Below are 144179 nucleotides of genomic sequence, written 5' to 3'. Positions count from 1 at the left end.
ACAAAATCCAACACCCCTTCATGTTAAAGACACTCAGCAAAATAGGATTAGAAGGAACCTTCCTCAAGATAGTTACAGCTATCTATGAAAAGCCTACAGCCAACATTATACTTAATGGTGAGAAGCTAGAAGCATTCCCACTAAGATCAGGAACTAGGCAAGGCTGTACACTCTCTCCACTCTTATTCAATATAACCTTAGAAGTCCTAGCAATAGCAATCTGACAAGAGAAGGGAATCAAAGGAATCCAAATTGGGAAAGAGGAACTCAAACTATCTCAATTTGCAGACGATATGATGATATACATTGAAAACCCCAAAGAGTCCACAGTAAAACTCCTAGAAACAATTAACCAATACAGCAAAGTGGCTGGATACAAAGTCAATACACAAAAGACAGTAGTGTTTCTATACACAAACAACGAAGTCGAGGAGAGAGAGATTAAAAACACAATTCCATTTAAAATAGTATCAAAAAATATCACATACCTAGGAATCAGCCTTACAAGGGAAGTGAAAGACCTATACCAGGGAAACTTCAAAACACTTCAGAAAGAAATTGAAGAGGATCTAAAGAAATGGAAGAACATCCCATGCTCATGGATAGGTCAAATTAACATAGTCAAAATGACCATCCTACCCAAACTACTATATAGATTTAATGCAATCCCTATCCAAATTCAGACATCATTTTTTAAAGAATTAGAATAATCAATCACAAAATTCATCTGGAATCACAAAAGACCCAGGATAGCCAAACACATACTGAAAAACAAGAAGCTGGGTGGCATCTCCTTACGTAACTTGAAACTATACTATAAAGCCATAGTGATCAAAACAGCATGGTACTGGAATAGAGACAGGACCTCAGACCAGTGTGTCAGAACAGAATTCCCAGACATAAACCCCCAGATATACAGCCAACTAATATTTGATAAAAGAGGCAAGAACTTGAAATGGAACAAAGAAAGTCTCTTCAACAAATGGTGTTGGTACAACAGAAAAACCACATGTACAAAAGTGAAAACTGACCCATACTTCACTCCTTATACAAAAATCAACTCAAAATAGATCAAAGACCTTGAAATCAGACCCGAATCTATAAAGTTTATTGAGAATAAAATAGGCAGAACACTTGAAGACCTATATATCAAAAAGGTCTTCGAGAATGGAGCACCAATGGCAAGAACTTTAGCAGCAAACATAAACAAATGGGACTATATCAAACTAAAAAGCTTCTGAATGGCGAAAGAAACCTTACTTAAAGCAAGAAGACAGTTAACAGAATGGGAAAAAATCTTTTCTCTCGACATATCAGATAAAGGGCTGATATCTAGAACATACAAAGCACTCAGAAAGCTGAGCCCCCCAAAACCAAAAAAAGCCATAAAAAATGGGGGAGATGAAATGAATAGACACTTCTCAGAGGAAGACATAAGGATGGCCAACAAACACATGAAAACATGCTCACCTTCACTCATCATCAGGGCGATCCAAATCAAGACAACAATGAGATACTACCTTACACCAGTGAGGATGGCTCACATCAAAAATAATGGAAACAACCTCTGTTGGCGGGGATGTGGTATGAAAGACACTCTCAACCACTGCTGGTGGGAATGCCCCCTAGTCCAATACCTATGGAGAACAGTCTGGAGAGTGCTCAAAGAACTCAGAATTGAGCTGCCATTTGACCCCGCAATTGCTCTTCTAGGTATATACCCACAAGATGGAAGGACTTTCATTCCAAAATATGTGTGCACCCCCAATATTTGTCGCAGCACTCCGTATAATAGCCAAGTCTTGGAACCAACCTAGATGTCCAACAACAGATCAATGGATCATTAAGATGTGGTATTTAGGGCCGGGCGGTGGCACTAGAGGTAAGGTGCCTGCCTTGCCTGCGCTAGCCTTGGACGGACCACGGTTCGATCTCCCGGTGTCCCATATGGTCCCCCAAGCCAGGAGCAACTTCTGAGCACATAGCCAGGAGTAACCCCTGAGCGTTACCGGGCGTGGCCCAAAAACCAAAAACAAAAACCAAAAAAAAAAAGATGTGGTATTTATACACAATGGAATACTACATGGCAGTCAGAAATGATACAATCACAAACTTTGCAGCAACATGGATGGACCTAGAACATATTATGTTAAATGAAGTAAGTCAGAAGACAAAAGATAAACACAGAATGATAGCACTATTCTGAAGCACCTAGAACATACACCTTATATACAACTAATACTCAACTATCAAATAACAGGGTATAACAAGATAGAAACTCCAAACAAGGTAATACAAAACGTATACTCAGGAGCAGTGCCCAAAATACATGAAAAAGAAACAACACAAACTCTTTTTTTGTTTTGTTTTGTTTTTTTGTTTGTTTTTGGGCCAGGGGTTACTCCTGGCTGTCTGCTCAGAAATAGCTCCTGGCAGGCACGGAGGACCATATGGGACACCAGGATTTGAACCAACCACCTTTGGTCCTGGATCGGCTGCTTGCAAGGCAAACACCGCTGTGCTATCTCTCCGGGCCCACAACACAAACTCTTGACTACACATTATACCACAAAGAAACCAGCAACAGTAGAAACAGCAAAATAGAGAGAACAGGTAAGTAATCAGTCTTCTACTACAAAGGCCCATAATAATCCCTTAGGGATCTTATACAGGACCACAGGTAAAGTATACCACGGGAAATCACTGACTCCAATGGAAATATCCCATAACACTATGTTTTAATGCCTTAATCTTACTATATTTAAAATAACCTCTCAGCTCTTCTGCCCACAGGTATTCTTGGATACAAAGGTTGGACAAACTAAGATGGCATCTCGGGGCTCAGTCACACAAGATACCATACCCAGCTTGCACTACGAGAATGTCCCAAGAAAACTCTTTAACATACACTTTATCTCTAGGTTATACCTTCTTTTAGGATTTGAAGAATGTGACCAATCAGACCACCAAAGCAGCAACTGTGACGTACAGACTTATACTACAGGTCCTACTCATCAAACACATTCAAGCAAACTAGCATTCCCTTGCTATTTTCTCCTCTCTTCTCACTACTTTCTTTTTTTCTTTTTCTTTTCTTCTCTTTTCCTTTTTTTCTTTTCTCTTCTCCATTTCTTTCTAGTATATTTTCTCTTTTCTTCTCCCCTACCCCTTCCATATACTTTCCCCTTTCCCCACTTTGGAAATCCAACAATCCCTTCACCTCTCAATCCCATCCAGACCTCCCACTGTATTAAAACTCTTCACCCTTAGTTCTTAATCCATTAGGAATCAAGACTGACTTCCTACCCCAATGAACCAGTACCCAGCACCCAAGCGAAGGGACACCCAGTCATACCCACACCTCTCCCCCTGCAAGAAAAGGCAACCAACTCCCCGGCAGACTCATGCTGCACAGCCCTCCCTACCAAATCCCCCTACTGTGAACTGTTACTTGAAACCGGACTTAGCTCCAAAAGTATCCCCAATGCAAGAACTCTTACAAGACCTCCCTGCCGCAAATCCTTTGCCAATCTCAAGAAGGTCAGGGGGAGTGAAGGAAAGGTGCCTGGGAACCCACACACCACAAGAAAATCCCAAAAGACCATGGGGAAACCTACACTTCCAACATAAGTATAAGACCAGTTTTGCATCACCTCTTTACCTGCTTTTCCCCAAAAGTAAGGTAGTCTCAGACATCACCTGGTTCCTTTAATTATTGTGTTAATTCATTTTTTAAATGTTTGTTTTACATATACATTTGTGAGCACATATACTTTTATTCCTATTTTTATCTTGTTTGGATGTGTGACCTGCTTCTGTTTTCTTCTCTGTCCACCCCCAAATACACTGACAATACAAAGTAGCACCATTTCTCCCTGCAAAGGCACACTAGAAAAAGGAGAAATCTTACACATAAAAAAGAGCTCTTATCTACTAGCGATAAGAACTCATACATTTTTACAATACAGGGATATCTCCCACCTTGAAAATATGTCATGCAGACCCAACTTAGACCTCAGGTGATTAGACACCATCCGTCCAGCCTTGAACCCTGAATCCCAGACATAGAATCGACACAGTTCTTTACAACAGCTACAGGAAACAAACCCCATCCGGGACATCCTTAATACCGCTGGGCCACCAACAAGTGCCAGCTCTAATATGATATCCTGACAACAAAGAAAATGGGAACAACTTGACCTAAGAACAGGTTATCTTACCTCAACAGCTAACGATAAGACAAAATCAGAAGACTTGTCACCCTTTGGTCAGTCCAAAAGCCAAGACCATGATTTACAGATGACTGGCTGCTAGAACCATGACTGGACTGAATATATCTTGAGACCAATAAAAAATCCCTAGTCTAGGGTTTGAAATGCGACCCGCACAACAACCATGATCCCCAGTTCCAAAGGTCCGGCAGAGACAATCGCAACGGAATGGGGCTTCTGGAAACACAATGAAAGATGCTATCCTAGGTTCCATCCCAGGATCAGTGCAAAGACCAAGACCACCAACCACAGAAGATGAATTAAAATGACACTAAGGGAACAGAACTTCTAGAACCACAAAGAAAGATTTCATCATAAGTCCCACTCCTGGACCTGTGCAGACACTGAGATCTCTAGATACAGAGGTCTTATCTCATCACCCAGGACGGAGCAGAAGTTTTCCAAGCACCACGAAAGCACCACCAGTAGAGTAAATGAATCTGAACGGAGTCTATAGTTAATCCCGAGACAATATACCCCAAGGGTGGAGAAATCCCTAGCGCTTAGGCCAAGTGAATTCCTTTCGAATGACCCAATATTTACTGTGCCAGTGCAGGAGGGGAAAAAAATGGCAAAAAGCACAAAACATTTTTTATCTTTTATATATTATTTTTCTTCATTTATTATTATTATTGTTTTTTATTTACCTATCTACTTTTTGTCGATTTCTTTGTTTTGGTGTGGTTATTGAAGTTGTTGTCCCCATTTATATTTATATTGTTTGTTTTTTTCTTCTTTTCTTTCTTTAGGTGCTCCGCCATGTTTTTTAACTCAAGACCATGGCTTTTTTTGTGGTGCCTATCGTTATCACTGTAGTGCTCACTGGATATTTGACGATGATTCTTTTTGTACTGTTGGGGTGTTTCACCTTATTTTTCTCCTTCATCTCTCAAACCGACGATGAGAGCCTCTAGAAGGATTACCCCCATTTTCAGCATATTAGACTTTTACCCCAGTTTACTACTTTCCTCTTCTTCAAATAAAACCACATAACTTGAACTATGTAGTCCTTCCTCCCAGTTAGAGGGGGAAATAAGGGAGGCACCAAGACCAAGACTTCTAAGTAGTAAGCTAGGTACAGAGGGGACCACATATTCTCACAGCCCCAGGGGTGAGGGAGGAGGATATGGGAGGTAGGACGAACATGGAGGGGTAGGGAGGACAAATCAGTGATGGGAACCCCCCTGATTTTATATAAATATGTACCCATAATATTATTGTCAACAATATGTAAACCACTACGATCAAAATAAAAATTATATTAAAAAAAAACACGCAACTGTGAACCACCTATGGCAGGTGCCAGCACCAATGTGTTTCAATCCATACACACCAACGTTTCTCACGGATAACAGCAGTGAAATTATTTTAAAGTGTGAAAGCTTTAAAATGACTTATGAGGAGTTCCAACTAGATTTCCTTAGATCTCTAACCCAATGTACATCTCAAGTTTAATGTATCTAAAGGTAACGTTTGGCAGATTTCAACTATTTTGAGGACAGTTCCATCTATTAAAGGAATTTAAAGTTTTCACTAGCAGAAAAAAATGTAGTACTTCCTAAAATAAACCATAAATATAACACTGGCATTCCTTTGATCCTCACGAGTCTACTTTATTTGTCCTTGAAAAAAATATATATCCAATGTACCTTTCAGAATGATGTATTAGGTGTTATTGTTATGGTGTTCAATACTGTTCAATACTGAGCTACTATCCTGATTACCACTCTCCACTCTGCTTTAGTTCCATCATGTGTTTTTATTTACCTCCTGAGGCAAAAACATTTTAATTGGTTTAAAGAAGCTTGAACTCCCTTTGTCAATGACAGATTTCATCAGAATAGAAGGAATCCACAAGCCGAGCCATACTCCCAGAGCAGAAAAACCATATCCACTTAGGTTTCTAAGGTTTAAGATTTAGCCAGCAGTTTAAAAAAAAAAAAGAACAAAGCCTCTCTGTAACTTAAAAACATTTATAATAAATACGCATATGTAAATATTATCCACAAATATACAGAGTAGTGATATACATAAATGTCTACAACAGATGTATGTAGCACTCATAATTTGACATGAATATTTATATGTAGCGCATATATCAAAATCCATACAAAAGTTCTGAACATGGCAGGCCTGGAGAGATAAACCAGCAGATAAGGCACTTGCCTTGCAAACTGCCAATCCAGATTTCATCCCCTGTAACACATATGGTCCCCTGATCACTGACTCAGGAATAAGCCCTGAGCATGATCAGGTATGACCCCAAAATAAAACAATTTCTTAACATGGCAAAGCTAAATGCTTTATAATTTGAAAAATGTTGGTGAAACAACTTAGTACATATGTTTTTAATGGGCTTCTATCCAAATTTTCCACACATTAAATTTATAGAACACTGCAGTCAATTTTGAAACAATTCTGTTACACTAACCCTCACAAACTGCATAAATTTACCGAAGGGTGCATTGTTTTAATAGGTCTATATTTCTTTAAGTATTAATTTTCCTAATAATCTACTATTATAAACAACAGCACAATTGTTGCAAGAAATTGTATTTATTTGGAGACTTTCATTTCATATAGATTTTACAACTTGCAAAGCTAATTCTGAAATGTGATTCATGCCTAAGCAAGCATTAATTGCAATAAATAGGCAACTCAAATACCACAGCAATAGAAGTTACCAACTTCACTTCCTTTAAATTGCATTACAAATACTTAACCAAGGATCCTCTCTCTAAACAAATTTAAAGTGTGTAGTGCAATTACAAAAAAATGCTTTTATAATAATGTAGAAAAATTTTGTTGGTAGAAGTATAAAATGGTGTGGTCATGCGTCATTGTGAAAAACAGTATTGAATTTGCTCAACAAAAATTAAAATAGAACCATCATATGATTCTGAAGTCCCACTTCTGTGTATTTGGACTATGCACTCAATTTTTGAGGGGGGGCTCAAAAAGAGAGTAATACTTGCATGATCAGACAATCATGGAAGCAATATTCACAATAACCAGGATGTAGAAACAGCCTAAATGCCCATCAATGGATTATTTACATTTTGTTCAGCAAGATGCTAATTGTCATTGGTCCTGGGCCTGGAATTAGTTACTAGAACTAAACTCACATTCTCTCACCATTTCTATTTCCAAGATGAACAACTTTTCCTTACATCAAATTCTAGTTAGATGGGTGGTCTGTAAATCTGGCAGGCAATCTACCCATAGAGAGGAAAGTGGGTTATTTAAAACACAGATGGTGTCTACAATTCTTTGAGTAAATTTTCAGTCTTATTCAAGTGAGTTTCAAGTCTTCCTGCGAGCTAAATTGTGCGTTAATTTTTATTGCTGTTTCCAATATAGATGTGTCTTTTTTAATATCTCATTCTATGTCAAGTGAGTCAACTGAGATCCTCGGAGACTGACCTTAATGAATCCTAAGCAAAATTAGAAACTTTTCCAGCACAGAAAATTCATCCTCCCCAGTAAATTCATTTTCTATCATCAAGTTGTGTTACACATAACACTGAACTGTTCCAGTGCAGTGGTGAAAGAAATTGTTCTTTTATAAAAGCCAAACTTGAAACATCAGTAGAAATATAGGGTCATCTCTGTAATGTAGTACGAAGGATAGAGAAAATCTATCTCAATCACAAAACATATTTCCAGTGTGTTATTCCAGTGCACTGAATAAATACATACACCTCGACACTTCATTATTTGGATTAATAGTCATTGTTTAAAACTAACAAACAGATTCTCTTGTGAAGGTTACTTTTTGGTAGACAAATCAATGACTTATTTAGTACAAATTGCCTGCCTTATAGAAATAACATCAAACAGAAACCAAAAAATCCTATTACCTGAACTTTAAACTTTATCAGCCAACCAGAAATCCTAAAGCTTTTTAGCAAATGGGAAGATAGATACTATTTAGTAGAACATAGGGTCTATGTCAAGATTATTCTGGTTTTCTCTTCTAACAGAAAGGCAGTTATAAATAATCAGAAGAAAATGAATGCCTGTGTTCTAATAAATCTTTATTTATAAAATAAGTGATGACCTAGAACTGATTTGCCACAGTATTTTTTTTTTGCTGACCTTATAGGTTCATTTCTATTTTATTAATGAGATCTTAGAATGAGAGGATAACTAATAAAATAAAATTATTCTGTAGTGATTTGGGGTATACAAAAATTATTTAAGACATGTACATTTCCTGAGATCACAATAAGTTCAGTTAATCTTCCTAATAACACATAGTTAAAATAATATTTTCTTCTATTAAGTGCTTTTAATAGCTATTCTGTTAGCAACTTTTGAATATACAGTACAGATTATCACGTGCTAATATAATTTCTACATAATGTCTTTTTTTTTCTTTTTCTTGGTGACAGTCAGGGGTTACTCCTGTACACACTCAGAATGTATGTAATGCACTCAGAAATCGCTCCTGGCTTGGAACACGGGGATCAAACGCCCTGCCACTGTGCTATCGCTCTGGCCCCAGAATTTCTTTTATTGAAGCTGGAATGTGTACCTTTGGGTGCACTGTACCTATATAATCTTCACCATTCCTTATTTCTTTTTTAATTAATTTTTTTTTTTGGTTTTTGGGCCACACCCGTTTGATGCTCAGGGGTTACTCCTGGCTACTCGCTCAGAAAACGCCCCTGGCTTGGGGGGGAACCATACGGGATGCCGGGAATCGAACCATGGTCCGTCCTATACTAGCGCTTGCAAGGCAGACACCTTACCTCTAGCGCCACCTCTCCAGCACCTTAATTAATATTTTTCATTAAGACATCATGATTTACAAATTTATTCATAGTTGAGTTTTAGTTATGCTTTGTCCCCACACCAGTCCCACCTCTAGTCTCAACCTCCCTCCACCAGGGTCCCCAGTTTCCCTCCACCCTCCTCCTACCTGGATCCTTGACAGGGATATTTTTAAATCTGGTTGTTGTGCTTTGGGTGTCCTGCTTTCAAATATAAATTTGTTCTCTTTATCTATTATTCTGAACATGTGTCTACATATGTATATGCAGAAGTATATGCTTAAAATATGGATATTACATGTATAAGTGAGACCATGCAGTGTTTACCTAATGTACTTCACTCCACATAATGCCTTACAATCCATCCTGATTTTCAAAGTTGAAATTCTTTCTCCTTTTTTGTGAATGACTAACATTTTATTGTGTATACCTAGATAAGAATATGATATATAAGATGTGATATGCCTAGCACCATATTTTCTTTATCCATTGATGGGGGCTTCATTTGTTTCCATCCCTAGGCTGCTGGCAATCATGCTGTAGTGAACATAGGCCGCAAATATTATCTTATTTCATTTTCATTGGATAAATACCAAAAAAAGTAGATTTGCATGTTTTTATGGTAGTTCAATACTTTATTTTTAGGAAATTGCACACTTTTTTTAATAGATGCTGAAGTACTTTACATCTCCACCAACAGAGTATAAGACCCAAGGATCCTCTTTCCACCACATTTTCCTCACAGTTGCTGCTCCTTGCTTTTTAACCACAGCCATTCTAAAATGTAAGGACTTGTTTTTTTATTTGCATTTCCCTTATGTCTGGTGATATTGAGAATTTTTCATGTGCATGTTGACCAGCTGTATGTTTTCCTTGCAAAACTGTTTATTTAGAGCGACCTGTGTTGGAGCTATTGTGAATAAGGCTGCTATGAAAACAGGGGTGTGAATATCCTTGCAAATTAGTGTTTTCGTGTCCTCCAGAAAAAAAAAATGCCTGCTAGGCGAATCACTGGAGCATGTGGAATCATTCCATCTAAAACTGCTTAATTGGACTCTAATCACAGAAAATGCAGTAGTTCCAGTTGTTAAGTTGAATGACAGCCTAAGGAGTAAATGAGGCATTATCCCAAAGTAGACCATTTCACAAAACACAATTGGTTGAGTCCTATGTCATTCAATTATTTTTTTATCAAAAGACTTTTGGGGGGGGCACTCCTGGCATTACAGTCAGAAATTGCTCCTGGCTCAGGGAACCATATGGGATGCTGGGAATCGAACCAGAGTTTGTCCTGGGTCAGCAAGGCAAACACCCTACCAGTATGCTACCACCCCAGCCACTAAAAAAACATTTTTAAATGAAATTTAAAAAAATTAAATACTTTATTTAAACATCATAGTTGTAAGGTTCTTAATAATATAGCTTGGGGTTTTTTTCACAGTTGAAAAACTGTTCATAATTGAGTTTTAATCCTACAATGTCCAACACCTTTCGCCAATGCACATTTCCTGCCACCAGTGTCCCCAGTTTCCCTCCTGCTCTTCCCGTTTTCTTCCCTGTCTACCTCTATGGCAAACATTTTTCTTCTCTCTCTCTCTTTCTCTCTCTTTCTCTTCATTTTCCCTTTTAGACAGTGTGGTTTGCAACATTGTTAGTAAAGAGGTATAGGCAATATAACTATCAGATATAACATATAGCATTGGATGCAATACTATTAATACAAACCAATTATAAAATCCACCTGGGATACAATAGAGAACATTTAAATACAGATGGGCTGTTAAATGGTATTAAGAAATTATTAATTTTATGAAGTATAATTACATTAATTCTCTGTAGTAATATGTTCTTTACAGAATTCATGGAATGTGTATTTTACTCTTATATGTATCATATTGTATCATTAATAAATTACTTTCAATACCTAAACATGAGGCTTAAAAAATACTGTGACCTGGGGGGCAGAGAGATAGTATGGAGGCAAGGCATTTGCCTTGCATGCAGAAGGACTGTGGTTGGAATCCCATGTGGTCCCCCAAGCCTGCCAGGAGCAATTTCTGAGCATAGAGCCAGGAGTAACCCCTGAGCACTGCCAGGTGTGACCCCAAAACCAAAAAAACAAAAAAAAAAAACAAAAAAAAGTACTGTGACCTCAACCCAGTTACTCCTCCCTTCCATCCCCCTATTTGGGCCACTCCTATCACATGCTGAACTGTTTTCCCCATGACATTTAGGGAAGACCCTATATGATGAATACTTCGTGGTTGATTGGTTAGTTGAACAGGTGATTAGTTGCTGGTTGATTCATTGATGGGTTGATTGCTTATCCATTTCTCACTTTAGGAATTTAAATTCATGTAATTACACTTTTACAACATTGGAGAATACATGAAACACAGTAGAGGCACAAAAAACACTGTCAGAAGAAGGTACAATTTGTCTGTCACAATTAGCTTTTCTGTATTTTGTGTTTTGGGGCCACACTTGGCAGTGCTCAGGTATTACTCCTTGGCTCTGAACTCAGGGATCACTCCTGGCTGGCTTGGGAGATCATACGAGTTTCTGGGGATTAAACCTGGGTCAACCACATGAAAGGCAAATGCCCTACCAACAGTCATCTCTCTCTGGCCTGCAAATAATGTTTTATTGGTGCAAATTTTCTTTTGAATGTTTTATTTTGCTTAATTTGGCATGGGTGTCCTATGGCAGTGAATTGCTAGAATTGAAAGGGGGAGCATTTTTTATTTAACACATGGATGGAGCTTACATTGTGTACTGCCAGTTAAACAAAAACAAAGTGGGGAGGAGCTGGAAAGATGTGGAGTTTTAAATCAGTGTTATTTGAAATCACATGTTATTTGAAAAACAGTTTGCTGTGCGCTGTTGGAAGGCATCCCTATGAAGTTCAAAGAGCTAACTGTTCTAGCACCTGCTTCTGAGCTATATAACCTGTTTACACTGTTCATAATAAGATGAAACTCAATGTTTTCAGAAATCCAGTACATGAGAATTCTAAACATATCCTGTTGAAATTAAATCTTCAGTCCTAAAAATAAAGCTTGCAGTGCTCAGACGCAAGAAAATTAAAACATTTTATTTAAAAAATATGACACTGAAAATCATAATCCAAAGTAAGGATACCAGTGTGAATAGGAACATATTTTTCTATCTACAGGAGGCAAGATCAGATTTAAATTTATAGACGACAGAGATTCTTTGGCTCACAAAATACTAGGAACAGATTTTTGTCATATATAGAGACCAGCTTCTAGAAAAAGAGCTAATAATAAGACCATATGGCTATCACTTCAAGGCTTGACATTGAGAAATTTGCCTTCAATCATAAAGACCACCTGAAGAAGTCTAGTGGGTGAGAAAACGAGTCTATTCTTTAACTCCAATGCAAAACGTAGGAATAAACCTCTCTGTTGAAACAAAACTGCACAGCTCTGAGATCACATATTTGTCACACTGGGACAATATTTTTACTCCCATAATCCTCTCCTCCTCTGGCTTTAGTGTTTGAGAGGAAATTTCATTAGAATAGAAATGTAAATGCTTCTGATGAGATCTAGACAGTGGTGAGCAGTAAAAAAAAATATCTTTCCTCCAGAGCCATAATAGCTTCATGAATTTAAGGAGTACTGAGTCTTATTATTAGCTACACACAGGATGAGAGTTGAGGTTACAAATAACATTATAAATATGGACCTTGTCCTCAAAAGACATATATATTGTAGTGACAGCAACAGTAGTCTTGTCCTCAAGGTAAACATGACCAAGCAGAGGAAGGTGAGGCATGAATATTAAAACTATACAGAAGTAAGTCAGAAAGTCTAGATTTTAGTTTGGGTTTGTTGATGTGTTGTGATTGGAATGTTGGTGTCCTCCCAAAATTCATATGCTGAAATGGAAACCCTAATAGGGGATGTTATTAGGAGGCAGGAACTTTGGGAAGTGGATACTTTTGAAAACACAACAAATACTCAACATGTTCTTATAAAAAGTGCTCTGATAAAAAGTACTCTTTTAAAGTGCTCCCATAAAGGTGATCCCAGAGAGCTCTTGAGTCACATTCACCATAAGACCATGCAAAGAGAAGTCAACCACCCAGAAAAAGATTCTCACCAAAATGGTATTCTGTTGACATTGTGATCTTAGATGTCTTAGCCTCCCAAAGACCAGTCTGGAATAGTCTGTGGTATCTATCACACAGACTAAACCTGTTCATATGGTCAATGTGGGCATCATTTAGAAATTATGAGCTCATGTCAAAGAAAAAATTTATTAAGGTTTATTAAAAAGAGCCAGTATCTATCTTATTCATTGATATCAGTATAATTTTGATCAAAAGTGAACAACCTAAAAATGGCATACATTGAACTTTTTGCTTTTTATTTTTAAAAGAGTTAAGATTCAATTTTATTGAATGAGCTATACCAAATTGGGCCATAAATCAGGTGTACCCCATTGTTTACAATTTGCCAACATCCACTCTAGAACTCTATAATTACCAACAAATTTATCCATTAAAATTAAGGTCAATAAAAGACATTTTGAACAAGAAACTATTGATAATTAACGAAGAATTAAAACATACCCCCCAATTTTTGGTCCCAATGCCAAGTAAAATTAAAAATAAAATTAAAGCAGAAAGAAAACGAAATGGGACAATTAAAGTATAAAATAGGACAATATCCATCAAAAACACAGATCAGCAAATAAAATGAAATTCAGAAATATTTTAGGATTTGTAGGGCCAGAGATAATATCAAGCAACTATTCTCTGTGAAATATTTAAATGAGACAAACAGCAAATTAAGTGTAAGAAATCAAACTTAAATGTAGGAATCAGAATCAATAGAGCAAAAAATGTATGAATAATAGAGAATGTCAGCAAAGTGAAAAACAATGTTCTTGGAGAAGATTAAAAAAATTGATAAACTACTAGCAAAATTGACCAAGGAGGAAAATACAAAAAGCATAAAATGCCAACATCAAGAATGAAAAGGAAAATATATAATTTATTATACAAATATTTAAAAGAATTTACAGGTAAAATACGGAAAATAATTAGAAATGTGTTACAAAATAACCTCAAGACTTAAGAGCATGAAAAATAAATACCTTGGTGTTAATTTAATAAAAGATATGACAGGGGCCAGAGAGATAGCATGGAGATAAGGCGTTTGCCTTACATGCAGAAGGTCATCGGTTGGCGTCCCATATCGTCCCCAGGAGCAATTTCCAAATTGCCAGGAGCAATTTCTGAGCATGAAGCCAGGAGTAACCCCTGAGCACTGCTGGGTGTGACCCAAAAACCACAAAAAACAAAACAAAACAAAACAAAAAAAACACATAAAAAATAAAATAAAATAAAATAAAAGATATGACAGATTGTGACTCAGAAAACTAAAATGATTGTTGAAATAAATCTGTTCATAAACAGATCAATTTAATTATAAATCATATTAAGCTATCTATTCCTCCCAATTGATCATTAGAGCTAATGTACCTCTAGCCAAAATTAAATATTAAATGTACTTAGAACCAAAATCTCCTTCTTGAAGAAATTAGCAGACTGATGCTATAATTTAAATGAAATTACAAAGAACATAGACTAATAAAAAAAAGCAGAGCAATAGTACAGTGGAAGGGCACTTGTCTTGAAGTCAGTCTACCTGAATTTGATACCTGGCATCCTATATGGTCTCTCTAAATAGTGTCAGGTATAACCCAAAAAGCCAATAAATAAATAAACAGATTTTTCAATCAGAAGAAAGAACAAAGAATTATGTCATAAATATAGGGTCATCTGATTTCCTACAAAAGTCTCCAAGTCATTTCAATTAAAAAATAATTTTACCAGAAATGGTGCTAAGATAAATGTCCCTCCACTCACAAAAAATTAATTTAAAATGAATCATATTAAAAATATTAAAATGTGCCAGAATAAAATATTAGAAAATGTTTAAAAGCAAGTATAGTCATATTTTTAAAGATTAAAAGTATTAGTTAGAAAACTAAGACAATTTAGATATAATTCCAATATAAAATGCCTTTTTCTTAAATAGACTATTAAAAATTAAATAGAAAATCTGGAAATGTAAGGATGTAACTCAACTATAGAGCACGTGCCTTGTATGAAAAAAATACATTCACAGTATCTATATATATATTAATGGAAAATAACTCATAGATCTAAAGTAACCCATTCAGATTATGAACAAATCAACAATAAAAATAGGAACAAGCTCAAAACAATGTAAAGGGCAAAAAGAGATTCCAACAGACATTTCATATACAAAATAATAATGATGATGATGATGATAATAATAATAATATTCCAATGACCAAGGAGCTCATGAAAAGATCCTCCAATCTTTAGTAATCTGGAGAACTCGAATGAAAAGACAAAGAAATACCATTACACATTCAGAATGACTCAGATTTCAAATACTGACAATACCCTCTTTGCGCGGATAGAAACAATTGTGTCCTTGATGAGTTGCCAGTGGGAGTGGGAATGGAACACCAACTCAGTAATTTCCTATAAAGTTCAACATTTAGCTACCCTGTCTCCCAACAATTTCACTCCTACATATTTACGTAAAAAAAAAAAAAAAGGAATAATCTGGGCAGCCTTATTCATAGTAGCCAAAATCCTGAAACCATTTTTCAAAGGAGAATGGGGAGGAGGGGACCATTGTTTTATGAAATAGTACAAGATTACTAATAATTAGAATAAAGAGAGCTGATAACTGATCATCAGTACTAAGTGAGTAAATAAAAAGAAATTAACTACTGAAAATGGCAAAACTGGAGATGAGTCTCAAAAATGAACAACAAAAGGAAACAAATACAAAAACAGGTTCGTGTTGACTCTTTCATGGAAAGTTCTAGAACAGTTCAACTTAACCTTGAGTGGGAGGAATCAGAACAATGATTGTTGGGAGGCATATGAGTGTTTTTTAGTTGGTGGTAATATTCTAGGTCCTATTTATTGGCTTTCCATTGTGTGAGGTTATTGAAACTGTGGAAGGTCTGTCCCTTGACCAAGAAAGGCACACATAAAACCTTCTCTGGAGAAGAGATCCTCAACCAAGACGTCATTCACATTAGTTCTATAAACTATTACAGCATTACAATGAACAAAAGAGCCACGAACTCATGAAGGAAAATGAGCTAAATGTTGTGCAATCTAGTCAAACCCAAGGATCAGTTCTAAGTATTAATGGTGACACAAGATTTTTTTAAATATCCATGAATCCATGGATCCAACAGATGGTATTTCTGTTTATAATTAATCACTGGTGTTGAAAGGGAATCCTACGGCAAATGAGTAGTGAGGCTTACCCTGGAAATGTGGGCTCTGTTCCTAGATCTTCAGGCATATCTTCCCAAGGCCCTTGTGTGGGATGTCTTTGGGGTATGGGGAGTCAAAGGTCACTGGTAAAAATGGAGAAGGGAGATTGTGGTCTGCTCTCAGGAGAGTTCTCTCTTTGTGTTTTTCTCTCTATAGAATTCTGAATCAGGGCTGGAGAGATAGCATGGAGGTAAGGCGTTTGCCTTTCATGCAGAAGGTCATTGGTTCGAATCCCGGCGTCCCATATGGTCCCCTGAGCCTGCCAGGAGCAATTTCTGAGCGTGGAGGCAGGAGTAACCTCTGAGCACTGCCAGGTGTGACCCAAAAACCAAAAAAAGAAAAAAGAAGAATTTTGAATCAGTGACCTGCTGCAAGTCCTGTAGGCATCTCTAGAACTTGAGGAGTAAGATTGAACATCCTAGACAATTCAGAGCAATACAAGCTTGCAGAATAGCCTTATACATATAACCATTCAATGAGAACAATTAGAGCATGTCGTGACCATCAGCCACAACCCAGCCCCATAACTTTACTCATTAGAATTTCAGTCCAATCTCTTTAATATTACATTTATCAATATTGATCACAGGCCCCATATCCAAAAGGTCTCAATAAATATTTATTGTATGAAAGCATGATCACAAACACTTTGAGCTCACTAGCATATTCTACGTTAATTAAATTGAATATATTAATATAGAGTAACGTAATCCAAAGAAACTCTGGTTAAGAATAAAGTGACACTCAGTTCAATCTTTTATGTAATAACAAAAATAATATGTATTAACACATCTGTAGATCAAGTACTATTCCCCAATATCACATGATTTATCTTTTAACTCCCATCATGCATCTATTTAGTTAATATTTTAGGATCCTCAACTATTTTTTGTTTGTTTATTTTTGGGTCACACCCAGCAGCGCTCAGGGGTTACTCCTGGCTCCGTGCTCAGAAATCGTGCCTGGCAGGCTTGGGGGACCATATGGGATGCAGGGATTTGAACCACTGTCCTTCTGCATGCAAGGCAAATGCTCTATCGCCATGCTATCTCTCTGGCCCAGGATCCTCAACTCTATACAAAGCAAAAGAGAAAGAAAGGCAGAAGAGGAGGAAGAAGAAGAAACAGGAGGAGAAGGAGAAGAAAGAAGAGGAAAATTTCAAGCATAAATAATACTCCAGCTTCCAAGATTTAGTAAAGGGCAGAAGCTTAGGTTCAACTATAGATTATGTTTTAGTGCCCAAGCTATTCCTACCACTTCCTATTAATACAGTGGGAATAATATTAATGATTTGCTCTCTCTGACATGTATATTCTCCTTTTTTTGTGGGGGGGTGGTCACACCCGATAGTGCTCAGGGATTCCTCCTGGCTCTATGCTCAGAAATTGCTCCTGGCAGGCTTGGGAGACCATATGGGATGCCGGGATTTGAACCACCATCCTTCTGCATGCAAGGTAAACACCCCCTCCATGCTATCTCTCCGGCCCCACTCCTTTCTAAAGTACTTACTGTTTACAAGTGGTGAATCTCTCCTACTCTATACACATGGTGAGTTGTTTGTTTAGTTTTTTTAATGCACATTTGGAACTTACGTTATAAAACAATTTACTTCAAAATAAAGAAAGTACATAGGGTATGGTAATTCCACTTTCAAAATATATGGTTCATAGATATGCATTGGCCCCAAAGCCAACAAAAAGGAAATAAAATATCAAAGTATAATATGATCCTAATAAAGTTGATCTTTGGAAATTACAGTTAAAAAAAAAAACACACAATTCACTTGGACATATTATCTTGCAGTGAGTCTTACTTTTTTGACAAAATGCTCATAAAAACACTTATTCTCATCATAATGCTTTTGGAATATACAGAAAACTAATGTGCTATTACCTAAGTGAGTTGCTTCATAGAGAGCATTAATTGCTTTCCTCTTACTCGACAATACTTCATCTCTGCCTCAAGCCTTATTTAAAACTACTGTGAATAACTGGCTAGGTGGTTCATGATTTTTTGGTAATAGACAACTGACTGTCACATTTACAAATATCCTATTTTGCAGTTGTAGAACACAATGTTTGCAATGACATAAACCTCCCTCTCCTTTCTTTTCACAAATGACCAAGCAAATTCTAGCCACACATTTTGTTCAAGAGTTCAGTGCCTACATGGGGTGTATTTCTCCTGTCATGGCCATTGGCATGTTTATCAGAATACTAACCTCTACACATATTTTTATAGACATTTATTTTCTGTATCAGCATGTCAATTTCAGGTATCTGATAAATGCTTCATGTTTGTAGTTTGAGAAAATCAATATGTATAAACTCTTCTCACATTTATTTAAACATCAATATTCTTTGTAGCCAGATAGGAGAAAATTGTTACCTACTTGAACCCAACACAAAGCAGAAGAAATTTTACAGTATCAAAGTACCATTTACTCATATTTAAATTGACAGTGGGAGACTAAGATGACAGTTTGACAAGGAGCTGTACATTGTAGGCTCTACCATGGATGGCCTTATTGGAAACCTTTTTCTCTCCATTAGTAAGACTTACGCAAGGGTTAGGCTACAGCATAGTGGTAGAACACTTGCCTTGCTTGCCTGCCTGAAGTCCTAGGTTCAACCCCAGAATGCAAAAATGTACATCAGTTTTTATATGTATAAATTGACTTGTGGGAGGAGTTAAAAAAGAATTTAAAATAATTCAATGATTCGTGTGGTTTTCATTTGATTGTATCAAGCCTTGAGAATATATTTGAAATCATTTTCTTATGTCTATAGAAATCACAGGACACACATAAGCAGTTAGGATAAAAACAAATTACATGCTATTCTATTTGCAATGTTTTTCATTCTTCAAACCTCATTTCTAAAGATGAAAACATAAATTCTTGATCATTCTTTTTTCTTTGTTTTGGGGTCATATCCAGCGTGCTCAAGGGTTACTCTTGGCAGTGCATTCAGAAATCACTACTGGCAGGCTACCAGGATCCTATGAGATGCTGGGAATTAAACTGAGTCAACTACAGGCTAAGTGAACGCCCTCCCCACTGTGCTATCACTCTGGCCCCTGATCACAGTTGATTTAAAAAAGAAAAAAAAAAAAGACGCACATTGAGAAATCTTTTTCTTCATATTGAATGCGAGTCTGACCTCTACGTGAAGGTCAGGAGCTAGATTTTCCCACATTCGGACTGTAACTTTGCACAATTGAACAATCTCGGGAATACATTGACCAGATTAGTTTCTGAAGTTGAGGATTAGCTAACTTGTACCCAAGTTCAAGAGAAGCACTGCAAAATCAGGCATTTATTCATTTGATGCTTTTCTTTCTGCTGTCTGAAAGTTCCACAAAGAGGAAGTCTCATTCAACTAAAGAGTGCACCTCATGCATCTCATCTTCCGCCATCCACATCCTTTCCTATGGGTACTATGGAAGGTCAGCATAATAGGAGTCGTAGCAGTACGTTTGCTTGGTCCCGGTTTTGCTTGGGTGTTGGTCGATGGGTATGCCAAGCAGGGTGTAGGGGTGGGGGGAGAGAGAGAGAGAGAGAGAGAGAGAGAGAGAGAGAGAGAGAGAGAGAGAGAGAGAGAGAGAGAGAGAGAGAGAGAGAGAGAGAGAGAGAGAGAGAGAGAGAGGTACTTTAAGACTATTGCTAGTAATGTTCCTGGACAGAAAGTCAATCATGTCCTCAAAATAATTTTCTCCTCCCATTATATATCCCCTTCAGTGAAGCTATCCCCTGTGAATTATTCCAATTTATGGGCACCATGAGATTCTTCTTGGAGCCCTCATAAAATTCACAACACAAGCATAACTGTTTTTAGGCTTTGAAATTTGACCCAATAGTATGTGGAAGTTTCGGTGAATTCTTCTGAGAATCGGGGAGATAAAACTTCCAAAGAGTTGACTAAGGCCCTTTCTTTTTATCTTTGACTGGAAGATGAATATAAATACAAACCTCTCCCTTCAAAGGCTGCCCTTTCTCCTTTTGTGAGTTCCCTTGAACACACCAGATAGTCATCAGAACTGAGGAGAAGCAACAGATGATAAGAAACTGTCCCTACCTCTAAAGAAAGTCAGAGGAACAAGCTAATTATTAAAACTGTGCAATATATATTATGAAGATAGGGGGAAGGGCATTATAAAAACTCATCTTGGAATACAAATAAAATTCGCCTGTTTAAAAAAAATGGATTTTCCCCCACAACAGTTTGAAGTAATTAAAACCTTTCATGACCCAGTGAGAAAGAGCATATTTCTGGAAGAAATGTTCGAATATTGAATTAGGATTAAGAACATAGCTTAGCCATCACCTTGTATATTTCTTTAAGTATGTATATATCTACTTAAATAAGATGTGCCTTCATATAATGATGCAGAGTAGAATATTTTAAATTCTTAAAGTCAGTCTGAATGTTGCACTCCAGAAAAACTTCAACTCTACCTGTGGATCAATTATCATTCAGCCATCTGTGACCAATAGTCCCTACAGAATTGTTCCAAATTTATTCTCCGGTGTTAAATTTATGATAGGGAAAAAACTGGCACCTTTTGGGAGGTGAACATCTGGATTCATTTTGAACAGGGAAGAACTAGATACCTGATATTTAACATTTGTAATAGCCATAAGGAAGAATGTGGAAATATATTATTTCACTGTAATAAAGGAGAAAATTAATTCAATACATTGGAAAGACTCCTGAAAGTGGCTGGAATAGCAAAATGTCGACAAAGGTTACAGAACAGAAATTTTAGGATTTTTTTTAAAAGGAAACAGCATGTTGGAAAGGGGAATAACATTCAATTAAAGATTTAGAGTCTCCAGGGGCTGGGTAAAGACCAACCCTGGTTCAATCCCCAGCATCCTATATGGTTCCCTGAGTATAGCCAAGAGTGGTTTCGGAGTGCATAGAGCTAGGAGTAACCCCTAAGCAGCACCAGGTATGGCCCAAAAACAAAAAAATAAAACTTATAGTCTCTGGTTTTTCTCAAATGGATAAAAATAATCATTTTAATTCTGCTTTTTGAAAAAAAAAAAAAAAAACAACTGAAGTACCATTGGTTTGCATAATTACCAAGTTTTAGTGGTGTGACTCCACTCCTCTTCTAAATATCTTATCCACCACAAATTTGCCAATATCATTCAACCTGAGTCCACTAAGCCCCATCCTTACTTCTGTTCTCCTCCTCCTCCACCCCTTCTTCCTCTCAACTAACCTCAATTCCTTGCTCTGAGTCCAAGGATGTTTTCACTTGATTGTGCATTCCTTTTCCATGCTCTGCTTCTCCATATACCACACATGGACAAATGCATCCAGTATTTATCTTTCTTCTTACTTTGCTTCCTCCTCTGTGGAAAAAAAAACAGTCTGGGCATTTCTCAAAATATTAAAAATAGATCTTCCATATGATCCAGCAACTCCTCTCTTTGGTAACTATGCAGAGAAGACAAACAACACTCCTTCGAAGACAGCCACACACCTAGGCTCACTAGGGCACCAAAGATAACAGCGGAGATTGGAAACTACCCAAGTGCCCCACAAGATATGAAGAAAATATCTTGTGTGTATAAGATGCAATCATATATGTGTGAGTACATATTATATACTTACATAATATAATTAATAACACGCAAATCAGTTTGTAGATGAAATCTTGCCTTTGGCAACAACTGGGTTGGCACTGCAGGGGGTCATGCAAACTAAAGTCCTTTTTCAAATGTTCTTAAAATGCATTTCAAGCACCGCGAGTGTCTGCAAGTTAGATAATGTGCATATGATAAGGTTGGCAAAGGGGTGGAGGGGACCTCATTTTTAGAGAGCACAAAAATCCAATTATAGAAAAGTCTTTAAATACAGCCTCCCTCAGACCAGGGAATTTGGAAACTAAAAGTTGCCAGTGGCACCAAGTAAAATCTCCAGCCCGTGTTCAGGAACACACAAAAAATCTGTGCAAAATATTCACCTGTCAGGAGACAGTTGCCTACAGTGGGGTCAGTTCTGAGGGCATTTGGAGGAGAGGCTCCTAGGAGATGATGAGGGAAGGAGGGGTGGACCTGTGAATGGGATTAGTGCTACTGTACCTTCTTTTGGGTGCAGACCAGTGAATAATCATGTAGATACCTACAGTATTTGCAGAAGCTTCAGTCAAAACCGTAGCCTCCAGAAAACTGTTGCTCTTGACCATGGCCTCATGGCCCATGGTCATCTATGAGAGCTATCCTGATTCTAATGAGGAGCTGTCATATCCTGGGAGTCCTCACTGGAGATCTGGAAGTTGAGATAAAAAGGGAATATGGGTCCCCAGGAGCAAGAAGCAACAGCAGAGCTGCAGGAAAGAGCAAGACCCTTGAAACTAGGTCAATGCCTGGTGGCAGGAGCTGGCCGGCAGGGGGCGCTACGAGGCTGCCCTCCTTCCTACTCTAGCCTGTGAGCATCATCAGTGTTTTTTTTTTTTTTTTTTTTTTTTTTAGTTTCCTTAGCCGAGGACGCTTCAAAGGTTCTTTTCAGGCACCGGGTAGGACTTTGCAAAATCTAAAACGTGCACCACCATCATTCTATTTGAAAGCGAGCAAGCAATTTTCACTTCCACCAACCCTTCAGGAAGATTTGCCAACAACACCTAGATTGTTTTTTTTTTTTAATCATGTGTAGCTAACAGGTGAAGGAATCTTTTACTGAGATTGCAAATGATAGTTTTATTGCTAATGAAATGAAAAGTTTCAACTCAGTCCCTTGTGACAACCAATTGTTTTAGGCGGTTAATTTCAAAGGACTATATCTGGAGTTTTTGAAAAGTTCTAATTAAATCAAATCAAATCTGTGATTTGTGCAATATTTCAGAACCATATCCATCACCAGTGTCCTCACCACCCTCTCTCAAGAACCCCAACTCAGTTGTGTGGACTGATTCTCCCATTGTGTTGCCTTTGGTCCTGTCGTGCAACCTTGCTCTGTATCTTGAAGTCCCACACCTGAGAGAATGTGTCAGTTTAATTTTCTGTCTAAATACTAGTTAACATCACTTGGAATAGCATCAAATGTAGTTAGAGTTGTTCAATAGTTGACTTTCAGCTCTTTGAGGGAGGTTTGAGAAAGTGCATATTATTTACAGTTTGATAGAGAAAATTAAGAATGTTCTATCTTTTCTAAGTGAGCAAATCAAAAAAGCTTAAGACATTTGTAGAGAGATGCCTTGAGTTTGATTTAAAATAACTGGTCTTATAGATATTTTAGATAAGGTACTCAAAATGGATTTGTTCGCACCTATATTCAAATTTTCCTTTCCTTTTTTAAAAAACCTAGTATTCTACACAATGAGTAATATCGGAACTCTCTTTTCATTTTCAATTCATAATGCATCTTTTGAGATAGTTCTTGTGAAAGGATCTATAATCTTTTCTCAGAATTTCTTAACGATGTAATGTTTCTTAACAACTGAAAGAGATATTTTAAGGCACTAAAATATCTTTCAACGGTTCCCTCCCATTTTTATTTTTAAATTCTGAATTTTATCATTAGCATAAAGTTCTTCTTTATCAGCGTTTTTGTGTGTGTGTGTGTGTGTGTGTGTGTGTATAAAGTAAATAAAAATAACTGTCAACACCTTGTTGAACTCTAGATAATTCCAAGGCTATTGTTTCATTCATAAGCACTGTATGGTAATATAGCTACATATTACAGTTTGACCTTTTAAGTCATTGAACAGCCACCATGAAATGACAATTTAATTATGAATAACAACACAAAAACTCTGCAAAGTAGTTCTGATTAGGGTTATCATATTTATCCATTCTTAGAAACCCAATTAAATAGGCATTCCATCTAAAGTAATTTGACATAAGTATGGCCCACAATTTCATTAGACATTGTTACACTAAAAATAATCATTTACTGAAACCCACTGTTAAATGTAAATCCTATATATTATCTGGAAATGGGAATTCTATAGCTTATCTGGCAAGGCCAGTGTGATCCAATAGAAGAAGAAAAATAGGAACATTTTAAACATAAATAGTGGTAAATGCTTTCTGTGAAACAGAAATTTAACCATGTTTTTCAAATATGAGTTGGTAGAGTAAGATGAATTCATAAAAGAGATGTTTATGACCTGAGCATCAGTGAAACAATTAATATTTAGACTATGATAACTACCAGTGTCCGAAAAGAAGGCAAGCGTGGATAAAAGTGGGTGAGAAAGGAAAGAATAAAAATATCCTTGTAATACAGTTCAATTTGAAAGGCAAAGAAGGTTGTATAAAAGATAAAAAAAAATATATATATATATATATAGCCTAAAGAATATAGGAAGAACTGCCAGCTAATAAATTATGAATTAAATAGATATAAAATTATATTTCTAGATTATTATTAATTCTAAGGCATAATAGTTTAATAATATAAGTAGGTGTTGGTTATGCCTGCCTGGGAAAAAAATTAAAATGAGGCTACTCTTTATTTCAAGACTTATAGCTCCCTCTGCTGTACAAATCTAGAAAACCCTCTATTGGCACAAAAAACAAAGATGGAACATTACGTTATAAACAGGAAGAACTTGGAACTGGAGTGTCTTCTTTTCAGCTAAAACTGGAATTTTATGTTTTTCTTTGTTCCCATAATCCTAGTAATTTTTCGTGACAGAAAAAAAAAACCCACTCCAAAAGTTGGGGGTCTAATTTAAAGACTCCTCATGAAAATGTCAGATTGGTCAAATGAAGTTCAGCCGCGATGAGCCCCAATTCTTTCTCCCTTCCCGAGGTTGCATTTCTGGCCCCAAGTCAACAAAATAAACTCACACTAAATCTGTTAATGAAGACGTTTTCCCAAGTACTTGGCAAGAGATCTGGGCTGATGTAGACTCTGGGAGCTTTTAGAAACACTGGCAACTTTGAGAAGCTTTTTGGTTTTCTCTCCTGCTTTCAGTAAAACAGAAATACGCACCCGAATTGGGCTTCTCTTGGGCACCAAAGAAAACACCTCCACCCCCCACCCCCCACTCCCATTGTTTTAGCAGAGTGCTTTGGGGGAACCATTCATATGCAAACTTCCTCTCCCCAAATTTTCCAACGCCCAATTTGCTGCGCAGCTCACTCTGATTATGGATTCCTTAGCACCCCCAGTTTCACGAGGCCACGCGCTCCAGGCTGTGGATTCCAACAACCCTCAAACCTCTCAGGTTCGCAGGATTTCGGGTTCTTCACCCGCTCGCAGGTCTGGTCTTGGGGCTCCCTCCCATCCCCATAAACCAGGAACCGGTCCTTCTCCCTGCAGGAAAGAGTCTCCTGGGTTCATGTCCTCTGCTTCTCCGTGTTGCAGACTCACTGCCCATGCGGCATGTGGGTGTAGTGGGTTTCTTCTCGGTTTTAGGGGCGTCTAGGGAGGGGGATCCCAGGCCCTGATGTAGAGGAGATTGTGGAAAGCGGGTCCTCCAAGCCTGGGACAATTACATCAGCTTTGCACTGTAACCTCATCTTGCCTCCTCCTCTACTACTCTTCTTACTACTCCTCATTCTCCTTCTCCTCTTCTTTCTTCTTATCTTTTCCTTCCTCTTCTCTTCTTCCTCTTCTCTTTCTCTTCTACTACCTCCACTTCCTCCTCCTTTTTCTTCACCATTCCTCCTCTTCCTCTTTGAATTCTCCTATTTCCTTACTCCTTTCCTTCTGTTCTTTCTTTTCTTCTTCCTCTTTTTCTTCTTCCTCTTCTTCCTCCTCTTTTTCTTATCTTCCTTTTCTGTTTCCTCCTTCTCTCCCTCTTCTGTTTTCTTTCTCTTTGTCCTCCTCTTCTTCCTCTTCTTCTTCCTCTTACTCTTCTTCCTCTTCCTTCGCTTTCTCTTCTTCTTCATCTTCTTCCTCCTCCTCCTTATGGTGGGAAATGGATATTTATATTAATGGAGAGTAAGATGTGGACTCTGTCAGACAATCGGGTCGAATTCAAGAGGAGATTACAATAGGATGTGTGTTTCTGAGTTTAGGGAAGAAAGGGTAAAGAGATGAGGGAAAGCAGGGTATGTGTTCTGGATGTTAAAATAGGGTGTGTGCCTAAGGTAATTAACTTTCTTCCTCTTCTCTACATTTTCTCTTCTTCCTCCTCTTCTTTCTCTTCTTCCTCTTCCTTTTCTTCTTCCTCCTCTTTTTCCTCTTCTTGTCCTCCTCTTTCTCTTCCTCCACCTCCTTCTCCTCCTTCTTCCAGGGGTAGATGCCTTGCAAACACATGCAGTGCACCTCTTAGTAAAGGGTTGATAGTAGGATCATGCTGTGAACCCCCACAGGCCAAATATGGTGCAATTACAGGGCCCCCATCTAAGCCATGTTAAAGGTGGCTCTCTATGTTAGAGGCAGATCTTGCTTGGCTACCGAGCAAAAATGCCCAGATATTTGATTTTCACCTTCTTTTGATAGGAACCATTAAATCTCCTGTGATTCTGCATCCTTATGTCTCTTCCTAAACACCAGTTTCATCCTAGTTGTGAGCCATCAGCCCCAAACAGTGGGCAGGTATTTCCAGGTTATGCATTTAGCATATGGATGATATTAAATGAATGCTTGCCAGACGTCTCTGCGATTCTTTCCAAAATACCTACTGGTGACCTAGACAGAGCTAGTACCTAGAGAAAAAAACTTGACTTGCATGTGGCAGATTTGGGTTCAAATTTCCCCCAATACAACCCTTCCTGCCCTTAGGAGTCATTCCTGAGCACAGAGAATTACCCCTGAGCACCACTGGTTATGGCCCCAAGCCAAATCAAAAACAACAACAAAATCCACTGCTTCAATGAACATGAGTCTCATTGACCCTAAAGTCACTTTAGCAAGGCTCTTCCCAAAGAATCCTTCATACTGTATAAAAATATTTTTTAAATGTAAATGCCAGGCATGTCTGACACAGAACCCAAAAGGACTTCAATGTTTAGAAAATCCAGAGATGTGCCTCAGTGGAAACCACTGTAGCCTCTAAGCTTCCAACTATTCTGTTCCTGTCTTTGAACATAAAATTATTTTTTGTCTGCAGTGATGTCTCTGCTGTTGTGAATGAGTGTGTCAAGCAGTTTCCATTCAAAACTGAATTTTAGCCAGAGCTGCACATCGTGTGGAATTAAAGTTTTTCACTCATACTAACCTTAAAAATATCTACACATTTTATATCTGCTGTTGCTTGCTGAGAAAAGGTCACAGGAATATCATATTTTAATAAGTCAGATTCTTAAGTCTCAAAACTGATTTATGGGGAGAAGTGTTAGAGAATTTGCAGTTAGTACACGGCGGACATGAGTTATCACAGAGGTGTGCGCCACCCCACATAGATTGTCACCGTACCCTCAAGAGTAGCCAAGTTATGAAAACGGGAGAATTTTTAAATGTCATTGCTGGATCTTGAGTAATGATAAAGAACTGAGTTTGTGCAAAATAAAATTCCTCACCTAGAGATGGCTCATTATTAAGATGATCCTTCTGGGACTGGAATGGGGAGGGCATTTGCCTTGCACACAGCCAACTGGGTTCAAAACTTGGCATCCCATATGGCTTCCCAATCCCTATAAGAATGAACCCTAAGCACAGAGCTCCTGAGCATTGCCAGGTGTATAACCCCCCCTCCAAGATGACTTCTCAGTGAAATACACTTCTTATAAAATTAAAAATGAGCAAATAGGATAAAAAAAAATAAGAAGATTTCTTCCCATTGTCTTTCTCCTTGAATCTCCCTCCCTGACCTTTCCTGCAAACAGACCTGTCCAGGGCTCAGGAGATTCTTGCTAAAATTTCAGCTGGTTCCCACTTCCCTACCCCCAGAGTGGAGTTTTCTGTCAAAATTTCAGAAGTAGAGAATAGGAACATTGTTTTTAAATCAAAACAAGACCCAAAATTCTAACATTCATAATCATTTCAAGGGTCAATGCAATTGCCTCTTCAACAAATATGCCAGAAATCTCCTTCCCTCTGAGGTAATGGGAAAGGTAGGGTCTTCTAAGTAATAGCTTCTAAAATTCTAAGTTGCCCCAAAATACATTTGATTTACTTAACCACAGTATATTATTTAGGGACCTACTATGTGCTGAGATTTTAGAGTATGAGAAGTAGAATGTGAATGACTTGAATTTAGATCAATAAGGAAAATCCCTTCAAATCCAACCCACCTGATTTTTTTCTTTCTCAATTTCTTTTCAGTTGTATTGAGATATGATTGACACAGAATACTGTGTAAGTTTAAGGAACATGACATGTTGATGTAATACATGATGCAGAATAAGGTTGTTGTTATTCTTTAATAAGGGATTAGCTAATGTCGCTATCAGGTCATGTAACTGTGTCACTTATCACAAAGTTCCCTTGTATGGCTGAAACATTTAAGCTCTTTCTTTAAGGAATAGGATGGTGACTCACAGGGCTGACTCACAGATGGGTTTAATCTCCATCATCATAGCACCACTGGGAGGAATTCCTAACTACAGAATCAGAAGTAGCCCCAGAGCACTCCCAAATGTGGCTCCCATAAGAGAGTTTCTTGGGTAGAGAGATTGTACAGGGGCTAAGGCATGTCCTTGCACATGACCATCCTTCCTTCAATCGACAGATCCATACATGATGCATCAAGTTCTATTAGGAGTGTTCCTGAGCACAGAGCCAGGAGTAATTTTCGAATCCTGCAGGTGTGGCCCCAAACTGAGAGAAAGAGACAGAGAGAGAGAGAGAGAGAGAGAGAGAGAGAGAGAGAGAGAGAGAGAGAGAGAGTCTGTCTTACACACTTTCAAGCATATAATTCAGCATTGAAAATGTAATCTCCTTGCAGTACAATAAATTCCAGTTTCGAAACAGGACAGTTGTACCTGGGAGTAGTAATATCTTTCATTCCCCCCATTCTCCAGTCCCTGGCAGTCATTATTCTGCTCTTTCTTTAATTCCAACTTTTAAAAATATGCGTAGAAATGCTGTTTATATTAGTTCTCTTTCTCTATCTAACCTCACTTGCTCAACGAATACTGTTGTTACGAATAGCAGGCTCTCCTTTCTCATGGCTATGTAATATTCTGCAGCTGGTGTCCATTTAGGCCCTTTGGAATCTTAGATATTGTGAAACAAATTATCTTCCTGACCAAATTCTTTGTCCTTCTTCTTAGAGAACTTGGATTTATTGGGGGGGGGGGCATGAGGGTGTCTTTGTTGGAATCCTTAGTCCATTCTTATTTGCCTTTCAATGATTTGTTTACTTTGATTTGGGTGCTACACCTGGCAATTCTCCGAGGTTACTCCTGACTTTGCACTCAGGAATTACTCCTGGCAGGCTCATAGAACCATATGGGATGCTGAAGATCAAACGAGGGTCTGCCATATGCAAGGCAAGCATTCTACTGACTGTTGTATCTCTTTGGCTCATCCTTTCAGTCATTTGTGACAGGACCTTTGAGTCACCTTTATTCACTATGCCCAGTTATGATTCTACTTATTTTTTATGAAAGAAAAATATTCAAAGAATCAATCTTCTTTCTTTCGCCATTCATTCTCAGTGCTGGGGTAAGAAAATAGCTGTTTAACTAAAATGTTTCCATTCATTACACTTAATTGTCTAAATGTGACTTAGAGTGAAGATTCTACCTGTAGGATATGAGTGACCTTAGAAGGACTTTATAAGGAGCTTATGTCTCTTGGTACCTATTACTATCATCTTGCAAAATTGTGAAAGACACTATTGATCTATGTTTTTCAAAATTATCAAAGTTGTCCCTCACCAAAGTCTGATGAATAGTATAAGATGGTGTACAATATTTTTATGACTGATTGTTAGAACTTGGATTTTCTATGTATGTATTTTCTCTGTCACAGCATAGGTTGAAAACTCAATCTTTCTCCTTCCCTTAAACAATAGTTAGGATACTAGTTTATAAGCACATATAGATATATCTGGGCCCGGAGAAATAGCACAGCGGCGTTTGCCTTGCAAGCAGCCGATCCAGGACCAAAGGTGGTTGGTTCGAATCCCGGTGTCCCATATGGTCCCCCGTGCCTGCCAGGAGCTATTTCTGAGCACACAGCCAGGAGTAACCTCTGAGCACTGCCGGGTGTGACCCCCAAAAAAAATAAATATATTCAAAGGTTCATTTCATTATCAAAGTACTATATATTTTGGAGTATTTGGAAAATAAGCAAGTAAATACTAAGAGTTTGGAAATAACCAATAAAATAAGCATAAAGTAAATTTTTATTTTTAATATTATAAAATAATTATCTAGTTGGATGAAAACTACAGTACCTATAGTTTGGTTGGAGCTCTAACTGATAGCATCTACTTTCACTATCTGAGCCAGAAGAGAAGTTTTCTAAGTGATTTTTTTGTGTGGGTGGTGGGAGTGATGAAGTTGACATTTTGCATGAAGTACAGACATAGTAACATTAAGTAATAATTCCCTTTCTAAATCACTCTCTATTGTTCTCTGATCACGCCATGTTGTCAGACAGAATCTTGGTTCCATCCACTGGTTACTTAATATAGTCTGATTTTAACACTATTCCCCTGATACTAATCAGAATTCCTCTATTGAGAGAAATCTGACCAGGGCACTGTTAGCAAACATAAGTCTTGACATAACTGTGCTCAAAAGGAGAAGCTGCCAAGAACCATCTTTTCTGTGAACCCATCAGTGATCCAAATGAATAATTCATCCCATTCCATGGACTGGCAAGCCAGTCATTTTATTCAAGCCCTACCATATAATTTTAATTACTTGATTTATAGTAGTTTTGAAATCTGGATGTGAAATGTCTTTAGGTTTAATTTTCTTTTATCAAGATTGTTTTTTGGTTATCTGGGCCTTTGGGTGTTTTATAGGTGTATTTTAGGGTTTATTTGTTTTTCTGATTTTGAAAAAAAACACTCAAGATTTTAGTAGAGATTACACTAAATCTGAAGATACCTTCAGGTGGTCTGAACTTCAAAAAATGATTCTTGGGGCCATAAATATGGTAAAGTGGGCAGGGCACTTTCTTGCATGTGGCTCACCCTGGTTTGACCCCCACATATAATCCCACCTCCAAAGCCACAGTAGCAACAAAAGTAAATCCTGAGTAATCTAATTTTGGTATGAAACCAAAATAGGAAAATTTTTAAATGATTATTTTTTCTATTCCATGAACAAAAGCTTTCTCTCCATTTGCTACGCAGTCATAGAAGGTCAAATACTTCATGGTTTCACTGATATTATACATTTCATAAGCCAACTCAGAATTCACAATTAGAAAGATTGTTCAGAGGCTGGGAGAGGAGGAGGAGGGGGACCATTGCAGTTTATCAAATTCATAGATGAGTGATGTCTAAAGAGATAGTGCCAGAGTCTGAGAGATAGTACAGTGGTAGGGCATTCGCCTTGCACATGGCAGACCCAGGACGAAACTGGGTTGGATTCCTGGCATCCCATATGGTCACCAAGCCTGTCAGGAGTGATTTCTGAGAGCAGAGCCAGGAGTAACCCCTGAGCATTGCTGGGTGTGGCCCAAAAACCAAATAAATACATAAAGAATAAAGCGACTGTGTTTTGAAAGACTTCACTGACCATTGGGAATGTGTTAAGAGAGAATTCATATGCCAAGTGTTCAAAGCACCAACACAACAACAAAGAGGAAACAAAACTGGCTTACATCGTTTATATGACCAAGGCACTGAAATTGAATAAAAATAGATCTGAAATGTAGAAGAAAAGAGAAAAAATAGTGATGATAACATAGAGGTAATCTATAAGAGAAAGAATAAAGCAGTTAGTGTCAGGTAGGTATAAAAGAGAGAGGAGAGGAGAGAGAGAACAGAAGAAACTTTAAGTTATGAGAGCCAATGTGCCACTATAAAAATGTAAATTGCTTTTTGTGGGGCTTTTTATTTTTTTTGGTGACTGTCACAATACTTGAATGAGGACCCAGAAGTGATTCATCTTTGTATGAATATGTTTACATATTTTTGTATATCAGCAAATCTTCTGCTCTGCTATAATCATTTTCCTTTCCCTGGTGATCATTTCTCCAAATATGGTGGGTTTGTGGCAGCCACATTTGCCTGACCTAGTTCTATTCCTGCTCTTCTCACCTGGACCACACTAAGGATTGGCATCAGACATTCTGAAAATCTCTCTAGGAATTTGGAACTGGATTCCAGAATGCTAGACAATTTGTACTAGGCAGATAGCTGGGCTGTATAAGAAATGAAGTTGGGAGTTTTCAGATGAACATAATTCGCCACGTGAATTGTAGAGTAAAAATATATGAAGAGAGAAATAGATGAGAAATGAGAAATTTGACAGCTTTTGAGTACAAGATCACATGTTTCCTGCGAATTTTCTACTAAGAATGAGTTGTGGAATCTTTGAGACACGTCTTAGTTTTTTATAATTAATTCCTTTTCTTTTGCTTTGGTGATGTCAAGTTGGTTCCTTTCCTTTGTGGTCAAATATGCACACACATATCTTATAATCTGCTTTTTCCCACTCATTCTATAGCAGGAATATATATATTTTAATATTAACTAGTGTTGGGGCCGGCAAGGTGGTGCTAGAGGTAAGGTGTCTGCCTTGCAAGCACTAGCCAAGGAAGAACCGCAGTTCGATCCTCCAGCGTCCCCCAAGCCAGGGACAATTTCTGAATGCTTAGCCAGGAGTAACCCCTGAGCATCAAATGGGTGTGGCTCGAAAAAAAACAACAACAAAAAGAATATATTAACTAGTGTTTACACCACCTAAATTAGCTACTGCATAGTTTTTTTGTTAATATTACCCATAGTTCATTTAGCTTGTCCCTATTTTGCATTTTTTTTTGCTGTCTAAAAAACAATCCTTTTACATGTAATTTTTATATATTTATATTTATTGGATCATTTCCTTATGATAAATTTGTTTTGGTTTTGGTTTTAGTTTTTTTTTTTTTGTTTTTGAGCCACACCGTTTGATGCTCAGAGGTTACTCCTGGCTATGCGCTCTGAAATCACCCCTGGCTTGTGGGGACCATATGGGACGCCGGGGGATCGAACTGCAGTCCATCCTACGCTAGTGCTTGCAAGGCAGACACCTTACCTCTAGCGCCACCTTCCCGGCCCCTTTATGATAAATTTGTACTAGCACATATGAGAGGATACTTTTGACAAATGTTGATTGAAAAAAAAATAAAAATAAAAATAAATGTTGATTGATCATAGTCCTGACAGATTATGCTCTGTGTTCATGGAAAATAATATACTTAATATGTTTTTATTGGGCAAGGAGATAAGTACCTTTGTAATTCCTTTGATCATCCTAAAAGGAAATTATTTACTCACATATTGATCATTTTAATTCTTTCTTCATTACTTTTATATTTTGCTTTGCTTTACTTGCTTGTGTAAAGGCATATGGTTGTTCCACATTTGTTTGTAAGAATCATTAAACAGGGGCCCGGAGAGATAGCATAGCAGCGTTTGCCTTGCAAGCAGCCGATCCAGGACCAAAGGTGGTTGATTCGAATCCCGGTGTCCCATATGGTTCCCCGTGCCTGCCAGGAGCTATTTCTGAGCAGACAGCCAGAAGTAACCCCTGAGCACCGCCGGGTGTGACCCAAAAACAAAAAACAAAAAACAAAAAACAAAAAAAAAACAAAAAAAAAGAATCATTAAACAGGAGAATCTGACCCATTGCATTAGCATATTATTTTACATCTTTGTCCCTTTTCATAGTTGAGGTTTGATTTTCTGCTGTGGACCTGTGGGCATCTTATTTTAAATTTTGATTTTATTATAGGATGATCTTTATCATGAATGTTTTTACCTTGGAGAATATAGGGGATAAATCCTTCCTACACATTCTGAGCACAGTCACATTTGCCAAAAAAAAAAAAAATCCAAACAATGAAACAAAGAACAAAACAAAACAAAATTCTCTAAGGCCAGAAATCCAGGCCTTTTATGTATTCATTAATTTTCAAGATTCCCAAGTCTTTACATTATATAAATGTGTTATTATATATTATATGCTACATGTAATATGTAAAAAAATAATTCTCAGAAAGTGTGCAGAAAAGAATTCAAAGACTTACCTCAGGGGCCAGAGCAGTGGTGCAGGGTGTAAGGCATCTGCCTTGTGCATGCTAGCCTAGGCAGACAGTGGCGATCCCCCGACGATTCCCCCAACGATACCCTGGCCTCCCATATGGCCCCCCAAGCCAGGAGCGATTTTTGAGTACATAGCTAGGAGTAACCCCTGGGTTACGTCACTGGGTGTGGCCAAAAATCCAAAACAAAAGACTTATCTCAATATCAGAAATCATATTTTCTTTTTCTTTTTTCTTTCTTTTTTTTTTTTGGTGATAATAATTTCTTTATTTAAGCACCATGGTTACAAACATGTTTGTAATTAGGTTGCAGCCATAAAATGCACAACCCCCTTTACCAGTGCAACTTTCCCACCACCAATGTCCCCATTTCCCTCCTCCCCCATCCCCTGCCTGTCTTCCAGACAGGTGTTGTAATTTTCTCTCTCTATCATTGTCATGGTTGTTGTTAGTGTGGTTATTTCTCTAACTGCACTTAACACTCTTTGTGATAAGCTTCCTATCTTGACCTGGTCTTTCTGGCCCTCATATTTATTGTCTCTAGGTATTATTACTAAACTGTCTTTTATTTTTCTTAAATACCACAAGTGAGTGAGACAATTCTATGTTATCTCTCTTCCTCTGACTTATTTTACTCAGTACAATAGTCTTCCTATCCGTCCATGTATAGGCAAATTTTGTGACTTCATTTTTAACAACTGCATAGCATTGCATTGTGTAGATGTACCACAGTTTCTTTAGCCACACATCTGTTGTTGGGCATCTGGATTTTTTTCCATATTCTAGTTATTGTAAAAGGCACTGCTATGAAAGAAAGCATATTTTCTAAGAATAAGGAACACATATCTCAAGAAAAATCAAAGGATGCCTTCATTTAAAAACTATAAAGAATTAGCTCAAAGAGCTAATGTATGCTTTACTTGGGAGTTTCAGGTCCCATCTCTGGCACTACATAACCTCTCCAAACACTTCCAGCAATGGCCCTCAAGCAGTGCATTGTATCTCACCCTCAGAGTGGCGCTTTCGATGAAAAACAAGTCCTTTGCAATAAGTGTGAGCGCTCTTACTCGCTCTGGCCTGTCCATCTTCTTACTCTGTTCTTCATTTACTCATCACTCATCAATGATATAAACTATGGTTTTATAAAATATTTATTCCAAGCTAGTTCTCCTTGGGGTCTTTTTGCTCGTTGGTTCTTTCCCCACTGCCTGATATTTCTCATCCCAACTCTTCAGGTGAGCAATTTTTTGTTTGTTTTTTTATTACATTATCCTTTTCAATGTCAGCAAAGAAGTTTGATAAATGATTCTAAATATCTCCATTTATGGATAAAATATGTCCCGTGTATCATTAAACAGGGACTTTACTCCCAAGGGAATATGCTCTGGTCTACTTTGAACTTAGAATTGGACATCTGCTGACCTGTTTACCTAATGGATGCAAATGACTCTGAAGCTCTTGGTTTCCTGTCTCACTGTTTGTGTTGCCTGCATTTTCAGTATTGTTAAGGAACTGTATCGTTTGCAATTATTTTTTTTTTTCATCTAAACCAACAGTGCAGAACTAATTAGCTTTGAAGATCTAGCTGTTTCCAAAATCATGCAAAAGAATCACAAGAAGCTGCCAACAAATGTGTCAGTGACTTATTCCAACTTATTATCACCCCCTTCCCTGGTCCTGCTGTGACTTTGACAACCACCCTGGAGTAAGGAGTTGGGCCAGTTTACACAGTGAATTCAAGACAGAACTGGGAACAGGATAGAGCCCAGAGTGATCCTGAGTCCCCCTCTGTGTGCCAGAGCTTGCAAGATTACCCATTGCTGACCCTGCATGAGCACTAGCCCCATAAAAGGGAGCCCGCGGTGTTATTTCTGGGAACACTTAACTCCAAAGAGCTCTCCTGGCAGGGCTGTGACTGAGGCTATATTTAATAGCATGTGTAAAAGAAAATAAAGACCCACAGGCTTTGGGTATTGTCTTACTTTATTTGGTATTAAAGACGGGAGGGGCATTTGGGGGGTTTGGGAGGTGTGTGTTTGCTAATACAAAGCAGACATTTTTAAACTGTAGACATTCAGAGGAGAATATAAAATGATCTAAAATATGAAAATGGATGTGGGTTCTGTGGTTATCACTTTTTATCATAAGCATTATTTGTGGCTGGAGAATGCTTTGTAGAACTAGCAGACATGTAGATACAGCTTGCAGTTTCTTGAAGTATAATAGTTCCCAAAAAGAATCCAGGCCATTTTTTTTTGTGCAGAATATGAATTTAGTTCTACAATTCTTTCAAAAGAAATTCTAAAACCATTGTTACTTAGAGTCTGAAAGTAACAAAAGAAGCCTCCTAGAGAGGTAAGATGTTTATAGGAGCAACCACTCCACAATGAATTTCTCCTCACACAAAATTCCAGCTGTAATACCTTGGCACCCCCTGTTGATGAAATGATAGAATGAAAATCCCAGACCAGCCTTACATTACATATTCACTGGAACTTTCAACCCAGAACATGGGTCAATGACCACTGATTAGATGACATTTGTCAGTGTGATGGTTAAATGAGTGTTGATTTGATTACACTAATAAATTGCTTGACTTTGGAAAATCATTTGCAGTGGCATTGTATTTCTTGAAGGATTAAGCACTTCTTAAAAATGCTAAAATAGTCCCCCAACGGCCAGTTGTTTTACATATATTAAAATGTAAATTGTACAACAGAGGTATAATTTTTCTCGTGCACATATTCACATTGAATGAGCATGAGGGATCTGCTTAAGACATTGGGGAACATGTAGATTTCATTTTCTACAATTGTGTTTGATTCAGTGAGCATATTTCTTCGTTTGTTGGGGACACACCCAGTAGTGTTCAGGGGTTACTTTTGGCTCTAGACTCAAGAATCACTCCTGGCAGAAATCAGGAAATTATATGAAGATGCTGGGAATTGAACCCAGCATGATTGGCCACAATAACTGAGTGATATTACTCCAGTTCCTCAGTGAGCACATTTAAAAACAACTTCTGCACCACAGGGTCTGGATAGTACCACATCTTGGTCCTAGCACTGAACCAATAGGCTATATATCTCTGAGAATACCCTGCAAACCCTTGAAAACTGCTATGGAGAACCCTAAGTAAATAAAATAACTAAAAATTTTTATTACAAGAAAAAAACTCTCAAATGCATACTAATTCTTGCATTAAGTATAGTTAATTTTTGTAAGCCAAACTGAATTAAAGAACCCCAATGCATGGGCCTATCAATCTAGATGGTACAAGTTTTAGGCACTTGCTTGTTTGCTATAGGCCGATTCCTTCTCCAACACCTTACATGATCCCTTGAGCACCACCAGGGGTCACTCCTAAACATAGAGCCATGAGTATCCTCTGAACACTCCTAGGTTTGATGCAGAACCCACCTCCTGAAAGAGGAGATGTTAAAAACTAAAGATGGGCTTAATATTGTCAAGCAGTCCTGGAGGGAAGTGATTATATTGCTTTCATAGGGTATAAAGAGAGCAGTCAGAAACAATAATTCTAGTCTGTTATGCCACTCACTGAAACAGACTTTTACCTCTTTACATTTTACCTTTAATGGGAAAAACGTGAAATGGAGTGAAAATATTGCTACAGACTCAGAACAAGGAAAGGGAACCTTGTCTCTCTTCTTGTCATTTTAATATATAAATGTCAACTATGAAAATTATTAAAAAGGGAGTTTTCCTACTTAGGCTGAAATTCCAATTTCTCTAATCTGATCTAGAAATGTTTTGACTGAGGCCTTGCATACTTAGATGAAGCAAATTCAAAATTTCTTGGAAAGATTATTATTTGATCTAGATGGTACAGCTATTCAAGTTTCCTACCAATAAAGCTTCATTGAAATTAAACTCACGATCAGAAATCATAAAACTGTCCAGGGATGTGACTCAGCAATAAAGCCCATGATTTGTGTTGTGTAAGACCCAAGCTCAATCCCTAGCATTTATGAAAGCGAAATCATAAAACTGACAAGGAAACATTTTGTTGTAAATGAATAGAAAACAAACCTGCACGACAATAAAAATATTTTGATTTTATACATTTAAAAATACAATCAGTGGGGTCCAGGATGTGGCTTCATGGTCAAGTGTTTGTCTTCTGTAAGGTTCTGGGTTTAACCCCTGGCACAGCAAGAGGAGAAAAAATGAATAATAATTGATATTTTAAATGTAATGCTTGGCTTAAAAATAGAATAATAATTGAGATTTTAAATGTAATGCTTGGCTTAAAAAATAGAAAGTCAGAAATAAGCAGAGAAGCAATAGATTATATTAGTCCACATATGTAAGACTGCAAAAATTGGAACATAAGAAAAACAAGTTAAGGTAAGGAAGATGCAATAATTAGACTCGCAATTTGTCTATTCAAGACTCAGAACATGATTGAAATGATTTAAAAGATGGGTGCTTACCATGTTTCCTCCACTGAGAAAAGACTCAAATCTCTAGGCTGAGATGCATAATATCAAGTGGGATAAATAAAAATGAGCTGTACCATAGATAATCCAATGAAATGACATAAACCAAAAGATAGAGAAATGCTCAGAGATGCACTTCTGAGATGCACAAACAGACCAATCAGTTTTCTGAAAATGAAAGGGCAGTTAGGTAAGACTTCTCAAAAATAATATGCAGCAGTCAACAGTCGAGTGTTATCTTTAAGGGACGAGAGAAAACAACTCTCGCCTTATTCAAGAGTTTTGTTTTTATTTAACAAACATTTCCGTGGCACTTAGCATGAGCCAGCATGGTTTCAGGGTCTCTAAACTCACTAAACTGAATCGTTGAATCCTTAGGACATTAAAGAAATAGAAACCATCTTGGGACTCGGCAAACTGCTTAAGACAGTGCTAATATGAACCAGCCTTCTGCACACGGAGACTTTTATTTCAGGGAAGATTGTTCTTGGATGCTACAGAAAGCAGCTTTGAAAGCTGAGGGCAAAGGTCACTTATCCATCAGCACCTGTGGCATCCTGCCTACACAGAAGCCTGCTGGTACCCAGGATGCTAATTGGACCAAGGTGTTGAGGCTTAGTTCTTTCAGCTGCCTCTGGTCCTCCGTGCAGCATTTAAGGTTGACTCTGAGTCAAACACTTCTATATAGTTACTAGAGAAGGTCACTAAGAAAAAGCAGGTCAACCGATGGGGACAAAATTCAAAGCAGAAAATTGCAAGCCATGGAAACAATTTTCCTATCTGTTTTGTGCCTGCTGATGGCAGAACATTCTTTTTCTGGCTGTGCCATTCCATCTGGTTTCTGAGTTTTAGCCAATAGAGTGGAGGTAGTTTAGGGTATTCTAGGGGCAATCATTAAGCAGTTTTCTTTCATATTTCTTTATGAGAGCCTCGGCCTGTTAAAGGGGCTCCAGTTTGTGTCCAAAGATGGGCAAGTGTCAGAAGAAAGCCCAGAAAACGGTGGAAAGAAAAGTCTAGATCACTAAAGGCAGACAAACACAAAAGCCATCATCTAATAAAGTATCATTGGAGCAGCAAAACATGGGATTTCTATGAATAATGATTGCTTTTATTCTACCATATTCCTCCTCTCTTTTTTTTTCTCTTGCCTATTTAATAGGAGGTCATTTATTACACTGGATGAAAATGATGTTAGTGATAAAATGACGGGCATTTTATCTCATTGTCCATTTTGAAGGAAAAATCCTCTACTTCTTTGCTAAGTATCAATGCTATTAAAGGATTTAATAAAATGTCAGGGTGCCCATATAAAAGTTGTCTCATGGGACTGGAGAGATAGCCTGGAGATAGGGCATTTGCCTTGCATGCAGAAAAACGGTGGTTCGAATCCCAGCATCCCATATGGTCCCCCAAGCCTGCCAGGAGCGATTTCTGAGCATAGAGCCAGGAGTAACTCCTGAGCGTTGCTGGGTGTGATTTCCCCCCCCCCCCCAAAAAAAAGAATGTTGTCTCAGAATCTCTTCATCAAATTAGTCATTGTTCCCAGTCCCAAGCACCAGAAAAAAAAATGGCAGTTAAAACCGATCTTTTCTATTAAAAAAAAAAAAAGATTATCTGGACCAAATTGGAGCTCTGCAAACTAAAATGGGATTGCAAAGGTTGATCACTGTTGAATTAACCAGGTTCCATCCTATTCAGGACATGCTTGTTACTCATTGGTCTGAAGCATCTTTGGTAGAAGAAAGGCAATAAGCCTTTGCCTCTGAGATGCTGGTTAGTCTTCAGCTCTCTCCTCTTCACTGCCTGCTTCTGTCCCACCTGCTTCTGAGGGAGATCTCTGCCATGGAAATACCATCATAGAAAGGAAATAAAATAACGTTTATTAATCAATCCAATGCAAATTATGAGATTCAGAAATTTCCCCTTGATAATTCTAACTCAGTGCTCAGGGATCACTTGCTCCAGATGGTGCTTGGGGGAACCACATGGCATCAACGATAAAACCAAACTTATGTGCTCATCCCATTGGGTTATCTCTCCTGCCTCTGGCATCTTTTGATAAAAGCATTCCTTTCCTGCAGTGAAGAGAAAAAAACAAATAATAATGACAGCCAGAGAAGAATTTATTTGTGAGAGTGACATAATTTCAAAGAAAGTTGAATTCATGCTTGGGTCAGAATTTGATATTTATGAAGTGGATCCCATCTATCAATGGCAGGGGTACCTTGTCCTCATTTTTTTTCTATGTGCCTTATCTACAAGCAGCTTATGTATCCTCACAAAATGCGGCTGGACTCTCATAAATTGGATACCCAAGACACAAGGCAGAAGCTGTGATTTGTTAGTGACCTAGTGTTGATATTTGCTTTCTATTTCTTCTATAGTGCAACTAACTCACTCCAGTTCAGCATTATGAAAAAGGATCCCTCAAAGGGATGATACTATCCAGAGACAAGTATAATTTGGTGGGGCCGGAGAGATAGCATGGAGGTGGTGCCTTTGCCTTGCATGCAGAAAGATGGTGGTTTAAATCCCGGCATCCCATATGGTCCCCCATGCCTGCCAAGAGCGATTTCTGAAATCCAGGAATAATAAATAAATAATAAATAAATAAAATAAAAATAAATAATAAATAAATAAATAATAAAGCCAGGAATAACCCCTGAACACTGCCAGGTGTGACCCAAGAACCAAAAAAAAATATATATATATATATATATATATATATAATTTGGTTACTAATTTGGAGTCTGGATCCCACAGTTGACCTTGATGGTTTCTTGATTAGGACCTTAAGTCTTGGGACTAGCTCTCTTTTTCTTTGGCTTTGGGATCTAGAGTCTGCCTTCTTATGCATTCTTTCTGTACCATAACAGATTTTTCCTTCTTCCTATATAATTTTGAGGGTCCCACATCTCATTTTTTGAAGGGAGGGGTGCTACCAAGCATTTCTCAGGGGACCAGAGGAATGTTCCCATAATTCTTTTCCTGGCTGTGAAGGCCTGATGGTTTCATGCTTAGCCTAGTGATGCAAAGTTGTTCCACTCAACAGAGCAATAAGCCCCCATTGCTGTGGCCAGCAGTGCTAAGGGAGGGGCATACAGTGCCAGAGACTGAACACGGGGCACAGTTCATGTAAAGCCTATGTTCCAAGCCCTTTGAACTTTTTTCCTGACCCCATTTTTTCACTTTTATTATTTTTTTTACTTTCATTTTAATTGATGCTACTTTTAGAATAATTTTTAAAACTTCATGAGTGTTCTGAGAAGCATTTAATCCATTAGACAATAACCATATTGAATATATCTTCAAAATATGTCTATTCTTACCATACTTCTATTTGAGGCTGGGAAAGTACAGCATATGTTAGGAATATTCCTGCTTCAAGTAGGGGAATCCATGGTTCCCCACATATCTTTAGAAGTTTTTTCTTTGACATTTTAAAAAGATTTATCCTTTTTTGATGCTCTTCACTTCATCTTTAAACCATTTTCTCCTAATTTTCCCCTGTATTTAATTTTTCCGTGACTCCTTTCCTTGTTTATATATGTTTTATTTTAAGTTCAGGTAAAATTGTCACAATAATGTTAACATTTATGGTATTGAAGGGCAAAGTTACTGCATCTTCATCCACATCAAAGTACCCAGAACCCTCTCATACTATCTCTATGTCACCTCTAGTCCACTTCTGTCCCCCATCACTACCCTCATGGCTTGGTGATATGTATATTGAAATGCAAGCTCAAAGGTTGGTTATAATTTGATACTATCTAGTCCCTTGTTTCATCTCTCTATAATCATACAGATGAATGACATCATCTGGTATTTGTCCTTTGCCCTTTGACTTATTTTTCTTGATATAATATGCTTCATTTCCATCTACTTTATAACAGATTATGAGATTTGATATTTTCTTAGAATTTTACAGTATTCCAATATGTGCATCTAATTTATTTATCCATCCAGGGTATATAGAAAGCCAACTGACACATTCCACAGTGTATAGAAGCCTTCTAAGTAGTGTCACTCTATTTCACAGAGAAACATGCTACTTAGCTGCTACTGCATGTCACGGGGGGGGGGGGGGGGGGCATCTTCTGCTGTCTCCAATAGTCTTTTTCTCATTTGTCTATTAGCCATCACTACTTAGACCCTGGAAACTATTACGACTTCCACAGCCAAACTCTGCTGTCAGTGACACTTCTGCTAACATTTCTCACAAGGGCCTTCCACCTCCAAACATTGCACAAGCTCAAAGCAAGTCCCACATTGGCACGAAAGATCTATTGCTGCATAACCAATTATTCTTTTAATTTGTAGCCATTTGTAATAGCATAAAACAGGGGCCTGATCATTAACTACACTGCAGTCTACAGAGAGTGAGAGGTGGGTCACAATAGCTGTGGGGAGGTCTCACAAAATAGTGAAGAATTTGGGAGCCCAGTGTGTGAGGCAGTCCCAGCTTCTTTCCAAAAACAAAGAGCAAATGACTACACCATTTCCTCACAGCTAAGAGGAAGGAAGCAGATGCCTGAGCCCCTGACTTTATGGTTCTGACACAGTACATCTCATCCTCACATCTGCTGCCACCTCTGCCACATGACATGGAAATGTTGAGTGGAACCTAGCATGAGATGATAAAGCAACGCTATCCCTTTGCTCCACATAACATTGTAGATCCCATGGGGCTCAGAATGTTTTCATGAGAGAGAAGAATGTTACTGGATTCCCCCCTAACTGGAACATGTGGTAAAATTACAGCATGGAATGAAGACAAGTTCCATACTTATCTCCAACCTCGTTTCTTGCATCTGTACCACTAACCAACTTAGCGATCTCTGTTTGTCCTTGAGCTCTTTACCTCGGCCTGAATTTTTCTCTTATCATCTATCTTGGCTTCCCCCTTCTATGTCTTTGCTAACAAGCTGTCACGACTCGTGTAGGTGCCCTATTTAGAGTGGGCATCCTTGCCTAACCAAAAACAGTCTCCTTTTCTCCTGAATTGTCCCCCCACAGTATTCAATACAATAGGTTGTGAGTTTTGCTTGTCTCTTGATGTGATCAACATCAAAAAGATAATGGTCTATGTTTTTTAGTTCCTAGATGCCCATTCACACAAATAACAGTGTCTACACATTGTAGACACACCAAAGAAGTTATTATTTAATGACTAATGCACATAGGAGAGACTTTAAGTACTAAATGCTTGAGGAATATCTTCAGCTACTTGTGCCCAAGAGATAGTTCTTTCCAGGAGTAGGAGTAATAATAGTATAGTACATACCTTGCATGTAGCCAACCTAGGTTGCATCTCCACATCCTGTATGGCCCCCTGAGCATTATCAACAGTAATTTCTGAGTGCAGAGATATGAGTAAGCCTTGGGTATTACTGGGTGTGGTCCACAAATCAAAAAAAAGTGACAGATGTAGAGAGACACAGGTAGTTCTTTTCTTATCCCTTTTCCAGTTTTCCTATGAGAGAGAAAACACCCTCCTCCAAAGATGTTCTCCTAATCTCCAGAAACTTTGATTAGAATCTGGAGGGACTATGTGAAAGGGGAACCAAGATTTCAGGTTAAATAAAAATGTCTTGCAGCTGACCTGAAAGTAACTTTAGGGCATACTAGCTGGATAGGTTCAGTGTTATCATACAAATCCTTAATGAGAGAGAAGCAAGAGAACAGAGGATGTTCACTGTATAAGAATTTAACTAACTCTAACTTTAAGGACCAGAGAAGATGGTGATAAACAAAGGAATGTAGGCAGTTTAGCAGCTAAAAAGGCAGGGAAAACACTCAAAGCTCTAACAAGGCTTTGGTTTTAACCTTGTGAGACCCCTCATAATTCTGACCAAAGACATGATAATTATTCTGTGAGGTCAGAGCAATAGTACAGAGAATAGGGGACTTGCCTTGCACATGACCAACATAGGTTTGATCCCCAGCATCACTTATGGTTTCCAGAGTCCCACCCTGAGCATAGAGCCAGAAATAAGTCATGAGCACCCCCCCAAAAAATGAAAACAAATTATGTTGTTAAAGTCATTAAGATTTTGGTCATCTGTTCTGATTGAAATGAGAAGCAAAAAATGTTTCCTATCTGTTCTCTTTACATATGTTTGTTCCCCAAACCACCTTTATTCTTAGGGGAAAGACAGGAAAATAACTAGAATTTGTGTTGATCATGAGCAATTCTGTAGCTGTGTTATAGTAAAGTTTGTCAAAGAGCATCATCAATTATTTTTCTCCCCAAGTGTTTTGTTTTGTTGATGTTGTTACAAGTTTGACTCTTAAGATCACACACATTGTCTTAGCACAGTTCTCATCTTTCTCTAATTTATCTCTTCTAGCTAAATCTGATCAAGGTCAAGTTGTATATGGCAAGATATTCTTATTTCTCATAACTGAATAACATTCCATTGCAACTTTTGTTTTGGAAACTCAGCTAGACTCATTCCTGGCTCTGTGATCAGGGGTTACTCCTTGTAGGGCTGAGGTACTGTATGTGGCACACTGAGAATCAAACTATCTACTGTACTATTGTTCCAGATCATCCATTGCATTTTGTTAAAAATCTATTTATCTGTGAATGAGCATTTAGATTGCTTCCATATCTGAGATATTGAGAAAAATGCTGCCTTAACCATGGGAGTATATATAACTGATCTAAATCCTGCTGTTATTTCCTTTGGGTTTCTGTGGGATTTGTTGTTCATTTATTTTTCGTGGGGCACACACAAAAATGCTCTTCACTCAAGGATTACTCCTGATGGTGCTCAGGGGACCATTCAGTATGCCAGGGACCAAACCCAATCCAGCCACATGAAAGGCAAGCACCGTCTCCACTGTGCTATTGCTCTCTTCATTTGGGTTTATACTCAGAACTAGGATTGCTGGATCAGATTATAAATCTGTCTTACTTGTTCATTTATATGGGAACCCAGACTGGTGGTGCTTAGAGACTACTCCTGACTCTGTTTATGTGGGTTGTTCCAGGAAATGTCTGGGGAACATGCAGTACTGGAGATTAAACTTGGGCCTCCTGAATGCAAGCATGTGCTCAATCTGTTGAACTATTTCTCCAATCCCTTGATCAAGCTTTATCATTATTATTTTTGGGTAGCCACACCCGGTCATGCTCAGGGTTACTTCTGCCTCTGTGCTCAGAAATCACTCCTAGAAAACACGTCCATATGGGACACCAGGGGTTTGAACCACAGTCCGTCCTAGGTTAGTGCATGCAAGGCAAACACTCTACCACTTGCACCACCACTCTGGCCTCAGCTTTATTATTTTTTAAAAGAATCTCCATATAATGGGGCCGGAGAGATAGCATGGAGGTAAGGCATTTGCCTTTCATGCAGAAGGTCATCGGTTCGAATCCCGGCGTCCCATATGGTCCCCCGTGCTTGCCAGGAGCAATTTCTGAGCATGGAGCCAGGAGTAACCCCTGAGCACAGCCGGGTGAGACCTAAAAACCAAAAAAAAAAAAAAAAAAGAATCTCCATATTGTCTTTTCATACTAGTTGTATTAATTTATATTCCTGCCAACAGTGCAGCAAAGAGTTCTCCTTTAAAACACCTCATCCCCACCATATATTTCTTGTTTTCCTGGCCATAGTCATTCTAACATGTATGACTTTAGATAACGATATGTTCTGCTAATATTCAAGAAGAAAAATATCATTGCAATGGCAGGAAAAACTAGAGGTCGAATACAAAATGTATCAAATTAACACTCTGTACTTCTTAAATATTCACAATGCTACTTGTAAATCTATTCACTTAAAATTAGGTGTTCAAGGAATTAATAATAATAGGATCCTAGTCCAGTTTTATGAAATTACCTTTATTTTATCTTAAAAGAAGTATCACTAAGACAACGTATATAGGAGCATAAACTACCTGATGTTATAGAGCTCTCTTTTAGGACTGAAAATTAATCAATCTATGCAATCATAGCACACAGCTGTTTAATTAAAACAAAAGATGATCCTGAGGGGAAATATGTAAAACTTGGGCAATATAAATACTTCATAGAAATATTCATAATTTTCAACTCATTAAAATAAATTTGACTTTATTATTTTATGTTGTATATAGATGCAACAAACCTGGCTGCTTTCAATATTTATTATTTTTATAGATAATTACTGAGTAAGAACAATTTAAATGAACATTTAAAAATAACACTAATTCTCCTGTAGCTATTTAAGCAATAACAATCATTTTTACAGTAATAACATATTCCTTGTTAAAATATGTTCTGTTAATTAACAAAATTTAAACTGCAAAAAGGAAATTCAACTTCAGTAGGTAAAGGACATACATGTCAACATCTATCCAAGGTATTACCAGTTCACCGTATCTAGAAACATAGAGAAGCTTCTGTTTAAGAAATATCTCATTAAAAATTAAATTTGCAATCTAGGTAGATATTAAAGTAATAGATGATTGCTTTGCATGAAGCCAACCAGGTTCAATTCCCAGCACTACATATGGTCCTCCAAGCCCCACCAGGAGCAATCCATTAACACAGAGCCAGAATTAAGCCCTGATTTACCATCATGTGTGCCCTTAAATAATAATAATAAAAAAAAAAACCATTGGGAAACATAGTTTTTTCTTCATAATTATAGTGTATCCAATTTATAATTCATCCATATATGTTAAGAAAAAGAAAATAAATATGACCAACAGATATATCTTGGGGGTCCATCACTAGGCTCTCTGTGAACACATATTCTTTCAAGAAGTGCAGTAATTATGCAAATTACTATTACATTGCTTTATATTATTAGACCATGATCAGTGACCATACAATTCTATTTCCCCTGGTTCCCAGCATGTGGCAAGATAACAAATTCTTAAGTTTTAGTAGAGGCAGATTTTATTTCCTTTACTGTTATTTATTTAGTGCCAACAACATCCAGTGCCCAAACTTGGTGCTCTTAGTAAAACAGGTCCTTGGCTTCCAAGTCTATGTTACAAGAAGAAAGCAAAATTTTTATTAACACAGAATTATAGTAGTTATCATAAAGAAGTCCTAAATAATATACTCTGAAAATTGAGAAGTTCAAATTATTTAGATTGCAATAATTAGAAAGTTTTACTACAGAGTGATATTTACACTATCCCTTGACAAATGGATACCACTTGGTTTGTGAAAATAGGGTCAAGTATACTCCAAGGGAATAAAAATCAGGAGAAAGACTCTGAAAGTAGTTATCATTGTGAACAATTCTTTTGAACTACTACAAAGGCTTCTTAGGCCAGCAACAGGGTATAAATTACTTTGCAATTTATTGTCACCTGGAATGAACTGATCAGATTTTTGTCCCTTTGTTTTAAGGAACTCAAAGTTCAGCCAAAGGGTTTTATGGTTTTGGATTTTTGTTTGATTTTATTTAAGGATAAATAAAGTTTTCATGAAAATATACTAACTAATGATCGAAACCTGGACTTGAGTGCAGGTGTTGCCTTCAAACTATTGCAAGTTTGCTTTGATTTTTTTCCTATAATCAGATTTTAAATACTATGCTACACTTAGGAGACACATTTCTAAAGCATCTTACAACACTCTTTGCAACATTTTTAATAGTTTGACTTGACGTGATGCACCAAGGCACGGAGGTTGCAAGCTCTCAGCAGATCCCTACAGTCTTGGGCATTTCCCAGGTGAGCCTCAACCATCCCTTAAGGATTGTAATATAGCCTGGCCCACATAAAAATTTTGAAACAATGGGTGATTTAATGGGCTCAAAGGCTTTAGCCACGGAACCTATCATTTGGAATAGCCAGCAGAGAGAGGAGGAGGTAGGTGATCCTGAAGAGAAGAAATACTCTAACGCCTATTTGGAGGTTACACAGGGGGTTGGCACCTAATATGGGGCCTTGGATGCTATGTTGGAATGAACAATTAAGGAAATAAAACCTGCCTTGGCAAAAACTTAAGAATTCCTTATCCCTTATTCTTTATTTTATTATTTCTTTATTCTTTTATTCTTTATCCTGTTTATGACTGAAACCCAACTACAAATATGCTTGTAATCATGGTATTTAAATAAAGGTATATAATATATAATAATATATAATTTGTAATATATATTATATAAGAAAAAATTTTTTTCCTGCCTCAAGTACGAGAACAGGGGAAAGAGAAGAGTCACATCCCTAATCCTGGTCTGAGAAGATCAAGCCAGCAATGAATGACAAGGGAACAGAGACAGGTAAAACTAGGGCTAAAAAGAAAAAGAAAAAAAAAAAAAAAAAAGCCCGGGAACCCTCCAGCACCTTTTGGAGGCTTTTTCCGGTTCCCTCACTTCCGCTTCCGGCGAGAAGTCTCAACACGGATTGGACCGCGGGAGCATCCGGGGCGGGAGCGAGGAGCAGGTGGCGCCGGAAGTGGCCCTGCGTCACTTCCGGTACGGGAAACTCGGACCTGACTGTCAGACAGGCGCGGTGGCTGCAAGTAGCCGCGGTCTCCACCTCGCGTCTCCCCCGTCCCGCCCAAGGCCGTCGCCTGTCGTCGCCCCGTAACTCCCGTCTCCGAAGCCGCCCCCTTCTCCATGTTCCGGGGCAGCGCTGGTGGTCGTGGACGTCGCCGAGACCCGCTCGCCGGTCCCCCATCATGTCCGAACTGACCCAGGAGCTGATGGAGCTGGTGTGGGGCACCCAGAGCAGCCCGGGCCTGTCCGACACCATCTTCTGCCGCTGGACGCAAGGTAGCCGGGGCCCGGCCGTGCCTCGGGAGAGCTGGGCCGGACTGCGGCTGCTCCAGCCTCTCCCCCACACCCAGCCCCCCGGGGATTGGGGTGCTGCCCAGGAGGGAGGCCCAAGCTGGTCCCCCAGGACACACACACACACACACACACACATTGGGGTGCTGCCCAGGAAGGCGGCCCAAGCTGGTCCCCGAAAACACACACACACACCACCCCAGACACTTGGGTTTGAGGTGCTGCCCAAGAGGACGGCCAAGCTTGTCCCCCAAGACACACACACACACACACACACACACACACACACACACACACACACACCACCCCCAGGCGCCTCTCTGCCCCTCTGGGCTGTGTACCCGGCTTTTGGGGAAGAGGGTGGAGCTTGGGTGGCAAATTTCCAACCTGACTGGGCACTAACTACCCTGCTGGGCCCTCCACCATCCCCATCCCCCACTGGGGCACTTTTTCAGCAAAATATCTCCCCTCCTAACTCCCAGCCCCTGGACACCCCCACCCCCATTTTCCATCTCCTCCACTCTCATAAAGGAGCTTTTGCACTTTGAGTTTTTCATTTGGCCTGGAGTTGGAGAGATAGCGAGGTTTTCAAAAGCCCAGCTCCTCCCCCCCTCGCTGCACCCTAGTTTGCAAACGACGGAGAGGACTCGGCCAAGCAGTGGGCGTCTCGCTGGCATCGTCTGCCAGGACTGGGACTGGGACTGTGACTGGGACCCTCGCTCTTTGGCTTATTCAGATCCAGGCTAGTAAAGTCTTGGCGTTGGCCAGATTCCAGGCTGTTTAAGTTTTTGGGCTACCCAGAGTCAGGCTGGCTAAATTCGGGGTTTACTCAGATCCAGATTGGCTAATTGGGTTGCCCAGATCCGGGCTAAGTCTAGGCGTTAGCCAAACAGGCCGGTTCAATCTTTGGGCTACCCAGAGTCGGGCTGGCTGAATTTTGGGGTTACTCAGATCCATACTGGCTAAATCTTTGGGTTACCCAGATCCAGGCTAAGTCTTGGCATTAGCCACATCCAGGCCGGTTCAATCTTTGGGCTACCCAGAGCCAGGCTGGCTAAATCTTTGGGTTATCCAGAGCCAGGCTGGCTAAATCTTTGGGTTACCAAGATCCATTCTGGCCAAATCTTTGGGTTTTCCAGACCAGGCTGGCCAAGTCTTTGGGTTACACAAAGATTGAGCTGAACTTTGCTAACAGCATCCAAATCGAGCATGTATTTCACAGTGTGTGCCCTGAACTAGGAGCTGTCCCCGGGGTATCTTCCATCTCTAATGTGTGCCCCCCCCCCCCACCTGCACACATTCTTCGGTTTTGGTTTGACAAACAACTGACACATAACTGGGAGGTGAATGACAGATAAGGGTGAGGTTCAAGTGACATCAAAGGCAGCCTTCGAAGTTGAGAAGCCAGTTAGTGCCATAGAAAAGCCTGCAGACCAATGAAAAACAGCTAGTACTATCATTAAGAAAAGACCTATTCGAAGGATGGGCCGGTGGAAGGTTTAGCAGAGGAAATTGCGTTCTCCATTTCAGAATATATATATTTGTTTTGAAACAAAAAAGTTCAGGGTGAAAGTAAATGCCTTTCTGCCTGCCAGTTTTGTTTCTCTTTAGGAGCTGATAAAATTAGAACTGTGATGCATTTCAAACAGGGACTTAGTTTATTTAAGTTACCATTTGAGTTGGTGAAGGTTTAAGGGACCCCAGCAAAGTTACACACATGGAGAATTCTGGTTCTCCAAACTTTTGATTCAGCTGTTTTTGTTCTTTTGTATTTCTAAACTCAGCGTGTAGTTAGTTCAGCCTTTTACAGATTTGTCAGTTCACTCATATCCCCCAGAAATCTTGGACACCTGCATTTGTGGATTTGAAAGCTTACTTAGTACCTTGACTTATTTATTCTAATTGTAAAGAGCCCTGAATGATACAAGTTTGTGGTGATTTTTTTTTAATTTACTTCCTTGAAATTATTTGATGCTAATTAAGCATTTACAGTGTGAAATAAGGTAATGTTGAGGTTCACTTCATTATTAGTGTGATGAATATTTAAAGAATTTCAGAAAGGCCAAGAGTTGGCTTTGAAATAGGTAGTTACTTGGGTTCTAGGTTCAAGTTTTATGCCTTAATGAAACCTTTTCGAAATATTAGTTCGACATTTCTCTATAAACACCTGAATAGTGTCAACCCTATCTAGTTGCAGTGAGATTTAAAGACACCTAAAGACATTTAGCTATTTAATAGCACAATAGCTGAATTACAATCACTCAGCAAATAGTAGTTTGCTATCATTGAATGTCTCATTGTGAGCCAAGCCAAAGACGACTCTGACTGGGCCTGCCCATTGACAGAAATTATCCTTTATTTAACGGAGAAGTATTTCAAGTAGACCTGAATGATGATATATGGGAATGCCCTGCCACCTTTGAGCCATTCAGAAGGTCATCAGCAAAATCCATTTCATCAGTACTAAGTCAAAATAAAGGGTCTTTCTTCTGCTACTGCTTTTCAGCAAGTATAGTTAAAGAGTGTGGATATGTTGTTCTTCCAGGCCTCAGGTTGGTGATGATCTTAAGGCAGCCTGATCTGTGTTTTTAAGTGTTCAGCTCTGGGTCAGTGCGTGGAATGCCATTACTGGTTTTACTGTAGTACATGTTGTCTGTAGTAAGGTCACATTTTCAAAGGAGTTTGTCATGGCAGGCCCTGGGGCAGACAGGAGGAGGTGCAATCCAGCTTTACAGCACTTGTCTGTTGGCTTTAGGGAGGTAAGAACGACTCAACTCTGGCTTGAGTTCTGTATCTTTACTATGCTCTGAATTGACAGCTGTCATCTCTTTAATAGCATGCAAGCAAATTAGACAAATGAAATATTTGGGGATGAAAGTTTCTAAATGTTTGATGTTCTTTTTTTTTTTGGTTTTTGGTTTTTGGGCCACACCCGGCAGTGCTCAGGGGTTACTCCTGGCTGTATGCTCAGAAATAGCTCCTGGAAGGCACAGGGGACCATATGGGACACCGGGATTCGAACCAACCTCCTTAGGTCCTGGATCGGCTGCTTGCAAGGCAAACACCACTGTGCTATCTCTTTGGGCCCAAAATGTTTGATGTTCTTAAAATCATGCCCATAGATAAAGTTGTACGAGTGGTCATGTTGGATTATTTAATCTGTCAGAACTGCATGTCACAGAAATTGATGTAGCACATAGTTCAGCTTTTTCTAGTTTTTGCGTTCGGGTTACACCTGGCAATGCTAAGGGGCTACTCCTGGCTCTGTGCTCAATTATCACACCTGGCTGTGCTCCAAATCCATGTCAGTTGTGTGCAAGGCAGGTGCCCTACCTACTATACTATCTGTCCAGCCCCAAATTCTGTTTTGTTTTTTTTTTAATTTGGAAATTTTAGATAATATTTTAAGCAGTTATATGGTAGGAATTAAGCTTAGGCACTTTTTTGGCTATTTTTTGATGACTTTCTGCAAATTATTTTTTTAAATGTAGGATTGGAGGCGAGGGGTGTTTTGTGGGGAGGGACCCACACAGTGCTTAGGGTCCTTAGGCCCATCTCTGCCCCATGTCTGTCAGTGCACTGTGAGGGCTGGGGTGTGTCAGTAAGCTTGGTCGTGCTGGTTGGGAATTGCCTTTTCCACTTCAGTGGTGTTCAAGGCCTCATGGACTTTTTTACCGGGGGACACTGGGGATCGAATTGAGGTCAGCTGCATGCAGGTCCATGTCTTCACTCTTATTCTAGCTCTGGTCAATTTCTGTCAGTTTTTCACAATAAGTCAAGTAGTTCAAAGACTAAAAGTTCTTTTCATTACTTTTTGTTTTCTGGGCCACACCTGACTGTGTCAGGACTTGCACCCTGGCTGTGCACTCAGGAATCACTCTTTTTGGGGCTTGGGGGCCAAGAGACAGATGAGGTGCCAGGGGGTAAACTTGGATTCACTGCATGCAAAGCAAGTGCCTTATGCGCTGCACTATCATGCTGATCCCCCAATGCTGTTCTAGTCTTAAACTGGAAATTTATTTTCCACTCCTACCTCCTCATCCTCCCAAACAAAAAGTATGTGATAATTACATCCTTGGCTCATGTACAAGGATTTAATCTTCTTTCTCTGCCTCCCACAAACTTTTAAACAGTGGCCCAGATCCTTGCAGTTTATGCTTGGTAAAATGGGAGGAAAGACCAAAAATATACCCAACCAGTACCGGTGTATATGCTGGTTAGAAGGTGAAATAGGGAGCTAGACGAGGGGCTGATCTGGAGAGGCCTATGTTCAGGGTTGAGTAGACACTTGCAATTGCTGAATGACCTTTGCAGCCATACAAGAGTTGGGCCTGGCAGAGGGCATGGCCTTATAAACAATTAATACAGCCTGGAACGGAGCGCTTGATTCAGCTTCTGAGGGGGTGAGGATGTAGGGAGGGAGAGGACTAACTGAGGTAATAGGACTTTCACAGCTGATTTTGGTTCTGAATGAAATAAGTGATCAAAGGATGCTTTGGAACAACCTGATATCACAAGGTTTTTTTTTGTTTTAGCTCGTTAGTTGTGGGGGGCATTCCCAGTGCTTCTACTCAGGGGGCCAAAAAGTGCCTATGTCAAAACTCAGATCCTCACACATAGAAGAACTGTTTCTTGTGCCACATCATTGACCCCATATCACAGGTTTTTATGTTTGGGGTTTGGTTTGTGTGGCCCAAAAACAACAAAAGATAATCATGATTGAGTTTCAGACCTATAGTGTTACATTCTGTTCACAATTGTGTTAAATATGTTTTTTAAAGGTGATTTAACAAATAATAAGAGAGGAGTCCAAGTATGAAGTATATTAATACATTTGAATTAGAGTTTGAAAGTGTGCTTAGATGCTTATTGTAATGTGATTAACATTTTACTGAGATAAATGAATATTGCATCAGTACGATTAATTTTTTTTTTTGGGCCACACCCAGTGATGCTCAGGGGTTACTCCTAGCTATGCACTCAGAAATCACTCCTGGCTTGGGGGGACCATATGGGACACCGAGGTATATAACCTCGGTTCTTCCTAGGCTAGCGCTTGCAAGGCAGACCCCTAACCTCTAGCGCCCCCGCTCTGACCCCTGATTAAATTTTTCTTCCTAATTAACAAATTATTACTATGGGTGATAATCATTCCAGACAATTTGTTGTGGATGGAAGACTTTTATTTCTCTTACATGAATTTTCCATTCTCTAACCTCTCTAGATCGTAACTCACTGAATATACTCAGATTTTTGTGATTGGTTTGTTTTGGGGACACATGTGGCCACAGTCTTCAGGGCTTATTTGTGGATCAACTAAGCGAGGCTGATGAGACCATGTGGGGTGCCAGGGATCAAACCTGGTTCCACTATGTTCAAGGCAGTCACCCTCTCTGCTATACTGAATCTCTCCAGCTCCATTCATTCAGAGTTTTAAGTCTATGAGGTATTTTTTGTTTGTTTTTGTTTTGTTTGGGGGCTACATCTGACAATGCTCAGAGTTACTCCTGACTCTGCACTCAGTAATTACTTCTGCAGAGAACCTTATGGGATGCCAAGAACTGAACCAGTGTCAGCCCTGTGCAAGGCAAGCTCCTTACACTCTGCTTGCCTACTATATATGGTTAATTTGTACTTTGAATATTATTTATTTAAAGTGTCACAATATTTTAAAAGTCACAGACTTTTAAATTTCCTAATTTTTTTAACTTATTAATTTTTGGAGGTTTGTTGAATCCATCTAACAACCCTGAAGAGATTAGATATACAGTTATCCTCATTTTACAAATGGGGGTAGTAGGGCCCAGATACTCGACTCATCCAATTGTTTTTTCACTTCTCCCCCAGGAAATGTCAGAGTTTTTCTGTGATCTTATGTTAACCTAGAGGCTGGAATTATAGAGATTATGTAAATGGCATGATATAAGGCTAAGATTGTGAGAAGGTTCATGATTCAGGTTAAAGTAATTATAAACTATAAAACCAAGGACTTCTAGGGCTGTAGAATTATGTGGGGTCTAATACAAAAATGCTACCTTTAGGATCGAATGCATTAGCTAGTTCATTTTAGATTTAACCAAAAAAAGAACCACTTTTTAATGTTTACTCCTTTTAGAATTTTGAATATGAAAACTTTACCTGACAAGAAAAATAACTATCTTAGTTGTTAACATCAAGAAAAACCTTATGTAAAAGAAGTCTACTTCACAATGTCTTATTTTCAGATCAAATACCTTTATTTTGGCTAAGCAAAATAGTGTTATTGAAAAAATTTCGAGAGAGATGTGAGAGGGAAGAGTACAAGAGTGTTCAAGATGCTTAGGATAACATATTTAATTTTCATTTTGCTGACTATGTTCATTTTTTGCCTTTGGTAGCCTTTATTCATTATTAATTCATATATTCAATCATACCATAAGCAAATGTTGGTGAGTTTTAAAATTGTGTGGAGTTGCTTTGGATATGTGTACGGAAAAACAGGTGTAATTGGTTATTTCAGAGATATTTTTGTGGCTTCTGCCTCTCCCGTGGGATTTCTTTGCTGCCATACCAAAGGCTAAGGTGAAGAAAGCAAGCTGTGGTTTCAATGGGAGATTCTTTGCAGTTTGGAATCAGAAACCAAAGAACACAGTGAACTCTGTACTCTGAATCTAGAATAGTCTCCTTTCAGGGTATCTCTTTTACCGTGTCTCTTTTACCCATGCCTTCATGTGTCACCTCATACATTGTTCATTCAGGAGTTACTGGGCTTCTGGTGCATAGCAATTCTTCCATGATATTAGAAGTCACATTTCTACTCTGACGGCCCCTCTCATCTGAAACATCTCAAGTAGTCAGAAGCTGTCAAGTGCACAGTGGTTGGCAGAAGTTTTCTGACTTTTTAATTATGGTTCCAAAACTTTAATTTTATTTACTGGGTAAAAATACTATCACATATTTCCCTGGAAGTATCAGGCTAAGTACTTGCACCAAGTACACAAGTCTGCATAATTATAATTTGTTCGGCTTTGTTATCTTTCTCCCCCAATTCCACTCACATTAACTGCCTCCATCTTGCTCCCTCTGCTCTTCCTTCCTCCCCTGACGAGGTAATTGCCTACCTTTCCTGAATGTCATCAGTTGGTCAGCAAGCAAATTGAAGCTGAATTTGGCAGCTTAAGATAAACTTCATTCTCTTCCCTCCCAGGCATTCAGAGATCGTTTACTGAGTAGTAACTTTGGTCAGAAGAACTGGCAATTAGAATCTATATGAGCAGGATCTGAATGAGCAGTAATCGATTATAATTAGACTTTATGCTGAGGGAAGATCCAAGGTTCTACTTAGGTTTGTCAGGATATCTGTGAAGGGCTAGTATTGTAAGTAAATCAAGGAGGAAAAGGATCCTGGTCAGTGAGAGTGGGGAAAGAGCATTTCCTTCAGCATAAACAGCAAATACTGAAGTCCCGGGTAAGATCCCTTAGGATCGTCTCAGGGAGATCCTGGAGGAACACTAGGACAGACTGATCACACACATCCCATGTCTCTCACACCAGTGCTCTTCAGATGCTTTTACCGCACTTCAGCATCCGTTTGCCTTGCACGTGGCCAACCTGGGACAGACCCTAGTTCAATCCCCAGCATCCCATATAGTCCCCTGAGCCTGCCAGAATCAATTTCTGAGCTCAGCCAGGAGTAACCCCTGAGTGCCGCTGGGTATACCCTCTCCCCCCAAAATAAGTTAAGCATAGATTTGGGACATAGAAAGGTATTTGAGTTTTATTCTCATTGTGGCAAGAAGCCTTAGAATTGTATTAAGTAGGCTGATTTCTTGTTTAAATCTCTTTTCCACGGTGGTTTTTTTTTTTCGGCTTTTATTTTTTTTAAGGTAGTTTTTGTTGAACTAAACTTCTTAGATGTAAGAGGAGAGGAGGAAAAATGTGTGTTCCAGAGAGAGCACAGCTTTTCCAGAATGGAAATAAGTAAACAAAGAAACAGAAACAAGCAAGATACGTATTCAAGAGAGAACATGAGAGGGGATTGGCGGGAACGTGTAGAAATGGATAGATTCACCAGGAAATGCTGAACAGTAGTAGTCTAGGTGGGAGGTAGAGATGGGCTAACTGGAACCAGGTAGACAAAGGATGGAGAGATAGGGCTGGAGTGATAGGACAGTGGGGAGGGCACTTGCCTTGCACATAGCTAACCCGGGTTTGATCCCAGCACCCTGAATAAGCCCTGAGCACCACCAGGAGTGATCCCTGAATATAGAATCAGGCGTAAGCTTTGAACACTGTAGGATATGATCCCCAAAGCAGTGAAGAAAGAGGTATCAGATATCCTTCTTTTGAAACATCAGGCCAACAGGGATAAGGGGAAGTTTTTCAGAGAAAAAGTTAGTAGCTTGTCTCTGGCAGAATGGTATGAGACAGAATTACACAGACATTTAGGAGCCTATAAGAACTGCTTGGGTTCTAAAGAGGGCATGAGACCAGTAGCTTCAGCACGGACCCTGTCTGTCTGCAGTTCTCACCTTGCCCACAGTGGAGTGATACCCAAATGTAAATTCCAGAAGCAGATGAGTTACCCAGGAGAAGGGGTAGAATGAAGAGATCTTTCCTTCTAATGCTGTGAGACCTGAGGCACATGAGCATCCAAAAGAAATTTTAGGAGATAAGAAAAGGAAAAATCAGCCAGAATGTGGAAACAACCCAGATACTAAAGAAACTGTGATACATGTACACAGTGACATATTATGCGACTGTGAGGAAAAATGAAGTCATGAAATCTTCCTATACATGGATGAACATGGAAACTATTAGGCTGAGTGAAATGAGTCAGAAGGAGAAAGAGAAACACAGAATAGTCTCACTCATCTGTGGACTTAAGAAAAATAAAAGACACTAATGGTAATACCCAGCGACAATAGAGATGAGGTTTGAAAGGACCAGCCCATGATATGAAGCTTACCACAAAGATGGGTGAGCACAGTTAGAGAAATAACAACTATCACAACAGTGTTAGTGAGAGAAATAGAATGCCTGTCTCAAAGACAGGCAGGTGGTGAGAGAGGAGGGAGATGGGGGCATTGGTGGTGGGAAGGTTGCACTGGTGAAGGGGGGTGTACTTTATGGCCGAAACCCAACTACAAACATGTTTGTAATCATGGTGCTTAAATATATTAATAAAAAATTAAAATAAATTTAAAACAGGAAAAATCTGGTCAGAGCAATAATACAAGCAGGTAGAGCATTTGCCTTATACACGACCCACCTGAGTTCAAATCCCCAGTATCCCATATGCTCTGCCTACTCAACGACCCTTGCCCCCTGTGCCCACTGCCCTTATTTTCTCCCCATAGTTGTTACTGTTCCAGATTGTCACGCGTTAGATTCATGCAGTGTGTAGCTTTTTCCAAATGGCTGCAGTTAGGTTTTCTTTCTGTCATTTCCTTTTAATTCTTGCTATGTGACGGGTTGTTTAAACAAATTTTTTAGTTTGCTGCTCAGGTGCATGTCCAACTCCTTTGGGTACACAACAAGGAATTTTGGGGCACTTTCTTGTCTTAGTTTTTAAATATGTGGGATCTTTCTTATTGTGCTCTTAGAGAGATTGAAAGGTAGAGAGGGGTTAGAATGAGGCATTTGTATTGAGCTGGAAATTTGAGGATTCTCAATTCTTTTGTTCCCAGCTGTTGTCCCACTTGCACTTACTCAACAAATCTTAATTTTTACCTCGGAAATAGTGCTTCGATATGTAGTTTATCCTTGACATACTAATATTGATTTTGATGTTGGTGACATCTTTGTAAGTGCTATTAAAATACTGCCTTTTGAGACCAGAGCAATAGGCCCGTGGGGAGGACGATTGCCTTGCATGTAGCCTACTTGCGTTCGTCTCCGGCATCCCATATGGTCCACTGAGTACTGCCAGGAACAATTCCTGAGTACTTAGCCAGGAGTAACCCCCAAGCGCCACCAGGTATGGCCCCCAAACCAAACCAAAACCTGTCTTTCTCTCATTTTTGTTCCATAGAAACAGTGTGGGGGGACTCCCTGGGTTCTTCTCTCTTACCAGCCTTCTCCCATGCCCCATTGTTCACCTCACACCCCATGAGTTTCTTCCACTTCAGTGAACATTAAATTTTTACCCTCCATTCTGTTAACTTGCCCTGCTGCTACCAAATATTTGTACTTGATTCAAGGGGCTTTTTTTCTTTGTGGGAAATGGAGAGTCATTTCCCACACCTACCTCTCCAACCCTTTCTAATTCAAGGCCAATTTCCAAGTTGAGCCGGGCAGAAGATGGACCCTCCTTCCTAACATAAGCACATTAGCTTCTTTGTATTTTTGCTAGGACCTTCCTGAATTCCTCTTTCGGGGGCCGCTCTCCACTCTTCTGTGGGGTTAGGAGCTACAGTTGCTCCTGGCAGTGCTCTGAGGTCCCTGTGCACTCTAAGGGGAACCTGGGGCTCCTGCCTGTCCTGTTTTTTATGCCTTTTGCACCAGGGCCCATGACCTTCCGCAGGTAGCCTAGATGCTCAGACTGGAATGTAAAAGCTTTCTGGTGTGTTGAAACAACCAGCTTGAAGTAGATTCCACTGCAGCTGGGACAGAAGAGAAGACTGCCTGAAGGTTATACCGACAGGTTCTTAGATATTCTCAGCTAAGCCTGGTCTTTTGGGCAGAGCATTTCTAGCAGCTGTATGGGAAAAGCCCCAAAAGTCTGAGTTAGTGTGGATTTATCAGCAAGCACCTACCCCAAGGAGTCCCCTTACAACTGCAGCCCCACCTATGGGATTCTGCTCATGTGCATTCAGTAGATAAAGAATCTTTGCTGGAAGGATTCTTTCATTCCCCCCCCAAATTAACTGCCTGACTTGTGTGTCAAGGGCACTTTTTGTTTAAAAAGTACATTAAAAATAAAAGTTGGGGGCCATAGTCCAGTAGGGAAGGCATTTGCCTTTCAAGCGGCCGACCCAGGTTCAATCCCCGGCCTCCCATATGGCTTCCTGAGCCTGCCAGGAATGACCCCGAAGCTCAGAGCCAGGAATAACCCCTCAGCACCACCATGTATGACCCAAAAAGAAAAACAAAAAACAAACAACCTCACATGTGTTCAGCTGTGAACTCGAGTTACATTTTCAATTTTTGCTACTTGCTTTGGTTTTCAGGGTTTGTCTTCAGTGATTCAGAGGCATCTGCGCTGGAACAGTTCGAAGGTGGCCCCTGTGCAGTCATTGCACCAGTTCAGGTAACACAGACCACATCTCCGATTTCTTTGAGGACCATGTTCGGGCATGGCCTGGCTGACTTTTGTCTCTGATGTCTGCACTCCATCATCACCACACATGCTCAATTGAGACTTCACTGTCACTCGTGCAAGGGCAATACATATTCAGAAGAAAAATGAATTCAGAAAAGGGGTGGTTACACGGTAGTAGCAGGTTGACTTCATTTTCAAAATGCATAATAGATGCTTGCTGATTTTTTAGAAATTTGGGGGTTGTTATGATTTTGTCCAGTACATTTTACACAGGAAGTCTACCTCGTAGTGATTGTGCTCTTTTTATTTGTTCTGTTCTGTCTGTGAAAATGATATTCCCAACAAGGCAAAGATGAGCTCCTATTCTTAGGTCTAAAACTTAATAAATTTTATTGTAAATTAACAGCTTATCCTATTTTCATTGGTAGCTTTGGCTTTTTGAGGTAAAAAATGGTAGTAACTCAAATAATTTCCAAAGATTTTTTTCCTTTGCTCAGAAGGTAGGGTCAGTTTGAATACATATACATATTTGAATCTTGGTGTGTCTTAGTCACTGTCACTAGGAATCAATTTTAAAAACTACACCTAAAACTCGCTGGCGTTTTTCAGTTACTTTTAGTAATCTTTAAATATAAAATTATTGTCAGTGCATAAAAGGATAGGTTGATTCTATGTGGTATAAGTTTGTACTCTGATTTTGGGAAGAAAGATTTTTACATTATAATCAGAACCTCAAAAGATTATTCGATAGTTATATACATCTTAAAGAAATAATGCTGAGTATGTATATGGAAGAGGTATTTAAAAACCTTGTGTATTTTAGTAGTTAACATTTAACAACCTGATGTATAGCAATGTAAAATGAATGGGAAATTATGTTTTGATGGCTTGATAGGCAGTTACTAACAACTATGAACTCTGGAAAAAGAGAATATAATCCACATAATATATAAATATAATATATACATATATACACATATATATATATACACATAATGTATAATAAAATGTAAATCAAGTGTGAAAGACAAAAGTATATCAGAAAGAGGGTATGTAGTAATGGCAAAATAGTGGCTCTTTCCTCACTCTTCCAAAATTGTGTAATGTAGTTACTTTCAGTTTACGGTTGCTTTCATTTTCGGGAAGAATCAGAAAAAATTGATTGTTGTATATACAAACTTTTAAAATATTCATGAGACTGCTATTTTGTTAAAATGCTTTGAAATGATTGATTATTCAGAGCTAGGTCCTGTGCTAAATACATTACACAGATTATCTCATAGAATTCTCATTGCAACCTTATAATTTGAGCTGTGCTTATTTTAAATTACCAAAGCAGTGGAACCCAAATTCAAACCCAGTTCTACCCTATTAAAAGTAGACCTTACCCATAGACTATTGCTTTCAGACACTTGTAAGTGCCCTAGTATTCTCTTTTTCTTGACTCTGCTCAGAACAATTCACATAGAAAATGTGGAGAGTCTGCATTTTAAGTAATCAAGTCCAATGAAAAGGAGACAGATAATCCTTCCACCACACACAAACTGGCTTCTCTCTAGTGTAACCTAGTGTACTAACTTCAGAAAAAGCCAGATGTCAATCTTGGAGTGTTTGCATTAAATCAGGAAGTTAGGCATTTTCTGTAAGCCAGTGAAAAATTTAGATTTCTTTCCTCCCATAGAAAAGTTAAGGCTTTTCCTATTCTTGTCAGCTCTTCACACTGCTCCTTGGTTTCTTTAATTCCCCCTGTGCGATGCCTTATTTTGAGTCAGTTCTTCCCTTTGTCAGGCAATATGTTTTTTGAATGTAAAGCAAAGTCTGAAGGGTAGTATGTAAAGAGTAAACAACTTACAGTCACTGTTGAATATGAAGAAGAAACCATTTGAAGTTATAAAGCTATTCAAAAGATCAGAAAAGGGATACAAATTAGTTTTTAATTTTTGAGCTCAAATAATAATGCATTCTAATAATTATTGCTTTAATTGTATAAAGGCCTTTCTTTTGAAGAAGCTCCTGTTTTCATCAGAGAAGTCTTCATGGAGGGATTGCCCAGGTATGAGGACTGTCTTTCACCAACTCCCATGGCCTTGTCTTTCCTTTTATTGCTAATAGTCGAATTCAGATACTCAGAAAGTAAGCAACTCGTTAAGAGACCATTTTATTAATCATGACTCCAAATTTTAAAAGATGTGAATTTCAAAGTTGATTTTCCTAAATGGGAAGTGTAAGTCGGGATACTACAATTAAGGAGAGAAGAATCCTTTGATCTCATGCTAAAATGGAGCAGATTTCTAAGGAATAGTCATCTTTGTTTTGTCATGCATAGCTATGAGCAATGACTCCATTTCTTTGTATTGCTGACTCTTTGAATACAATGCTTCACACAGTGTAGATAATACCACAGTTCATTCGGAATTAAATTGTGCCACTTCTGCCTGATTACATCAGAGTGGGGTGGTTCAGCCCAGCTGGAATAAACCCTTGTGTTCCACTTGATACTCTGCACAGATCTTCCCTTCACTGGCCCAAATGCATGGAAACCTCAGAATAGCTTCTACAAGAAGCTGGAATAAAAACAACTTATCTTTCAAACCATACCCATGGAGTCTACTAGTGACTTTTTTTTTTTAATTTAAGACTTCCAGATGTTGGAGCCAGAGATAGTACAGCAGGTTGCCTTGCATGAGGCCGACCCACCCAGGCTTGATCCCGACATCTCAAAGTGTCGGTTCCCTGAGTCCACTCGAAGTGATTCCTGAGTGAAGAGCCAGGAATAATCCTGGAGTTTCGCCAGGTGTGGGCCCAAAACCAAAATAAATAGAGAAAATTTAAAGTGCTGCTGTCTTACATTTTTATTAATTCATAGCCAAAATTTGAAAGTATATTTTAGTGGAGAAGAAGCTGTTGAAGAGCTTACTGGCACAGATGTTTTAGTAATAACATGTGCACAAAATTGACACTGATAAAATGATTAAATGAGATGAAATGCTCATAGTCGTCCTTCACACAGCAAGCACAGTGGTGGTTATGAAGTGAAGGACCAGCCCTTGCCGTAAATGGATTTGTAATCTGTTTGCAGTATAAAATTGCTAATAGAATATATACATACACCCCTGTGAAAATTCAGAAAGGGATATTCATACATCTCGGAAAGGGAACATGGCTGAGACTCGGGAGGAAAATGAGCATCTTTGCTGTTGTCTGTACACTAAGCCTGCGGCTCTCCTCACACAGCCCAGGAACAAGTAACTTCAGATGGGTGCTTCTGTGTCAACAGCCTAACCTCAGTGGCCTCTGCTGAAGTCATGGATCATGTTGTTACAGTGTTCATGCCCCTCACCCCTGTGGGACATGAGATTAGCTTCATTAGATTGAGTCAGAAATGCAAGGAAAGAAATTTGGGTTCCCTGGAGCCTTATATCTTATAAAACGGTGACTTGGTTTCAGATACTCACTTTGCAGCTTGAAAAGGGAGAGGTGGATAACAGATCTAGACAGGAACGTCCTTTCTATAAGTCTTCCACGGTTCCATTTCTAGTTAATGGCCACCTTGAACTACAGTAACGTTACTTTTTGGAGGTAACATTGTACATTTGTTGCTGACTTTTTCACCTCTCAAGTGCTTAATGCTGTGATACATGACAGGACTATTTTCTTTTTTTTTTTTTTAATAATATTTATTATTTAAACAACTTGATTACAAACATGATTGTGGTTGGGTTTCAGTCATATAAGATGACACCCCCCATCACCAGTGTAACATTCCCATCACCAGTGACCCAAATATCCCTCATCCCCCCCTGCCCCACCTGTACTCTAGACAGGCTTTCTATTTCCCTCATATATTCTCATTGTTAGGGTAGTTCGCAATGTAGTTATTTCTCTAAACTCATCACACTTTGTGGTGAGGTTCATGAGGTCAGCTATAACGGACAGAACTATTTCCTTTGTCCACATAAAACTATGATAACTTCTCCCCTCTGATTGTCTTTAGAGAAGGAGCGGAAGGAACTCCTTTGTCATACGTTATATGACATTTTAGAAAGTGCTTGTTGTGACAACTCTGGATCCTACTGCTTGGTGTCATGGCTCCGAGGAAAGACAGCTGAGGGAAGTGCCAGCGTTTCTGCGAGCCCCGCAGAGCCCAGCTGCCCAGCGGAACATTCTCGTAAGACACATTACTATGTCCTGATCTCTCTTTGACTATTGGCAAATTAGAAGGAAAGCTTTTTTTTTTTTTTTTCAATTTTTGTAATGATTTCTCCTTTTAACCAGTGCTTAGTTCATGAATCTTACTATTCTTTATTTCCAGTGTCATTGTTATAATTATTAAAGGGTACTATATTTTAGTTTGTTTCCATTCTAAGGGGAAAAAATGGAAGTGCATTTCTAAAATTTCTAATTTTTCACTGTAGCTTTATAATCTCTTAAGTTTTCTAAGTCTAAACATTTTTAGTAAGTTTAAAGTTTTTGTTGTTGTTTTTTAGTGCCTGGTAGTTTCAGAAGCTTTAATGTCTTATTTGGTAACTTTGGAAAAGGTTGGGAGAGATACCAGAAAATTTGAGAAGTGTCTTTCTGAGAATTGAGAGGAACAGTTTTCCTTAATATTTGGGAATCATTAGTTGATGAATTATTTCACAATAGCTCTTCATTGTGAGCTTGAATAATCCTACACTGAAGATTTCTTTTAAATGGATCTTTCTCAGGGCTGGAACGATAGCACAGTGGTAAGGCTATTGCCTTGCACACTACTGGCCTGGGACGGACCCAGGTTCCATCTCTGGCATCTCATATGGTCCTGCCAGGAGCGATTTCTGAGTGCAGAGACAGGAGTAACCCCTGAACGCAGCTGGGTATGGCCCCAAAACAAAACCAAAAAACAAAATTGGATCCTTCTCATTTATAAAATTTACATTATCCTGTGGGTATTAACCTTTGAAATAGTGATGTAACTGCCCTGAAAACTGTCATGATGAACCAGAAAAAGAGAAACTTCTGGTTGTTAATGAAGTCAGATAAAGAGATGCTGTTGTTTTCAGGAATCACCTGAGAGCTAGCATTTGATAGCTGGTAGCTCTCAGTGGTTCTACTGAATAAGTGACTTAGTCTATTGCATTTCATTAGCCATCATCTCTAGGGAGAGTGGACATTGTACACCTCATTTTTAGAAAAGACCTTGCAGTAGCTTCTGCTGGACATATGACTTTGCATGGGCTCTATTTGTCTCTAAGGCATCATTGTCTTTGATTTTTTTTTTTTTTTTTTTGGTTTTTGGGCCACACCCGGTAATGCTCAGGGGTTACTCCTGGCTATGCGCTCAGAAGTTGCTCCTGGCTTGGGGGACCATATGGGACACCGGGGGATCGAACCTCGGTCCGTCCAAGGCTAGCGCAGGCAAGGCAGGCGCACCTTACCTTTAGCGCCACCGCCCGGCCCATTGTCTTTGATTTTTAAACTCCTAATTGCAACATCAAATGCTAATACTAAGTTGGCAAGCAAAATTAAAATACATATTAACAGTTCAGTGGTGCTTCCTCTCAACTTTCAAGTGCAACCCTTTGAAGAAGAATTGGACATATTTTACAAGTAGTAAAAACAAGTAGTAATAGTTACAAGGAGAATAATTGAAAGGCCATTAAGTTTGGCCTTTATATTATTTTCCAGATTTATATCCATGTAAGCATGTTAAACTAGTAGAGTGTGAGAGGACTAGATACAAATCCTTTTAAAGACCAGCACTTGAAAACCAGTCTGTTTACTAATAAAAAGAGCAAAAAATGGAGCCATAGAGATGGCACAGTGGTAGGATGTTTGCCTTGTATGCAGCCGACCCGGATGGACCCAGGTTCAATCCCCGGCATCCCATATGGTTCCCCAAGCATGCCTGAATGCAGAGCCAGGAGTAACCCCTGAGCGCTGCAGGGTGTCGCCCAAAAGCCAAAAAAAAAAAAAAAAAAAAGAGCAAAAAATATATTTTGTAACATTTAAAAACTATTTTGACAGTATATTGTATATTATAAATATGCACTTCTGAAGTGAGGTTTGCTCTAGATTAAATGACTTTATAGTGTATTAACTTTGAGACTTCCAGCAGTGAATTTTGGTGGATCATTATATCAGAATTTCTCTCAAAAAATACATTTTAGTAGTATTTATTTTGCCTCATTTTAAAATTTTGTATAGATGAAATTATGCCATGCTTCGGGTGTTTTCCATATTGTAAAATTAGAGGAATTTTAATAGAATTAATAATATATCTTGGCTATTGACAGATGAGTTCATCTACATTAAAACTTCGATTCCATTATAACAATCTGTTTTACCCGTTCTTTCCTGTTCCCAGTTGTGTTCTTGTGTTTTATATTTTTCCACCATCCTGCCTGCTAAGCTTTTTATTTTGCTTGCCTTTTCTTCTCAAAGTTATTATATGTCTACTTTCAAAATGTAGACCCAGTAACAGTTTGCAGATAAGCACTACTGAATAATCAATACAATTTAAAAAAGGTTAGGTAGCATTTTTTCACTGAATCCTGAAAGTTTAAGTGTTTTCCCCCACCCCATCCCCTTGTCAGTTTGACACTGTATAAGCATTAATGTCACTGCCTTTGTGGTGCGTGTGGTTCTGGCTTGTCGGGAATGCACAATTATTTGCAGTAGAGAATGCTCAGGTTCAGCTTCAGTTTGTTTCCTGTACAAATCAAAAGATTATTTAAGTGCATTTGAATGTCCAAACATTTTAGAAATTGAAAAAGAAAAAAACCTAGGCTTTGAAAAACAAGTATGATAAACATTTTACATTATAAGTTTTATTTTTTTAATTCATAAATTTTCTAATGAAAATACATTCAAAAGTCTATGAGAGCTGCTGATAATTCTTATGACAAATTAAAATTGAGATTTTAATTAGCTTTATATGCTTATTAGAGATCCTTATCTTGGAGTCAAGAATTATCTGGGTTTAGTCTCATGGGCCAGACAGTAAATAGCACAGTGGGGAGAGCTCTTGCCTTGTACACTGCCAACTCAGGTTCAACCCGTAGACTCCCATATTCCGAGCACTGCTAGGAATGATTCCTGAGTGCAGAGTCAAGAGTAAGCCCTGAGCATGCTGGTCTAAGCCCACCCCCCCCCCAAAAAAAAACTACAAAAATATCTCAATTTTACTGCTCACAAGTTTCGTCTCTGTTTGGGGCTCCTCTTCGGTAAAAGAAAATAGCATTAAGTGAAAGAAGCCCACAGACCATTTGGAAATGGACTTGGCACTTAGTAAAGTGCAGAACTAATACGTCCTTTGCAAAATGCTTGCTTTGATTTCCTTCAATTTAAAAAAATTTGTTTAATTATGCTGTGGTCATGCATATAAGGGTTCCTGAAAACTCAACATTGACATCCATGATTGAGGAAACAAACTTAAAGCTACTGTTGAACCTGTGTTTTCAAAGTGCTGTGCTTTTCTATTCACATTTGTTTAGTAGTTGAGCGTTAAAATGAAAGATTTTTATCAGAAGTTAAGCTCTGGCGGTTTTATTGGGAACTATGAACTAATTCTTTTTTTTTTATTTTTTTTATTTTTTATTTTTTTGGTTTTTGGGCCACACCCGGTGACGCTCAGGGGTTACTCCTGGCTATGCGCTCAGAAGTCGCTCCTGGCTTGGGGGACCATATGCGACACCGGGGGATCGAACCTCGGTCCTTCCTAGGCTAGCGCTGGCAAGACAGACACCTTACCTCTAGCGCCACCGCCCGGCCCCTATGAACTAATTCTTAAGACCCTAGAAGTGCAGCACACATTACGGATGTGTCCGGCACTGTGGCTTAATAAAAACATGTAGTTTGTAAACATCTCACCTGATTGAACGGAACAGAAATGTTTCAACTTAAAGCTCCCCTTTACATTCTCAGTATTATACCCATTTTAGTTATTTTCATGGTAACTAAGATGTTGAATGATATAGAAACTTCTGTTCTAGTCAAATGAAAATAAACTGATAATTTTAAGGGAATAAGGACAGAGGGGAAAAATTTTGCTTGAAAGTATTTACAGTCTGCTGTGTGTATCTTGTGTCATTTATTTGCCATGTGTAGTGCTGAAAAGTGTCTTTTATGTATAGCTGCCTTGGCTGTCGAAGAGCTTGGCTTTGAGCGGTTTCATGCATTAATTCAGTAAGTAACATCAGAACATTTAAAATACTTACATTGTGGACACGTTGCCATTTTTAAGTTTGTTGATTGTGTGAAAGGAACTTAGATTTACATGTTGAGTAGAGCTTTATTTGTTTTGCAGTTAAAAATCATTTGTAAATATATACTTAATCAAATTCCTAAATTAAAGACTGAAATACACTTTTTTAAAAAGAAAGACTTTTCTATCGTGGCAATGAAAAACAGTAATCTAACTCTTTGTTCCCTGAGTGAATAAAAAGATTTTTAGTAAAATAAATATCAAGTTATTAGGGCCAGAGCATTAGCACAGCAGGGAGGACAGTTTTCCTTGCATGTGGCCATTCCTGATTCAGTCTCCAGCATCTCAATTGGTCCCCCAAGCCTGCCAGGAGTAACCCCTGAACTCTTCTGGGTGTGGCCCAAAAAACAGGAACATTCCTGATTCAGTCTCCAGCATCTCAATTGGTCCCCCAAGCCTGCCAGGAGTAACCCCTGAACTCTTCTGGGTGTGGCCCAAAAAACAGGGCTGAATAATCAAATTATCTCTTACTTGCCAAAATAATGCTTTTTGTAATTTTAAGAGCCATATTTTATTTAGAACATAAAAACGATTAAAAAGCAAAAGATAAGGATAGCTGTTGTTGGAATTATAGATGGGATTTGAAATATGCATTATACTTTATTTTTAAAAGAAGCCACAAATCTACATTTTATTTTTAGTATCGGGGTTGTTGGTAAATAGCTTTCATATTTTAAAAAGCCAAATTTTCTTTGGTCTTCAACACCTCTTAGAAAGAAACTACTTCAAAAAAAAAAAAAACTACCTCTTTCAAATAAAAAATGTAATTATTGAAAGAATATGCTGGTGCAGAGTCAGAAGGAGCACAGAGGTAAAACGTTTGCCTCAAATGCAGCCCAGCCTGGTTTAATATTAGCACCACAGATGGTGGACCCCAGAAACCTATCAGGGATCAGGCCTAAGCCCCTCAGAACTCCTGAGTGTGGGTAGACCACCCACTCTTCTCAGAGAGTATTGACTGGAGCAGATGCTTGACCTAAACGAAGAAGAAGTTCCCTACAAATCGGCCGCTTCTGCCTTCAGGGGTCATGTGATAAGTTCAGTCACGGAAGGGCTTCATATGTTGCCTTTGTACATATGAATTTATGGGTTTCAGCCTTGGAGCCATCAAAAGATTTTTTTTAATGTACATAGTTACAGCTATCGGCAATAACTGTTGCTTTTAATGGATATGTTTCTATTTTAAAAAACGCACATACACACACTTGATATTCTCTGAGTTTGTATGTTTTTTAATAGATTAGGTAATTGAAGTGTTTTTTCTTATTTATGAATGCAGAGCCAATATCATCATGGTACTAATACTTAATTCTTTTCCCCCCCTCCAGAAAGAGAACATTCAGAAGTTTATCAGAATTAAAAGATGCCGTATTGGACCAATATTCAGTGTGGGGAAACAGATTTGGAGTACTGCTTTTTCTGTACTCTGTCTTACTGACAAAGGTGTGTTTTACGCAGACTCTGCCTCCACTTTGGGTTTAGTTTTTCTGCTTATCTCCTACCGCAAGTATAATTTTATCCATGCTGTTTCTAAATGTGAGAATAGTCATATAAGAAAATAAACTGCTCTTTGACCACTTTCTTTTTTTTTTTTAATTTATTTAAACACCTTAATTACATACATGATTGTGTTTGGGTTTCAGTCATGTAAAGAACACCACCCATCACCAGTGTAACATTCCCATCACCAATGTCCCAAGTCTCCCTTTGCCCCACCCGACCCCCGCCTGTACTCTAGACAGGCTCTCCATTTTCCTCATACATTCTCATTATTAGGACAGTTCAAAATGTAGTTATTTCCCTAACTAAACTCATCACTCTTTGTGGTGAGCTTCCTGAGGTGAGCTGGAACTTCCAGCTCTTTTCTCTTTTGTGTCTGAAAATTATTATTACAAGGGTGTCTTTCATTTTTCTTAAAACCCATAGATGAGTGAGACCATTCTGCGTTTTTCTCTCTCTCTCTGACTTATTTCACTCAGCATAATAGATTCCGTGTACATCCATGTATAGGAAAATTTCATGACTTCATCTCTCCTGACAGCTGCATAATATTCCATTGTGTATATGTACCACAGTTTCTTTAGCCATTCATCTGTTGAAGGGCATCTTGGGTGTTTCCAGAGTCTTGCTATGGTAAATAGTGCTGCAATGAATATAGGTGTAAGGAAGGGGTTTTTGTATTGTATTTTTGTGTTCCTAGGGTATATTCCTAGGAGTGGTATAGCTGGATCGTATGGGAGCTCGATTTCCAGTTTTTGGAGGAATCTCCATATCGCTTTCCATAAAGGTTGAACTAGACGGCATTCCCACCAGCAGTGGATAAGAGTTCCTTTCTCTCCACATCCCCGCCAACACTGTTTATTCTCATTCTTTGTGATGTGTGCCATTCTCTGGGGTGTGAGGTGGTATCTCATCGTTGTTTTGATTTGCATCTCCCTGATGATTAGTGATGTGGAACATTTTTTCATGTGTCTTTTGGCCATGTGTATTTCTTCTTTGTCAAAGTGTCTGTTCATTTCTTCTCCCCATTTTTTGATGGGGTTAGATGTTTTTTTCTTGTAAAGTTCTGTCAGTGCCTTGTATATTTTGGAGATTAGCCCCTTATCTGATGGGTATTGGGTGAATAGTTTCTCCCACTCAGTGGGTGGCTCTTGTATCCTGGGCACTATTTCCTTTGAGGTGCAGAAGCTTCTCAGCTTAATATATTCCCATCTGTTAATCTCTGCTTTCACTTGCTTGGAGATGCAGTTTCCTCCTTGAAGATGCCTGTAATGTCCTGGAGTGTTTTGCCTATGTGCTGTTCTATATATCTTATGGTTTTGGGGCTGATATCGAGGTCTTTAATCCATTTGGATTTTACCTTCGTACATGATGTTAGCTGGGGGTCTAAGTTTAATTTTTTGCAAGTGGCTATCCAATTGTGCCAACACCACTTCTTGAAAAGGCTTTCCCTGCTCCATTTAGGATTTCCTGCTCCTTTATCAAAAATTAGGTGATTGTATGTCTGGGGAACATTTTCTGAGTATTCAAGCCTATTCCACTGATCTGAGGGCCTGTCCTTATTCCAATACCATGCTGTTTTGATAACTATTGCTTTGTAGTACAGTTTAAAGTTGGGGAAAGTAATTCCTCCCATATTCTTTTTCCCAATGATTGCTTTAGCTATTCGACGGTGTTTATTGTTCCAAATGAATTTCAAAAGTGTCTGCTCCACTCCTTTGAAGAATGTCATGGGTATCTTTAGAGGGATGGCATTAAATCTGTATAATGCCTTGGGGAGTATTGCCATTTTGATGATGTTAATCCTGCCAATCCATGAGCAGGGTATGCGTTTCCATTTCCGTGTGTCCTCTCTTATTTCTTGGAGCAGAGTTTTATAGTTTTCTTTGTATAGGTCCTTCACATATTTAGTCAAGTTGATTCCAAGATATTTGAGTTTGTGTGGCACTATTGTGAATGGGGTTGTTTTCTTAATGTCCATTTCATCCTTATTACTATTGGTGTATAGAAAGGCCATTGATTTTTGTGTGTTAATTTTGTAGCCTGCCACCTTGCTATATGAGTCTATTGTTTCTAGAAGCTTTTTGAGAGAGTCTTTAGGGTTTTCTAAGTAGAGTATCATGTCATCTGCAAACAGTGAGAGCTTGACTTCTTCCTTTCCTATCTGGATTCCCTTGATATCCTTTTCTTGCCTAATCGCTATAGCAAGTACTTCCAGTGCTATGTTGAATAGGAGTGGTGAGAGAGGACAGCCTTGTCTTGTGCCAGAATTTAGAGGGAAGGCTTTCAGTTTTTCTCCATTGAGGATAATATTTGCCACTGGCTTGTGGTAGATGGCCTTCACTATATTGAGAAAGGTTCCCTCCATTCCCATCTTGCTGAGAGTTTTGATCAAGAATGGGTGTTGGACCTTATCAAATGCTTTCTCTGCATCTATTGATATGATCATGTGGTTTTTATTTTTCTTGTTATTGATGTTGCGTATTATGTTGATAGATTTATGGATGTTAAACCAGCCTTGCATTCCTGGGATGAAACCTACTTGATCGTAGTGGATGATCTTTTTAACGAGACATTGAATCCTATTTGCCAGGATTTTGTTGAGGATCTTTGCATCTGCATTCATCAGTGATATTGGTCTGTAATTTTCTTTTTTGGTACGTCTCTCTCTGGTTTAGGTATCAAGGTGATGTTGGCTTCATAAAAGCTATTTGGAAGTGTTTCTGTTTGTTCAATTTCATGAAAGAGTCTTGCCAAGATTGGCAGTAGTTCCTCTTGGAAAGTTTGATAGAATTCATTAGTGAATCCATCTGGACCTGGGCTTTTGTTTTTCGGCAGACATTTGATTACTGTTTTAATTTCATCAATGGTGATGGGGGTGTTTAGATATGCTACATCCTCTTCCTTCAACCGTGGAAGATTATAAGAGTCCAAGAATTTATCCATTTCTTCCAGGTTCTCATTTTTAGTGGCGTAGAGTTTTTCAAAGTAGTTTCTGATTACCCTTTGAATCTCTGTCATATCAGTAGTGATCTCTCCTTTTTCATTCCTGATACGAGTTATCAAGTTTCTCTCTCTCTCTTTCTTTGTTAGGTTTGCCAGTGGTCTATCAATCTTGTTTATTTTTTCAAAGAACCAACTTCTGCTTTCGTTGATCTTTCGGATTGTTTTTTGAGTTTCCACTTCGTTGATTTCTGCTCTCAGCTTTGTTATTTCCTTCTGTCTTCCTATTCTTGGGTCCTTTTGTTGAGCATTTTCTAGTTCTATTAGCTGTGTCATTAAGCTACTCAGGTAAGCTCCTTCTTCCTTCCTGATGTGTGCTTGCAAAGCTATAAATTTTCCTCTCAGTACTGCTTTTGCTGTGTCCCATAAGTTCTGATAGTTTGTGTCTTTATTGTCATTTGTTTCCAGGAACCTTTTGATTTCCTCCTTGATTTCATCTCGGACCCACTGGTTATTGAGCATGAGGCTGTTTAACTTCCAGGTGTTAAAGTGTTTCTTCTGAGTCCCTTTGGAGTTCACAAATAATTTCAGAGCCTTGTGGTCAGCGAAGGTAGTCTGCAAAATTTCTATCCTCTTGATCTTATGGAGGTATGTTTTATGTGCCAGCATGTAGTCTATCCTGGAGAATGTCCCATGTACATTGGAGAAGAATGTGTATCCAGGTTTCTGAGGATGGAGTGTCCTATATATATCCACTAGGCCTCTTTCTTCCATTTCTCTCCTCAGGTTTAGTATATTCTTGTTGGGTGTCAGTCTGGTTGACCTATCCAGTGTTGACAAAGCCGTGTTAAGGTCCCCCACAATTATTGTGTTGTTGTTGATATTATTTTTCAGATTTGTCAACAGTTGTATTAAATATTTTGCTGGCCCCTCATTCGGTGCATATATATTTAGGAGAGTGAATTCTTCCTGCTCTACGTACCCCTTGATTAATATAAAATGTCCATCTTTGTCCCTTACAACCTTCCTGAGTATAAAGTTTGCATTATCTGATATTAGTATGGCCACTCCAGCTTTTTTATGGGTGTTGTTTGCTTGGATAATTTTTCTCCAGCCTTTTATTTTGAGTCTATGTTTGTTCTGACTATTCAGGTGCGTTTCTTGTAGGCAGCAGAAGGTTGGATTGAGTTTTTTGATCCATTTAGCCACTCTGTGTCTCTTAACTGGTGCATTTAGTGCATTGACGTTGAGAGAAAGAATTGTCCTGGGATTTAATGCCATCTTTATATCGAAATTTGGTGTGTCTTTTGGGTAGTCTTGTCTTAGATTAGGTCTTTCAGTTTTTCTCTTAAGACTGGTTTTGTGTCTGTGAAGTTTCTGAGCTGTTTTTTGTCTGTGAAGCCATGTATTCTTCCGTCAAACCGGAAAGTGAGTTTTGCTGGGTATAGTATTCTGGGTGAAGCATTCATTTCATTCAGTCTTGTCACAATATCCCACCACTGCTTTCTGGCATTGAGTGTTTCTGGTGACAGGTCTGCTGTAAATCTCAGGGAAGCTTGCTTGAACGTGATTTCCCCTTTTGATCTTGCTGTTTTCAGAATTCTGTCTCTATCTGTGGGATTTGTCATTGTGACTAGGATGTGTCTTGGGGTGGTTTTTCTGGGGTCTCTTTTGGTTGGTACTCTTCGGGCATGCAGGATTTGAACACATATATTCTTTAGCTCTGGAAGTTTCTCTTTAATGATATTCTTGACCATTGATTCTTCCTGGAAATTTTCTTCCTGGGTCTCTGGGACTCCAATGATTCTTAAGTTGTTTCTGTTGACTTCTATTTTCATCTGTTCCCATTCTTTGACTAATTTTTCCATTGTCTGCTCATTTGCTTTAAGTTTTTTGTCCAATCTCTCCTGCTGTATGGAATTGTTATGTATCTCATCTTCCACAGCACCAAGTCTATTCTCAGCTTCTGATACCCTGTCCCAGAGCTTATCCATTTTGTCATTCACTTCGTTTACTGACTTTTTCATCCTGTTAGTTGACATGTTATTTCAGTTTGGAGTTTTGTGATTTCTGTCTTCATATTTTCTTGGTTCTTATTAGTGTTCTGTTCAACTCGATCCATGGTTTCTTGGAGTCCGTTGAGCATCTTCCATATTGCTAGTCTAAAGTCCTTATCTGAGAGATTGATTAGTTGTTCAGTCATTATCTGGTCCTCAGAATTGTCATCTTCATTCTCTATGTCTGATGCTGGCCTGCGTTGTTTCCCCATTGTCACACTTGTATTGTGGGTTTTTCTACGTGTTGTGGTGGTATTCATTGTCTATATGATGCAGGCAGCACACTCCTCTGGCTCCGCCCTTTCTGGATGGGCTGACTTGCCTCTAAGGGAGGGGAGTCCTCCGTGGATGAAGCCTCACACTGGGTCAAATCTTAGGCCCGAGCATGCAACAGAGAAGACAGTCCGGAGAGAAATGTTTGCTTCTGTGATATAGCGCCGTTCTTAGTGTGATTTTTCCTTCTTGTTGCAATGGAGTTCTTTCCTTAGAAAGAGTGCACGGCCGCGTAGCGAAGCGGAGTGGCCGTGCTCCTCTGAGCCTCTTTTTGCCCCACTCGCAAGAGTTTCACGCAAGAGGACAGTAGACAGACATAGACAGGTCACACTCACAGTTTTTCACAGTTGGGCCCCACTGGGCCGGTGTAATTTCGCGGATTTTCCCCGCCTGGTGTCACACACAGGGAGCCGGCTTTTGCAAAGCTTAGCCGGTTTTCATGCTCTGTAGTCCCTCCCTGAAAATGGCGTCTGGGCGAGCGAGGTTTCTGGAGCCTCTTTTTGCCCCACTCGCAAGAGTTTCACGCAAGAGGACAGTAGACAGACATAGACAGGTTACACTCACAGTTTTTCACAGTTGGGCCCCACTGGGCCGGTGTAATTTCGCGGATTTTCCCCGCCTGGTGTCACACACAGGGAGCCGGCTTTTGCAAAGCTTCTCTTTGACCACTTTCAAATGGACTTTTCCCTCCATCTTCTAAACTGCAGAATCTTAATCTTCTAAGTACGAACTGTACCCTATTTTGGATTTTATCTTCTTTTTTCTTCACCTCATATAACAATTGGCCCTTTCACCTCCTTTTTTCTAAGCTCTTTTTCAACAGAATAATTTCATCTTATTAATTTCAACTTCTTAATTTATCTAAGAAATCATTATACAAATTCTCTTCCTGTAATGCCCAGTTCTCCTTTTATTTATTTTGATAATTTTCTTTCCATTTTTTTTCCTATTATCACATACTCTCACTGTCCCCCTGAAAGCTTTCTAATTGCCTACATTTCAATGTGCTTTGTATATTCTCCTAGCTCACCTAAATGTGGTTATGTCCACTTCTGTTCTGACCCTTGGTACCCAAGTGCCAGCCTCATTTCCTAGTAGAACTCTCTCAGTTTAATATCCTACTGAATCACCATGTTTGAAACCGAATTTCTTTCATTAATAAATATTTATTGAGCATTACTCGGTGCTCTATGCTAGTAAATAGTCCCTGTAATATGGGCTTACATTTTTTTAAGTGGTTCCACTTTGGTGTTATAAAAATGAACACATCAATTATTTCCAAGCTGGAATTTAGTCCAAAAAGCATGGTGAGAAAATTGGAGCTGTTTATTGGGTGAATTCCAGGATAGACCTGAGTTCTAGAGTTTGTATTATTTATGAGTGAGTTCTTGAGGGACAAGAAGACATGTTCTATATGGCAGGGTCTGAAAAGAAGACCCAAGCAGTGGGAACAGCAACTCTAAAGGCACAATTGGTTGAGATTATAGCACTTTGAGGCCACTGGAAAGAGTATGATATGAGCACAGCATCAGATACCACAGAGGCAGTCTAAATAAAGACCAGACTAAAGTGGCATATATATGTCTATATATATATGGTCTTAGGGGATAAAAACCTGGTGTACTGTGCAAAAACTTCTTTAAATACTACTATCTGGCCAAAAGTCTGGTGAGCAGTAGAGTAGATGTTTTTATCAATAACAGAGTGCTAAAGTTGGGGATAAACTGAGGATCAGGAAAACTAGTGAAATGATTATCCCCAGAGGTGAACCACAGCAGAGGCAGTGATGCAGATGAGAAGATAAAGAACATGTTTGAGAGATGTTTTTATTTTAGAAATTTTTAAAAAGTAGCCTCCATGTCAGAATCTTGAGAAGCAGGTGAGGTGCAATGCTGATGGAGTTGGGAGAGGAACAGCTTATCAGCTTTTCCTTTTTGTACATATTCTTCCAATTTTCATGCTCAGAGTGTTGGTGGCAGTGTGTGTGAGGGGATGGATTTTACCCAGCTCTGTGCTTAGGGGAACTGTGTAGAATTCAGGATCAAGCCAGGCTGGGCCACATGCCTTACACTGTTTCTCTGGCCCTGTGCTCAAAACTTTGGATAGCTCTTTTGTTTTTGTTTTTGATTTCTTTTTATTTATGAGGTCACACCCAACAGAATTCAGAATCTCCAGGCTCTATGCTTGATTCCTAGGGGTGGCAAACAAGTTCGACACAAAGAGCCAAAATTTTTAACTGTGAGAGTCAGAGAGCCACACCACACAGTGGCCTGCCAAAACAGACAAACACACAAAAGCATATAATTTTAACAATAATTAAACACATACTGCATTTTGCCATTTTGAGTGAGGGTAAAAATCCTGTAGTGATGGTGAGGGTGTGCTGCGTCCTCCACACTAAGAACTAATGGCCAGATGTGACCCAACATGTTACACATGGGTCCCCCGCTCGCTGGCCCGTGCAGTTGTTTCCGAGGGATGGGAGACAGGAGGATGCAGCCGGGGGGGGGGGAGGGGGGAACCACGCGCTCGGAGATCTCTCCTCAGAGGTTCCTCCTCAGAAGCAGCAGAACAAAATCCAAACTTGGCAAAGAGCCGCATTCATTTTGGCCAGGAACCGCATGTTCGCCACCCCTGCTCTTGGTGGTGCTCAGGGGACATACAATGCCAGGGATTGAAACTGGCATGGCATCCCAAATCTGAAGGTTGGGTCACCTGCACATAAAGCAGTTGTGTGCCCATTGAGCTATATCTGTGGCCCCTTCCTCCATCTTTTGTTCTTTATAGCCAGTTAGTCATTGTATCTTGTCCTTTTTAACTGCTTGTGGAAGCATTATCTTCAGTGATTCTTGGTCAGTTGCTCATTCTGGTTTGATCATTGCTTATATCTGAGGCTGGCACGTGCACAGTCTCATACTTGTTCGCCTCTCCCTACAGTATTTCAGCAATTGTTTATTTTTTTAAAAAAATCATCTCTCGGGGCTGGCGCGGTGGCGCTAGAGGTAAGGTGTCTGCTTTGCCAGCGCTAGCCTAGGACGAACCTCGGTTCGATTCCCCGGTGTCCCATATGGTCCCCCAAGCCAGGAGCGACTTCTGAGCGCACAGCCAGTAGTAACTCCTGAGTGTCACCGGGTGTGGCCCAAAATAAAAAAAAAAATCATCTCTCATTTTTAGAAATGGCCCATAATTCAATAATTCCCATGATTCAAGTTAGCTGCATAACACATTGAGTGGCAATTCATCTTTGTCTTTTGGGAATTGAGGAGACTAAAGTTGATAAGGCCGTAAACTTGGCCAGTATCTAGATCTCTGAGCAGTTGAGTGCCTTCTAATGCTCACTGGAGTATTGGAAAATATTAGCAAATGAGTTGTACTAGCCTCCAGATTTGCGTTTTATCAGTACTCACTTGAGTCATCAATACGTGAGTACTCTATTCCAAACACAGCTTCATGTGCTTATGTATCACTTAAAATCTTTCTTGCATTTAAATTTATTTTTCAGTGTTTATGTATGTTTCCAATTAGTTTTATATGTAACCTAAAAAATAGGCACCAGTTGCCTTAGCAAGCATAATTGATGTATTTTATAGTAACAAAACATATAATGAATATCACTTAAATTTAATCATTTTCTCCTCTTAAAATGTAGATATTTCTCTCTTGCCTCTTCATTCAGAATTAGCCTTGTGAGTCAATTTTGTTCTTACATAGAATTCCTCCTCCAAAAAAAAAGGAAAAATACTCTTAGAATGTTAGTACTTTCTATTCCGTAATGCACTGACACGTACATCTGGATCATTCTTTGAGTCACTTAAACACTGTTGATAGGTTCTTGGAAACAGGCTTTTAATAAGCAAGAAGACCTAAAACAAAATCAATTTGGCCATATGCTAATTGTTAGAAACAAAAGTTAATTCAAGTTCACTGGTTTTCTGGTCAGAAAAGTGGTTACCAACCTTCTAAATAACTCAAACACAATTTGGAACAGTCAATTTTGTATTTATTCATTAATTCATGTTCCACCTAGTTGGTCCAGTTCAAGGTTGCAGGTAGCAGAGCCTGGTGCCTCCTGGTCTTGGGTCCCTAGGTGGTTTCCATGGAGGAAGCACTTGATCAGGAGATCGTGGTTTTTCCTCATGAATATTATAGCATTTTTATGACATTGAATGAAGCACTGTTATTTGAGGTCCTGCTCTCTACTTGTGTGTTCATTTATAATGCAGACTGAAAATTTTCTATCATAATTTTTGTTCTTAAAAGATAAGCTAATAAATTCTTGTATTTTTTCAGGGCATTGAAAACATCAAAAATGAAATCGAAGATTCAAGTGAGCCCTTAATAGATCCTGTATATGGACATGGCAGGTAATTAAAGTTGATGATCTTTTAATGGGCTATAGTTTTTAGTGACTTCAGATGGAACACTGCTGAGATCATTTTTATTAGTTTATTAACAATGTAAGTATGAATTTCAGCAGTCTGGTGTTCCAGGCATAGCTAGCTTGTTATTTGTATGAAAGGATAACTTCCACTTTAGGTTTATTTATGTGTACATCATATTTATTGAGCCAATAGTTTGCTTCAAGTTGAGAACCAAACTAAGACTTTAACTGATTATGCTCACTAGTTAGCTTATAAAATTTTCTTAAATGTGGAAGTTTATTTATTTGACTTTGAAATAAGCATATTTTTACTTATTTATGCTTTCTTGCATGGGAGAAAACAAAAGTTGCCTACATTTCTTGGAGACTTCTTTCCTTTCAGATTCTTTTAAAAATGGTTTCTAGGAAGATCATTAAAAGACTGATAAGCAGGGGCCAGAGCTTTGGCACAGCAGTAGGGCATTTGTTGACCTAGGATGGATTGCAGTTCAATCCCCCGGCATCCCATATGGTCCCCCAAGCCAGGAGTGATTTCTGAGTGCAGAGCCAGGAGTAGCCCCTGAGCATCACCAGGTGTGGCCCAAAAAAACAAACAAAAAAGGAAGACTGATAAGCATATCAATCTCTAGATCTTTCTGCCACACAGGTTAAAATTTATAGATCTTCCATCAGCCATAAAATAAACTGTATGTGCATTTTTTAAAAATGAATACATATGCTGAGGAAATGATCAGTCTTAAATGTTAATTTAATTCCGGGACGAAGGTGTTCAAGTTCTAAGAATATGTAGAAGTTTAGGGACCATTGAGGTACTGTAGTGACTCTTGTAGTTAGCAAGTCAAAGATGCATTAAATAAAAAGTATTTTTATTTTAGCGAACTGAAGAGCTCTGGTTTTTTCCTAACTTTGTCTAGACTTCATGGAAAAAGGCGTTATGTTTTCTTAACAGGATCATTTGAGTTGAAACTTACTTTTTTTGTTTTGTTTTGTTTGTTGGGGGGCCCACACCCAACAGTGCTCAGGGGTTACTCCTGACTCTACGCTCAGATACCACTCCTTGCCGTGCTCAAGGGACCATTGAGGATGACAGGGATCGAACCCTGTTCAGCTGCGTGCAAAGTGAACACCCTCCCTGTGCTATCGCTCTGGCCCCTATGTTAACTATTTTTACATTTTTATTAATAGCCAAAGTCTAATTAACCTCCTGCTGACGGGCCACGCTGTGTCTAACGTCTGGGATGGTGATCGAGAGTGCTCAGGAATGAGTGAGTACATTCTTGTTGTGTTTCTCTGGTCTGGTGACGAATATTTCACTAGAACACAGTGAGATATTTCATGACCTCATTTCCCAGTGGCTCTTTCTCCCTTATAGGATGAGATAAGTCTTTGGTGATAGAATCATGGCAGCTTAACAACAATTAAACCGAAAAGTCCTGAGTGTTAGACTTTTGTCAACTGTCTCAAGTTGGGAGCACTGTAGGGTTTTCTGTCAGATGAGAGTGTCAGGCATGTAGATTGTGTTTTGTGTCATCTGGTTCCAGGAATCTCAAGGAAACAGATGGAACTCGGAGCTGCAGGTTTTTGTCCTTGGCATTGTCGCTCTGAGCATGTAGAAATGTGTCAGCCCACAGGTCTGAGCTGAGGAGAAACACAGTTGGGTCTCAGTGGTGTGTCCCAGGCATAACCCTGAAGACATATCCCTATGGCCACTGGGATAGGGGCTCCTCGTAATTGTTGTTTTTGTCTTCTTGTACAGCCATACAGTCTGCTTGGGTTACTCCTCACAGCTCTGTGCTTAGCATTTTATTAGCAGTGCTAGAACAGTTGTACAAGGCTCAAAATCGAACTCAGCTCCCACACCACCACCACATGCAAGTTAGGTGCATGACCATGGAGCCACACCCTTTTCCTAGGTTGGGACTTTTGGGGGGACCTCCAGACACTTTTAGACAAAAGTGGTTCCATTCTGCCTTCCCCCCCACCAGCAGAAGGACCCTTTTTGATACCCACTTTCATTAGTTTCTTTTGCTGATGCCCCATCCGGAGTGAGAGGGGATCTGCCCTTGGCACCTTCCCTCTGCCTTTCCCTCATGAGGCTGCTGAGCACTAATTAGTGCTCCCCATTTTTGTGCCTTTTTCAGAAACTAGTCTGCCGAGTTTGGCCTTGGGTTTCAGCCCAGGGCCTGCCCTCTCAAGCAGCCAAGAGTTCCTTTAATATTTCGACTGTTTGCCCCTTATCCGATTCATGGTTTGCTGATCTTCGTGTCCCCTCAGGTCTCTGAGCACCTGTGCTGGGCAAGTGCTGTTCTCTCCATTCCATATTTTGGGTCTGTTTGATCAAAGAAGGACACCTTTTTCTGGTTTCTAAGTCAGCATCAATTGTCAAGGCCTCAGGAGGGATATTTGTGGTTACTCAATGCATTGAGTTAGTAGTTGGTGGCAGAGAAGAGTAGGTGAAAGAGAAAAAGTGCAGGGCACAAGACAAGTGCAAGGCACCCAAGGTCTGTTCCTGTTGGCAACCCAGGCACCAAGCAGTACCACCTGGCTGGGCCTCTGAATGGAACCGGCAGCCTGAATGATCAGGGAATTGGAAATGTATGGGTGGAGGGAGGGAGAGGGGTGTGTGTGTGTGATCGGAAATGTATGGATGGAATTGGAAATGTATGGGTGGAGGGAGGGAGAGGGGTGTGTGTGTGTGTGATCGGAAATGTATGGATGGAGGGAGGGAGAGAGGTGTGTGTATGTGTATGGGTGGAGGGAGAGAGGTGTGTGTGTGTGTGTGTGTGTGTGTGTGTGTGTGTGTGTGTGTGTGTGTGTGTGTGTGTGTGCCTCTGAATGGAACCGACAGCCTAAATGATCAGGGAATCGGAAGTGTATGGGTGGAGGGAGGGAGAGATATATGTGTGTGTGTCAGTGTGCCTCTGAATGGAACCGGCAGCCTAAATGATCAGGGAATCGGAAGTGTATGGGTGGAGGGAGGGAGAGATATATGTGTGTGTGTCAGTGTCATTCACCAGGCCCCAGGGAATCAGAAATGTGAGTGAGAGAGAGAGTATAGCATCCATCAGTATACATATTTAGTCTCACCAACCAAAGCAACATTGATTGACAAGGCTAATCATATTATGCTTAAATGTAAATGCTTAACCTAAGAAATGAACTTAGACACACATTTTTAAGTAAAATGTCCATTAAAATTCCTGTGACTTCGATTTGAAGATATTAAGTGAATTCTGAAAGTTGTAATATATAAGAATATAATTATAAAAATGTAACTCACTGTAATTATAACTATTTCAGTCATGACTCAACTGTAATGACAGCTTGGTATAATACTCTTCAAGCTAAGATTTAGCTATCGAGATAAAAAATTTTAAACATATGATCCCTTTAAGGAAATAATGATTTTAATATTACCATATAAACTATCTAAACTACTACAGATATGATTATTGACCTAACCTGAATAATTCTAACAATCACAAGCTGCTGGTTTGTTTTATTTAGAATTATTTTATTAATGTTACACTATTCCATTTACTTAAAATTCCAAGTAGATGATGCAGTTTCTAAACTTAACACTAGGTGGTGGTAATTGATTTTTGATGAGCGTGTGAACATGTTTCTCAAATTATGCATTCTTTACATTAGAAAATAGAGAGATCTACTGAATTTCAAAAGGGTTGGAGTTCATATTTAAACACCATTTCTACTTTTTCGGTTGCTTCGTTCCACTGCTTTTTTTCTTTTGAAAACTCTGATGTAGAGATTTTCATAAAGTTTGGTTTTAAACAGCCTCATGGTTTTGAAATGTATTGAGAATCCTAAAGAGGTTTTGCTTCTGTGACTTATAAGCACATACATGATCAGTATTTTTCTTATTAGGAGTTAAGACTGACAAATTTTAAAATGCACATTAGGTCATCTAAGAATAATAAATACCCATTGCTTGCTAATATAAATATTTTTTAAATAGCTTTTCCAAAACAATGAAATTAAAGATTGACATTTTTATTTTATTTGTTTTGGAAACTAGACCCTGCAGTGCTCAAGAGTTACTTCTGGCTTTGCACTCAGGTATCATTCCTGCTGGTGCTCAGGGACCTTGTGGGATGCCAAGGATCAACCAGGGTCAGCTGCATGCTAGGCAAATGCTTTCCTACTGTGTTACTGCCTTGGTCCCAAGAATGACATTGTTTTAAATTTTTCAAATCCCTTAATGTCAAGGTAAAATAGACAGCTGTTTACTTCTCCACTCTGTTTATATATTTCGTTTATAGGGATACTGTCATTGAGCTCAGGAAAACTCCACTCTGTACTCTTGAGAGTAAAAGTAACCAAGGCAGTGAATATATTGATGAATATCATTTTGATCATCTCTACCAGGGTAATATGGTTACATAAAAGTATCAGGGAACCATTATACATGCACATACTGGCCTGGATTTGACTCAGGCCACCACCTAGTTCCCCAAAGCACTGCTAGTTGTGGCCTTAGAGGACCCCAGGGCACCCTGGACTACCATATTCTCTGGCCTTGGCAGGGTGTGTCTTTCTCTAGCTGGGTACCCCCAAAAGTACCTCAGTCCCCGCTCATCCAAAGCAAAACTCACAGGCCCTCCTCATACCCATTCAGACATTTTTCTTAATTCTCTGTGTGAATCACTACTTAAATGTTTTCCTCCAAGGTAGCATACCTTTAAAGAACTTTACTATTTCACCTCTTATGGGCATTAATTCTGGATCCTACTTCATTATTCTTCTACCTTGCTTTGTCTTCTTTCTTGTCTTAGAAAAGGGTCCTGGGGCCAGAGAGATAGTACAATGGTAGGGTGTTTGCCTTGCACCCAGCCAATTAAAACAGATGATGGTTTGAATCCCGGTATCCTGTGCCTACCAGTAGTAGCCCCTCAGCGCCACCGCCGGGTATAACCCAAAAAGCAAAAAAAGAGAAAAGGGTCCTTTTGTGTTTCTAGAGCCATCTCAAATATTGACAGTTTCGTGCACTTTCTGTGACATAGTAAGCAGATGCACTTCCCAAGTTATAGTTTGTATTTTTTTTGTTGTTGTTGTTTTTGGGCCACACCAGCGGTGCTCTGGGGTTACTCCTGGCTGTCTGCTCAGAAATAGCTCCTGGCAGGCACGGGGGACCATATGGGACACCGGGATTCCAACCAACCACCTTAGGTCCTGGATCGGCTGCTTGCAAGGCAAACACCGCTGTGCTATCTCTCCGGGCCCTAGTTTGTATATTTTTGTATATATTTCTAAGTATAAACAGAACACACCATTTTTGTTGTTGTTGTTTTTCTTTTTTGTGTGTGTGTGTTTTTCTTAATAAGCTTTCCATGTTTATGTGGTAGACACTTATGTTTTTTATCATCTTTATTTCCCAGTTTTAGGAGCATTACCAATATCTTCTTTTAAGGGAGAAAGGTGGTATCAGATCACTTCTTAAGTATTCTGCAATTAGGTTAAAGAGAAATAGAATTTTCAAATTATGATTAGCCTAGCCATTGGCTTTTCTAAATTAGAAACATTTCATGATGCAAGGAAATTCAAGGTTTTGTTTTTAAATCTCTAGGAAGTCCTTGGGGTTTTTTGGCATTCACTAAAGAATTTGCCATTGAATATAAAGTTTTATGAATATGATTCATTCACATCTGAAGTAACACATTATCCACCACAAATCTAAAAAATGGTATGATGAGAGGCACTATAACTTTTTGATGTGAACTCATAACAATAAATATATACTAGGTTTTTACAATGTAGTTTTGAGTTAAAAAATAGTTTTCATGTAGGACATCTTTACACAAATAAAATATATGCATGAGTTTGTATGTATGTAAATATTTTTCATACTTAAATGTACTAATACACTTCTAATTTTTTTAAGAACTTCTGGGTATCCATGAACAAGCAGCTGTAGGATTCTTAACATTGATGGAAGCTTTAAGATATTGTAAAGTAAGTTGCTTTTTATGATATTTAGAATGTTATTTACATGTCTCCTGTTTTAGAGAGTGTTTCTCTCCTATGGCAGCATTTGTAGTTTACTACTGTTGATATATTCTGAAAGATCCTCTCTTCCCTCTCTCTCCCTCCCTCCCTCCTTCCCTCCCTCCCTCCCTCCTTCCCTCCCTCCCTCCATCCCTCCCTCCCTCCCTCCTTCCCTCCCTCCCTCCCTCCCTCCCTCCCTCCCTCCCTCCCTCTCTCCCTCTCTAAACTGGTCTTCTAAGTTTAAAACTAAGCAGTTGCTAATGCAAAGTTTCCTGTTTTTAAGTTACTTTCTTTCCGAGGTTGAGTGAGAGTCCATCACCAAATAATTTCTTTAAAAAAAAAAAGGTCTCAAATATAAGCGTCTTTATAAGAGATTGAGAGAAAAGAATGTATTGCTGGGGCCGGAGAGATAGCATGGAGGTAAGGCTTTTGCCTTGCATGCAGAAGGACAAGGTTTGAATCCCGGCATCCCATATGGTCCCCTGAGCCTGCCAGGAGCCATTTCTGAGTATAGAGCCAGGAGTAACCCCTGAGTGCTGCCGGGTGTGACCCAAAAACAAAAACAAAAAAAGAATGTACTGCTTCTTCCTGCTAACTTTATCACCTCAATTGGTGATACTTAATAAGACAAATAAGAATTTTCTAAATACCTGAAATGCTAATTTTTGAGCCTCTCATGTGAAAAATGATTTCACACTAAAAAGAATTCCAAGCACTCATAGCATTAAGCTCTTTGGTACATGTGCCAGGGATAAGAGTTTGTTTTATTTATGGCCTGATATAAGTGGAGTATTTAAGTAGTTGCAAATAGGATTTAAATCATTAATAATATGCACCTAATAAGATGTTCTGATTTGGAGAGTGAAGTAAGTCAATCGCATTTTCTCTTCCTCTTTAGACTGGTAATTGTGTATCAGAGCATAGTGATTTTTTTGTAAGTCACAGTAGCTTCATTTTACCTTATTGTGACCAAATTTAGACTGGAGTAAAAATAATTTTGATGGTCAGATCATTTGTTTTTATCTTGCCCTTCTCATTAGTAACATCATATTGTTAATCAGGGGCCACTCATTATTTTCATCTTGGCCCCCACCACACAACACAGCTCCTGTGTCCTAAAAGTGTCAGTGTATACACATGAGGCAACTGTCAATCCTGGAGTCTTTAATCCCCTTGATTGTGGGGATTTTTTTTTCACAATGTAAACATGTTTTCGTTGTGTATACAGGTGCATTTTGTTATCTCAACAACTTTCTGTAAAGCTGCTTTGCAGGAGAATTGGGTGTGGAGCTCAGACCTTATAAACCCTCTGAGGTGGTCCAGGGTTCTGAGGACCCAGATTTTGTCCGGGACTCATTCCCATATCTCCTATCCCTACCCCTCCTAGCACTCACTCCCCTGCCTCTTGCCCTTATCTCTTCCCTGAACACTCACTCAGTGGAAGTACATCCCTTCAGCCCTTCTTCCTTTCATTGGGATCTTAGAGACCATCTTCAAAGCATCTTCAGATACCTCCTTTTACATTATTGCAGAAGGACAATTCCTCTATAGTGAAGTTTACTATCATATTTCCTGGATTTTTTTTCCCATTTTACTGCATTTGATAGCAGGCACGTGGGTTTTGCTGGATACATATTAGAGGCTAATAAATATTTCCTGATTGAAGGGACAGTGGCAGCAAGGTCATGAGCTTTTTCAAAATGTGCCTTTGTTAAGTAGAAAAGGGGTCTGTCCCTCTCTCTAACCTCTTCAGAGATGTAGTGTAAAGGCAGTAACTTCTTGTGCTGCAGAGGTTCTCTCTTTGTTAGATTTAAAGACTCCTGATTCAAGCCTGGGACACTTGGCCAGACACACAGGGCCATAGTGCCTTTTGGTTCAGTCATTAGATTACCGGGCAGGGCCCACAGGGCAGTTTAGGACTGAGTGCTGGATAGAGCAGCCCTTCCTGGGCCCATGGGCTGGCCAGGTGCCATGTTGCCATGGGCTCTGTGGCATAGTGTCCACACCCACAGGTTCTGGGCTCCCAGGTGATTCAGGCAATGAATAGATGCCTGGATGTGGTCTCATTGGCTTCTTTTTAAAGGAAACTGAAGCGTCTAGCCAGGCCTTCAAAAGTGAATCAAGACTGTGGAAGACAAAGAAAAAAGAATGGCCTTATACTGTAGTATTCCCGTGTGTGTAACCTTGGATAGTTTCTCAAGATGATTTATATGTATATATGTATAATTATATATATAATTTTATCATGTGTTAATTTAAGGAAATTATTATATTATTATAAATCAGCATTTCCCTATCCTGTTAGATATTCCTGTTAGAATTACAAATTACCCTTTGGAAATGAAAATAATACTTTGTGTAGAATTTGGATGTATGTGTTCATTTTCTCAAATGAAAATTTTTCTCTCCCATATATATTTTATTTATATACGTTAATATGCATATCGTAGGGCTAAACTTGTGGTTCTGTGTGTGGTAAATCTATATTGGTCTAAGGTAAAGATGCTTATGTAAGCTTAGCCCTGACCATTTTATAACATTTTAATTTTTTTATTTAAGTCTTTGTGACATTTGGTCTTTGTGATAGTTTTCTGGCCCAGTCAAAATAATAGGAATTGCACACAGAGATACACATATCTACATATCTGGATTCTTGCATTTGCTCTCATGAGCAAACCATTTTTTTCACCATCCATTAGAATCTCCACCATCACCATCATATCCAACTCATCCCTCCCATCACTGCACAAAGACTAGTTTTTCTCTACTGCAGTGCACATAAAAACCCAATTGCATACAGAGAGCATCAGATCAGGACTTCTGTCTTGAAAAGGCAAATCAGGGACCTTGTCACTGAAGTAGCCACTCAGAATTTTCCAGTTACAAACTGTAAGAAATGACAATTCAGTGAATTTGATTGGTAAAATTAATAACTAAACTGTGTTGTCAGATGAGTGGAATTAATGATATGGATTTCATCATTTTGTTGGTTTGTTGTTCATTTATTTTTCATTTACACAGAATGATCCTCTTAAGTTTTGCTGCTGTAGTTTTAAAGAATTAAATATATAATCTTAAAAGCAAGGCTATTATTTTTAAATTTATATATTTTTAAGTAAACTTTATCAAAACCCTTGATCATAAAGCATCAATGACCAAATCATTTATATTCTTGAATGAAGCCTTTGGCCCAGTATATCTCTCTATTAATATGAATTGGACACACAGTTATGCTTCAAATACTCATGGACAAAAATACTCACAGTTAGTATAACATTTTCATATGTTTGTTTATTTTGCTACATTTGTTCTAGGTTGGTTCTTACTTGAAATCTCCAAAATACCCTATTTGGATTGTTGGCAGTGAAACTCACCTCACCGTATTTTTTGCCAAGGTATGCTTAAGTTAAGCAGGATTTTTTTTTACAAGTATGACATCAGGCAAACAAGTAATATAAGTCCATATTTAGCTTGGACCTTTGTGTAAAATTTCAGTATATTTCCACTAACAGACTGTTCCAAAATCTAAAATATTAATACTAAAGAACATATTGTTATACTGCTTTAGTTTTGGCATCATTTCAATAAAATGTCATGATTTGGTTATAATTTCTTTATATTTTCTGACTTTAAGGCCTTGATATTCTTTTTTTTTTTTTAATCACTTGTGTAAGTTCACATAATTGAACTTAAAGGTTTATACTTGTACTTTAAAGAGCAGATAAGAACTCTGACTTACATGCTGTGGAATTCACACTTCCCACACTAGGTCTTACCCCTTCCAGTCCTGTGGCTTGCAGTGAACTTGTTCGAGGACAGGGCCTGTCTGTCTATGTCTCTGTCACTTTGTCCTCCCTTGCCATGACTTTCAGCAACGTCCTTTGAAATGCTGAATTCCAGATGAGAATTACCTCAAAGAGATGCAAACCCCCTTGCAACCCTACTTATAGGCCTGCAAACTCAGAACATTCACTGGCTCGTTTAAATAGACTTTATTGATTCACCTCACCATGTCTACTCTGTCTAATAGCCAAAAAACAAACCAAATTTATTAAGGTGACTACGGAATGTCTTAGTAAGTTTTTAGGTCTTCTTGGAGGATTCTGGGGACTAAGTAAGAAAGGGGGTGTGGGTAGATGGGCATCTCCATGTACAAGGAATTCTTGTCTCTCACAGGGGCTACTGGGGAGCCAGGCAGGTCCTCTGAGCCAGGCAGATGGGACAGGAGGCACATCTGTGCCATGGGTGCTGACCTCAGGTTGATTTGGGGACTGGACTGCCTTGTGGGCATTGACAGTATCTTCAGAAGCATACCAGGGTACACAGGTATGGTTAGGTGGAAAACTGACAATCTACATAGGGAAGAGATGATTTTTAAATCTTTAAATTGAAAGAATTTAGAACTTATTTTGGAATGTTTCAAAACTATTGCCCTTCAAGAAGGAAAAATCGCATTTTTGTCGTTCCCCCCCCCCCAAAGAAACAAGAATGTGAAGCATTTGGTTTTTTGTCTGTGTTTTAAATCTTCCTTTAGGGGCTGGCTTTTTTAAGTGTGGGCATATGAATTTTCTCTAAGTGCCTGAATGACATATACCACCCAGTTGAATAATTGTGTCTTCTTTTTCTCTTATGGTTTCTTCTCTGTAATAGTTTTTCCCTTTGATCCTGTCTTTTATATTTGGGTTTTAGGAATAAATTAGAATCTCTGAAAATTCCTCTTGAATTGGAAAACATATGAAGCTTCTTTTCTGGAGGAGGCTTCTCAAACAGAGGTCAGGGTGCCAGGGGTTACTCCAGGTGGGAATCCAACAATTTAGGAATTTGGCCAGCAGTGTGGTCACATCTGGCAGTGTTCTCCTTCCAGCGGTGTGCTCCCTACAGCAGTGTGCAGGGGTCCCATAGTGGGTCCTCATGCTTGTATTGCTTCACTAAGTACTATACAGTCTCCCCTACCCACACACTGTAATTGCAGTACAAGTTGTTTATTAGTTTATTTTATGCAGTATATTTGATCATATTTTTTATTGAAACAAATATGATCTACACAGTTCTTTATATTGAATATCAGTTCTACAATCAGTCAGGGCTCTTCCGAACACCTATTTCAACCTCCTTCCATCAGTGGACCCAGAGTGCATCCTAGACCACCACCCTTTGCCCCTGGCCTGCCAGTACAACAGGCCCAGGTGCTTGTAATTGTGTTTGAGGGCTCTTTTTTGTCATCTTTTGCTTTAGAGCATTTGGATCTCAACCTGAAGTGGCACCTACTGAACCCATCTGAATGAGGTTTTTAGCATCAGGTTTCATCTTCTGAAGACCAGTGACTTATTTCCTTAGGGGTCCATGGCAGGCATTTTTGTTTGTTTAAAGTTGGAGATGAGGCTCACATTCATTCACCTTTCTTTGAGGGCTGTGCAATATCCCCTCTGACCTATGATGAAGCAGTTATCCTTTCAAGTAAGGACTCACAGAAATACAGTCTCAATGCAAAACACACGGAGAATCTGAATTTAATGTGAAGGAGAGACAACATCAAACCTCTTCTGTCTGAGCAGACTGTTTGACGGTGGTGTCTGTTACTGGGCGCTCAGGTGGAATTCTGTCTATACAGTGAGACTCTTTGGTGTAACATTAGAAAGGCAGTTAGTGTGGAGAGTTAAACACTATTTAAGACTAACTTTGTAAAATGAGGCTTTATAATAAAGCCTTAGCTCTGAAGAAGAGTCACCTCTGTCTTTAATTGATGAGTAAAAGAAAGTTTGGACTCCAGTTCAATTCTTGGATGAGCATTTTATAATAGAGTTTTTTTTTCTGTTCTGTCAGTGTTTTGCAATCATTTCATCCACTTATCTTATGGGAATCTTAAGAGCTTATCCGTAGGTTTAGGTTTCCTGCCTTATCTTCTACTGCAAGGAAAAGGAGGTAAGAGCTACAGAATTTTATTGTGTATTTTAAATCACAGCCTGGCAGGAGACTTTTAATGCCTCTTAACAGAGTGACTGTTGCAGATAAATGATACTGAACTTAATACTCCGTTACTGGAGCTACTTAGAGAGTTTGGGTAGAAGTCTACACAGACTTAAGTTTTCAAGTATTTAAATTATTTTTAAAAGCTGTATTTTTAGCTACAAATTGTTTCAGTCTTACCACACTGGGTCTAACACCCCCCTCCCCACCTTTGCTACTGTCTAGGGTTGATGTGCCATCATAAAATTTAAGATGATTTTTTTTATCTCTATTATTTCCATCAGCAGTATAATTATTTTTGCCTTCTTTGGGCTTGGGGTGAGTTTGGGGTCCACACTAAGTGATGCTACTTTCAGCTGTGCTTTGGGGCTACCCCAGCAGTGGGGAATCATGGTTCTTGATAAGCTCTTAAGCCAGTGTGCTCTTTCCGCCCTTCCCTTCTGGAGCTGACTCCTGCCTCTGGCCTACTACTATCCATGCCTCAGGCAGCTTTTTAGAGTACCTGGTTATAAGCTTTTTCTGAACTTTTTTTTTTTTTAAATATCTCCTTATAGCAGAGCCGAAAAAAATAAAATACCCTCAGTGTGGCTGTATTTTATTCCAAAGGTATTGAGTTTTCATTAGAACCAGTATTGGTTACTGTGGCTCTGGAGCTGCATTCACATGTATTAAAAACCAATTTAGGTGAAAAGTCTCATCTGTTTAATATGTGAAACAGGTAGTAATGAGTTTGACTTGATTTTTCTGACCTCTTGTTTATGTTACACCTTTTTGGGGAACTTTGTTATCAAAATTCATCTCTACTAAGGACAGTGGTCGGCAACCTTTGTTTTCAACTGAGCCAAATCTCGCCAAAACCACGATTGAAATTTATTTTGAGAGCCACACAAGGCTCGAGAGGCTAGGAGCAGAGTCCTGGCTCCTGAAGCGGCCACCCAGCACACAGAAGAGCCAAATTAAAAGTGCAAAGAGCCACATGTGGCTTGCCAGCTGCAGGTAACTGACCACTGATAAGGACATTGTTTTAACTTTCCTGTTGGTGTTTTGGATGTGTCAGACATCAAACTCAGGGCCTCCATCACAGTGAAACCCTGCCCTCGACCATTGACCTACATTCCTGGCCATTGACTTCTTTTGTTTGAATTTACTGATTGTTCACTTGCTTGTCCCTTTTATTCTTCCAGTTTCCTTTCTTTCTTGTGGCTAGTGATTCTGCCTGATCCGTATGCTTCCTCGCAGGACCAAATAGTGCATACAGTAGGCATTTAAACCACACAGATAAATAATAATGTTAACAGTCGACACATATGGAGTGATTTGAGTGCCAGGCACTCTGCTAAGCAGAGGACACACATTCCTCGGTTCTTAAAGCTGCCCTGGGGTGAGCAGGATTTTCAACCCCATTGACATTCTTATGAATGATAAATGGCATTTCCAATGTTAGGTCCTGTGGGTGCTAAGTTAAGATTCAAACTCAAATCCTGAATTTTTAACTACTACTGTAGCTTGGGAGAATTAAAAAGGGGAGGAGGGTTGAACTAGTACAGACTAGAAACTAGAAGAGAGAAGTGGGTCAGGAGAACTGATAACTAGGTAAGGGACTTGAAAATGTTTCGATTGGCCTGGAATGACGTGTGTATTGTATGGCTTATGACAATTGTCAGTGCAGCTTGAGGAGAGAGAAGAGGAAGCACAGGATATGTCTGGAGCCCAGGACAGATCTAACATTAACAAAAGAAAACTAAAGCCTGTTTGGATTGGTTCAGCTTGGATTCCTTTTGCCAGCTTTTTGAACATTCAACCAGCCTTAAATTTTATCAGTTGACATACTTTTCAGTAACGGGGTAATCACACCAAACTGGTAGGGATATTTAACTCCTAAGGTTATGGAGAACTTGGATTTGTCTTTACATAAAGAAAATTCCCAAATCCATTGTATGATGCTTAAAGTATCATACTTAAATAAGCTATGGATTCTCTTTGTATTTTGGCCCTGCTGAGGTCCAGCACTCACCAAGCCTCTGTCCCAAGCACTCACCGAATGGTTCTCTCATTTCATATATTCTGCAACTTTGCTCTGCACACCTGGCCCGAAGGAGCAGTCCAGGATGGGCAGTTTTCTAGCAGGGCACAGGACAAAGGCCTTGGCAGAACCACCTACTGACATAGAGAGCTGCCACTTAAAGCCCATGCCACTTCTGCCTAGACATCTCCCATCGAAACAGGCCACCTGCTCCACTGAGATCTCAGGGCTAGCACTGAACCGGACAGAGAGAAGGTTCTTCGCACCCATAGCAACCAGTTACAATAGAACCTTCTATTAAGCATCACAAAGTCCAGCTGCCTGTACCTTGGAATACTTTTGTATCTGGGTTATGAAGACTTAAATTCCTTAGGAGGCTGAGCAGTAGCACAGTGGGTAGGGCATTTGCCTTGCATGCAGCCAACCTGGATTCTATCCCTGGCATCCCGTAGGGTCCCGAGCCTGCCAAAAGTGATTTCTGAGCACAGAGTAAGAAGTAATTCCTGAGTGCCACCAGGTGTGACCCGTAAACAAGCCAAAACAAAAAACAAAAAAATTCTGGGCCAAAGAGATAGCACAGCAGTGTAGTGTGTTTGCCTTGCAAGCAACCAGTCCAGGATGGACGGTGGTTCAAATCCTGGTATCCCATATGGTTCCTGTGCCTGCCAGGAGCAATTTCTGAGTGCAGAGCTAGGAGTAACCCTGAATGCCGCCGGGTGTGACCCAAAAACTGAAAAAAAAATTTTCCAGTGACAGGAAGAATTATTAGAGAGGAGGAAGATTTATTTTTGGCTATTCCTATTGCTTTTACCAACTAATTGTTATAGACTATTTCTGCCATTAAAAAAAAGCTGAAATAATTTTTCTTGGCTTTTGGATGCATTTATATGCCTGGATTGCTAAGAGCTTAATGTTCGCTGCTTTCTTAATGAGATACAGTTGTTAAAAGACTTAACAGCTTTTTTTTTTTTTTTTCCTTTTTGGCTCAGTTTTTTATATAAATGGGAGAACACAGAAGGTGATTTGAGAAACCATTTTCTCAGATCCTCCAAAGATGTTTCTTCAATAGTTTCATTTTCAGTCCCTGGAAGAGTCATTACATAAAGGCGCTAGGCCATCAAGAATGAATTTTCTGTTGAAAATACTGAGAAGGTTGGAAAGCCTGATTGTAAAAATGATTTGTGAAATCAAGAAGGAATTGAAGCCCTCTTGTTACTACTTGTCATTGGTATTTGTATAAATACACCTAATAATTGTGATGATTCCAATAGGTCGTATTCATGGGAGATTTCTCCTCCTCCTGTGCCATTTTCTACTTAAAGTTTAGTTTGTTCTCCCTCCAAAAGAAAGAATCTTGCAGGGATCAGCTTTGTTTTCCACCCAGTTCCTCGCTTGTGACACCAATTTGCTCACTTTGGGAGGCTGTTGTGCAGCTCTCTTGCCTGGGGCTTCTACACATTGTTTGGGACCTGATGGAAGAAGGAGGAAAAGCCTGCTTCCCTCCAGACTCAGCTGATGGGATTAACTGAACTCTGTTTCCAATATTGGTTCTGAAGAACATTCTCTTCTTGAGAGCGTTTGATAATTGTTTTAAAATCTGTTTCCTTGTGGTTCCCAAATTTCTATAAGTAGACTTCAGAGAGAAGAGTCAATACAAAGAGATTTCAATGGGAGTAAGGCAGGATACAGAGCTTCATGGACAGGCAGCATAGGGAATTCCTTAGTCTTGAAACCAGTTTTGCAGTCGTCAATAGGGGCTTTTTAAAAAGACAAGACAAACTTCTCAGCACTTTGCCTGCAAGTACGTTCATTGGTTGCCTTCTACAAGGTCAAGAAAGGTATGGTTGGGGCTAGAGTGATAGCACAGCAGGGAGAGTGTTTGCCTTGCAAGCAGCCGACCAGGATTCAATCTCTCACATCCTATTTGGTCCCCGAGCCTGCCAAGAGTGATTTCTGAGCACAGAACCAGAAATAACCCTGAAAGCTACTTCAAGATATGGCTCAAAAACCAAAGGGAAAAATTATAAAGTCTGATTATTCCTAGCATGCTGAGGAAATTTTATATTTTATAATGAAATAATGTTTCATGTATTTTGAATATTCTAGATCTATTCAAGCCATTTTTACATAAATAGAAATTGTATTACCTTCTTTTAATTATTGATACAGACTTAGCATATTCTATAATATTTTCTGACATAAAACCTCTTTAAACACACTTTCCTATTTAAATAGGCCTATTTAGATTATCCCTAAAACTTAATTCCCCACTCTTACTAAATTGTTTTTTCTAGGATTTATCTATTTCATATTCATTGAAAAAGGTGTTCAAGGAGCCGGAGAGGTAGCACAGCGGTCGGGCACTTGCCTTGCACAGACGGTTGCTCAAATCCTGATATCCCATATGGTTCTTGTGCCTGCCAGGAGCGATTTCTGAGTTCAGAGCCTGGAGTAATTCTTGAGTGCTGCCAGGTGTTACACAAAAACCAAAAACAAAAAGAAAGAAAATGTATTCATGTAGAATTAGTCACACTTTTTAAATTTATATACCTACAACAATATTTTTTGAAAAAGAATTTTAACTTTTTCGATTTACGTTTTTGTGGAATTCCAGTTTAGCTTTCATCATTTATATGTGTGTAGATATCACTACCTCCCCAGTAAATTTCATTTAGAAAGATCTTGTTTCAAATGTAGGAGATTAAAAGAAAACAAAACAAAACAGGGAACAAATAGCCAAAGTCATCAGAACTGGACATTTTGTTTATAGAATGAAACCAACTTAGAAAGTTAGGGGAGCAACCAGGAGAGGCCCTGGGAACACTAGCAGAGGGAAGTGGGTACTGGGCTTGGTGTGGAGGATGAATAATGCATACACAGAAAATATAATTTAACATTGTCAGTGTAGGCACCTCAGTAGAACGGTGGGAAAAACAGGGGACAAAGTCTCAAAGATCAATTTCATACCAGTTAGCTATTTTTATCTTCAGAAAGGCTTTTAATAGTAAAAGAGTGTTGTCTGCAGCCTAAAATGTAGTTTAGATGTGTGTGATTCTTCTAGAAGTTAGCTATGGTTGAGGTATTTTGGTTACTGAGGACAGAGATTACTGGTGATTGTGATGGAGGGTTATAATGAACACACTTTTTAAAAGACCCTTCAATGATGAACTGTTTTTCTTTATCCAGTGAAGTGAACATGGGCCTTCCTTATATTTCACTGGGTGTTGAGAAGGAGAGCTAATGTTACAGCATGTGAGAAGGCGTGTTGTGTAGTGAATAATTATACCACTAGCAAAGGCAGAGAGATGTGTAAAAGATCTGTGTGATATTAGATAGTCCCATTACTACCTGGTTTGGTCTCTCTCCCCCCTCCCCTTCTCTTTGATAGTAAATTGCCAGTTAATGAAGATTGGGTGAAGCTGTCATTTTAAAAGCTATTTTGGTTAGCAATCTCTATAACCCTGTTGACCAGTCAGGTAACTGAATAGAAATTGGGCTTAGATTCTTCTAACAAAAGTATTTGATTCTATTGAAGTAATGTAGAAGGCAGCTTTTAGAGCAGAAATAACTTCTGTGTTAAATTGGAGACTAAATAAATAGCAAGCTTAAACAGTATTTTAAGGTTCGCGTCTTAATGTTCAGGAATTTATCCTGGTGGAATTACAAAAGCCCTTTACATGCAGTGTACTTTGAATTCGCTCCTGAATACTCCAGCTAGTGAGAAAGAAAATGCTGAAAAGTAACCCCACTACCTTAGAGAACTGGGAATCTCATGACTGGAATCCATTTGTGATTCAACTGGGGAGGTGGGGGGAAGGAGAGGAACACTAAAATAGGTTTGAATTTATCTCGGAAGATAATTTTTTAAGATTCGTGGAAATAAATGCACGGTATCTTTTTTCTTTCCTTTAATTGTAACCTTAATGTACAGATTCCACCACCTAATGACTTGTCGTTATTCATACCACAATGAATGTGATTTCCCCCCCTCCATCATAAATATATCATAGAATCATAAAATCTTTATGCGTGAAATCAGGCAAGTTGCAAAACCATCTATTTCTTTTGTATATGAGAAAACTACCTTAAATGCATCATCTAAAAGCTTTTGTTATATTGCCTTAGAGACAAGTCTCTTTATGTGTTCTTCACACATAATTATGAGAGTTCCATTTTACTCTGTCCTCTATAATTAAGTCATTGGCTTTACTTGCAGTGAGACATATGGCAGTTATATCTTTCTCACTAAAGTTTTTTTCCTTCAGATTTTATAAAGGACTGAAATTTTATACTTATCAGACTTGCTATAGGGCATGAACTATATCTATGAATACATTACCGAATTTGTTACATGGATTATTCTGCAATAGAGCTTGACATTAGAAATTTTGTTCCGAAAAATAAATCGGTAAGAGTGTTGGAATTTGTTGTTTCAGACCAAAAGTTAAAAGGACTTAAGCATGAAACACTGTAATGGAAATAGAAGGTGTTTTTGTAAATTTACTGATTTCATGTATAAACATTTAAACTTTATATAAATTTAAACAAGCTTTAAACTATGAGGTCTTTTTTTACAATAACCTTTTTAAAAAGCATTGTAAACACTTAAAATAAGCAAGTCAATCAGTTTAGAAAACTACTGGTTTTGATTTGTGGACAGAAATTTTTGGAATGTATTTGAATTTACTGTAATTTTCTGTTTCTCTCTTTTCCTTTTTTCCCCTTTCTACTATAAATACCTCTTTAAATCAGCAGTATGATTAATCCTAAAGAGCCAAGTGGATCATCCTAGTGCATTACTAAGACCCAAGAGCAAAACAGGAGTCTTTCTCTTAAGTCATTCAAGACAGTTGTATTAATAGGTACCATTTTATGGTGGGATTTTATATGAAAGCTGACCAGTACCACTGGATTTATTTTCTGGAAGGAAAAGATGAATATTTAGTTAATTCACACATGGGATTTAGTGTTGTTTCTTAAGATAGTTTTGAGACCCTTCTTGCTTCTGAACATCAGCCAGTACTAGATTTAAATTCCTTTTTGGATAATGCTATTTGAATTTGTTTCCAGTAATCTGTTTTGGTCTGTTTTAGTTTGACCTTGAGGGTTCTCGACCCCTAATCTCCACTAGTGCTAATAACCTGTTTTTATTAGGCTCTGAGAAGTTTGCAGTTGGCAAACACCAAGAGTTCATAGGGTGCCAGACATGTGCTTTACTTATTTAAGTGTTACCTCCGAACTGGAAATGAATGACTCATTCTTTGTCAAAGCTGATTTCCTTCCTAACTACTACTTTCTTAGTCTAATGCCGTACTTTTTGGGCCTCCTCTGCTATGCTGATTCACATCTCTGCATTCCATTTCGATTTCTGCTCCTTATAACTAGAATTTCCTACCCATGTTTGTCTTTTAGAAGAGAACCAAATACCATTTTTGTAAAACTTAATAAGAGCAAGACATCTCTGTTACAACAAGGCATCCCTAGTTATAGTTACAAAAAAAAAAAAAATCTTACAGGATTTGGGGGAAATATAATCTGCCCTCTAAATCCTGGGTCAGCAAATTAGGGTTCATAATCCAAATCAAACAGCACTATTTTTGTGAATTTTTTTAAACAAAGTCATGCTTATTTGTTAAGTGCTATTATCTTGCTGCTAAAACTGTCAGACCCTACAAACCCAAAATAAGTACTCCGGGTCATTACAGGATAAGAGAGCTGTCAGCTCCCACCTCCAAATATTTTATGGGTTCCATAAGGCATTTTGCCCAAGTTTCAACTGATGTTTTTGTCAAACTTGCACAAATGCCACGTTCAGAAGAACAATGACAAATTTTCTAAAGTCTAAATATATATAACCATAGAAGCAGTGAGTTTTATAGAGTTAAAGTCCACTTTAAGTTTAACAGCCTTATGTTAGTGTGTTAGCGTATCTGTTGCACTTGGAGTTTAGATATTAAATAATTAACTTCAAATTCTATTTTGTGTTCCTACTCTTGCTGAAGTCTACTGCTAGAGAAATGATGAGGCCTTTTTCTGTGGTTAAAATGTGGCATCTTCCTTGCTTCCCACCACCCCCAGTCATGACTCTAAAATTGTGCTTTTTAGAAGATTAAATTCTTCAGTTATACTCGCCATCCCTTATAATGTTTTCGGACTCATTTCAGACTTTTTCACAGCCCTAATTTAGAAACCCAGGAATACTGAAATGCATCAAGTGGTGACTAAAGCCTTAGGCCTGTTTGTTTCCTGCCGCATGAAAGTTCATGTACAGCTAGCTGTACCTTCTCCTCAACTAGATAATGTAGAGCCTCCATTTCCAAAAGCCAGTAAAAAGGACAAATTGAAAAGCAGAACAGAGTAGAATTGGAAATAGTTAAGTAAAGTGCTTCTAGTGTCATGTAGAAAATTTTGCGATTACATGTTGAGTATGATTTAAACAGCTAAGGGATCATTGTGATCCAAATCTTAGTGATTTATCTCTAAACTTAAAGGGCTTTTTTACACTTGATCTGTGTTGGGGCTACTGATATAATGCTTACTAAAGTAATCTCAAGTGATCTACCTAGTTTGACCTAGCTTATGTCTAATGTGTTAATTTTTAGCTCTTTGAGTATATTATAAGTTGTATTATATGGATGATAATGTAAAGCAAGCATGACATTTTAATTTTTGTAGATATTTTTCAAGTATATAATATTTAGCATATATAATTGTAGAAGTTTCATGTGTTTTTACATAAAATTTTATATGTAACTTCACAACAGTTCTCTAGGTTGAATTTTCGTTCCCATTTTTCCTGGTGTAAAGTTAATGCCTAGAGATTTGTTTAGACACACTGATGTTGTTTGATTTTTGTTTTTCTACTGTCACAATATTGTAACTATTTCATAGCTTCCTCCTATTCTTTTAGGATATGGCTTTAGTTGCCCCGGAGGCTCCTTCAGAACAAGCCAGGAGAGTGTTTCAAACCTATGATCCAGAAGGTAAAAGAGATTTTGTTGATATCTCCTCCTTTTATATTTTCAAAGCTGAGAATATCTACCTCAGTTTTATACAACAAGTAATAGGATTGTTGTGTAAGATAAGTTACATTTCTTTGCTGTTTTAAATGACAACAGTAGAATCCTTAAGTGGTCTTTAAGTTCTAGCATGATCTGAGTATCCATGCTCATGTGATTGAGTAGACTTGATTTGAGTCTTGATTTGTCATCTGTTAACTGGGAAATATCACCTTGTGTACAAGCCCTTTGGAAAGTAAGTCATTTCCTTATTTATTTACTCAAATAGTGATAAAAATTTTCCAGAAATCTTCAGGTGTAATTGATAAGTAACTATTAACTTCAAGATATGTACTATATGAATCTGATACATATAAAAGAATTACTGTAGTCTATTATTAACTCCCATCAGGTCACAAATATTTTTAGTGGCAAGACCAAGATCTAGTCTCTGTGATCAGTAGAACCAGAAATTGAGGAGGCCAGGAGAGGAGAGCGAGAAAAGGATGATGGTGGTGGCACCTTGAGATGTTGGTTGAGGTGTTAGGGGTGACTTACATGGAGAAGAGAGGAGATGAAAGCCTTGAGAAAGGACCCCCAGCTGCTTCCCTCTCCACCCACCTCAGTACCTGGCAAAGTTTGGGGTGAGGAGAGTGCTCCAAGCACCTGCCATCAAACCATCCCTGCATTCCATATGTTCAGCTCGTGGGAAATGATCACTCAGTTTCTCAGGGAGCTGTGGAACCCAAGCTTGAGTGAAGCCTTGCTCTTGGTAGGAAACAAAAGTCAGTCAGACTGGCTTTTCAAGCCTGTCACTTTCCCTCACAGAAAAGAATTTCAGGAGACAAATAGTGAAGTAAACTGCTTTATTTAGATTCTTAGAAAGGAAAGATGTTGAAGAGAAATGCAGAGTTCTCCAAAGGGGAGAGAGAGAGAGAGCAGAGAATCTACATCTCAGGTGGAGATGTGAGCTACCACCCATCCCCCTCGTAGAACACTTGCCTTGGCAGATTGATTTTCTAAGTTTCCTCCCAAACTGCCCACCTGTGGAGCATTCTATGTAGAAAGCCATTTCTATGGCGTTGTCAAGTGGAAAAGCTTGGAACTTTCCTTTGTCTTCAAGTCTGTTTCAGTTGAAGCCTCTCTCTCCCTTGAGGAGATGTTTGGCCTTTTCTGGGCCTGTGCTGGCACCAGTGAGAGTATATCGGTCTCACTTCCTGTGTCCAGAAAGTGCTTTTTGACTATTTAAAGACTAGTGATAGTAACTGAGTAGCTTCTTCGAAACCCACTCTTGGTCTTAGTCATGTCTAAGGACTCATTTGCAGCTTCAAGAAGGATTGGTGGGAAGCTCTGCTCTACAAAGCAGTGATTTAAATACTATTGTCATTTAGGATACTGCAGTAGAAACAGGAATTAGTCAACAACAGGAAAAGAAAAATTCGTCTTAGCAACACTGAACTTTATAATAGTTTAACTGGCTCTAGTCACTATGCTGAGCATTATGTCTCCAGGATCTGTTTTTCTACTAATGACAAGTTTTATTACATAAAACATCATCTCCCCAATTCCTGCACCATTCTGCTCTTTTTTTGCAAGTTTGAATAAGAAGAGCAGAAGCAGATAAGACAACAATCCTCATCTAAGGAGAAACACTGCCAGTATTTTTCAATTAAGTATAATGTTAGCTGTGGCTTTGTCACCTGTGATCTTTGTTATATTGAAGTATTTTGTCACTGTACTGAATTTATTAACATTTTGTTTTAAAAACTGAAATCTTTCTGTATTTTTTAAATTATTTTTAGTACACATTAAGGTGATTGTCTTTATTTTTTTATTTAATATAATGTATCTTACTGATTTGTGTACAGTAAACCATCTTTGCATTCCAGCAATGAAGTCCACTTGATTGTAGTTTATGTTCTTTGAATATGCTGATGAGAATTTGGTTTGCTAATATGCTGTTGAAGTTTTTGTATCTGTATTATTGAGGATATTGGTCTGTCATTTTTTTTCTTTTTTTTTGGTTTTTCGGGCCACACCTGTTTGATGCTCAGGGGTTACTCCTGGCTAAGCGCTCAGAAATCGCCCCTGGCTTGGGGGGACCATATGGGACACCAGGGGAACCTCGGTCCTTCCTTGGCTAGCGCTTGCAAGGCAGACGCATTACCTCTAGCACCACCTCGCCGGCCCCTGCTCTGTCATTTTGTCATATTTATCCAGACCTGATCTTGAGTGATACTGGCTAAAAATTGAGTTTGGGAGTTTCTCTCCATTTTGAGGAACATTTGAATGATTGCCATATATTTTTCTGAAATAGTTGGTAGAGTTCACCAGAGCAAGAGTCAGGGTTTTCTGTATTGGTAGTTTTCAATGATTTATTTAGTCAAATAAGATATTGCCATCATTTAGATACTGCTGTTTATTCTTGATTCAGTCTTGGCAGATTGAATATTTTTAGGAACTTGTTCACTTGTAAACAACCCAGTTTCTCAGCATATAACTTTTGATCATTTTCTGTATGTGTCTGCAGTGTAATGCCACTTTCCTTTCTAATTTTATTTATACCTTCCTTTTTTTACTTAATATCTAAAGGTTTGTTCACTTTTTCTTTTCAGAAAATCACCTCCTAATTTCAGTTACCTTTGGGTTCCCCTCCAATTCTGCTCTGACTTTTATTTGTTCTGTCTTAATGGAATTGTGGAATTAAAATTCAGTGGTTTTAGATTCTTGTATCTGAGTATGTTATCACTGTGGCCTTCCTTCTTCATAGTACTTTTGCAGTATCTCATCAGTTTTCTAAATGCGGGTGGCTGTAGCAAAAGTTTGCCCACACTCAGCAGTGCTTGGGGCTCACTCTTGACAGATTTTGGGTGGTGCCAAGGATTGAACCCGAAAGGCAAGCATCCCATGTGTTATGTATGCTACCTCTCTGACCCCAATTTTCCAATTTTTTTTTATTCAATTTTAATTTTATGCCATAGCGGTTACAAAATGTACTTGTTATGATTTGTCTGTATTTTGCTAAGATGTTTGGTGACCTGTTATATAATCATTCTATCCTTGGACAATGTTCCTTTGCACTCAAATATCTTAGTCTGCTGCTGTTGTAAATGTTTGTCCCTGTGAGTGCATCCCCCACTAGGGCATTGCTATTTTTTTCTCCCTTCAGATCCATTAGGGATAGATACTCCATACAAATACCATACGTGTATGATTGTAGTTGTTATAGCTTTTGGCCAAATTGATTTCCACTATGACAATTCTGTGTCTCTTGTAGGTTTTTTCTTAATCTTTTTAAATAGAGCTAGCCCTGGTCTTTCTTGGATTCCATTTGTGTGGAATATCTTCACACTTTGATTTTTTACCCTGTGAGCATTCTTAGAGTTTGAGTCTATTCTAAGTAGCTATGTAGGTGGGTTTAGTTTTTGCTAATCCATTCAGCCACTCTCTTTCAAAAGGAAAATTTAAGTCATTTAACTTGGATTAATTGTTACTAGGTGAAAACTAATCACCATTTTGTTGTTTTATGACTTTTGTGGTTTCTTAAATCTCTTCTTCCTCTGTAACCTATGTTCATGTGCTGGTGATTTTTATGGTGGAATGCTTTGATTTTGTTTTAATCTGTGTATCTATTAGTTTTTTTTTATTACGTGGTTACCTTAAGGTTTTCATAATATATCTTAGTTATGAGGTTGAAGAGATAGTATAGAAGATAGGGTGCTTGCTTTGTCAGCAGGTGATCTGGGTTCAGTCCCCAGCACTTCATATGGTCCCCTGAGTACCTAGGACTAACTTCTGAGTAAAGAGTCAGAAGTCTGAGTACAGCCAGGTATTGTCCCCTCCCCACAAAAAAATTGTGCATTTGTATAAAATATATATATATATATATGTATTTTATACCTATCTTTTAAGCTAGTAATTCAACTTTATTGCATAAAAACTTTAATTCTTTCTTCCAACTTCCTTTCCTAGCCTAATTTATACTGTCTAATCATAATATTTTATCTACTTATTTTCACACTTGTATCTCAGGCCCTATCTAGAATTCAAAGTAGTTTACTTAAAAATGTTGCAGTATTGTTTAGAGTATGAACTGGCTTTATCAAATTCTTTCCCTTTCTTCCTCCTATCAATATTTTTTTATTTTCATTTATATCAGCGATTGAACCAATATGTTGTTTTAATTCAAAATCATAGATGGTATTTTTTAAAACTACTTTACCAGGAGTTCTCAAACTTTTTAAACAGGGGCCAGTTCACTGTCCTTCAGACTGTCCCTTAACTGGACTATAATTTAATAAAAACCAAATTTCTATGCACACTGCACATATCTTATTTTGAAGTAAATAAAAAAAACGGGAACAAATATGATATTTAAAGTGAAGAACAAGTAAAGTTAAATCAACAAACTTACTAGTATTTCAGTGGGAACTATGGGGGCCTGCTTTTGGCAGGCTGTTGTTTGAGGACCCCTGCCCTCCACTGAGAGAAGTTGAGAGACAACAGGAAGGGGAATCAGCAGGGGAGTGCAGTGCACATCTCACATATATATACACTGCTAGCCCAGGATGAGTCACTGCAAAGTAGAACAGGCTGCAGTGGCAAAAACGCCAGGTGAGCCAGATAAATGTCCTCGGTGGGCTGCATGTGGCCTGTAGGCTATAGTTTGAGAACTGACTTTTACTATTACTCATTTCGATGGTTTTTGATCCACACCCAGAAGTGCTCATGGACTAATCTCAGCAGCTAGTTCAGATTCTAAGCTGGTTTAGAAAGTTTGAATATTTTCACAAGTATGGCTTTTTCTTATGCTAACTTGAGAAATTGGAATTACTCTCTAAGCTTTGCTAAGAGCAATTTCACGTTTTATTCAAAGTAATATTTATTCAAACTAATATCGAATAAGTTTATACATCTTTTTCATTTCAGTCATTCTCTACCCACAGTTTTCAGTCACTCTTAGCCTTTTAGGTAAGGCCAACCTATCTTTAAATGGGCAAGCTAATACTTTTGAAGTTTAAGAAAAACATGGTTTCATATAGCATAACTTCTTTATTGCCTTTCTGATGAACTGAACTTATAACAGCCTCCTTCTGTAGTTTGGTGTAAAAGCAGAACTTCTGCACATCTTGTTCTGCACAGCAAGATGTTTTCCAGTTACCTACTCTCAAAAAAGAATATTGTGTTGAGAGCTTACTTAAAGCTGAGACAGTATTCAGGAATGAGTAAACAAATGAAGGACCTCAGACACTCTACATTTAAGGGAATAAATAACTTGTTTAGAACTACAATGATTTCAGGCTGCCTTGAAAGGGTTTTTTGTTTGGTTTTTGTATCATGTCTGTTGCATCATCAGTGTTTGGACCAGTTTTCATCCAGTCCCCCAAAAAAGGAAATAACTTTCATAGACTAGTTCATCCAAATTCGGTTCTGCTCTGCATTTCTGTTCTGAGATATTCTGTTCCACTTTTTTGAAAAGAATAACTTTTCTTTCAATCAAGTCTGTTTTAAGCAAAAGGGTATCTTTGTTTTTGCTCTAAAATTCATATCGTCAGTTGTCTAAATGACAGTGGATAATTGGCCTTCTTTCAAAAAGTTAAGTGTAACATAACCAAAGCATTTGGATGTTACAGAATTTTTCACATCGAATTTCTTAAAGGGAACATGGAAGTTTACAATGTTTACTGAAATATATGTCTAATTGCTAAGTAAGAAGCAAAACTCTTAAGATTTATAAACTAATTTAAGTACTTTGGTTATATTTTTTTCCTTAAAGTTCTCAGACAGAAGTTGAAAATAAAACTTCACTGTGGCCAAAGAAACTAGTTTAGAGTTTGTTTAAACCTAACTAAACTTATTATACTGTTTCTTACTTACCTGTTTTTCCTACCAGAATCTTATCAGGGAATAATAATAATGCTTGAAATAACTTCTTCCTCCAAATTTTTTTTCTAGATAATGGGTTCATACCTGATTCACTTCTAGAAGATGTGATGAAAGCATTGGACTTGGTGTCAGATCCTGAATAGTAAGCAAAGTCAGAATTATTCATTGGAGTCAAAGCATTATGCACAATCATTTTTGGTCTCTTTAAAAATCTAAGCCAACATATAAGAAGTGTGTCCTTTATAGTAAGCAAACAGTAAGAAAAAGAGATGTCAGGAGTATTTTGTTCAGTTGCTTGCTTTGGGGCCCCACACCAGGTAGTGTTGGGAATTGAGTGGGTGGTCGTATCACCCACTCAGCCTCAGGTCCATCTCCCTACTGGCCTCAAGACACCAGGTTTAAGGAAGAGGCCTGGAATGCTTAAAATGGGTTTCCTTATCTCATTCTGCATTTATTGCCCTTCTATTTTAAAAAGGTGCTGAAAGTGTTCTCTAGAATTTGTTCATATTTCTTCTCACTGTAATGTAAAACCCTTTTTTTCAAACTTTGGCATGTCATTAGTAGTATCCATGAAGGAAGTGACAAGTCATGATTTGAAACTATTTGCTATTTCACTCAGGTAACCAGAAGGTCTTTGACTTTTTCCTATATATATGGGCCAATGACTGAACATTTCTAAATAACCAAGCCTTAGTGACTAACCTCCAGAGAAGAGAGTTATCTAACCTACTACTATTTCCATGCTCTTTATTCTCACATATCTTTGGAATCTTTATTATGTATGAAAAAAATCCCTCATGAAGTAGAAACATCAATTAAGCAAGTGTAGCAATAAAGATCACTGATAATAATCTATACCAAATTTTCCATTTTCACAATTATTTTTTCTTTCCAAAGGTTCTCTGACAATGAACAAACTTGCTTATAAAATGTTTAAGGAAATAAATCAGAAGCAACATGATTGGCAGATAGTTTTTAGAATTTGAACCTGTTCTGTTTATATATAGTTTTGCATGTTCTTTGAAAATTGAAATACATAAAAATATTTACAAACTAATCATAATCTGATTTCATATATATCAATCTTACTACCTCTGGCTAATGAGAAATAGTTGTTTCCAAGCTAGTACTGTATTTTGTAATACATTAATGTTATTCACCAAAGTATCAGATCAATTATCTAGAAATGTTCAAAGGAAAAAATACATTGACAAATGAAATGGTCCAGTCACTGTATAGTGTTCTGACATAACAGCAGTTGCCATATATCTTCAGCTGATTTCCCAGTGGAAACCATCTTGCTTACGCTGCTTGCTCCAAAGGCAGAAGAGATTTGAGTACAGATCATTTTGGTCACTGATGGTTCTTATGAGATGGAGGAAAAAGGAACAATAAATTTTTTCCAAATTCTTCCATAGATCCCACATACCCATTTACTTTTTTTTTTTTTTTTTTTTTGGTTTAAACAATGAGCTCTCAAGGCTGGAGCAATAGTACAGTAGGGTGGGCGCTGCCTTGCTTGTGGTTGGTGCAGATACAATCCCTGGCACCCTATTGGGTCCCCCAAGCCCAACTGGAATAAGTCCTAGCCACTATTGAGTGTGACCCAAAAATTAAAAACAGAACAGTTAACTATTTTATTCCTCTGGACATGGTATATGATGAACTGGAAGACCATGTTAAGGATATGTAAAGTTTAATAAATACGATTTGGCCTTGCCTTCATTTGTTTCACAGACCACCCCTAGTCTTGCCTATTCAAGTGCCACATCCTTTGCATATTGTATGCTAAGGTGTATTTTAGTTGGCACTTCTAGTTTAGAAGATAGGTCTTTGAGAGGAAGGTTTTACTCTTATAATTTACATCTATCACATCTCGAAGCTGCCGCCATCCTTGTCACACGCAGCATCTTCCAGCAGCCCTATTTGCTTTAGATGTGGATCCTGGAGTCCTAGCCACACACCCCAGAGGTCTGGCAATTCTCTGGCCTCTTTCACCTCACAGCCATGTCTTAAAGGCTATAAGACTCCAACTTATTTTATTCTAAAAACATTTTTGGGTTTAAAAGAACTACTTGCTTATACATTGTTGCCATATTGTTCACCTTGGTCTTAAAATGTAAAAAAATGGGAGAATAGTGCAAACTTATCATGTCTTGCATGCAGGCAACCTTGGTTCATTCTCTGGGACCAAATATAGTTCCCTGAGTACAACCAAGTGTACCCCCTCCCCCCGAGATCTGTGGGGGGGTCACTCCTGGAGATACGTAAGCAGTTAGACTGGATGGTTCAGTATTTTGCCTAGAGGTGCTTTAAAATGGATTCAGTAAGTTCAGTGTCTTGTTGAGATTGTTAAGTTGAGGCTGACTGAGAAGCATAGGATTTGCCTTTGGGAGGTTATAAGCCTGTGTTTTTAAATGGCTTTACCTAATAAGGAGCAATATTCCAAAGTTGTCATCATATTTTAAGTTCTAAATAGTAACAGATTACTCTGGTTTAAAAATAACCGAGTTTTGGAAATTAAATGTCATTCTTGTGTATTTGTCATTAAGAGTCTAAAAAGAACAGCTCTTAGATTTTTGGCAGCCAAATGTGTTATAGTACCAGTAATTTAATCATAAGAGAAGGAAAATAAACTTTTTTTCTTTTGGTATCCACTGTTCTTTTTTGTTTTTTCTTTCCCGTCTCTGCATAGTATAAATCTCATGAAGAACAAATTAGATCCTGAAGGATTGGGCATCATATTATTGGGGCCATTTCTTCAAGAATTTTTTCCTGATCAGGTAACCTCCTTGATATCTATGCTTTGCTCTGTTGATATGATTCTTACGACTGCTTCAGTATGTTTTCAACGCACATAATGTATTCTAACATGCAGATATGAAACTTAGAAAGCACACTATCGTTGTGTAAATTATGTCCCCTTATGTGTGTTCCTAGATAACCATGTATACCAATATAGTACACAGGGCACTCTGTCCAAATACATGATGGTGTAGAGTGTATAATTTTTCCACTCAGGTAACTATTCAGAGACTTAAAGTTCGGTCCCTCTTACGTGCTTTTTAAGTCTGAGGAAAGAAACTGGCAGAAAGAACCTGCTGGCCAGATTTCAGATTTCCTTTGAGTGCAGGTAAAGCTGTTGCACTGAGGAACACGCCTCTTATTGGGCTTTGATAAATACTCTGCAAATAGGAATCAGGCTTCACCTCAGTCTTCTGAGCTGAATCTCTGGCACCAGGTCAACTGCTCACTTCCCAGGATTTTCCTGCTGAACCGAAGCGTATAGCACAGCGTGAGCCCCTTCTGCTCCACCTGTTTTAGGACTAGGTGGCCAGCTAGAAAAAGGAAAAAGGTAGAGAGAGACAGACAGCAAGATAGCGTGAATTAATTTCACACCAACTTGGAATTGGGGTTCTGCCTGTGTGGGGCAGACCACATCTGGCAGTGCTCCGGGGCTACTCCAGCTCCTAATTACTTCTTTCATGTCTCACATGTTTAAATTCTTTAACAGCGGACATGAGAGATATTTCTTAGATACCAGAGTGTTACAGAGAGAAGCAAAGGAAGGAACATTCAGAGTTCTTAGGGTTCTTATAATGAGGAGCTCTTAAAAAATATAGCTGGATGTTTCATGTCAATGTGTTGGGGTGTCCAAGGGCTATGCCCAGTAATCCTCAGCCTGTTTGTGGGCTGGCCTTGCATGTGCCGCAAGCACAAGAAATTTTATTTTCTGATACTCTTGGACTCTTGCTTCATGCTGCCCTCCCTACTTGTTCACACGCCAACTGCTAGATTTTACTGAATGTTCTTTTCTGAAAGCTAATACTATTTTAAATGTCTTTGTATTTTAATATAATAAAGCATTAGATACTTTGTGGTGATACGGGTGGATTAACATAAAGTAGCTCTGTTTTTAATTTAACACGAAGATTTGGGGAAGTGCTTGGGAAAAAACAAAGTCATCGAAATCGTGGCCATCTCTTACAAATGCACAGCAGGTCAGGCACTTGCCTTGCCCACCGCTTAAAAGCTCATAAACCTCGAGTTTGGGGGTGTAAAATTTGAAGCATTGATGAGTATATCTTTTTGGCCTGAGTAAAAGTAAAAAAAAAAAAAAAAAAGTAAAGGTCTTCTGTTTGTAGGGGAAGGAGCAAATAATGAATCTGAGGGAATGGAGGTACATTAAGGAAATATTTTTGTGTTATGAAACATTCAAAAAAATACTGTGGGGGGAGTATTTGCCTTTCATGCGGCCAACTCAGGCTTGATCCCCAGCATCCCAAAGGGCCTCCTGAGCACCATTAGGAGTAATCCTGAATACAGCTGGGTGTTTTACCCAAATCCCCTACTGACCTCACCCCCCAAAAAAGAAACATTGTGGGGCTAGAGAGGTAGTGTATCAGGGTAGGTACCTGCATGCAGCTGACTCGTTTTCAATCCCAGCATCCTCTATAATCCCATATCCAGGTTTCTCTAGAAGCAATCTCCACCATTGAGCTCTGGTAGCTAACTACATTAATCTGTTTCTTGCTGTATGAAATGATTTCCCAGTGAAAAGGATAAATATTTAAGGCACTTGCATGTAGCTTTAATTACTAGTTATCAGTTGCCTGACACAGAAAACATAGCCAAGATTTTAATAGCACTTTCTCTGTAATAGGGTTCCAAGGGTCCAGAGTCATTCACCGTCTTCCACTACAATGGACTGAAGCAGTCCAATTACAACGAAAAGGTAGGAGAACTCACCATCTCCTCGGGGGCTAGCAAATTAGTGCAATAAAGTGTTTGATTTCCATAGAACTGTGGCCTAAGGAGAATCTTCTAGAATCTCTCCACTGCCCTTACCGGAAGAGCTAACTGGAATTAGAGCAATACAAGTCACTACCTCTGCCAACGGTATTGTTTACTCTTAGGAAAAGTATTAAATCCTTCATCGGATCTGAAGTTTCTTCCTAGTCAAGTGTGGTCTGTGTGTCTGTTTCACCAGGGAGGCTAGGAAATGGCACTTTGCTGCCTCTTTTATGAGGCCCCTGGCTTCCGTGAGATATTCAGTCCTTGGCCTCACCTTGTTCATATGGGATACCCATCCTGCAGGAATCACTCATGTATGGCACAGTGGTAGGACTAAAACCTACCCTGCCTTTCTAGTTTGGAGTAACCACACAAGGAGCTAATGGATCTTAGTGAGGAAGCTACAGGAAATACATCTTAATGCCCAGTAAACATAGAATGAGTGTAAAACAAATGAAAATTGCCTTCCAGGAAAAATTCAGCCCTGCCTTTTGTTAATGAGTTTGTGTCTAAGCCAGGGCTTCCCAAAGGGGCAAGACGGATTTATATTTTCTTTCTGAGCAGGGTCCAGAAACTTGGGAATCCTATTTCTAGACTGAAGCTTGGCATGAAAAGTGGCACTCTATATGCCTAAGTTAGTCACTTGCTGTCAGTGCAGGGCTTTCTCTTGCAATCTACAGGTGTGGGACTCAGCACTGCTGACAGCAGAGACTGGGATCTTGGTTTCCAACCCTGCCTGGCCACACTGGGTACAGAGTTGTCAAACCCTGCTACTGACTTTTTTGGAAAAGATAAGGAGCCAGCACACAAATTCTAAAGCTAGGCCTGCATGGCACGAGGTGACAGAGGTGACGGATCCTCAGTAGTTAACTGTGAGAGAGGCGCAGGGCTCAAATTGCTGCCAGGTCAAAGAGCAGGTCCTGCCTGGCCATGATGACGACAACTGACTGTGTGTGATCTTTGTACCATTACTCAGAAGAGGGAACCGTACCTTTTGGAGAAGAGCTTGAATTATAGTTTTTATAAGTAAAATAGTCACAACATAATGTTAGTAGAATTTCCAAGATCAGTTGTTTATGTTACAGACTGTCCCATTGATACTAGTAGTTTTTTTCTTTTTTAAATCCAATAACTTAGGCTTTCCTACTGAAAGAACATCATTCCAATCCTGTTCTAGCTATTGGGTGGAAGAAAGAAGTTTGGTCTTTTTCAGTTCTGCAGTTGGAAATTCTCTTGATACAAAAAGAAATAAGATGGGCTAGTATATCCCTTCTTCAGGACCTAGTATATTCAGAATACTTCTTTCAGATAATCCTCTGCCAGTATGCGTGAGCACTACCACTGAAGCTACTTGTCCCTATCCGCCATTCTGTGTGGTTTTTATTTCTGTTCTCAGAACCTTTTCCATATTTTATGCAGTATGATTTTACATTCCCCTCATAGTAATATTTAACACAGTAAATAGCCTCTCATTTTTTTGTGTGTGGAATTTCTAGAAATAAGATGTATGACAGTGAGACAAAAATCTCGAAGTACATCACTATTTCATGAGGTCAAATGACCGCTTTGAAAAGCCAGCTTTTCAAAAGAAAGCCAGCTTTCTTATATATTTATAAATGTGATAAATGCATGGAGACATCTGTTATTAGTGTATTTGCATTATTGGTCCCTCAATTGGGGAGACACTGAGCTTTTGCTGTCATGACCTTAAAGCAAAATTTTATTCGGCTCACTGGCTGGTGCTACCTCAGAGGTGGATGATCAGTTTGTTTCCCCTTTATTCTTTCTCAGTAAGGCCAGATGAGATTTTACTAAGAAATTTGACCCTGTTGTATTCCACAGGTCATGTATGTGGAGGGGACCGCAGTGGTTCTAGGTTTCGAAGATCCCATGCTACAGACAGATGACACCCCTATTAAACGCTGTCTCCAGACCAAATGGCCCTACATTGAATTGCTCTGGACCACAGAACGTTCTCCCTCCCTCAACTGATGTGCCCAGCTAGTGCCAACAAAGATTGGGAGCATAGGTGCTGAAGTAGGGGTGCAAGACTAGCATTGGCTCAACTTCAGTTCTACACTGGTATCACTGACTAACTGTAAATAAAAACTCAAAACACACTTTCCGTGTTTAAGATGTTTAAATTCTTTCTTTGAAAGCTTTATGTTCAAAGTTACCCTCTTTAACTATGTGAAATTTACTAGCCAAATTAAGGTTGACTCAAATGTTTGTTCATTTTATAGCCAATTGGTCACTTATCAAATTATAAGCATAGGGTGATAGCATTTGTATATTGAGAATTAGAACTATTTATAAACTGCTTTGGGTTTTAATTCATTCAGCCACTTTTTATTGTCAAAGTGATTCTGTCTTGCAAAAATATCAACCTCCACAATGAATTTCAGACATTAATTTTGGGGACTTGGGGTTTTTTTTTCCTGAAATGTTTCATTATCAACCTGGATTCTTTATAATTGGCTTAGCTCCAGCATGTCTACAAAAGTAGAAGCTCTAAGGAAACATTAACATTTATTCAGATATGAGGGTGTATTTTTAAAAAAATGTAATCAGGAAGAATCTCTGCTTGTCTTAACACTGTTACCTTTAGCTATATCACCGAGTTTGTACCCACGACCCTGGAAGCCAGCTTTCTTGTATATTTATAAATGTGATAAATGCATGGAGACATCTGTTATTACATTAGTATATTGCATTATTTATTATTATGACCCAAGTGATGGCCTAAATAAACTTTATCTGTACTCTTGTGTTTGTTTACATCAGTGCTTCAAAAGACTTGCATTATTTCTGCTAGCAATCCTAAAAGCAGCACTCTATAGGTGTGGACCACCCCCCCCCTTCCATGAGACCCCAGTAAACAGGCAGATTCTGAAAAGACAGAGACGCTTTCCTGTTGGATGAACTTGCTCCTGAGACAGAGGATACCTGGCTTAATTAAGGCTATTTCCAAATGAATACCCAGAACATCATGCTAAAATGAACTCTAATTCAGGACCTGACTGCCATAAGGGTTATGAAGAGGCACAGACCCCCTCAAGTACATTCGTTTTACTAATGTTACATAAGCAGTCATTTCCAAACTTCACTGCAGAACTTCACTGTTTATTGGACTCAAATGCTTACGTTCAAGAGGTAGACACTATGCTATTGGGTCCAGAAGCGGGGCAGGGCCTGGAGGTATTGCCTCCTACCTGAGATTTTACACTTAGTCCCCATGATACACACACAGCCATGAGCCTTTTTGGATACACCAGAGACAGAATGTGGGTGGTTGGCCATAAAGAAAGTCTTTAATTAAAACGGGTCTCAAACTCAATTTACCTGGGGGCCGCAGGAGGCAATGTCGGGTGATCCTTGACTGCAAAGTCAGTAGTAAGCCTTGAACATTGGGGGGTGTGACCCAAACACCTATAACAAAACAAAATAAAAAAAGATTACTTTAGGGCAGGACCACAAAATGTTGTACAGAGGGCCGCAACGGCCCGCGGGCCGCAAGTTTGAGACCCCTGCTTTAAAATATCTCCAAAACTTTGGAAATTAAGCAACACCCTCCTGAATAAAACCAAGGGTCAAATGATGGTGAAAACAGGCACAATAAAAAATGGATGACAGGGGCCGGGTAGGTGGCGCTGGAGGTAAGGTGTCTGCCTTGCAAGCGCTAGCCAAGGAAGGACCGCGGTTCGATCCCCCGGCGTCCCATATGGTTCCCCCAAGCCAGGGGCGATTTCTGAGCACATAGCCAGGAGTAACCCCTGAGCATCAAACGGGTGTGGCCCAAAAACCAAAAAAAAAAAAAAAAAAAAAAAAAAAAAAAAAAAAAAATGGATGACAGTCTTTTCTCCTCTCTCTCCTCTCTTGCTCCCTCTCCCTTCCCACCCCCCCCAAAAAAAAAGAAAAAAAAATGGGATGACAATTACGAAAGTAGTGCTTCGTGGAACATATAGATCTTAAGACTGCATAAGGATAGGAAGAGTTTGGAAATTGTAAAGTTAAGGTTTAATCTCAGGGATCAAACAATGCTAACTAATATTAAGGTATTCACCTGCAAAAATTTAGATTACCATAGAGCTAATTAAAGAAGGGTACACCTGGCTGCTCAGGGATTACTCCTGGCAAGTCTGGGAATTGAACCTGGGTTGGCTGCGTGCAAGGCAAATACCCTCCCTGCTATACTAGCACGGCTGCTGGAGAGCTCATTTTAACTATTGAATTCCTAGAGGAAATAGTTTTCATGAGAGTGTTAAACAGTGGTTTCTTCTAGAGCAGAATATGAATTAAAAAAAATTTTTAAACAAGTGGTTTTAAGAATATTAACTTCAAAGGTACTATGTAATATGTACTGTAATACATAAAGTACATACAAAGTAATATGTACTATGATGCCAGATAGTAATAGGTACTCAACATACTATAGAAATTTAAATTAGAACAAGATAGCACTTGACATCCCATAGAATGACAGCTGTTTCTTCTTCAGACTACACCTGGCATGCAGAGGCCACATCTGGCTTGGGGGACCCTCTCCAAGGCTGGGATTCAAACCATTGCCATAGGTGCTAGGCAAACACTTTAGCCTTCATTCTTTTTCCAGTCCCCAGGGAATGTCTAATCAGAAAGGTAATAAATACCAGACAAAGATGAGAGTATAATACAATGAAGTCATTATAATAAGGCAGTCCCTCAAAACCCAGCAGTTATTTCCCTACACAGTAATCATGAAACATTCCTTTTGACTATCCAGGGTGATTTTATACCAACTCAAAATGGAAACAACCAAGATTTCTGTCAGGTGATGAGTAGATAAATATAGTATATACATTATCTGCTAGGAGTGACCCCTGAGCACTGAGTTTTAGGGTGTGGCCCGAAAACAATAACCAAAAATTAAAATGCAGGGCCGGGGCAGTACACAGCAGTAGGTGTTTACCTTGTATGCAACTGACCCAGTATGGACCAGGGTTCTATCCCTGGCATCCCATATGGTCCTCCAAGCCTGCCAGGAGCTATTTCTGAGTGCTACCAGTGTGGCCCAAAAACCAAAAAAAGTAAATTAGAATGCATTCAAAGTTACTAATTTTTAATAAGCAATTATAAGTAGAAATGGTTTTATGTAAGCCTCAGTGTAGGCCAAAGAAAGACCTAGATTAGACAAAAAAGAAAATACTTCAGAGACTGGTGCAGATGATCTTGAGAGCACAGGAGAAAAATACAGTTCCTGAAAATAAGAAAAGATGCCATAAGTACAAATCATCATGGCATCCTACCCAATTTTGTTATCCAATTTAAACAGAGAGAACAGCTCAGTGGATTTCAAAAAGCTAGAGTAATTAAGGCACTTGATTTGCACATAGCAGACCCAGGTTCAATATCCGGCATCCTATATGGTCCCACTAGTACAATGAGGAGTAACCCCTGAGTGGGTATGGCCCCAAAGTAACCAGAAAACTTAAGTGCTGCATAGGAGAGCCTCACACCAAATATAGGAACACAAATGAGAGGGAAGGGATGGGCAGCATTGCAAAAGAAAACTAATAGATAGAGGGGTTGGATCGATAGCACAGAAGGGAGGACATTTGCCTTGTACATGGTTTATCAGGTTTTGATCCTCAGCATCCCATAAGGTCCCCTGAGCATGCCAGGAGTGATTCCTGAGCATAGAGCCAGGATTACCCCTGAGTTCTGCCTAGTGTGGCCTAAAAACAAAAAGCAAATCGACAGAGAACAGGAATAGATCTTCAAATAAGATAGATTTTAAGACAAACCTGTAATAAGAGATGGGGTATCAGATAAAAATAGATCAAGAGACTACAACATATATATCAACTCAGTTGGGAAGACTTCAACATGTAACAATCATGGAGAGATCTAAGGAGAGATTTTCAATCAAATAAGGGGATTTATTTTCTTATTGTCATCAATCAGGCAGAAACCATTAAGAAAATATTGACCTGGGCCAGAGCGGTGATGCAGCAGTAAGGCCTTTGCCTTGCACGCAGCTGACCTAGGATAGACCACGGTTCAATTCCCCAGCACCCAATATTCCCCAATCCAGGAGCAATTTCTGAGCACATAGCCAGGAGTAACCCCTGAATGTCACTGGATGTGGCCCAAAAACCGAAAGAAAAATAAAATAAAATATTGACCTGAAACAAGACACTACCAGAGAGACTTAGCCAGATATACATGCAATACACTTGATCCATGGTTTCAGCTATCCAGTTAACAGTTCAAAAAATAAACAATGGGAAAATGGAACAAACAAGAAGTCATCACCTTCATAGACAGGCGAGCTGCACAGATCAGCCTCATAAAATACAAAAAGATTGATGTCTCCTCTAAATATTTGCCCCCTGGTTTTCACTTGAGCAGTTTGCTTCACTTCTGTGTGCATTTTATGTATAAATTGGGTTCAAAGATACTAATCATCTTCACTAGAAATTCCTAAACATTGCTGTGTGTCATCTTTTGTTTGTTTATTTTTTTGGGCCACACCCAGGGGTTACTCCTGGCTATATGCTCAAAAATCGCTCCTGGCTTGGAGGACCATATGGGATGCTGGGATTCAAACCACCATCCATCCTGGATTGATTGTGTACAAGGTAAGCACCCTACTGCTCCGGCCCCTGGTGTCATCTTCTATCTAAAGCATGCCATCTCTTACAAGGTGATTCAGATGTGACCTGCCATCTCTTCCATATCAAGAAGACAATATGGAAATCAGAACTACCATATATACCTCAGTAGTACCCACTGCACACACACAACCATTTCAGGTCCCTGGTCCTGAATTTGTCAAGCTAACAAGAAGCATCAAATGGGAAACACAGGACTTCCTGTCAAAGAACGTGGCCCTTATTTGATCAGGGTGTGTAACTGACAATTTTCTAAGCATAAATAATGCGCCAAGCCACAAATGCACTTGGAGTGAAGATTGACAGTAGAAACTTTTTTTCCCACCATGTTCTGGATCCGAGTTAATGCCAAACATCTCGCCTGGAGAACAGTAACTCATTCTATCAGCACGCCCGTGACATCCCGTAGTAATTGTCTCTTCCCCGTCAACTGCCTCCTTGTTCACACTGATGTTACACATTAAATCAATTGGCTAATTCTACACAAATATTTTGGAGTGAATAAGCAAATGTGAGCAATTTCCAGCTGTCTCGTAGCATTAAGTTAAAACATCTTGCCTATAAATACATATATTGAATAATTAATAGGGTAAAATAGGCCCTGTCAAAATCACACTATAGGCCGGAGCAGTAGTACAGCAGGTAGGGTGTTTGCCTTGCATGTCACACGCCGGGTTCGATCCCTGGCATCCCATATGGTTCTCCAAACCCACCAGAAGTAAATCCCAAGTGCAGAGGCAGGAGTAAACCCTGAGCACTGCCAGGTGTGAAACAACAACAAAAATCATACTATTTTGAGCAGGTGGAAAGTCCATTTTCTTTACTATATTTATTTTCTACTGCTAGTGAACCATTATCATAGTTCTTATCTATTCACTTTGACAATTTCAAGGCAGTGAGTACCATCTCTGCTCTTCCTCCAAGTCCCAAATCTTGACAGAACTACTCCCTGGCAGATGAGTTCATCTAGAAGCTAACATTGTGAGATTTCCTAAGGACAAAGTGAACCCCAGAACTGAATCCTACCACTCACAGCTACACAGCCACAGCCAAGAAACAAACTGTTTGATTTGCCTCTCATTGCTGTCACCTACGATAGGAATTCTAAAGACCCAACATGAATTTTCTGGATCCAAACAATAGATGGCAGATAGAATAATAGTGTTTGATAGGTTGTCCATTTATTTGCCAGTACTGACTGTCCTAGCCACTCAAAATACTACCTTCCTAAAGGAGACAATGTACTAATATACTGGTACTAGCTGGGAAGATAAGATTTTCCACACACACACACACACACACACACACACACACACACACACACACACACACACACACACTCTAGCCACTCAAAATACTACCTTCCTAAAGGAGACAATGTACTAATATACTGGTACTAGCTGGGAAGATAAGATTTTCCACACACACACACACACACACACACACACACACACACACACACACACACACACTACCTCCAGGAGCAATTTCTGAGAGTAGAGCCAGGAGTAACCCCTGAGAACTACTGGGTATGTTCCCAAAACAAACAAAAATAAAATTAAGATGTTTTGTCACTTCCCTAAGCAGTGTAGAATCTATATTAATACAGATGTTCAGTATTGAGCTATTGCCAGAGCAAAAGCACAGCTGGAAGGGCATTTGCCTTGCATGAGGCCAACTCAGTTTCTATCCCCGGCATCCCATGTGGTCCCCCAACTCCACCAGGAGAGATTCCTAAGAGCAGAGCCAGAATACCACTGGTTGTGTCAAAAACAAGCATACTGACTTTATTTGGTTAAGAAAGGCCATATCCACAGGGTGAAGATTTTGCCCCATAAAACTCTGTCCCTTTTGAAATGCCAGTTGTGGGTAGAGATGGCACAAAAAGCTGGAGCCCCCACTGTTGCTTACTGGAGGGACAAATTCTATCCCCCGTACTGTATGGTCCCCTGAGCATCCCCCAAGCATCAAATATGACACATACACCCCCCCAAACAACTCAATGCCAATTCAAGCCCAAACCCCTTCCTTTGGGAATTTGAATTAATTTGCAACAGTGACTCGGCACTCAGGGAGTACTTCACTCAGTAATAGATGACTGGGGGATTTAAAGGATATAAAGAGCCTCACAGGTTCACTGACCTGGACATTCTCTCCTAAGTGGGTGGGGCCTTTCTGGAGATTTATTATATAGGCTTGACTAAATAGATGTTTAACCCTTGATGGAGAAGTTTGAGTTTCTAATCCCTCTCTCCACCCCATCCTTTGTGAGAAAGTAAAACTGAAGGTTGCAACTCTCTAATCCTGTGGTTGGTTCTAGAAACAAGCCCCCTCCTGAGGTTCTCCCCAAAGTCACCCCTTTCACTGAATAAGAGCTGCCTGGAGCTCTTTCAACATCTACAAAATTCCAAACTTTTAGGATCTAGGGTCAGGAACTGATGAAGACAAGTAGATAGATACAAGGAATATATTTTAGTTTAGCAGAACAACCAAATACATGTGCCTGATAAATTGCTATCCCAAATTCCAAAGTATCCAACTTTTTCTGAAAAAGAGTGGAATGTTTTTAGCAGATGGTCAGAAATAGGTCTAGGATCTTTCCCAAGTGTCAGGAATTTTAAAATTTTTCAGAGATAGCAGCTAGTTAATCACATGATAGTTCTAATGGCAGTTTATTGGGGCATAGAGGAGGGATGAGAGCTCAGTGGGGGTGAGTGACATTGTTATTGGAAGAAAGCCGATGCCCAGATTCAGAATTTTTAAGAGGAAAATGTTTCATAATTAGGATGGGGGAGTCAGGAACCTAAACCAGACATTTCCCATGGGAGAGCAAATGCAATATGGGGTGTTTCTGATACCCAACATGGCTCAATGACCTATGTCCTCTACATCTAGACCCAGTACCATCTTACTGGCTGGTCCCTTCCTGTCCATGTAGAGCAAAATCACCAATCACAGCCCACCTGCATTCTCACTCCCCTTCTCTCTATTCTTTTTCTCCAGGGTACCATCAACTATTGATTTATTGTCCCTTCTGGTGGATAACATCATTGACTTCTTTCCCTTCCAAGAATGTGGGGCCCCTAAGAGCAGGGACTCTTGCTTGGTTTGTCTTAAGGCATATCCAGTGGTGCTCATGGGCTACTCTTCACTCTGTGCTCCAGGTTTGCTCCTGGCAGTTCTAAGACTCAAACTCCTACTTTAAAGCCTGTGAGCTGTCTCTTGGGCCTGAGCACTGTCTGCTTAGTGGTTGGATCACTCCAGACACAAGAAAAATGAGTTGAATGAACAAATGGGGAAGAAATCTCCAAATTATTAAAAGTAAGTGTGAAATATATTGGACAGTGTGTGAAGAAGTGCATCTCTGCCTCAGCTTCTTTTCACCTTAGACTGGGGGTAAGAGGTGAGGAGGAGTGCATCTAAGTATGTTTATTCCTCACAAGTTGGAAGGTTGAAAAGTCTAAGGCTTGGGGCTGGAGAGATAGCACAGCGGTAGGGTGTTTGCCTTGAATGCAGTTGATCCAGGACAGATGGTTGTTCGAATCTCGGCATCTCATATGGTACCCAAGCCTGCCAGGAGTGATTTCTGAGCACAGAACCAGGAGCAACCCCTGAGTGCCACCGGATGTGAATCCTCCTCCCAAAAAAAAAACCAAGGCTAAGGAGCAGATCTGGTGTCTGCTAAAGATCAACTTTCTGGTAATAGACAAATGGCAGAAAGAGGGAGTTAGCAGGGTCTTGTTTGTAAGGACACCAAATCAGTCTGGTGAGGCCACATCCCCAATAAATCACCTTCTAAAGATGCAATTTGCCAACACCAGTACTTTCGGGAATAGGCTTCAATACCTAGATGATTGGGGAAGAAAAACATTCCACCTGGCAGTTACCCAATCCAATTTTCCCATGATTATATTGGGTTTTTCTATATTTTTCCCTTCTTATTTTAATCAAGGCCATTCTGACATTGCTTGGCCAGGTAGTCAGTCATGAACCTGATGGTTTAATGTTTTGACATTAAAGCCCCAAATGCTGTGAGACTTTTCCCAGGGCCATGAGGTCCATCTTGGCAGTATTAGATGCTGCTCAGATGACCATGTGATACTGAGGATCCAATTCAGGGCATTGCCCACCAAGGCTCCAACCTTGAGCCTCATCACTGGCCCTTCCGAAATACTGTTTTATTACAGAAGTTTTATCTTTTTTTTTTTTTTTTTGGCTTCTGCATTGATGGGACAAATCCATATGTTTGATAGCTCTCGTTTATATTTTTCCTTGAAGGTTTATTTTACTTCATACAATCTTTCTGAATTAAAGAAAGCTTTCTGTGTGCATGGAGTTGATTATGAACTCCAGGAAAGCCTGAATTGTCGATGGTCTTTGTATTTCTGTGGGCTATTTTGGGAAGCCTTTGCTAGTGCGTTGCAGTACCGCAACGGAAAAGAAACCAGAAAATTCTACACACTCTGAAGTATTCAAGGACTCAGCCACAAAACAATTGTCATGTTTATCAGAACCTGAGAAACTTTGCAAACTACTTTTATCATTGATTTACAGCCAAAGAAAATTGCAAACAGGCCAAGCACATTTGGGATAAGACAACAATTTGCTACCGCAAAGGAATCATGGCAAAATGAGAAACCACTTGACTTTTTTTTTCTCAGTGCTTCAATAAAGCAATTGTGAAATAGCTTAAGTTACTCCAAGAGAAAGACCAAGTTTATGGTCTTTAGTAGCATCACTAAATAAGAAAAAGCACCTACCACCGTAGTTTAGAAGGGGTTGAATTTCTATCTTTAATTTTTGAAACACTAGAGTTGAGAATGAAAAGGATAGTGTGGACTATTCCATTCAGCCACTTGGAAATGGGAACAAAATCTCAGATTTTTTTTCTGCCCTGAATCACTGCAGCTATTTCTTTTCTGCAGTAGTACTGCATACCTGCCCTCACTTTCTTTCAATCTTCATTGTTTAACAAAAATGTGAAAGGAAGGAAGGAAGGAAGGAAGGAAGGAAGGAAGGAAGGAAGGAAGGAAGGAAGGAAGGAAGGAAGGAAGGAAGGAAGGAAGGAAGGAAGGAAGGGAAGGAAGGAAGGAAGGAAGGAAGGAAGGAAGGAAGGAAGGAAGGAAGGAAGGAAGGAAGGAAGGAAGGAAGGAAGGAAGGAAGGAAGGAAGGGGAAGGAAGGAAGGAAGAGAAAGAAAGGAAGGAAGAAAGGAGAGAAGATAAAGAGAAAAATAAAGGCGAGAAAGAAAAGTATAAAGAGAAGAAGGGAAGGGAGGGAGGGAGGAAGAAAAAAGAAAAGTACTTGCAAAATTCTCAATGTCAGAGAATACTAGAAGTTTCTCCCATGTTTTATGCTATGTAGCTCTAAAACAGATGTGAAGCTAAAAGCTGTCTGTTACCGCTATTAAGAACTTTACAAGTCTAAACCACATTGTAGAGACAAAGTCTGTCTCTATGGGAACCACAAAACATCAACACCCATATTGAGACAGTGTTAATTCTGCTAAATTCAACAAACCACAATGGACCTGGGCGAGGCTCCATGGTCATCTATAGGCTCCTGTTCCCTTGGTAAGGTTTGGGGTTAGAATGAACTCTTCTGCCCATCTGTCCTCAAAACAGAACTGCCAAAGAAAGCCATTCCCAACAGTGACTTACAATCAAGAGAGAACTCACAGCACCCATTTTCTCCCTAAGAAGTGATGGGTTGGGCCCAATATACAGAGCTCCAACTTCTAAGACTCCCAAGGCAGGGAGGAGTATGAAACAATATCTAACTCTGAAAGTCAGAGAGTGCTTCAGTCTCCAGGACCCACAAGGGTATAGAAAACAAAAGAACTCACAAGGATTCACAGCATAAAAGGAGCAAAATGAAGATCTCATCTCCTGAGAGAATGAGGAACTTCTTGACTATATTAAAAAGTGAAGCCTGAGGGTCAGACTCCTATTTTAGACACAAATCTAGTGGGGCAGGCCATAATGCTCAGAAACTAGAGAAGGAGCAGGAACATGGCTTGATCACAGGGCTCTGAGAATCAGATGAATTTGCATTCACCATTCACCTCATCTGACTCTAACAAACTTGTCACTGGCTGCTCCCCTTGGGCTGGGTGCAGCATCAGCAGACAGAAATGCTCATTAAAAACAAAGTTTGTACCACACAAAGTTTATGTGCACATAGGAAATGTGGTGGCTTCTAATCTTGCTTCTAATCTGCCTAGATCATGGAACTGAACAAAATTCTTCCTTTTAGGAGGATGCAGGTGTTATTGTCGCCCTTCAGTTCTGGAACTCATTAGAACAAAGAAGGGACTTCATTGCAAAGATTTGGGAGAACTAGAGCTAAAGTTGAAAATTAGTTGTTGTTGCTGTTGTTGTTTTTCAGGAAGCCACCCCCTCAAGTCTTGGAGGCATAGTTGTTATCTACTTTAACAGAAACAGAGAGGAAAGTTCCCTATATGATTAATAATAATAATAATAATAATAATAATAATAATAATAACTGGATCAAAGAAATACTACAGGGGTTAAGACATTTGCCTTGCACACAACTAACCTTGTTTCAATCCTCAGAACTATGTATGGTCTCTTGAGCACTTCCAGGAGTGATCCCTGAGCACCACCAGATATGGCCTCAATACACACACACACACACACACACACACGCACACACGCACACACACACACACACGCACACACGCACACACACACACACACGCACACACACACACACACAGACTCCACTGTCCAAAAAAGTAAAACCTGAATAAAATCTCAAATTATTTTGAAGATAAAGTCAGAACAATGGGTGATTAAAGTAAAAACTATAGAAGCAATAGAAAATATAAGAAGTGGCAAAGATAGGGGCTGGAGCAGTGGTGCAAGCGGTATGGTGTTTGTTTGCCTTGCACAAGCTAACCTAGGGTGGACTGTGGTTCGATCCTCCGGCATCCCATATGGTTCCCCAAGTCAGGAGCGATTTCTGAGTGCATAGCCAGGAGTAGCCCCTGAGCGTCACCAGGTGTGGTTCAAAATCAAAAAATAAATAAATAAATAAAGTAGTAAAGATAAATCAAAACTGATCAATTCAATAGTTAAAAGCAGTCATAGATTAAATGAAGCTCATTTTCCAAACAGCAGGATTCACTAATTGGAGAGGGAAAAAAATGGTTTTGTTTTATTTTTTAAACTTAATTGACTGATTGGTTGATTGGTTTTTGGTCCTCATCAAGTGGTGCTCAGGGGTTCTGAGCTGTGCATTCAGAAATCTTTTATTCTGGCTCTGTATTCAGAAATCGCCCCTAGCAAACTGGTGGACCATATGGGATGCTGGAAATCGACTGGGTTCTTCTCAGGTCGGCTACATGCAAGACAAGTGCCCTATTGCTTTGCTATCTCTCCAGCCCCCCCAAAAAAAGGTGGGTGCTAGCTATACCTGCCAATCAACATTGCATCACACTTAGAAAATAGAGGATTTTAAAAAAAATCACAATCATCTTAATATATGCGGAGGAAAGGAGTGACAAAATCCAGAATTCATTCACAATGAATAAAAATGAAAAACCAGAGAGAGAACATACCCTACAACATCATGAAGGTCATTGAAATGGTTAAAATGGAAAGTGCTTCAGACCAGAGTGATAAGGCACTTGCCTTGCAAGCGCCCAACCCAAGTTCCATTCCCTACATTCCATATCATCACCCATGGCTTCCAGGAGTGATTCCTGAGTGCAGAAATTCAAAAGTATGTCCTGAGCACCAGTGTGTGTGGTTCTACTTTTGTTTTAAAAGGATGGAAGTTTTCCTTTTATATCATGAACCAGACAAAATTACCTACTCTCGACACGTAGATTCCACATGGTATACCGGATGTCCTACCCAAAGCAATGGGGGGGCAGGAGGGGGAGGGTGGGAGAGAGAGAGGGAGGGAGGGAGGGCGGAAGGGAGGGAGGGAGGGAGGAAGGAAGGAAGGAAGGAAGGAAGGAAGGAAGGAAGGAAGGAAGGAAGGAAGGAAGGAAGGAAGGAAGGAAGGAAGGAAGGGAAAGAGAGAAAGAAAGAAGAAAGAAAGAAAGAAAGAAAGAAAGAAAGAAAGAAAGAAAGAAAGAAAGAAAGAAAGAAAGAAAGAAAGAAAGAAAGAAAGAAAGGAAGGAAGGAAGGAAGGAAGGAAGGAAGGAAGGAAGGAAGGAAGAAGGAAGGAAGAAAGAAATAGAGAGAAAGAAAGAAAAAAGAAAGAAAGAAAGAAAGAAAGAAAGAAAGAAAGAAAGAAAAAAGAAAGAAAGAAAGAAAGAAAGAAAGAAAGAAAGAAGGGAAAGAAAGAAAAGAAAGGAAGGAAGGAGAAGAAGGAAAGGAAGGAAGGAAGGAAGGAAGGAAGGAAGGAAAGAAAAGAGAGAAAGAAGGAAAGAAAAAGGAAAGAAGAAGAGAAAGAAAGGAATAGAAAGAAGAAAGAAAGAAAGAAAGAAAGAAAGAAAGAAAGAAAGAAAGAAAAGAAAGAAAAAGAAAGAAAGAAGAAAGAAAAGAAAAGAAAGAAAGAAAAGAAAGAAAGAAAGAAAAAAAAAAAAGAAAGAAAGAAAAAAGAGAAAGAAAAGAAAGAAAGAAAGAAGGAAGGAAGGAAGGAAGGAAGGAAGGAAGGAAGGAAGGAAGGAAGGAAGGAAGGAAGGAAGGAAGGGGCATCTATGTGAGAAAAGATAAATACTTCCTATTTGCTTATAATATGATTCATATAGAAAACCCTTTTTAAAAGAACCTTCCCCAATATAGAAATAACTCAGTAAAATTAAAGGATACAAAATCAATTTGCAAAAATGAATTGGATTCAATCCACAATCATCAAAGCAAAAAAAAAAATCAACAACCCCACTCTATGTTTACAACATTTTGTTATATTTATAAGATTTCGGGGTTTGGGAGCCACACACAGTGGTGCTAGGGAGCTATTCCTGACCCTGTGCTTGGGAGTGAACCTGCTGGTGCTCAAGGTTCAAGGTTCAAACCAGGTCAAGGTTGCCACAGCAGCATGCAAGGAAAATGTCTTCAATCCTGAACTATTGCCCCACCCCCTGAAATACTTTAAATAATTTATTTAATAAATATTTAATAAATAATATATATGGGTTAGTAAAGGTACTCAGAGGTGATCTAAGATGCCACTTCCACTGTTTCCTGAAATACATTACCAATGAAGCAACAGGAATCAACCAATGAGATTCATCTACCTACAGCTCCTGGCTCCCACACAGCTATTGGACAAAATTTGGGTGGTGAAATACAGGAGGAGGTTGTGTTCTGGGGGTCCAGGACAGCAGTGCTCACAGCCTGACTAGGGAAAGTCAAGGAATCCCAAAGAGCTGGGTAAGTCCCAAAGCAACAGAGCTGAGAGGTTCCACATGGGTTAGTTCCCAACAGGGAGAAAGTCACTTTCTATCACTCCACTCTTTCTTCCTCTTGAAAATCCAGGTGTCCCCCTAAAAAGGGCAGAGTCTCCCAGACAGAAAACTGAGCCTCAATCTGCAGCCTCATGCACAGCATCCCAGCACTGAATGCCACACACAGACAAACCGGGACTTCCCATTGTGGCCAAAACAGTGCCCGCCCTCTCCTTTGCACACACACACACACACACACACACACACACACACACACACACACACACACACACACTTTCTCCACTGCAGCTTGTCTACCTTCCAGGATTTCCTGTGGAGCTTAGTGTAACCAGCAGTAACAAAAAAATCAAAGCCATAGCACCACCTACTGTGAGAGGAAAAGGCAGCTCATAATTAAGCTGCTGATCTCAATCAAAACTAAGTGTAAAATTTTTCTCAAGGACTGGGGTCACACCTGGCAGTGCTCAGGGTTTACTCCTGGCTCTGTGCTCAGGTATCACTCCTCCTGAAGGTGCTCAGGAGACCCTATGTGGTGCCAGGGAATGAATGGGGGTCAGCTGTGCACAAGACAAATGCCCTAACCCCTGTACTATCTCTCCAGCACAGGGAAGAAGTTTGAAAGGTTGTCAATAGGGGGCTGGAGTGATAGCACAGTGAGGAGGGCACCTGCCTGGCACACAGCCAACCCAGATTCAATCCCAGCATCCCCTAGGGTCCCCTGAGCACTGCCAGGAGTAATTTAAGAAATAACAATATTTCAAACCCGGTAAGAAACTGAATTCAAGTTCAAGTTCAATACAAGTGCATGAGATTAAGAATGTCCAGTTACTAAAATGTAAAGACTTACAAGAAAGTACAGGAATAGGACCATGTCAAAGTTCAAAACCAAGAGAAGTGAAGGTGGAGAGATGGGTGGGAGGAGATGGCTCAGAGGGCTACAACCCATGTTTGCACTTGAAAGCCTTGGGTTCCATTCCCAGCACCCAGGGACCCCTGAGCAGTGCACCAGGAGCAGCCCCTGGACACCACCCACCAGATGTGCACCCCATCCTTGCCCCAAAAGATGACTAGAAGAAAAAGTCCTGTGGTATACAAAGATATTCCCAACAGGGGCTCATCAGGCACTTCAGTTGATGGTCTACAATAGATGTTTTAGGGAAATGTGGGGTGACATGCTGAAAAGACCAAGATGAAAACTACCTGCGAGCAATACACAGCAATACAATACTACCAACAAGTTCATGTCAGATACCAGCGAGATAACAGGGCTTTTCCAGAAGAGCTCACTGTAATTATATCTCCGCTAAATGGCCTAAGAGATTTTCTTTCTTTCTTCCTTTCTTTCCATTTGGTTTTGTTTTTGGACCACACCAGATCGAGCTCCAGGCTTACTCCAGGCTCTATGCTCAGGAATCACTCTTGATGGAGCTAAGGAAGACCATATAGGATGTCGTAGATAGAACCTACATCAGTTGAGTACAGGGCAAACACCCTACCCGCCATACTACCACTCTATCCTGAAGAGATTTTTCTATCTGAAAAAAAAGAAAAGAAACGAAGCAAGAAAATTCACAAGGCACAAATGAACAAGCCCATAATTAGCACAAAAATGATAAAAATGACTGTAGCAAACTCCCATATGAATAGTCCTGCTAAATAGGCATGAACTGAGTTCAAAAATCCAAAGGCACAGAGGCCAAATGAATTTCAAAATAAACAAATAATACACATTTCAGGTAAGAGTCAGTTAAGTTCCAAACACAACTACAGACTTAAAGCAAAAAAGTAGAAAATTTTATTCTCCAAGTCAATGAGACATTTTTAAATACAGAAAATACAATACTTAGGTCAAACAGGCTTTTGGACAAAAATAGGTGATAAGGGATAAATGGACATAAGAATGATAAACATAAAGAAGAAGGCATAACAATTATTATATATGCAAGAGCCAGGTATATGGTAAAGTAAATATCCTGCATGTTTAAGGCCTGAGTTTAATTTTATCACTTTAAAAAAGATCACAGATGTATGTATCTGAACGTGTACTCCTAAAAGCCAAGAAAGGGCACATCACAATACATAAAGCAAATATTTACAGACCTGAAAAAAAGAGGCTGTCAATGCCCAAGAATAATAATGAGACATTAACATGACATTTATATCCATAAGCAGAACTCATGGGGTGAAATCGTGAAGGAAACATGTAACTGATGCAAATTTGGTCTTAGCACCACCTATGTTCCCACTAGGCATAAATCTTGAGCACTGCTATATGTGACCCAAATTTAAATAAAATTATAAGTTTTAAATGCATAAAAAAACTCATTCTACTTCATTCTACTGTTCAAAGAACAGGTCTGGATTCTAAACACACACTCGCTAACACAGGAAATGATGTACTCCTCTCTCATTACGGGAAAGGCACAAACCAGGACCAGGAGGAGACATCACTGTGAACCTAGAGATGTGGCACATCCCAACAATCACGTGATGATTGTCAGAGGAGGTGGATGGAGACTTGGTGATGTCTCTATGGTAAAGAGCTGCCAGAGAAAGAAGGGACCACTATGATAGTGAGAAAGGGTAATGACCACTCTGGGCAAGAATTGGTTACTGAAAGAAGGGAAAGTGATACACATAGTACAGTATTGCAAACCAGTAACTAAAAGGGGGGGAGGAAGAGAGGGTGAGAGAGAGTATGTGTGAAAGAGAATGTGTGTGTGTGTGAGACACAGAGAGAGAGAGAGAGAGAGAGAGAGAGAGAGAGAGAGAAAGAGAGAGAGAGAATGTCTGCCACAGAAGGAGGCAGGAGGGAAGTAAGGAAACTAGAGACACTGGTGGCAAGAAATGTGTACTGGTGAAGGGTGTTGGACATGGTATGACTGAAACTCAATCATGAACTTTGTAACTGTAAAAAAAACTGTATTATGAGCAACCTTGTAACTACAGTATTTAAATAAAGTAATTTAAAAAAAAGGAAAAGAGCTGCCAGATGTTCCAGCTTCCAGATGTTCCTTCTGTTCATGAAGGAAGCCCACACAGTTTGATTTGTGCATCTAGAAAGCCATGAGTGACGCCAGAGAGATAGGACAGTGGAGAGGTCACTAGCCTTGAATGCAGCCAACTTGAGGTTTGGTCCCTGGTATCCCATATGCTCCCTCAGAGTTCCATCAGGAGTGATCCTTGAGTGCAGAGTCAGTACTAAGTCCTAAACATTGCTACAAGTGCCCTTCATGCAACTCCCCAAATAAAACCTAAGTAGAATTTAAAAGGAAATGACAGGTGCCAGGAAGAGGGTTTGGGAGTGAAAGCACTTGCCATACATATAGCAGGCCATTTGATCGCTGGCATCACATAATCTGAGCATCTCCAGGTGCGGCTCTAGAAGCCCCCCTGCCAATGAACATTAGTGAACTCTTTTTCTGGGCATTGTGGATGAGATACAGGTGACCTATAGAAAGACCCCCAAAAGGGAGATGACACACTAGAAAAAGTTCTTATCAGGGGCCAGAGCCATAGCACAGTGGGGAGAGAACTTGCCTTGCACTTGCCAGCCCAGGTTCGATCCCTGGCATCACATATGATCCTGGGCCTGCCAGGAGTGATTTCTGAGTGAAGAGCCAGAAGTAAGCCCTGAGCACAGCCGGGTGTGGCCCAAAAACCAAATTTCCTGTCATAGATGAATGACAAGTGATCTACTGTGCTACCCACCCCAGTTCATAAAAATATAATTTAGGATTTATAGGATATTTGCTAATAACAAAATAAAGCACCTTTCTAAGCTTCCGTTTCCCTCTTGAAAAAAAATGAGAATAATGATACATATAAGAAGCTGTTGTCCTCTTGAAGGTCTGATAATTTTAAAGTTATTGCTCCATGTGTTTCTGTGCAAACCAACACTCCAATTTTGCTTAAAATTTATCATTTAAAAAACAGAAACCCCAGGGTTACAGGAAACCTCTCTGAGGCAGAATGGAAATTTAGTCACCCTATCACGTGTGTCCAGAGCAGAAGACTGAAGATTCTGCCCCATAGTTTTAATAGGACTTTAGTCTTAGAGAAATAAAAGTTCATATTTTAAAATATTTTAAATTAAACTCTTATTTTTTACTTCCAGTTTTTTGTTTGTTTGTTTGTTTGTTTGTTTAGGAGTCACATCCAGCAGTGCTCAGGGCTTACTCTTGGCTTTGGACTCAGGGATCACTCCTGGTGGGGCTGGAGGACCACCTGGGGTACCAAGGATTGAACTGGGCCAGCTGCATGCAAGTGTCCTCCCTACTGTATTCTCTCTCCATCCCTATAAATTCATTTCATCTAGCTATGCTTAGTTGTTTATTCTAGGCGTTTGTTTTTCCCTATAAATATGGGCCCATTTTATGATAGTAAAACAGAAACATTCCCATTTGACATTAAAAAAAATGAGATACAGCCTCTAGAATGACAAACAATTATAATAATCCCCCAAATGCAGGCTGAGTCAAAACACAGACAAATATTAGCAGCACTTACAATATGAGAAATGCTCCTGGCCTGAAGCCACAACATGGTCTCAATTTTCCAGCGCTAAAGAAATGTTCCCTGTAAATTTTCTGCCTTCACAGTTAGCATGGAAAACACAATAAAAAGGGCAAATATAAAGCAAATCACACAGTTACGTCAGAACTGGGGTGAGAGTCGGAACTTCATTCACTATGTTGCTGGGTTACTGGATTTCATGGCTTTTGTGATGTCATCATTTTAAAGACATAATTCTGTTGCATTAAAAGTCAGATCTTGGGGCCGGCGAGGTGGCGCTAGAGGTAAGGTGTCTGCCTTGCAAGCGCTAGCCAAGGAAAGATGGAGACCGCGGTTCGACCCCCCGCCACCCCATATGGTCCCCCAAGCCAGGGGCAATTTCTGAGCACTTAGCCAGGAGTAACCCCTGAACATCAAATGGGTGTGACCCCCAAAACAAAACAAAAAAAAAAAAGTCAGATTTTTGGTGCCAAGATGATGGGATCACAGGAAACATCTGAGAGTCCAACAAGAGGTTTGGTGTAGGTAGAAGAATTGAAAATGGTGCAATTTCCTAAAAGTTCAAAGTATTCCTAATTCGAACACATATTTTGAAGACAGAGAATGTTCGAGAATTGTAAATGAGGAAAAAATTCTAGTTCCATTACTCAGAGTACACAGAAACTGTATGTTGTGTGGAAAACAAATGTGCAAAGAAGAGGGTAAACTCTTCTCCCAACTCTGAAAAACTACTTACTGCCTCATCAAGTTCCTAGACTCCACAGATCACCCCAAGAATACTCAACACAGCAGCTGCTAAGGGAGCACTGTGATTTTTGTACAATTGGTGTGAGATTAAAAGGGTCTTAGTTCGTTTGTTTGGTTTTTGGGCCACACCTGGAAGTGCTCTGGGGTTACTTGCGGCTCTGCACTCAGAAATTACTAACTTCTCGAAGTGCTCAGGGGACCATATGGGGTGACTGGGATTAAACTGAGGTCAGCCTTATGCAAATAAAATGCCCTACTGTCTACACTATGACCCCAGCTCCTGATCTGAGTTTTTAAAAGAAAATAATTGAGGGGACATAGATAGCACAATTGGTAAGGCACTTGCCCTTTATGCAGCAGCTGACTCAGATTTGATCCCAGGCCATACCTATGATCCCCCCAGGCACCATCAGAAATGACTCCAGTAGAGTCAGAGGTAAGCCCTGAGTATCAGTAGGAAGGAGAGGAAAAGGGGTGGAAGAATGAGAAAGGAGAGAGAATTGGATGTGTACAAAAGTCTGAACTCTTACCTTCTTGGAGAGCTAAATCATGACCTTTTCATATCTCTCTCCCTTTGCTTACCCTCTCCCAGCTCTCTCTCTAACCTGGCCAAAACTTCCTGGAAAAGGAGAAAGAAACTCTATAGCCTGAACCTATTGAGAAACTCTCTCACTGCCCAACAACCTTCTACAAAGCCACCGCTGCATAACCCTGGCTGTGCCTAGAGTCCCCTGGGAATCAGAGCACCAGCTTCAGTCTTTGACACTACTGCCTCAGGCCTCTCTATCTAGAACCTTCTGTTTTTTCCTCACCCTTATTTGGTACTGCATCACTTTTCCACCAATTCCTCCCTGTTCCTGCCTAGAGCAATTGGAATTCACCCCAAACCAAGTGACCCTAAGCATAGTCCATTCGATGGGACAGCACCTCATCTTCCAGCTCTTGCAATGAACTGAATTCAACTGGTCCAGGAGCCCTTTATGCATTTTTAAGAATTGTGTCTGCAGAGAACCCAAGTGCAGCTTTAGACAAAAGGGAAAAAGACCTGCTCACAGCTGTGCAGCTATGATTTGCAGAACACACTGGGAGTCACAAACTCTTCTCTGCAAACCCGCCAGTAAGAATTCATTACTCAGAGATGGAGTAGGAGCAAAGACATCTGCATAGACAAGTCACTTTCTGACCTTTCTGTGGGGACTTTGAAGGCAGAAACTGGTGACAGCACAGCTGCTTAGAACAAACTCCAGGGCTGGGAACAGGGTTCCAGGCAAGGAGCAAGTTTATGTGATCATGTCTCCAGAAATGAGAAAGAATGGGGGTGGGAGAGCTATCCACCTATGCTATGTTCCTTTGAGTTGGAAAGAGAGCTATAAACATCAACAGGGTGGGGAAGAAGCAGAGGGAGGGGAAGGTGGAGAGAGAGAGAGTGAGAAAGAGAGAGAGAGAAGAGGAAAGGGAGAGAAGAGGAGGAAAGGGAGAGAAGAAGAGGAAAGGAGAGAAGGAATAAGAGGGAAAGAAAGGGGAGGGATGGGGAAGGGAAGAGAAGGAATAGGAGGAAAAAAGATAAAGGAAGAAAGGGAAGAAAAGGAAAGCAAGGGTAGGGTAGGGAAAGGAAGGGAAGAGTTGAGTAGGGTAAGGTAGAAAAAGGTAGGTAAGGGAAGGGTAGGGCAGGGGAGGGGAGAGAAAGGTAGGAAGGGAAGAGGAAGGGTAAGGGAAGGAAGGGAAGGGAGGAAAAGGGAAGGGAAGGGAAAGAAAGGGAAGGGAAGGGAGAAAGGAAAGTTGGTTGTTTTACCGTCCCCCCAAGAGATCTGTGAAATAGTATCTAGGAGAGTAATTTAGAACCCAACCCTGCAGAACACGCTGGAAATTCAGTCCAGAGATGCCAGGGTTGGAAAGAGATGAAATGGACAGAAAATGCAGCAACCAGAAGTCAAGGCTAAGGGAAAGGATTTGATACAGGGCCTGAAAATGTTTCTTAAACTCAAAAGTCATTACTAAGGTCACTGTTATTAAAGCAGTATTGAGTGGAGGAGGAGAAAATCAAATATGAAAGGGTGCAACCCAGGGGCCAAGTGGTCTCAGATGCATTGATGGTGTTCAAAAAGGACAGAACTAAATATCCAAGTCAAAGACAACAAAGAAATAAAGAGATCCAAACTTTAACCATCTAAACTTAAAATGGAGAACATTGGTGGAAGGAGGTAGACACTGGTGGTGAGAATGATTCATTATATTATCATTTTATGTCTGAAACCCAACTATGAAGGATTTTGTAAATCACAATGGTTTCAATAAAATAAAATGTTAGAAAAGCAATATTGCACCTCATTTAGTTCTAATGAGATGATTTATAAAAGCCTGTCCTGCTTTTTATAAAAGCATCTCCCACTTGGTTAGACATTGGCCCAGGGCAAAATCTAATGCTCCCAAGAATAGTTCTATGTTGGGAGGTAGGTTCCCTAACCTGCCTCTCTGACTACTCACTTCCCAGTGGCCAATGTTCCTACCACTAGGTGCCCTGAACCTTCTCAACACACTCTGGGGGGACTGAATGAAGCGGAGAGTCTAAAGTCCTAAAGCATCTGGAAACAAAGCCCTTGAGAACAGCATCTCGCGTTACTTTGCAAAGGCCAGAGTGTGGCCACAACAGCTGGTACAGCGGAATGTGCACTGCATCTGGGGGCGAGCCCAATCTCCCCACACTCTCCTCCCCTTCGGGCCCACACCAATGCCAGAACTCCTTTTATGTATGTGGAGACAGTTCCCCTAATGGTCGCCAGCTGCGAGGGGGGGCAGGCATGGCAGGAGAGCAGCCAGAGTGGAACAATAAGCCTACAGGGAACGTGTTGGCACTGTGCTCGGGTGAGTCATCCCCACTGAACTTGGGGGTGAGAACATGGACCATGTGCCTTTGCAAGAAGAGGGGCCACTTGGGGGATGCTAGGAGACCAGCCAGGGAGATAGCCCGGATGGCGAAGGAGGACTCAGATGACACCTGGGAGCAGAGGGGTAGATTGAGACTGACCCTCCCTATTGTGTTGAGGACACAAACCCCCAGGCTCATTCTTGAAGATCTGCTTAGTGGAAATGCTCAGATGAGAATATTCTCCATCTTTCCACTCTACAAGGGATTATGAGCTAGAATCAAGTGATGGCCAGTATATTGTTCTAGAACCATGTACTACCAAATGAGAATGCAATATAATGTTCTGTGGGTAACTAACAGAACCATGGAGAGATCTGGTAACTTCAACTACTAACTATAGGGCAATCTAGTGACTTCAACTGAACCATGGAGTTATCCAGTGACTTCAACTGAATCAAGGAGTGATCTAGTGGCTTCAACTGAACTAAAGAGTTATCTGATAGTTTCAACTGAACCACAGAGTGATCTGGTAACTTCAACTGACCATAGAGTATTCTAGTGACTTTTCTAGTAGTCTATGGATACAGTGAGTAATGGGAGATTAATATCCTCCATGAAGAGACCACAAGGCCTGGGTTCAACTTTCTATTGAGCTGATTTTACTTTTGAGATATCTAGGGGAAAGGAAACAATGGATCTGTGCTCAAGGGCTGCTCAAAGATTATTATTCTGCTAGTCTTATTATTTAGGTCTGAAAAGGGAAGTCATGAGAAGATTGGGAAAGACCAAGAGTATCATGTGACCAAAAGTTTCATCCTTATCTATACTGGAAGTTGGCAGTAGGTCTTGAGTGAGGCGAGAGGGCCATGTATTATGACCTTACTGCACTAAAGCACTGTCTATCAGGGGTCTCAAACTCATGGCCCACGGCCGCAAATGGCTCTCCGTACAACATTTTGTGGCCCTGCCCTAGAGGAATCTTTTTTGGTTTGGTTTTGTTTTAGTTGTTTGGGTCACATCCCCCAATGTTCAAGGCTTACTACTGACTGCACTCAAGGATCACCTCGACTTTGCCTCCTGCGGCCCCCCAGTAAATTGAGTTTGAGACCCTACACTGTAGGTTGTGGGAGTAATGGGAGAGGAGGGAAGACAGAAACTCAGAAATCCAGGCACACTGCTGGAATGTTGGCTCTCCAATGTTCTGAAGGAACCATGTCTGGCACTGGCTCACCATATATCTTCCCAGAAATTGAGTGAAAAAATATCTTTGGAAGAACTCGTTAATGTCATGGATCTCAGCCATCTTTATGAGTTGCACAGGATTCCATATGCAGGAGACATCTACTGTGTAGAATCTGGCCAAAGAGTATGGTGATGACATAGCACAGAACAGTTAAGGTACTCCTGGTCTTCCCTAAAGAGTGACTGCACAAGAATGGAAATCAGACAGGATTGGGTGCAGCCCTGTATGCACCTGATCCGGGTGAGATTCTCAGCACCACAGATGTTCCCAGTATTATCAACTGCAGACCCCAGACCATGACTAAGCTGATCTGGGTAGTCCATGGCATCACAGGACTAAAGCAATACGACATCCTTGAACTCTTGCTTAAAATCAGGAGCCTCATTGGTTGACAATCTTTGGCTGGGCTCCTGGACTGCCAGAGCACCTCCTGGATATACCCAAAACAAAACCAAAAAAAAAAATGTGCACAGAGACAGATATAAGCAGATGTGTCACTAGTATCCACCGAAGCACTACAAAGGCATCTTGTCCTACCTTGGAACTTGGTAATTTTGTCCTACTGGATGAACCAAATCAGTTAGGAACAGGACAGATGGGGCTTGAAGAAATTGAGCCTAATTTTTGGTCAAATGAGGCACTTGACCATGTCCTGGGACTCCTTCTATTTTTTCAGCCAAAACACAGATGTTCCTATGCTAAATTTTTGACAGAATCTCTTCTGTATTCTCAGAATCTAGGACATGACAATTGAGGCTCAGGAATCATTGGTTCCCAGACCAAAGCAATTGTCCCTCTATGTCTTGACACATCATCAGAGAGGACAAAAAGGAATGAAATTTCTTTTGGCAAGAGTTTGGGAAAGTTTTCAGAATGAGGAAAAATTTTAAATGAGTTTATTTATACAATAATCCCCAGCTCTAATTGTACCCTGAGACCAGAGAGTGAGTATTACTGTACAAAGATTGGGGACACATTTGATGGGAAAACAGGGCAAAATGAGGAGTGCTCAAAGTACTAACAACAGCCTTTCCTTGTGGAAAATGAAAGGTTCTGGGAGATTCTAAAGAATTTCTTCTCCCACACCTCATGGGTTGTCTAACAATCTTCAAGTGTGTTGGGGTGAGGGTTATAAGTAACTTATGTTCTTGCTTCATTCTTGATAAACAAAGAGACTGAGGCACAGTGGAATTAAGGAAACTTGTCTTAACAGAAAGCTGGTAAAGGGAGCAAAGATGACTGCCATGGGCTATCAAGAGAGTTCAAGGAGGAGCTATGCTGACTGGCAAAGAACACCTGAAGAAATTAAATATAATATTGAGGTTCTAAGAAGAGTGAAGAAAAAAACCAGACCACCAGGAAAAATAATCTGGCCAGGATGTGAAAGACAGGAGGAGAGATATAAAAAATGCAGACAAGAAATTGGATTATTGAGAAGATTCAAAAATCACAGAAGGTGGACTTGGCCAATTTAAAAACCCATACACATGCTATTCTTAGCAAGAGATACCAACTTATACCCAGTGTAGCCAGAATGATTCCCAGTGTGTTGCCACAGTGCTGGGAGGGCAAGCGCTGCCTCCAAGTCTTTACTGAATTGGACTAAAATTAACAAGGAGAAAATTCTACCCACTTGCATTTCAGCGAGACTTTGGTTCTATGCTGCTGTGAGAAGGTAGGTGACAGAAATCATGCATTGTTCTAGCAGTGCTCAGCGTCACACTGGCATTTGACATCTATTCAGTTTAGACTTGATTAAAAAGTCCAACTCCATGACACTCTAAATGAGGAAGGAAGCAATGTTGGCATTGCATCGACCACTCTAATTTGTTTCAAGAGACTCTGGATCCTGGTTCTTTGAACAGAATCAATGCCACATTATTTCCTCTGTCTATATATGTCCTTGGGGATAATTTATTCTTTATCTTATTCTTAAAGACAAGAATTTTGAGAGGCTGAAAAAATAGTATAGGGGTTAAGGCACTTACTTGCCTTGCAAGCAGGCAACCCCTGTTCCATTTTCACCACCATATATGATGTCCTGAACACAGCCAAGAGTTATTCCTAAGCCAGGAATAGTCTTTGAACATTTCTGGATAAGATCCAAAACTAATAAATAAAATAATAACAGTATTAATAAAATTTTTGAGAAAGAAAATCACATAGGGGGCCGGAGAGATAGCATGGAGGTAAGGCGTTTGCCTTTCATGCAGGAGGTCATCGGTTCGAATCCCGGCATCCTATATGATCCCCCGTGCCTGCCAGGAGCAATTTCTGAGCCTGGAGTCAGGAATAACTCCTGAGCACTGCCGGGTGTGACCGAAAAACCACAAAAAAAAAAAAAAGAGAGAGAGAGAGAGAAAAGAAAATCACATAGTCAGTAGCAGCTGGTTTTCACACTCTGGTGTGTTCACTTCACTCAACATTCACTTCCTCAAAGCCCATCAAGCCTCTTCCCACACATCACAACCTTCTTTACCTCATCTCCCCCATTCCTATGGGGCAACTCTCTACTTAATCAGCAGAAAGCGGCTGATCTGAGGCCTACTTGACTGCCTGTTTCCTAAGGAACCAATGTGAACAAATGGGGGTGGGGCTGCCTTTCCCCAAATACAGTCTTTATTCCGATCAGAAGACATAGTCCATGTTTTGCTCTCCCCAAATATTTAGACCCTCAGCAGTGCTTGTGCTAGACCCTTACTAAAGTTGTCTTGTTATTAAATTTTGGTTTGGGGACTACACCCAGCAATGCTCAGGAGTCACTCTTGTCTCTGCACTCTGCAATTATTCTTGGTGGCGCTCAGGAGACCATATGAGATGCCAAGAATCGAACCTAGATTGGCCACGTGCAATGCAAGACACCCTATCCACTCACTGTATTATCACTTGAACCCTCATTACTTTGTTTTGTTTTGGTTTGGGGCCACACCTGACAGTGCTCAGGGGTTACTCTCCACTCTGAGCTCAGGGGTCATTTCTGGCAGTGTCTGGGGATCATACAAAATACTAGGGATCAAACAGAATCATGCAAATGCCCACTATCACCCTATCCACTGTACTATGACTCCAGCCCTTGTTAATCTGAAATGACATGAGCACAGACTCAGATGACTTTTGTTAAAGCATGATTAAAGATCTCATTTGTTCCTATCCATGTCCCCAGTGTCCATTCTAGTCTAATAGAGTAGATCTACTAACAGATTAGATCTGTTAGTAATCTAACAGAAATCTAACAGGAAGCTCAAGGCCTCTATGAGCTATTTTCATTATGGCTGGGAAGCCTTGACTTCCCTAATGCTTCCTGTTGAAAGCAAAAAAAAAAAAAAAAAAAAACCTGCCATTAAGAGTGAAAAATCTGCCATTGTCGCTATTATTTTACAAGGCCATCTGGGGCCAACAGAGCTAAGAGGGAAGTGGAAAGTATAATGGGATGTCTCGGGGCTGAGAGCAAACCTTTCTCTAGGATGAATCTCTCAATTTCGTCAAACTGAGCCTCAGCTCCAACACAACAGATTCCTGATTAGCTTTGACTCCATGTGTCCTCAGAGACATCCCCATGGAAGATTAAATTGGATATGGCGGGAGTATTCTTGAATGGGTACCTATTGTGAAAAAGAAGGCACTTTCCAAAGTATGTTACCATCTTAGTCACTAGTTATTGAAAAGTGCACTGAGCTTTTCAACCTAGTGGAAACTATGTTCTTAGCACATTATCATAACCTAGTGCTGTATTAGTCCCACCCAGAATACAAAATATCTCTTACAGTGAGCTCTCAGGCTGGGTGGCAAATCTCCAAAACAGTGTTGTCTGGAGAAAACAGAAGTGTTTTTAGCAACTGAATTCAAGACAACTGAACACTACAATCTTCCAGCAGCAGAGCCTGGGCCAATTAAGTGAGCATCTGTTACATCTGGCCCCTCACCATGAACTCACATCCTTAATTATCTTCATGTGTAAAATTGGAGCCACCCCCCCCACACACACACACACATCCCAATCAACACACAAGCCTGGTGTATTCTGTGTTATTTTATATTATCTCCCCAATACACACACACACACACACTTCAGAAGTCTTAATTTGTTTGCTAATGGTTTCTGGGTGTTCAAAGTCCTCTGGATAATTTTGCGGGTTTTTTTTCCAGTTTCTTGTGAAATTCATTTCTGGGAAGACCTACTTCCATCTGAAAGATTTATCTGCTTCAAACATAAGAAGTTACTTGCATCACATAGTCTGATGTTGGATGAAATGAAAAAGACAATAAAGAATATTTATGACTTACGTCAGGGAAAAGTCAAGATGGGAGGCAGGCAGCAGAGAAGGGAAAGGGGGTCCTGATCAGAATTCTGGCTCCATTTATCTGTGTGAATCTTAGTTCCTCCGGCAGCTATTAGTTGACACATACTTCCTTCTCTGATGTGGAGTGAAGACAGCTTCAGCTCTAGCTAGTCCTCTATAAGTACTTGGACTTATGAGGCCAGTGATGAACATTCAGTTACTGACTGGTCACTGTCTGATGCACTAACCTCATCTCTACCAATCACATAGCCAGAAATACAACCTGGACGACTGTTGGGCCGAACCAATCAGCATCTACCCATCCCACCTGGCAGATACCCTCTCCTGGAAGGAGGCAGAAAAGACAGGGCCAGGAGGTTTAGCCAATGGATAAGAGCAATGGTGATTGCTAGGAAAGTAATCATTGGCTGCTAACTGCTCCATTTAATTTTGTCAAAAAGATTCTGCATTTTCTCTTTAGAATTCTTATGAGTCAATATTACAGCTGTTTATTTAAAGCTGTCCCCCCTTTTTTGAGCTTAAGAAAAAAACTGTAGAAGATAGTCTTGGCTTAAATGAGCAGTTTTGCCCACATGATCATGACCAGGGACCCAAGTATTCTGTTTCTACACCCTCACACTTACATTCAATCTCCAGCACTTTACTCCTTCATGGCCTTCAGTCAGTTGGCAATTCTGGGGCTCAGGAGGGAGCCAGGTCTGGTGCATCCCAGGCAGGGCTGTGGATAGCATCCCACATGGAGATTAAGCAGGGAGCAAGAGCTGAATGCTGCTATCCTGGCATCTGGTCAACGGGAGATGGTGGGAGGAATGAAAGCAAGTCCTTCCCTCCATCTCTAACTCTCACAAGGAGAGGTGAGAAAGTAAAGAGTTAAGGGAATGAGCAGCCAGGACAGCTGAAGCGAGTTCTTGGTGGATGGCCAACATTAGGACCCCAGAGGGAAGAGGCTGGCAACTGGAGACCTGCTTTGAGTGCTATTGGAACGGTGCAGTTGACAGGGATTGGAAGAGAATGGTAAAAGTGTTTGTTAAATCTCACAGCCTATGCCTGATTTTTCCTCCCCTTCTTTTTCAGTCTTGAGAAATAAAGGAGGAAGCTGGATCATCTGGTTCAGTAGCATCATCTTAAAATAAAATGGAAACTCTGTGAGCTTCACCGTGGGAAAAGAAAGAACAAAAGGATTTAAAGACAATAGAGGACTTAATCCAAAACATCTCAAAGCAAATATTGCTTGCAGGTGTTTTTGGAGACTCAGCACCAAGAGCAGGAAATGAATGACCCCACAAGAGGCGTAAAACTGGTTTTAGCAAACCAGGGCTAGCCCCCAGTCTTTAAAACCCACCTGTGAGATGAGCATAAGTAAGGATGTTAGACTAGATATGTTTATCCCTGAGTGGACACAATCAAGTGGGGGGAAAAAGCAGACAAGCCCACAGACCATTAGAATAGAGTTTTACAATAGAAACATGCTCCAAAAACACTTATAATCCTATTGTACAGTAAGAGCAAACACTTAAGCATTTGCTCGATGCAACTCATTTTTCTCTTCACGGCATATTTTATTAAACCTTCAAAAACCCAGCTCGACAAGCTAGCAGTCTAATCATGACATACATCACACATGAGGGAAGGAGCAACAAACTTGCAGTGATCCAACTGACTTCCTAAAAACAAAGATATCAGAAATACATCCCCAAGACTTCCTCGTTCAAGCAGAAAAACAGACAATATTCTGGCCAGGGGTGTGGCACTAACACACAGGCCTCAAATATGTGAGGCTTAGAGTCTGATCCCCAGTGTGGCTCTCAGTTCCCAGGCTTGATCTTGTTGATTCCTGAGCACCACCTGTGAAAGGCTTACTCTGCTCTCCTCCAGAAGATCAAGACCAAGCAGAAAACTCATTCATTGCTGGTGGAAATGCCGTCTAATCCAGCCTTTATGGAAAACAATATGGAGATTTCTCAAAACCCTGGAAATTCAGCTCCCATATGATCCAGCATTACTACTCCTAGGGACCTACCCTAGGAACACAAAAACACAATATAAGAATATCCTCTGCATGCCTATGTTCATTGCAGCTCTATTTACAATAGCTAGAATCTGGAAACAACACAAATGTCCAACAACAGATGAGTGACTAAAGAAACTGTGGTACATATACACAATGGAATACTATGCAACCATCAGGAAAAACGAAGTCATGAATTTTTCCTATACATGGATGTACATGGAAACTATTATGCTGAGTGAAATGCATCAGAGGGAGAGAGAAAGACACAGAATAGTCTCATTTATCTGTGGGATTTGAGAAAAATAAAGATAAGATGGTAATAATATTCAGAGAAAATTAAGATGAGGGCTGGAAAGACTGGCCCATGATATGAAGCTTAACACAAAGATTGGTGAGTGTAGTTAGAGAAATAACTACACTAACAACTATCATGACCATGGTAGTGAGTGAGAGAACTAGAATGCCTGTCTTGAAGACA

General features: G+C 39.5%; 1 protein-coding gene across 1 annotated transcript; it reads left to right on the top strand.

Moving 5' to 3' along the window:
- The first annotated feature begins 49369 nt into the window (after window positions 1-49369).
- Window positions 49370-114744, top strand: MINDY3 (MINDY lysine 48 deubiquitinase 3). Its single transcript, XM_049777798.1, has 15 exons — window positions 49370-49658; window positions 60824-60903; window positions 62908-62968; window positions 64910-65083; window positions 69027-69078; window positions 70486-70600; window positions 80221-80294; window positions 81497-81576; window positions 86211-86281; window positions 89629-89709; window positions 101215-101287; window positions 107258-107330; window positions 109884-109971; window positions 111852-111923; window positions 113825-114744. The coding sequence occupies exons 1-15, from the start codon at window positions 49565-49567 to the stop codon at window positions 113972-113974; spliced, it is 1338 nt and encodes a 445-aa protein (XP_049633755.1). The 5' UTR covers window positions 49370-49564; the 3' UTR covers window positions 113975-114744.
- Window positions 114745-144179: the final 29435 nt, after the last annotated feature.

Source organism: Suncus etruscus, chromosome 7 (assembly GCF_024139225.1).
Source record: "Suncus etruscus isolate mSunEtr1 chromosome 7, mSunEtr1.pri.cur, whole genome shotgun sequence".
In the NCBI taxonomy this organism is placed as follows: domain Eukaryota; kingdom Metazoa; phylum Chordata; class Mammalia; order Eulipotyphla; family Soricidae; genus Suncus; species Suncus etruscus.
Note: the sequence above shows the minus strand (reverse complement) of the source record. Positions and strands in the feature narration are given on the sequence as shown.

Coding starts and splice junctions, on each gene's coding strand:
- MINDY3 (XM_049777798.1), top strand. CDS start 49,565: ATGTCCGAACTGACCCAGGAGCTGATGGAGCTGGTGTGGGGCACCCAG. Junction 60,904..62,907: donor CAGTCATTGCACCAGTTCAG/GTAACACAGACC, acceptor AATTGTATAAAG/GCCTTTCTTTTGAAGAAGCT. Junction 86,282..89,628: donor AAGCTTTAAGATATTGTAAA/GTAAGTTGCTTT, acceptor CATTTGTTCTAG/GTTGGTTCTTACTTGAAATC.